Here is a 124,231-nt window from a genome sequence, read left to right as displayed (position 1 = left end):
ACCTTGGTTTCCTTGATTACTCTTTAATACCCTTATGGAAATTGAAAGGGCTCACACTCATTCATTTTGCAATGATATGTCAATTTTAGCTGATCTGATATGAAAGAAAGAATATCGTTTAGCTAGATTCTTTAATCTCAGTTTCCGCTACAGAGATGACGTATTGTCATTCAACAACCTAGTTTCGGGGATTTAATACATCGCCGAGGGGAACTTGAGATAAAGGATACTACAGACAGTGTGAAGTCAGCCTCATGTCTTGACCTACACTTAGAAATCGATGGTAGGGAAAACTAGTGACCAAACATTACGACAAACGTAATGACTTTTCATTCAAAATTGTCAACTTTCCTTTCACTTTCCTTTCATCTGTGGCAACATCCCTTCAGCAACTGCATATCACAACTCATACATTATGCCAGAGCTTGCCGAAACTGCGCAGAGTTTTTGTATCGCGCTAGACTTCAAACAGGGTTATGTTGCTACAAGATTGAAGTCAATACTACAGTAGTTTTATTGTCGTCATCATGAACTCATGGATCGTTACGGTGTTTCCATCTTTGTCATGAAAACTGATTTGTTCAACGTGTCATAGTTTTCCTTCCTCTTCCGATTACCTCAGACTTGACCTTTTTATGAGAAACTCGGCGGGTGTTTCTAGAAAAGCAGAGGACGTTTACCATACTTTACACCTGGTCCATGCTCCCAGTTTTAGTGGAGTCCGAGTTCCTCATTTGTTTTGTTACTTTTATGTATTATATTATTTTCTTTATGTTCTTTGTGTATGTCTGATTTCCATGTCTGGTCTTTGTCCCTGGATTATATTCGTCTGATTACCGCAAGTTCCCTTGATTACTCTCAGTCAATAATTTTAGACCTTTATGGAAATTAAAAGTTCTCGCGCTCATACATTTTTTTTTCAAAAATATGTCAATTTTTAGAATTTTGACTGAAATAGAAGTGTCACGGTCATTAAAATGAACATGATAATTCTAATATTTACATCGATTTAAGACCATCGGGTTAAATGGAAGCGCTCACAATCATATTTCTGCATTGGCATTTTAAAGAGTTTTGACCGAAATATATAGGTAGTAGTCACCTATTTAATGCAAAAATATCTAATTTGACATTTTGTCAAATGATTTGAGACCCAGAAAGCACCTTTTACCTACTATTGAATGACTGTTAGATGGGATTTACTAAGCTATAAAGGTGTATGTTCCTATTCAAAACTTAATAATTGATACTCTATCCAAATTTCTAAAATATGATATAAACCGATATAAAGTGATTTTTGAAAACAGTTTTTAAAGTATAAGAAAGACAATGAACGTGAACATGAGTTTGTTATAGACAAACAGTCAGCACATTTGCATTGCACTCCAAGAAATATCTAGTACACATGCAGAATCAAAAGCAAAGATAAAATATGTCGATACTTTTTCGATATCAATTTTGTCTTAAATATATATTTATTTATTTTTGTAAAAATCGTTCCAATCACATACTGTCACGTAAATCCTCATGAAAAAGTAATAGAAAAGAATGTAATACAAAAATAGATTGTAAATTATACAAAAGTACACAGACACAACCAGTACAAATCCATTCCCTCAACACCTGAGGAACAGTATGAAGGCAGGTGCTCCATTGGTAGTGTAATCATTTTGTTTTGGATAGGCACCCACTTAGCTGCCTGTTAAAATCATTGTCCAGCATCTATGACTTGTGATCCTTTGTACTTTATAAGGATCGAATGGCGGTAATTAACCAACAACGTAACGTTTCAAGGCTGTCCTTTTCAATATTCCAACTAAATATTGGCTAAGTATAATTAACCATAATTAAAGAAACGATATAGAGATTGAATGGAAAACATTTGTATTTTTCCGCAGGTTTTCAGTATATAAGGGTTAAAAAATTTCTTGCTGATTTTTAAATAAAGCTGATTTTTGTTTTTTGTTTATTTTGCTACGATAAAAAATCGTCAAAATCACACCACCTTCCCCAAATGTTTTTTTTTATGTCCAGCTGACTTTTAGTTACACTCATTGTAGTAATATATAGTTCACATATCGTTAAAGACATTGCACAATGTGTTCATATCGTGAAGTGTAACATGAAAATGACACATTTATTTATGGTGTGACATTTGTTCTAAACAAGATTGTGTTTGTTTTTGCATTGACATTAGAATCACGCTGAATTGAGCATAGTTGAAAATGTATTTGAATATAAAGAATCGAAATTTTCTGCATAAGTTAGTTTGTCATATAAATTTAAAACTTATGAACAAAATACCATCAGAAAGTCACTTAAAAATCCATCCATGCTATTCCATAATATTTACTGTCATGCGTTACCTGTTATGAACGACATTCCTCTTCTCAACAGACCGGATCAGAGTTTGGTATAGATTGTCATCAAGTTCCTTTTATTTCATTATCCCATATATTACCTTTATAATATACGTGAACCAGAGAAAAGTGTCTTTTAATGACAATAAATTTAAACAGATATGTATGTTTTATCTTGTTCAAAATAGGTTTTTTTACAACATGTGAAAACAAAATTTAGAATCAGTAACCATGATCTTGAATTAGAAAAGGGGCGTGATATAGGTCCTCAGGCCAACCAAATAATTTGTACAGTATGTTCTTCAAAAACTGAAGATGAATTGCACTTTTTGCCTAAATGTAATACACTTAATCATATTAGAAAACAAATTTTAAACATGATAAAATTTTAATATAAATATTTCAAGCTTTAAATATTAAAGAGTAATTTATATGGGTACCATCTTCAGAGAACCACTTTTATTTTAGATCAGTTATATTCACTACTAACAAAATTAAATGAAGAGAAAAATAACTTATTAGAAGTTTCAACAAATTAAACTATTGATTATTTTAGTTCACATGCTATGGCATATCTTTTTTTTAATATTGTATCCTGGTATTTTGACCATTTTATTTTGATATGAAAGTCTAACCTCGAAGTGGGCTTCTTTAACACGCTGACTGAAGTACGATCCCTTTTGTACATCAATCTTTTGCATTCATATAGCAAGTATACGGAAACCGAGAAGGACCATTCTAAATTAAGAATTTCAGAATTCAAAATTCAGAACTTAAAGAAATCAATGATTGGTAACTTTCCCATGCTCTCTTTATACAAAATACAGAATTCAAAACTCGGAACTTAAAACAAAACTGGTACATTTCAAGCCCTACAATTGAATCCATCACAAATTGTCAAAGTGTATGATTTTCGAGTCCTCCCAGATAAAAAAATCTTGCTCAAAACACCTTGCTTTACTCTATGAGGACGCGAGTTTCAAACAAAGTTATAAATAACTCATTTATTTGAGAAATCATGGATTTTGAAGGGTTTGGCAGCGAGACATGGTACAATACAAGTGTTTTTACTACAGTTATTCTTCCAACTACAGTAAGATTTCTTCTATACCATTCTTTTATTTAACTGATTTATTCAACGGGTCATAGTTCACCTTTCCTCGTTTGTCTACCCCGGACTTGACATTTTATGAGAAACTCGGCGGGTGTTTCTAGAAAAGCAGAGGACGCTTACCCTACCGGTGCACCTGGTCCATGCTCTCAGTTTTGAGTGGAGTCCGAGTTGCTCATTTACTTTTGTTACTTTGTATGTATGTTTGTCCCTGGATTACATTCTTTTGATTACCGCTATAACCTTGGTTCCCTTGATTACTCTTTCATAATATTTTTAACCTGAATAAGTTAATCATCGTAATTAACTTTAATTATTCTTTCAAGGTCTACAAAAAGGTTAAAACGTGTCAATCCCAAGGAAAAATCTCTGCTAGAACATTGTAACATAACATATCATTAATATATTTCGTGCTACTTATCCACATTAACTGTACTTTAGAATAGTTAATATTCAGCCATGATACACTATCAAACCAATCCAAAACTAAATGTGATTCTTGCAATGACTTTTCATTGCCATCTAAAACGAACAGGTGTCATCTGCAAACTGTGATAGAATAATCAAGGGAACCAAAGTTATAGCGGTAATCAAAAGAATGTAATCCAGGGACAAAGACCAACATGGAAAACAGACATATACAACATAGAACATACAGTAACTAAAATCATACATACAAAGTAACAAAAAAAATGAGCAACTCGGACTCCACTAAAACATGGGAGAATGGACCAGGTGAACCGATAGGGTAAGCGTCCTCCTGCTTTTCTAGAAACCACTGCCGAGTTGCTCATAAAAGGTCAAGTCTGGGGTAGACGGAAGAAGAAAGGAAAACTATGACACGTTGAACAAATCAGTTTTTATGGCGTAGTTGGATACACTGTGACTATCCACGAGTTCATGATGACAACCATAAGACTTCTGTAGTGATGACTTCTATCTTGTAGCAACATAACCATGTTCCGCAAGCCTACTTGTTAAAAGTCTAGGGCGATAGAAAAAGTATTCGTAGTTTCGGCAAGCTCTGGTATAACGTATGTGTTGTGATATGAACACTCCATACGCAGGTGCTGAAGGGATGTTGCCACAGATGAAAGGAAAGTTGACAATTCTGAATGAAAAGTCATCACTTTTGTCGTAAAGTTTGGTCAATAGTTTTCCGTTACCATCGATTTCTAAGTGTAGGTGAAGATATGAGGCTGACTTCACAGTGTAGTATCTTTTATCTCAAGTTCTTTGGACTAGATGCGATGTATCAAATCCCCAAAATTAGGATTGTTTAAAGATAATACGTCATATATAGCGGAAACTGTGATTAAAGTATCTAGCTAAACGATATTCTTTCTCCCGGATCAGATCAGCTATAAAGTCAGCCTCATCAGAATGAAGGAATAGGTCAGCAAGGATAGTAGCACAATTTGTTCCTATTGGATTGCCGACTATTTGTTGAAAAAACGCATCCACCATACTGGACAAATATGTTGTCGACTAAAAATTCCCGCATTTTGTAAACATCTACATCTTTATATTTGGAAGATGATTTGGAATTATTTTTTTACAAAGTATGAGGAATCTCTACCAAGAACTATATATTTGTATCCGAGTGTACCATCTTTTTTGGAAAGACAACGATGTATAATGTTTTGTGTCGAGATTTTAACTGAGTGTGGGGAATAAAAGTATATAGTGTTGAAAAATCATAGGTTTTAATGCTATTATATTCTGATAATAGTCTTGAACTGATTATCTGATTCGAATTGTTCAGCTTATACTCTTCACTAGTAATGTTAATACCATGAATGCTATCATTTTCCTGAATCTTTAGGGCAGGTATCTTTACACAAATAATAAAAAAATATGGTGATAAAGCATCCCCTAGTTGACAACCATGGCTAATACTAAAGAAATCTGACAAATTACAATCCTGAATAACAGCACTACTTTTGTGATAAAAACTTTTACCCAGTTTATGATGAATTCCCCAAAATTCATAATATTAAGATATACAATCAAATGCTTTTTAAAATCGATAAAATTAATAAGCCAGGTATATCATGTTTATCATTGTATTGCATAATATCATAAATGAGCCTAACATTTTCGCAAATATTTTTCCAACAAATTAAACCAGCGTGATCTGAATCAATTGTATCATCGATCACCATTTTAAATCCATTATCACTTGCAGCTGACCCAGTTTTATACACTGTATTTGATAATTTGATATTGGGCGCCAGTTAATTGAAAATGACGTGACTTTTTTCTTTTGGTAAACGTCTAATACTACCCTTTTTGGGGTTAACTGATAATGCACTCATCTGATAACCATAATTCAACGAGTTAACAACAAAAATTAAGTCCTTCCTAAAATACTAACACAGAACCCGGACTTTTCTTATTTGTCATATTTTGTAAACCTTCATCAGCCTTTTTTTCTTATTTGTCATATTTTGTAAACCTTCACCAGCCTTTTGTACTGATAATAATTCTTCTTATCTATATTTTTGTTCATTTGATAAAATGGGAACTTGAGCTTTTTTAAAGACATCCTTATATTTTGTAATGGAAGGAGTAATCTCTCTTAGTGTATGAAGTCTTGTAAAATTCCTTCAATTCATGAAGAAAATCATGCTGGTTCGTTATTGCATCATTGTCCTTTTAAACCTTAGGGTTAATTTGCTTATACAATTTCTGGATTTAAGACCACAAAAAAAGCGAATAGGTTTTTCACCCTCCGTAATCTATTAAATGTATTGTCGCATTTATTTACCTTTACCTTGTTACTTCTCAGTTGTCCAAGTTCTTGTTTTATCATATCTAATTCATTAAAACTATTAAAACTATCTTCTAAGTACATTATTACATTTTTTTAAAATCAATTTCCCTTTCTTATGTTCCTTCTTCTTAATATTCAGAATGTTTTCTGTAATAATAAGAAAAAAACTAACCCTGTCACTTGATTGGATTTTTTCCCATCTAAGTGACAAGGTTTGTATATTTTAGGACATTGAGATAAAGTTCTCTGACAGAATCGACTAGACCTCTTTCATTCATAATCTCAATATTATTATCCCTTGCTTTTGGGTTATTTACTATCTTATAGTTGTACAAGTATACAGTAGAATTATTCACTAAGTTAAAATCACCAAATATGACAAAAGTTTAATTTCCAAAATCATCTTTCATGGCAAACACCGTTTCAAAACAAATATTGCATATCTGTATTTGGACTATATAAGCGAACTAAAGTTTTTTTTTTTTAATTTTCAATAAAGAGCTATAAAATTAAGAAAAAATCAATTTGTGTCCTTCCTTTCTTTTAAGGACTTTTAACTCAAATTTATCATTCAATAATATAGCCATTCTTCTTGAGTTAGAACTTAAAGATGAAAAATGGCATTCATATCTCCACATTGATTTAACAGTGGATTCTGTATTTTCTGTTAAATGTGTATCTTCTATACTCGACGTCACATAACGCACATTTTCGATTTGAAGCTCTATTTTTTAAACTGTCGGGACTTACCGCTAGAGTTGTCTCTCTTTTATTTAATCTGAAGATAGTTCGCATATATGCATGACGTGATAGTTCCAACGAGTCGTTTATTGGCTGAAATCGTGCGTAACAAATCCTTACGGGAAAATACTATACTAATATCCGCCATGTTGGTTTCTACGGGACGATTTGTTTACAAACGAAGTTCGTAAGTTCGAACTCCGGTGACAATCGTCTGCTTGATCAACTTCTCGGTGTTGTACGATGTTCGCGTAGAATAAATCCGAGATATCCGAATTAGCGCCGAAATGCATTCTGGGTTCTTTGGTTTTTTGACAAACCATTTAAACGTAAACAACATCTCCTAGCAACCCGATCACTGTAAACATGGCCGACTTTTGAAAATGTAAATATTGGGACCGAGAATTAAACTCTCACCGGAATGTAACGATTGAATGTTTAGGGAGAAGCCGTTTGGCTAAACGAATGAGCAAGTCATTTAAGACAATTTAAACGACGGTAGATGTCAATAAAGTCGTAGAAAATATTTTTATTCAAATTTTTACAGTATCTTATTTATGTGACGCCGAGTATAGACAATAAATATTACATTTTTAAAATTTTAATCATATTAAAGGCATCTTTTCTCTTCAAAGGGTCTATCAAACTTTGACAATTAATAGATATAATATTCAAATCACACATCGTTCTTTAGTATGTAACAATATAAAACACAACATTGAAGTACAAATAACAGAACAAATTATAAATATACTACATGTATAATGTGTCAATAATCATAGTTAATAACTGGAATTGTAACATGATACAAATATGAAAAGTATGAAAGCAAGAAGAAATAGGTATAAGAATGATAAAAAAAAACATATTTTAAGGGCAAAAATGGCAAGCAAAACAGCTGTAGCATAATTTAAACTGTAAGGCAACTGTACTCTCAGTTATGCAGTCTTCATTAAACTATTAAAATACATGTAATAAAGCAAAATATGTATAAATATTTAATGGTAAATCTAAATGCATATAATACTTAGTAATTTAACTTTTGTGCTAACCAAATTGAAATATTATTATTCTGTACATACCTGTAAGTGTACTTAACTACTTTTCAAATCCATCTTCTCTGTTGAAGCTTTGTTTGTACATCCATTCAAATATAGTCCTGCAAGACACGTTGTGGTTAAAATACAATCGACAAAAACAATCTCTTGAATATCCAAAATATAAACAAAGTCGAGGTCAGTTGATTGAAATTTTAATTTAGAATTCTTATGGGTCCTGTTGATCATATCATCAGAGGAAGTTAGCAGCCTTTTTAAGTAAGTAAAATCTTGCATGTATCAATATTTTGTTTTAGGAAAAGTTAAGGCATATTTTGTAATAAGTTAATCAAAATAAAGAAAAAAAATAAATCGATGACGGAATTTTCTTTGCATTTAATTTGTGATAGACAACATACTTATTCAGTTTTGACTATTAGTTTCTTTGGAAAGACAAAAACATTGGTTCTTACTGTGACTGATATGTTTCTACATTCCTAACAATTTCATTCAAAGTTTACGGAAACTTTAACAGCGCAATATAGCCCTATCTTTTTATTCCAGACTTCGCTACACGATAATGCTCTTTCAATGATCAATTTATCATTTTCAATTCATTTATACCAAAGAGCTTGAAATACAATAAAAAGAAAAACACACTTTGGTATGCCTAATGTCTTGACCTAAAAGTCGGAATACTTAACACAGGTAAGTTAACACTAAAACTCACTTTAATTTTCCATTAGCTAGTTAGATATGGAGTTCTCATTTTACAGCTCAAACATTAGGCAATAAACTGTTGTCACTTTACAGATTACATAGTATAGCTAAGTGGCTTGCCTCGAGACATGAAATGAAATTCATATCTGTTATTCTAGTTATTTAATCATTCTTATACATTCATCTTGTTAAATTTACCTTTATAGATGTTTTACATATGATAGACTTTTTGTAGCATATATATGATGCTAAAAACGTGGACCTGTTTGAATAAAGTGTCTAAAGAGAAAGATATGTATTATGATGGTCTAAGCATATATCATAGTCATAAGTCTGTTTATCGAAGATGTCGTAAATTAATACATCTCTTTTTTTGGTCTAAAATTTAGGACACCTTATTAGTAGTCTTATGATCATCTCAAGATAAGACGTGGTGTTTGGGTGTCCTAAATTAAAAACAAAAATATAAATTTTAATACCTTTCATCTGTGGCAACATCACTTCAGCACCTCCGCATGGAGTGTTCATATCACAACTCATACGTCATGCCAGAGCTTGCCGAGACTACGCAGACTTTATATCGCACTAGAATTCTAACAAATAGGCTTCTGGAGCAGGGTTATTTTGCTACAAGATTGAAGTCATCACTACACAAGTTTTATGGCCGTCATCATGAATCTGTGGATTGTTAAAGTGTATCCATCTGCGCCATGAAAACTGATTTATTCAACGTGTCATAGTTTTCCTTTTCTCTTTCGTCTACCCCGGACTTGACATTTTATGAGAAACTCGGTGGGTGTTTCTAGAAAAGCAGAGGACGCCTACCCTACCGGTGCACCTGGTCCAGGCTCTCAGTTTTTAGTGGAGTCCGAGTTGCTCATTTACTTTTGTTACTTTGTATGTATGATTTTAATTACTCTATATTCTTTGTTGTGTATGTCTGTTTTCCATGTCTGGTCTTTGTCCCTGGATTACATTCTTTTGATTACCGCTATAACCTTGTTTACTTTGATTGCTCTTTTACAAAAAAAAAAAAAACATCTTCTGTATTCAAGTCAGTTACGTAAACATCTCCATACAGAGTAGTGTTCATGCCTTGTGACATTGGTCACATCTTGTAAAGAAGATCATATTAGTGATAAGAGTGATACGAATAAATCATGAATTATTAATAAGTCTGTGGATAAGATCGGTACAAATACGAATGTCAAATTATGATACAACATGGCATAGGTCGTTCCATATTTACCTTAACCTAGGCTGACAACCAATATAATATATGTAATACATATATCAATAACGGCTGTGTAGGCTACAAAGGCCATATATGTACTTAATATTTCACGGCAAAATTTGTATCACCCGCTGTATCAACTGAGTCAGCCGAGTGATATATGCCGAGGGTTAAGTACCACATGTGATACAGATTTTTGCATGTTATGTGTTCACTTAATCATATATTTTAACTATACTTTAAGTGTGTTTTAAGGAGGGTGTGATATAGGTCTTGGGGTGTGATATAGGGTATGGAATATATGACAAACGATACAGGGCTTAAACAATCAAGTTTAATGCATAGAAAAAAGAAACGTGTATTTTAATTTAAATATATGATATAAATAACTCAAAAATCCGGCGTTTTTAATAAACTGCTATAATATAAACCACAGTCGTTTTTGTTTTACAAATAAATTGCAGATATCATCTTAATTAAAACACATGAATTAGCCAGATCGATTGGAAACATATTCTGCCTACTTTTATCATTATTTCACATCCCCTCTACATTGATGAACCTCTTTCTGAAATGAAAACGATAATATAGTTATACCACAACTTATTTCTTGAGAAACAAAAAACTTTTTCGGAATTTCAAAGAAGTTGATGTTTATATATATATGCGTAATGTCAGCATTAAATTTTGCCGTTAAGTTTGGTAACCAAAAAGGTGAGCGTTTTTGAATTTTTCTAAAGAAAATCCACCGATTCTATAATAATAAGCAGAATACAAGCATCCTAATGGTAGAGATTAGCACACAATATACGATACGAATTTCACTGAGGTATTTCAGATTTCCTCCAAGTAGCAGTTCGATTTTTTAAATAAAATTAGTGCTACTTCTGGAATGACTGAAATTTGTTTTAATAGCAATATGTGTTGTCGGCATACATGTTGAAAGCGTTGAATGAAAAATTCGGCAGATCGTTTGTTTATAAGTGTCAAGAACGTCGCGGGAAATGCTTTATAGTGTTTGAATTGTCGACGTCGACGTTGATAATGATCGACGATACATATTTGTTTTTAAATGACTGAATATTAGGTCATATTCTGTTGTCTTTAACGTACGAAAAAACATTTGGCGACAGTGACCACAGGAAGTAATCGAAATCGAAAACATAACGTGCAATACGTAAAAGATTTGTTATGAGAATTCCTACAAATACACCGAGTTGAGAATGGACAGCGATGTTCCAATTTTTGAAATCAGAGATCATAAGATGCAATCACCAGAAAACAAGAACTGTTGATATAGCTGACTAACCAATTATTAGAGTTAAAATAGACAAAGAAATAGAATCAGTAATCTACAGGGACTCAGACGAGTATATTTCACCCCAGTAGAATATACATCCAAGGTGACCCAAATGAATCGTATTCTAAAAGGTGTATTTGGATTTCTTTTTCTTTAAAAAGATATAATGGTATGAAATCTGTAACAGTTTTTATATACCATTTAGGCGACCAGGTAACCTAAGAGAGGTTCTCCGTAGATTGACTCATCTAAATAGTTTATGCGGTTATTTTTTGTGGAGAAAGAAAGACGACCTAAGTGCTTTTCATTAACAAACAATGCATGTTTATATGGATACATAAATATTGTATGATATATAGTTTATGTCAACAAAAAGCAATTCAATAACGAGACACACAAGTTCACATACCTTCTCCTTGTGCAGGCGTAATGGCTGGAATAATTAAATATTTATGCTAAAACTATTCTTATAGTAAATTATTGTATCTGTAAAAAAAATTCATGAAATAAACCGAGGCCTAAATATTTTTAAAAGTTTGCTTGAATTGTTAAAGACAAAAAAATATTAGAGATGAGTGTAAATGCTAACTTTTTTCCTTAGATAAACATTTATAATTACGAAAGGAATATGATATATGTGCATTGAGTGACAATGCTGTATTTTATGGTCTTTAGAAAACAATAAACACTATCTCAGGTTCTAATAGGTTCTTTATTCATTCAAAGAAGGTATGGTTATAAAATCCTGAAATAACAATAAAGATATTCTAACTATCTATTCAACAATTACTATAAAATACCTTATAAATCTAGTAATGATATATGATACAGGAAAAGTACAATATTCCCATAATTACCAAATATGAATATATTAAAAATGTATACGGTAATATCGGATCTGTTCAAAATGAATATGATGCATTCTGATTGTAATCTATACTTGTTTTACATAGTTAAATGCACATCTTAAAGAATGCATCTGCACATCACAATAAATAATATATTTGCTGTATTCGATCTTGTTTTAAATGTTGTGTAGTAAAAATATAAAATAACATATTAGTTAAGCAAAAGCAAATGTTAAAGCAACATTACACTATGTTAATAAACAATACATAAGCAAAGCAAAAACACACATAAGTACAACAAAACATACCTTGCAGGTTTTGCAAAGGTTAGGTTTACAACCCAAGATAATCTGCTACATAGTACACAGTAATAATAACGTACACTGTATCCACCTGATGATATAAATATTAAGCTACTAAAAATCTAATCAAAAATGGACAAAAATATTATCTCCCTTGTCTATTTATCCAGTTATTTACATATTGAGTTTATATGCTTATTTAAGTATTAAAATCATAATCAAACACTCATTAAATATGATAACATCCTAGTTAATGGTTTTTATGTCAAAATTATCATTTTAACCATTATTTATAAATTATTTACAACAATCAAATAATTTATATACCAGATTTAATTGATTTATCTGTATTAGTTACTTTATGCAGTTTAATATATAAGATTAAAAGTTTATATCAAGTCACACACACTTACGCACACTTTTCATACAATCAATCAGCCATTCACACTATGTCATTCATAACTCTCAATCTCACAACTCAAACCAGTTAAAATAAGGTTTCATAGATATGTTAATAAAGGATTGAAGTAATAAGACTAACCTTTAAAAGAATAGGAAACTATCCATAATAAGAAGTCCAAAATATGAGTTCAAGTTAGACAAACAAAATAATGGCTTCCATCAGTCAAAACATATAAAGTCAAGTGACCAAAACAAAGACAAAGGATTCCCGCCTAAAATATGACACATGACTGTCCCACAATTCCTATCACCAAAACTGACCAATAGAAATAAATAACCAAAAGTACTGTTATAAATTACTACTCTGAAAATAATTATTACAAGATTAGAATTACTAAATTAAGACTAACTGCTATCAGGAGAATACTATCAGCTGAAAACATGAATACTATAAATTAACTGTTATCAGGTAGATTCAATCAGCTGAAAACATAATTTCATAAATTTAATTAAGAATAAAATTAATGAAATACTAAACTATAATTAACATGACAATTAATAAAAATATGTACAAAACTTGACTCTGCCACAATTGTATCGATTTAAACGGATGGATATAATTTGTTCTAGCCATTGTTTGTATTATGACTAGTCATATTTTTACTGAAAAAAATCTTAACAAAAAATATGCGTCATGCTTTTACTGTGCGTTTAATTTGTATTCAGCATCATACATCAATCTTGTATAAACATAAAGTAATTTGGATTGATTTCATTCTCTTTCAAATGAAAGCTTGAAAGGTTTTGGTGAAATTGAACATGATATAAACATATCACCGATTTCAAGAGTAATGTCCTTTACTCTAAGTCTACCTCCTTGAAATAAAAACAGAAAGTTCGAGTTTAAATTTGAATATCACCTACCTCTATCATCAACAAGAAGTAGGTATAACGCTACTCCACAAATGACCCAGAGTAGCCCACACAGCAAAATAAAACCTGCAAAATAAACGAGGGATGTTTAATTTCTAATTTAGCTCAATAGCAAGACTTTTTGCTTTTAAGCAACACGGTTCAATTGCATTGTCAGACAACATAAGCCATATATGAATTTGAATATCTTTTTTCTGAAGGTTTTCCTATTATCAATTCACTTAATGGGCTTGCTTTTATGAAATGAATATTGTTTATTTTTAATGAGAGTATCAATCATGTCAATTCATACAAATTACCTGCTTGGCATGGTTGTTGTGTTGATGCTTTTAAAAGCGAAATAAAAAAAAGCATAAAAATCACCACAGTGCCTCCAAATACTTTCCTTTAGGCTGAAATATTCAATTACAGTTGTAAGTGTGGATATCCGATACATCAGATACAAAAACATTTTGAGAGCAAAAAAGTACAATTTGAATGTCTCTCTTTGGCTTGTAATTATGTATGTAGAAATTACGTAAAAATATATAATATTTCTGTTTGAGCATTTATATCATTTTCTATAACCAAGACTGCAATACTTCTAAATTACGAAACTAAACTGAGTAATTAAAAAGATCAACCTTGTAAACTTTACCAATACGATATTCATCTGTTTTGTTGCTACAATTAATGAAATACGACTTACACATATCAAACAATATGATAATGCACAAGGGTGTCACTCTTATGTCGTAACAGAGGGTATTTACAACGCAGAGGGGATAAAAGAACAACAGTGAATAAGTTGTCAATTGTATCATAATATTTTTTAATCATCTTTGTGTTCAAGTGGGTAACATTGTCGGGAAACATTAAATTAGAGAAGGAAAACGTTGAAATTTGTTTCCTTATTCTGTTGTTTTTAGGATTAAAATGTTTTGCTCTAAACGTCCCATGTTTTTCTGTTTGACAATTGGTCTTTCATTTTTGCTTTGGAAACATCGTAACTTTCAGCATTTACCAACAAAACAATTGCAGCGAGTTACCAACACTGTGTAAATTCTAGTCTTATTATTTGCTCACTTCACTTTTTGATGCGCATGCTCTTTATATTACTTGAAGGAGATTTAAGATAAAAATAAGTACGTATTTAACAAAGTAGAGTTATTAAAATCATACGTGTTGATACTTTGCCAAATAAACAATGATAACACCGATTTTGGAATCGGCGGATAACAGTGACAATAATCAATCCAAGAAATAGACCGATTAAGGCTGAGTCTGAGTATTCAACAAAACATGTCTTTTCTGGAATAGAAAAAACGTAATTGCTTTATGTTTAAAATATCAAAGATGAAACAGGTTATATGCATTACATGCTGGAGTATGAAACTAAATGACCAGGACAGTGAATTTTATTACTTGTCCGGTCTTACCTGAGTGTTACTATATCTCCTAAACCGTTAGGTTTAGCTGAATTCTGACAAAGGGGTGAAAGTGTTCAGCATGACGAGCTCTATCTCTGAACAAATTTTGGTTTTTATCCGTTCAGCCATGTTAGAGTTGTTGCCCTTTTTCAACAATTTTTGCTATTTTTAATGTTATTTCTTTCAAAACTCTTCTCCTCTGACACTACTTGACCAATTGAAACCAAACTTAGTATGAATGTTCCTTGGGGTATCCTGCATAGAACTGATGTGGGGATTTCTGATTTGAAAAAAAGATGGCCGCCGTTACTAAAAATAGAACATAAGGGTCAGACAGTAGTTTTTCACATATATCTCCTAAACCGTTAGGTTTATCCAAATTCTTTCAATAGCTGAATTGATCCATATTATTAGGACTACAAAAGTCCTCAGACTCCTTGTGAAAGTTAATGACCTTGAAAGGGGGAAAATAATTCTTTTTTAATAGTTTTCAGTCAATATCCTGAAAACTATGATAGATTAAAAGAAACATTCAATTGCTGAAAATATCTTGTGATAGTCCTACTGAAGACTTCTTGAGTCAAAATTGTTGGACAACTTCTTGTTCAATTTATTGCCTTTGAAAGGCAAAATTCAACAAGGTGAGCGATTCCGGCTCCTGGGAGCCTCTTGTTTTATTAATAGGTTGCGATTATCTATTTGGGTGTTATAGTTGACCAATTAATTCATTCTTTTTTAATATTATGTTGAATTTTGTGAATGCTTTTCATATTTGAAATTTGTTTGTCGATCTGATCAGTTGACCTCTGATAAAACACATCTACCCTCTCATGATCGGCTTCAAAAGCAAGTTTGAAAGGTTCAAATAATCATTAATGAGCAAGCTGTGGACTGCTAAAAATGATTTACTTTTTAGGTTCACCTGGCGAAGGCCAAGTGAGCAATTTCCATCACTTTGCGTCCGTTGTCGTCGTTGTCCTTCGTCATCAACAATATTAAAATAAAACTTCTCTTCTGGAACTACTTAACCAATAAGAACCAAACTTGGTATGTATTTTCCTGTCGAAAATAAAAACATATAACTAAAATAGTACATAGGGTCAGCCAGAAGTTTTTTTTCTCATCTGAAACTACTTGATCATTTAAAAAAACAACTTTATATTAATGTTTCTTATGGTTATCTGCAAAGAAACAGTGCAAGGATTTTTTATCTGTCGTAAAGCATGTCCGCTGCTGCTAAAAATAGAATATGGGAGTCAGACTCAAGTTTTCCATATATCTCCAAACCGATTGGTTATGATGTCGGGTAAAAGTATTCAGCGTGATGAGATCTCTAGCATATTTTGGTCAACTTGTTATGTAAATCTATAAATTAATTTTTCTTTTCGACGTTTTTGTTTTTGTTTTGTTTTGTTTTTGTTTTTGTTTTATATTGTTTTCCTTTTTTAATGTCTCACCACGGTTAACTGACAAATTTGGTATTCCTGACTCTATCAATGTAATCAGTTATTCTAGGAAAGAGATAGGAGTCAGATTGTGGAACAGAATCGTCCTTTCGGAAATTCATTACAAAACGAATGGTTTTACCAGATTTGCAAAACTATAGACAAGGACCTCTTCCTTGATATCTTTCAACTTTTAAAGATTCAGGCAATGCTTTATGTGAGTAGCACCAGTAACATCAAAATCATGACAAGCTCAGTTTTGTATGAATATCTGTATAAATAATTTGTTGTACAAACGCTTTAATTTCTTCTCGTTGATCAAAGTTCAGATGTACTGAATTATTTGGAATCATATTTATCGAAATTGTTCAGCCTGACATTTGAAAAACTCTTTAACTCGATTACCTCTGTAAATAAATGTCTTTGACAGTTTTGTCTAATGCTACTGCGACTAAAGAAAGTTGAAATGGTTTGATGTTTACTACAGTACCACATCGTGCAACAAAAATGAACTACTGACGGAATTATTTTAGATCGACAGCAAAACATTACAACCACAAGGACAATGAAGCACCAGTGTACCGTACAATATAAATGAGGTTAGGAACAGGTTATCATTTAAAGACATAATTCTCTCTGACAAAAAAAGGCTTATAGTCCTTCACAAATACTGGACATTCTTCAGAATCGATGGCAACAGTAAAAACACTTATATTGATCGTTTCCATTGGTTCTCGCCGCCCAGCATTCAGAACCGTGGCTTCTGTAAGTAGCCAAATGCTATAAACAAGAATTCTCCTTCAGATAAGGCCTTAACTTGACTTGAGAGAACTTTATCTTGGAGAGTAATTGTATTGAATGTGCTTTAAGATCTTTGCTTTTTGCAAACCACCATCAAATTTTTATCTACTATCATTTTGACCCTTGACATGTATGTTTAAAATTCCTCTCTTGAAATTATCAATATTAGAACTTTTTCAGATAAACGGTTATAACAAATTGATTGAACAGATAGAAATGTTGAATAAACTTCATTGGTTCTGTCAGTAACAATGACCGGAAACACTTGTTTTTCCCGTAGTGGTATTAATTCAATGTGAATCCTGAAAAATTCGAAAGATCTTTTGGAGACCCTCAATTCAAGATTATTATTAGAATATAATAGCATTAAAAACCTTTTTTTCAACACTGTATACTTCTATTCCTGGGACTCAGTTAAAATGCCGACTCAAAAACATTATATCTCGTAGTTTCTCCAAAAAAGACGGTACACCTAGATATAACGATATAGTACAGATTCCTTATACTTTGTAAGAAATAATCCCAAATCATCTTCCAAATATACCGGAAAAGATGTTTTCAAAATGCTGGAATTTTTTATCGACAACATATTTTTCCAGTGTGGTAGACGCGTTTTTTTTAACAAACGGTCGGCATTCCAATGGGTACAAATTGTTCTCCTCTACTTGCTGACATATTCCTTCACTCCTATGAGTTTGACTGTATAGCTGATCTGATCTGAAAGAAAGAACATCGTTCTGCTAGATCCTTTAATCTCAGTTTCCGCTATTTAGATGACATATTATCATTAAACAATCCTAGTTTTGGAGACTTGATACATGGCATCTATCCCAAAGAACTTAAGTTTAAAGATACTACAGACACTGTGAGGTCAGCCTAATATCTGGAACTACACATAAAAATTGATGGTAAAGGAAAACAAACTATGGACCAAACTTTTAGACAAACGTGATGACTTTTCATTCAGAATTGTCCACTTTCCTTTCATCTGTGGCAACATCTCTTCACCACCTGCGTATGGAGTTTTCGTATCCCAACTCATATCTTATGCCAGAGCTTGCTGTAAGTACGAATACTTTTTGTATCGCCCTAGACTTTTAACAAGTAGGCTTCTGGAGTTATGTTGCTGGAAGATTGACTTCATCACTACAGAAGATTTATGGTCGCGATCTTGACTTTTTATTAGCAACTCAACGGATATTTCTAGAAAAGCAGAGGAAGCGTTCCCTACCGGTGTACCTTGTCCATGTTTCCAGTCTTTAGTTGAGTCTGAAAGTTGACAACAATTTCAGTGCTAAATGTGACATTATGTAATCCTTCTTTAAGAGATGCTATCCTAGCAAATAATTATAAGTTGCAATGTGTTTTTATTTTATAAATGAAAATAAATGTGTGAAGAAATTCTGTGAAAAGTTACTTGATGCAAGCTTTCAAAATCTAATTATTGCTACTTAACTTTGTTCTTATAAGGTTATAATGTACATGAAGATAATGCTGGTTTTTCCGACCGTGCCGGGCTATCTGGAGATAATTCATATAATGAGGAAGCAAAGAAAACGCAACTAACAACAGCACCGAAGTTTGACTGTTTATGAGCAACTCGGTGGGTGTTTCTCGGGAAGCAAAGGACGCTTACCCTACCGCTGCACCTGGTCCATTCTCCCAGTTTTAGAGTCCGAGTTGCTCATTTGATATATACTTAGTTCCATTTGAACTTTTCAATATAACAATGGTGAACCTTTATATTACTCTGAAACAATAAAACACCTGTATCCTATACTGATTAGCATCGTAAAAAAAACCTATTTTGGTTAACTAACTTTCGTTACATAGTTAGGTATGTATGAAAACAACAGAATTTGCATTATCTGACTTTCTTTCAAGTAGGTGTGGTTTTATTTTCTAATGAACTAATGCGTAAATTTCAATATTTGTTTATCTTATAAAATAACTGAAATGTGTAGATACTTTCTGTGAAAAAATACTTGATGCGAGCTTTCAAAATCTTTAAATTGTTACTTAACTTCCATTAACTGGACTTATAAGGTGATAATGAACAAGAACATAATGATGACGCGATGAAAACGCAACTAATAGTACCGAAAAGTAAGTTTGATTATTTAAAAGATAATTTCTATATGATACACTACTTTAGACGTTAAAGTTTCCCGCACGCACACCAAAAGCTCACCAAACGCACAATAACGAACGCTTCTATCGTGCGTTTAAACGAATGCTCCTATCGTGTGATTTAGCGCACGATAAACGAACGCTCCCAGTCTGCGTTTAAACTGACGATAAACGAACGCTCTTAGCGTGCGTTTAAACGCACGATAGACAACCGCTCATATCGTGCGTTTAAACGTACGATAGACGAACGACGAAAAATAATAACATTGAAATATAATGAAGACAGAAAATATAGAAAATAAAATTGATGAAATTATATCAATTAATGATAGCAAACAATATAGAAATAACAGTTGAATCAAGGAAATAATCAAAATACAAATATAAACGAACGCGTCTATCGTGCGTTTAAACAAACGCTCGTATCGTCCGTTTAAACGAAATGAAATGAAAGCGGGAATGTGCTGTTAGTTTATGCCAACATGCTGTCGTTAACAAACAAAGTAACTATCAGATGATCCGCATCCGCTAGCAGTTTATCAATACACCCATTCTTATGCGACCTTTTGGATGATTTCCGATTCTATCCTAAATGATTCCATATTTTATTTCCCATGAACCACACCCATATAACTATACTCTATTTTGCTGTATATTTTCACAGATCCTGCGTGTAATAATGATTAATTTAGATTTCAACTTACCAGTAAGTTGTTCTCTACCACTCAAGCTAATGAAAAGAAGACAAGTCTGGTAACAGTACCTGAACCGATCCGTTCAACAAAAATTGCGATCGGTCATCAATCACTGATCAGTTTCTGGTCAGTCATCGATCCGTCAAACCGATCCATTTAATTTGTGATCGCATCACGTGACCACAAAGCGGTCAATTTATTTGACGGTTTTTGTTGGTTTTTTTTGTAAATTTTACACATATTTACATAATGTAATAGATTGAAACATCAATTAACACTTTTGGTTTACATTTCTTTTATTTAAAACAGATCTTACGCCATTTAACATAACGAAACTGAGGTCAGATCGGTCAGTGGTCCTCGATCCGTGAGCGGTCAATCAGTCAACAGTCATCGATCCGTCAAATCGTTGCGAGGATCGGTTCAAGGACTGTACATGCGTCAACCATTCCAGCCTATGCACATGCCATTTATCATTTAACCTCTGCCTGAACGCTCCGGTATTCAAATATCGAAGGTCAAATTTATCTTGATGGTAACTTCTTCGTTAAGTAAGTTTTATTTTCAAAGAAGACTTTTTTTCAAGAATAACAAGATAGTTATAAAATGTGAAATAGGCAGGCCTAGGGTATTACCTGGAAGCCAGGGTAGGGTAATATTTTCGTTTCACAAGTTTCTCTCAAATATAACCCCGGGTCACCTGTGACGACTTCTGTATTTTCATTGGCTGAGCGAATATGACGTTATTTTATTTACTTTTACACATTCGAATATTCCAATTCAAGGAAGAAGTCGTTGAAATATATTTTTTAAAAATTACTTATATTATCTTTCGACATAAATGTACCATTATAAAGTTAATTAAAATAATCTAATCTTTGTTTTTATTTATTTCATAAGCGGCAATTTACTCATCTATTTTGCATTTCCGTCGCTGGTGACATGAGTCTATATTTCAAGCGATCCTAGGGTCGCTAATGATATTGACCAGGCAACTAGATTTACCTAGGGTAGTGGACATAACTCATGAAATCAATAATATGTTTGTATTATATTCAATTTCACCAAAGCCTTTATTTGAAATAGAATTAAATCAATCCTAGTTACTTTGATGCTTATATGCGATTGATGTCAAGTACTGAATACAAACGTTCCAATGATTTGTTAAGAGTTGTTTCCCTTACCATATGTTTAACTCCTTTAGTAGGTTTATTAAAAAAAACTTTTGTACCTTTTCAAATGTTAGCAAATGTGGAAAAATGTACTTAGTATCCATGTCATGTGATTTACTCGATCGATTGCAATTAAGTATAAAATGTTTCATGCGTAATACATTTCGATAATGAACACGCGGAATTTATTATACAATTTTATTCCAGAATTCTCTCCGACAACAAGTGACACTACTTTTCTCTTATGATATAAACCTCATTCGACTTCACTGATGATTTTGATTATCAATCTGCCGATCCCAAATTTGGAATGTATTTGGTGATAGCAAAACAAAAATAGAGTCATTTATATCATATGAGATAATCAATGTATCATATCCAAACATATAATTACTCTTTCTGAGAACGCTTTGAGATTAAACTTGTGTACTCAACCAGTCCCATGAATTTGTCAAATCTTGGCAATCTCCGACACTCATAATTATATGTTACAGTAATATTTTGTTATCTTTGTTTAAAAATGTGTATTTAATCTATAGACCTTTGTTTTAGTTCTTTATTGTTAGAAATACATTGGAAACAATTGCTGGTTGTTCCCCACTATCAAGAGACAAAGCAGTTAAAAGAAATATACAACGCTTTCAAAGAGACAAGTAGGAAACTACTTTAAGGAGGTAGACCTTGGGCAAGGGACAGAACTCTTGAAATCAGTGATATTCTGGTTTCATATTAAATTTCACCAATGCCCATCAGTCTTGCATTTAAAACGGAATGAAATCAATCCAAGTTACTTTGATGATTAAATGAGATTGATGTAAAATGATGAATACAAACATTCCAATAATATATAAGAGTTGTGTCCCTTACCGTAGGTCTACCTCATTAAATGTAGATACATGTAATTGTTTTACACTACAACAAAATTCGCCTCACGTTATAGTTCCTTTAATATCAACGATTGCATGTAAAAACTACAGCGCCCGTCATCGTCTGCGAGTATTGTATGTAATTGATCTTTCTAACCAAGACGATTAGTTTATATATCCTGTGAAATCTTTTCATGTATAACTTGTTTGAGAGTTTTTTGCCAAATATTGTATATCTACCCCAAAGGAGTACATGCATATGGTCAAATTTACTTCTTTGTTGACATGATTACTTTTATATGTATGTCCCATCTATTTCGGTTTCTGTGTGTGTGCATGTGTGTTTTTTTAATTTCAAAGCGGTCTAAATCACAACCATGGCAGTAACCTTAGGCCCGTATGTTTAGAAAATGAACGTCGTTTACATTTTAGATATTGTTTTCCTTTTATACTTTTACCTTTTACTGAATTTTTTATTGAAATTGGAAATGTTAAATGAACGAATGCTCCTATTCGAGACGTTTTCTATACCCTATTATAATATTTTAATTCATTAATTTGACTTTATGTTTACAGTTGTCTAGCCGTAGTCTAGAAGATTAAAATTTCTTTCAACTTCATTTGACTTAAGTCTCAAGATTGGAAACTGTTAAATTTTGAAGTTTCTTTTTTCGAATTGAGTCGTCATTTCCATAATTACATGCATCATAAAAAAGTGTTTTTGCACTAAAATTTGCTTGTGCACGCCTCTTGACCGATCAACTGTGCGCTTTGTAGTATTTGGTAACTATTGCTTGAAATTTTAAACACAAAATTCAGGAAATCATTTAATTCAAAGTGGAATTTCTTATTAGAGTTTCATATCTGGTTCATCATTGATCTGATTAATAGAATAATAAAGCCAAACTAGGCAGTTGAAGGCGCATTATACATATATGCGCATGCAATTCTCAATTTCACGGAAAAGTATATGATATAGTTATAAAATGTAATGTTCAATATACAGTGGCCCCTTTTTCATGTTTCATCTCTCTTTTCATATATAACACACAACTAATTATAAATTATTTTTAACAATCTCAAAACTTCTCCTTTGGAACTACAAAACTATAATTAACCTATTTCAAATATACATCATATCAGGTCAGATAATAAATTGTACTTAACTCATTTGATATAAATTTTCAATGACAATAATTGAAATCCAGAATTCTGAAGTACCAAGTTAACAAATTGTTTGGAACTACCACACAACAGATATCCAAAATTTATAACTTATATGGAACTAATGTTAACCCTAATAATCTTAGTAATAAGCCATATTCAAGCCATACTATTAAAATATAACTCTTATAAAACTAATTAACTAGAACATAGGGCCCCGTGCAGGTCCGGGTGTTAAAAGAATAGACCTGCAGCAGCGATCAGCTTGTCGTAAAAGGCGACTAAATAGTGCTCAGAACCCTAGCCGGGGACTAAGGTGCTCTGCCCACAGAGCAACTGGGATGTGTGACCCAGGTGGTGGAATGGGGTACCCCTGGCGTGTTACATGCTGGGGTTGTCAAGCTATAATACGGAAAACCTGACCGCAAACCATAGTGGTGCACCGTGTTGGGAAAGATGCCACGTTCCTCGCACGTTAAAGAACCCTACTGTGGTATTCTCCCGGAGTAGGAACCATAGGGCTCCGCCACAGGAGACTAAATTGCCCAACCCTACCTACCTCTCCCTATTTCCAGTGGTAATCAAAATTTGTCGACCCTATTGTCCTTGTGTCCCATCCCTTTTTCATTTCATCATCATTTCATGTTCATTTTATCATCAATTTCATGTTCATCGTCTGAATATAGCTGAAATATTGCTGCTCGGACGTTAAACCCCAACAAACAAACAAACAAACAAACAAACTAGAACATAGTCTAGTAATAAATCTAATGAGCTTGGTATGGTATAAGCCATTTAATAAATTACAATAAACTGTACAGTTCGCTCCTTTCGTATGTCTGTATTTTTTGTATGGTTTACCAGTAGTATAATTTATTTTAGTTTGAGAAGTTTTTCAGTCTTCAGAGTTAAAAATACATGTGCATATAGCAAAACGTTTTGTCATAGGGACGTTTTACTAAACCCATATGTCGTTAGCCAATTAATCTTTACAAACCAATTTCGGATTTATCTGTTGTACAATATATAAGTATGTTGTTACAGGGTAAATCGATGGTATTTTATATGGTCAGTTTGAAACTGTTCCAGGCTTATAATACTATGAATCAGTGAACATTTGAATTCACTTCAGTTTGTGCATTTAGCCTTATAAGCCTGAGTTTATTAAAATTGGTTCAGGCTAATAGATGTTAACTCATAATTAAAAAGACAAAGTATAAATTCTGGCTACTACGCGCAGAACGTTTTTGGCTCAGACTGAAACGGCCAGAAATATTCTAAGTACTTTGATTTTTTTGTTTTCTTGGTTTATTTAGATTATTTTTTATATGCATTAGTCTAATTTTCCATGCTTATATTTAAACAAAAATGGTTATTTTTGTCCATTACCATAAATACCAAGAATTCTTATTGTCAGTATACAAGTTGAAATGAGAATCAGTTCATGCATGCTATTCTGTAGGAGTATTTTTATTAATAAGAGTTGGATGATTCTATATATCACATTTTTATTAATAATTCACGGACTTGTGAATATGTTTTTAAAGATCTCACTTGGTTGAGTGTTTTTTTTTAAATTCTAGTAATCTCAAATGTGATTGCTTAAATAAGTTAATTTCTTACATATGGACATCTTGTTAAAAGTTTAAACCTCATTGATGAGACTGTCTGTCGAAGGAAAAGACTGTCTAGGTGACATGGTTGGCAAAGAGTTGATATAAAATCTTTCTATTTTCTTACTTTGCATTGAATAATTCATAGTTTTCGAGTCTGCTTGATAAACAATTGCAGTCTGTCTACAGTGATTTCTATTAGTATGTTTTTTTTTAAATTTGTGTTTTAGGCTTAATACCACCGTAATACAAGCAGGTTAATGAATTTGCTCCTATTTCTTCAAATGATCTTATTGTACTGCTTACTAGTACATCATTATATAGATTTCAGTTGTTTATAGACCCATATTTTGATTATTGGTAGTATTGTCTCATACATAATTGCAACTAGTTATACCTAAGTTTTTTTTCGGACATTTATTGGTACTTTTGACTCAGCATTTATTAAAAAAAACTCATATGCATGGCATTTTGGGGTGTTAACTGTATACTATATTGGTTTAATTTTATTTTCGCGATGTCTAATATTCTTTTTGTTAATATAAGGTATTTTTAGATTCAATCTTTTCTGTATAGTATATTAGCTTATTTTTTTTCATGATGTCTAATATTCTTTTTGTGAATATAAGGTAATTTTAGATTCAATCTTTTCTGTATAGTATATTCGCTTATTTTTTTTCATGATGTCTAATCTTCTTTTGTGAATATAAAGTAATTTTAGATTCAATCTGTTCTATCCTCCTTGCTTCTTTTTCAGCGGCATAACTTTTGCTAGACTCTACTTTGTAGATATTTATAACTTTACTTTGATTATGATATATCAAATAAACTATGGTTTTATTTCTAGCCGTCAGTTAACAAAGTGGTACATTTTGTTGTATTCCTATTCCTGCAAAGATAAATACAAATTTGATTGCAAGGAAAATGAAATATGACTTTGGTTCAACTGTATCTACATGAATAATTGCATTTCGGTTTAACGCAGTTACATTCACATTATATATGTATGTTGTATTTATCATGTTCCTTATTGTGACTGTCTGGCGTTTTGCTATGCATATGCTTCTAATAATAGTACGCTGTACATTTCTATGTCATTTAAATTATTTCTTCTTGACACATTATATCCCATCATGTCTTTGCATTGTTAGAACAAAAGATCTTTAAAAGTGAAGATGTGACTTGAAGCAGTCCTTATTTACAGATCTACGGTCTCTGTTATGAGACTGGCATGATTTGTTGTCTTCCGACACTGTTCAATTAATATGCTAAATTATACCCTTCTTGAGGCTCAGGCTCATTATGATAATGCTCCTCATCCTTCACACACACACACACACACACACATATATATATATATATCTCGAAAGGTCTGAAAAATTGCCAATAATGTTAGAACTGTCAAATTTGTGATGCAAATTTTTGGTCGTTCCCTCCCCGGGACTCGAACTCGTACCGCTATGACATCTATGGCAACACCGTCCAGCGCCCTAGACCACTCGGCCAGCTCGGCCATATAAAAATATAGTTTTCGCTGGCCGGGTCATTCCTCCTCGTAGGATTAATCTAGGGTTGTAACTGAGTACACGATGTATAGAAGTACGGGACAGTTCATCTAGGTGTTATGTAGGACAGAGGATAAAATTAATGATGCATGTCACAACAAATCAATATTATAAAACGTCCCAGAATGTGACGACTCTATTCGCTACATTGCTCCATCGGATCAAATTGATACAGGGAAGATAATGTAAACGTATAGAAGGGTCTGAAAAATTTCCAATAATGTTAGAACTGAACTTTTAAATTTGAGATGATTAAACAACAGTAACCGTCATGATTTGAGATGGAAAATCATAGTCTTCTTAAAATTTTTGCTCAAGATGTTGCATTTTGTAGTAATGGTGATTTTCATCTTAGTTCGTATATTTCTGGTATCTGTCACCATTTTCTTGTTGTTTGCTCATTTAACATCATGTCACTTTGGAATTAAATGATATTACTCAAGTGAGAAACTGCAGTATTGTAGCTATACTCTTGCGGGAATATATTCGGTTTGAACGTGACGATTGGCACTAGGGACATGCTTACACTTCCTGAGTACATGGTGTCACTTCCGGTTTTTATGGGAGTTCATATTGTTAGCGCTTAAACTTTTTATGTAACGTCTAGTTTTTTTGTCTCCAGTTTTATATGCTATTCTGTTCGCTACAATGAGTGTGAAGAACATCTTTATTTCCTGTTTTGCCTGCAATGAACTTGGATTTTGATGTATCTGAATAGTCTATTATTCACGCTTTGTTATTTTCATGTACTTTTTCCTGTATTCTTAGCAATGAAAGATTTCTTTGTTTTTTCTTCAAACCAGTGCATTATAACGGGACGAAAGTCGATTATTGATGTGCTTTTTAAAAGCGTTTATATGTAACACGGCAATAGAGTGATTTTATAAATTTGGACATTACACCCACCTGGTGTTACTTTTCTATTGTTACATCTGTGGTTTTAGTTCATTCATTTTCAAACTTTTAGACATATCTTGGTAGAGGCTTAAGATATCTTCTACGTTCAAAAATTGAGTTTTTTTATTCCGTTCTCAAATTCATATATTCTTCTATAAAAGTATGTTCAATATGAAACTCCATTCTGTTCAACAAAGCTTTTGGCTCTACAATACTAATTTACCTTTGATTACGAACAAAACTACTTTTTATTTATCAATTTCAACTCGATTAGCGTAACTTTAAAATACACATCAACATTAAAAACACTTTTCCGTCTTGAAGTTGTACGGAACTCTATGCTCATACATGTTTATTAGATGTCTGGTGTTTTCAAGTCTTACTTTGTAGCCATGAATGTTAATTTTACCTGCTTGTAATGAAAAACTGTCCTAATGTATTGTTGAACTGGGTCAAATTTCTTAATACTCTACATCTTCTTAATATTTTTAAATGCTTGATTTTCATCGTTTCTTTGTCATTCGCCTCAGCATCTCTGTAAGTTTGTCTGCTGAAAGGTTACGAGTCATTGTGTCGCCATTTTGTTTTGAGTACAAAACTATCAACTAAGTGTGTACGCTAAATCAGTACTCAGAGTCAGACACTACGAAGATTACGTAATATTTATTGATGTCTGCGATTAATTGATTTATTCAGGGGCTAGTAATGTGGAATTCAAGGGATTTTGCCGGCGACATAAAAAAAACAACAATGTATAACGCTGTTGGAGAGATAATCATTTATGTTTACATATCAATTATATTCAAACAATTAACACAAGCGTTTTTCTCATATCGTTTGTACTGATATAAAGTACTTTGTCCCAAAAAACCCTTAATCACCTTTTGTAATTTCTAACGACCATTATTGTATGGTCAAAGAACGTACACTGTAGGTAATATAATAACATGAATGTAGTAATGCTTCTTGATTTTCTAGGAATGCATGGAACAGGGAAAACGCATGCAGCCTTCAAATACTGTCAGTCTGTAAAGAAAAAATACTCTATAGTAGACACTATATCATTCAAAATAGCTGAACCATTTAAAGATGTAGCAATAAATTTTCTCATCAAAATTTTGACTACACAATCCGAGATGAAAATAAGGTAACTACTGAAAGCGTTGTTGAAATAATAGCGGAATGATAGAAATGGGTTCCGGTATCTACTTTTCATAGACAATGTTGACATAGATTCAGAGGCATATCATAAGGATATTATCTTATTGGTTGGTTTAAAAGACGATGTTTTTAATCTGGATATCATAATTGCAACTACAGATGGGATATTTCTTACTACTGCTAATATTCAAAAAGAAGATTTTTCTTTGGTTGTTTTCAGTGGAATGGAAGAAAACGAATACATGGGATTTTTTGAGGGCATCGAAACATCAAAAGACACAATTTCTAAACTTGTTAAAGAAGTAGGTGATTTTCCGTTAGTTTTAGCAACAGTTACACATTTCATAAAAAACTATCAAGAAAGATGTGGAAACATATTTAGCTGTTCAGAAGATTCACATAAAGTGATAATGGAAGTCATTGACAAACATTCAAAACAAAAAGGCAAAACAATAAATGCAAATGCGTATGATAAAAGCGTATTAGAGTCACAAATGGCACCGCTTAAGTATATAAAAGACACTCTTAAAGAGGATACTTGGATGGTTATGAAATGTCTTTCTTTCCTTCAATTTGACGTGATATCTTCAATATTTCTTGAAGCAATATATCATTATTGAACGACCTGTCCATGGCAGACCAAGAAGAATGACATGGATCGGTTAGTTCTAGCTCTCTCTGAAGTTTCCCTTTACATACCTATACAAACATGCTATGCTACGGATTTTAAGTACCAAATAAGGAAAACTGCTTTGCATGTGAATTAAAAGACAGAACGTTGTCTTTTCATAGGGTAACAATGAATGCCCACGAATTCACGGAAATTGATGAAACTGAACGATGTAATATCTTAATGTTTCTTTTGAAGTTGTTCTGCTATGAAAATGATATAGAAGCACACACAGAAATGGTATTCAGAAGAAACATGTTGTTTGAAAGTCATGCTAAGAATTTTTACATTTGATAAAAATTGGAGACTTGAAAGATGTATATGAAAACAACCCAGAAGGGCATTGTGGAATAGGACCAACCCTTCTTCGTGAAGAAAGCAATAAGTTTGCCGTTGCTTGTCATCATCTATCAGAAGCAAAGAAAATAGGTCTTCGTATTGCAAATGTAGTCTGATTTCACTGATAAAATCGAACGCGCTTTCAACGAAATGTTAAAGCAAGAAGTTTACTCCGAACGTTTCGTTCTAGACTTTTGCTGCGGCAAAAGAAGAAATTTTAATGAAGTTGATGTCATACGCAGAAAGGTCGATGATTTTAACCTGAACGTTTTCAAAGAGCATTACCTGTCCAGTGAAGACTTATTTAAGCTTACTCAGAAAGAACATGTGTTACCTCTAGAAAGTATAAAACAATATCTACTCGTTGAATTAATTATCCAAATATTGTATTATAATGGATCAGCCCTTAATCAACAAAAGTTTAACATATCACGCAAAGAAAGCGGTGGTTTAGATGATCGACAATTTGCTTCTAAAGTTGAATTTGAGACCGCATTTAAATTATGCCGTCTTTTGGAAATACGTTTAAGCAAACACAAATTATTAGGAGTTTTAGATTGTGATATCTTCGGACGAATTCTTCTACAAAAGAATCAAGATGAAGTTAAAAGCATTAATAAATATATTAAACATTTCGAAAGAGTAATCAAGGGAACCAAGGTTATAGCGGTAATCAAAGAGTAATCAAGGGAACCAAGGTTATAGCGGTAATCAAAGAGTAATCAAGGGAACCAAGGTTATGGCGGTAATCAAAGAGTAATCAAGGGAACCAAGGTTATAGCGGTAATCAAAGAGTAATCAAGGGATCCAAGGTTATGGCGGTAATCAAAGAGTAATCAAGGGAACCAAGGTTATAGCTGTAATCAAAGTTTAATCAAGGGAACCAAGGTTATAGCGGTAATCAACGAGTAATCAACGGATCCAAGATTATAGCGGTAATCAAAAGAAAGTAATCCAGGGACAAAGACTCGCCATGGAAAACAGACATACACAACAAAGAACATATAGTAACTAAAATCATACATACAAAGTAACAAAAGCAAATGAGCAACTCGGACTCCACTAAAAACTGGGAGCATGGACCAGGTGCACCGGTAGGGTAACCGTCTGAATCTATGTTATCAATTGGAAATGTGTATAACTTCGGCATTGTTCACATCACCGATGAATCAAGTTTTCGACATACCACTTTGTATCGAGATATTTTACTGTGGTATTTGCTGAGAAAATATAAAGAAAACAACGAAAATAAAAGTCTGTATAATAGATGTAACGAAGAGGTGTCTTCTTTACTTAAGCAACTCAATGAAATAAATGAAATTGATGAAACATACACGTGGCTTATATTGCCCAACGTATATATTCAGTGTGGAAAGTGCCTGGTATTAGGTACAGGATCTGATGAAGCATTTAACTACTTTGAATATGCATTAAGGTTTGAAACAAGTCGGCTAAAAACGTCAACTGTGCCAGTTAAGCATCTCAACTCGGATGAAATAAAATCGCCTTTGACAAAATGTTGAAGCATTCTTCCAGACCATTTTGTTTCAGACTTATGTTCTAGGAAAAAATGGAATCATTATGATGTTGACATAATCTTACGTAAGAAGGTCGATGATGTGCCATTTGAGGTGTGCAACGATCATTACCTCTCAAAGAAAGTCTTGAATATCCTTATTCAGAAATCACTCGCAATAACTGTAAGCTACTCGTAAAAAAGTATCTACTCCTTGAGCTGATGTTCAGAATATTGAATAACACTGGAATGACACTGAATGAGTTTAACATTTAACGCAAGGAAAGTTGTGACTGTTAATTTCGTCATTTTTCTTGTCAGGTTGAATTTGATTCTACGATTGAATTATGCCGCCTTCCGGAGGAAACAATTAACAAATATACATTATTATGGCGTTCTTGTGTGACAGACTTGGACGATTTTTTTTTACGAATGAATCAAGTTATACTGTAAGTTGAAACCATTGATGTAGATTATTAACATTTCGAATCTAATGTATCTGGGTCAATTTATAATGTTTAGAACTTCGGCATTGTACATGTCTCCGATTTATCAAGTTTTCGACATACCGTTTTGCATTCAGGAATTCTACTGTGGTATTTGTTGCGAACATATAAAGATGAAAAGGGAGAAAATGAAAATGTTTTCAAGAAATGCTAACATGTGATGTCTCTTCTTCTTAATAAACTCAGACTGGTCGAAGAAATTAATGAAATGTACACTTGGCTTACGTTGCCAAACTTATATATACAATGTAGTTAGTGCCTGGTGATTGGTACGGAAAGCGTATCAAAGAAAAACTCAAGTGCTTTGAGGACGCGTTAAAGTTTGAAACAAATCAGGGACAGTTTTGGCCGCGTTTTAAATAGCAGGCATATAAAAACAAATGTTTGCATAAACACATGAACCTTAAAGCTGCAATGGATGTTACCGAAGAGGTTTTGCATCTGCTATCTTTAAATAATCTCGATAAAGTCGAGAAAATATTTCAGAAAATCAAAATAAAGCTTATAAATCATAACCAAGCTCCAATATAAAAGCAAAAGTTCAAAAGATTCCAGTCTTAAATGTAACGTCTTATCTTGCACATTTACATTTGAAACTATATTGACAGTTTACCATTCATGATCATTATTGTTATCATTAGTTTTATTTGACTGTTGTGTTATTACTTTTTATTATAGTATTATTTAGACAAGAATATGATAATATGTTTAAAATATAGTATTTATGTATTTTTTGAAAACTTTCGTCGATTCTCCATTGTTGGAAGCACAAATGTCAGACCCCCGATATTGAGATAAAACAATTTATAAAAAAAAACATACTGATCAAATTCAAGGCCAATAATAAAAGCGGTCCTTTTGATAAAGAAAAGGTAAACAGATAAGTAGGTCCTTTGTTTTTTTGTTTTTTTGTTTTTGTTTTTTTGTTTTTTTTTGTTGTTCTATGGAAATCGCAACTGGTCATCAAGAGGACTTTAAAAATACTCACCAATCTTAACAATAAAGTTGAACTTCACTCGCTGGAACTCGGATGGCTTAAACAGTAAACGAAGCATTTTTAATATCCGCAAATCAACATAAAGTCTCGAAAGCGAATGAAAAATATCCAAAAACTAACAAAACTTCGTAGGAAGTAAGCAATTTCTAACGGTAAAGTGGAACTCGGACGCCAACGAGAAAAATCCGGATATCTTCCAACTTCATTTTTCCGATCTTCCGATAACTCGAACTCATTTCAATGATCCCTTCGAATTTGGGCTTCCGAGGTTTGACTGTTATGTACATAAAATAACAAACATGCTACTTTTTGACAAAACCAATTCTTTTTTTGGTATTCAAAATATGTCAATTTGTTTTTGTTTTTGTTTTTGTTTTTTTTTTGTAGTGTATGGGTACATTTTTTTAATTTCTTCATACATTGAGGCAGAGACAAAACACAAACGTGTCAGATAATACGTCATACCACCACAAATAGAAACGTAGACTTCATTGTCGTGATAAATAACAGTCAGATTTTCAGACAGCCAGACGACGGAGTATAGTTTAGTGGTTTGAAAAATTCCGTCAGTGTTATTAGCTTCTTGGATGTAGGGTTATCTCCAATGATTGATTGACTGATTGTTGGGGTTTAACGCCCGAGCAGCAGTTTTTTCAGCTATATTCAGGCGAGTGGGTTATCTCCAAAGACGTCATTACGGTTTATCAGTTATTTCTGTATTATGCTAGTAACTAGTCCTAGGATGCATTCTACGTGAACCAACTAACAAATAAACGAACAAACATTCAAGGACTCAATTTGTAATACAAACCATGTAGTGTACTGGTCGCACACTGTCAAGGAAATATTGCCTCTTTAATCTTTTGCTATGGAAACGCATATGGTACACCCCTTGTAAGGATACTTTGTGGCAAATAAGTCAGAATAATAAGTTCCGTTGTGCGTTATAAGTTGGAATCAAGTTATCATGTTGACGATAGCATGTCGGAATGATGTAGAAAAAAAATGAATTACAATATCGACTTGCTAATAATAATGTAATGACATGTTAGTAAGATGTCGACATGTTGAATTCAACTTGTTTATTGATGATGTCAACATATAACGTCAAATTGTTCATATTGTGATATATCGTCATGTTGAAATCAACCTGTCGGAATAATAAAGCAAAAATAGAATTTACAATGTCTACTTGCTCATATAAATGTAATGACATAAAAACAAGATGTCGACATGTTGATTTCAACATGACAATTTATCATCATATATATACAAGTTGACATAATAAATAACAAGTTGAATTCAACATGTCGACATCTTACTAAAATGTCATTACATTAATATTAGCAAGTCGACATTGTAATTCATTTTTTCTACATCATTCCGACATGTTATCTTTTACATAGTGATTCGATTCCAGCTTATAACACACAATATAACTAATCATTCTGACTTATTTGCCACAAAGTATCCTTACAAGGGGTGTACCATATGCGTTTCCATATTTTGCACTTTCCCACACAATTGGGGTCATAGTACGATCGCACCTGCTTGGGAAATCGGACACCTTTGTGGAACCAGACATGTATCTGAGTTTTACATATATATCACATTTTTGTTCATTTATACTGTCCAGGAAGATTAATTAAAACCTAAACGAAACCGAAATTTTTCACTCATTGTGATACAAAAGACAATTATGTGGTAAACAGGTACAAAAAAAATCATCATTGACTTTATATCTTGCGGTGAACGAAAAGACCCTTTGCAAACCAGTAGCTATATTTTCTGTAATGATCGCATTTTTTTTTCGCAGTAAAGTTTTTTGCACAATTAATCGATATATCCGTATTTAATCTTTTTTTTAACAATCTTGTGTTCTGCAAAGTTCACTTTTTTCAGGGAATGAAATTCGATGTTGACATTTTGTACCTAATTCGTCTTTCTCAGGAAAGCATTTTATGTGCATAGGATGCATCAAATAATATTATTTAAGGACGTGCATATTTAGAACGAATATGCATTAAACTTAACCTACTAAATTAAGAAACCGGCCATACTTAGAATATTTGTACATGTAAACAAATTTTCAAACACTTTGACTGGAAGGGCTCTACCGCTGCTTTTCCTTTTATGGAGTAAGTGTTCTATCAGCTATGCCTTTTATTGGCGTTTTTAAAATGCAAAAGATCTTTGCACGTGATAGAAGAGATACTGGTATGACACAATGATTGCTTAACTCAAACTTTATCAATCTTCAAAAAGATTTCATCCCGTCACTCTTATAATTCTGAAATCAGTGGATATGAGGCTTAGCTAAAAGTCATTTAAAAGTACGAATCGTAATCCTGAAACTCCATTCATCATAAGTGGTATCATTTTTTTTCTGCTAAAAATGATCCGACTTGTGTGCAGTAAAAGCAAAAACAACACATGCTTTACTTGCATTGTTTATTCAATTTATTGCACATGCACAATTAATTGTTTTGTGCATCTGTTGTCATGTAGAACAACAATAAAAATATAAAGACATTAAAAACCGTGACACGGTCACATGACATTACTGCTACATGTCACATTTTTATAATGTGACATTCAAATTATATCAGACAAACACAAGTGTTCTCCGCACTTCTATACTGAACATTGAAGTTTTACTGAATTCTACTTAATCTTCAGAACCACATGTACCATTGCTTACTAGTTCTGACATTGGGACTAAATACATTTTTTAGAAATCATTTAAAAATGTCATTTTAGAAGCTCTAGATAGTTTGGCCATTTTCAGTCTTCATGACAGAATTTGAATTTAACAGCTAAGGTTTTGTCAAATGAATTTAACATTATCAGTTACAGTGAAATTTGTCTAAATTTAACCCTCAACAAAACAAAAACCTGTCTTAACAAACCCTCAATAAACCAAAAAATATGCCTAATCCGAACACCTGTATAAACCAAACAATGTTTAAATCCCTTTTTGTCAGATTACATTGTATATGTATTTTGAAACTGAGTTAACTGAATGCATGTTTTAACCAAACAAAGTCTACAGTCCAAAAATGTTTGGTTTAGACAGGTTTACTAAGTTGGAAATTTATCATCATTGAAAACCTGAGATTTCTGGCAGATTTGATCCATTAGCAGCAGATGGTTCAAATGAAAAAGAAAACAAAAATGAATAAATACATTGAAATCTTTGACCCTATTATCCTAGAAATTAAATGTTAGCTCCCTTAGAGTAGATTGTGACCATAGTGGTAAAGTTCATTTTAGAAATAGGGAAAACTGGAAGGAATGTGTAAATGTACAACACTGACATTCATTACTATTACAAGTACACAATTAAAATCACCTCTAACACAATTCTTTTCTAACAGTATTCCATTACTCAAAATAAATTTTAGGGTCTGTAAGTCTGTTCTCACTGTTTTCATCAAGAATTTTCTATTACTTTACTTTGTTCCCACTACCTAAAATTTCCATCTTTCATAATACAAAAATTTATCACCCATAGCAAATAACATCTGTAATTCATACTGATTCTAAAAATTGATTAAGAGTTATGACAGTATTGACATAAAATTTCACCATTATGACATCTTCTCTTTAGGCTTGCTAAATTTTGTCAAAACCCTTCAAGTCTGAAATCAATTTGGAATAAAGAAGTAACACACCAATACAATAATTGTGTACTTTCTTTTAAGAATTGAGACTTCACACTCAAAATAATCTGACTTAATGAACTCTAGGTTATCACATGACTCTTGGTTGCCATAGGAAATGACTTACAGACCCATATCGATCATGGACTACACTTAACCATTTCATATATAAAACACATACATACATTATTCAACAACAACAAAATCTTAACAAAAATAAAAAACAAAAACCAAATATGACATTAAGGTTAAAACTACAGATCTAGAATGTTCCAGAGATGTAAAGGAATTGTAATAGGACTTTTTTCAACTATTTTATATTTTGATATATATTTGTAATATTCAATTTTAGACAACTGATGATCTTTTAAGGTGATAAAAAGGCAAATGAAATTAAGGACAAACAAGGAAGTTAGTTGAAGCGTTACTGCCACGTATAGAATAGTTTTCGTATTGTAATATATTAAGTTTAAAGCATTTTTTCAGAGAAATAAGTGAGAATTTCTTTTTATTTCAAGACTTTTTAAAAATACTTCACTCCAGTTTAGTTCTTTGGAATATTGATATTTATCAATGCTCAAAAGATTTTTGTCTTTTCTACATTAAATAAGCAAACCTTTGTAAGAAAAAAATACATTTCCATACACAACTTCTTAATTTCACTTTAAGAATCATAAACAGGGAAAAAAAAACAACAAAAATTCATATTCAAACTTAAGAGACATTTACTTTGTTTTGGTACAAAATTTACCAAACCTAAATTAATATTTTCAGTTATCCTTAAATCTTGCAGCTTAAACAATGTCACTAAATTAGGTGTAATCTACTGAAAGCATTATTGAAAGACATACTGACAGACATATATATCAACACCCTTAAAATATCAATGAAAGGAAACATACGTTCTTTAAATAAATAAATATCAAAGGTGAAAAGCATGCCACATTATGTAGTAATAATTTGTCCAGCAAATTATTGCAAATGATATGGATTTCTAACAATCGAATATTAGGAATAAATTATGAATAATGAAATCAGTAAAAAATACACAAAAAAAAAACACTTTGATGGAAATGTTTGGTCACAGTTGAAATAAATCTCCCACAACATAAATATAAGCAAAGCAGATATAGAAAGAATTGTTAAGCAGTTTGGTATGAACGAGCTTTTTTTTCTCTTTTGATGTCAACATTAAAATCAATCATAGCAAATGCAAAATGTACAAAGCCACCAAACAAAGACACAATTAATGGCTGACAGAAAGAGTGCTGCAAAAATCTATAAAAAAAAACCCATTTTTGATATTTATCAATGAGACACTCTCCCTAGAGACATCTAGCAAAGGAAAACTAAATCAAGATCTCTATTCACCAGACTGGAGATATATGCAGTTCTTTATAGGGAAAACTGTGCATTTTACACGACTTTCAACTCACAATTAATTAAGATATTGTGACATTTCTATTGCTGTTTAAGAGCTTACAATTTCAATTATTTGAAGAAAAAAATCCCTCAATATCACAGTGTAAAAATGAGATTACTTTACATTTATTTTTGTTTGGTTGTATAGGTTATCTTCCTATGACATATATTTCACACATTTTATTTACTCAGAGAAACATTTCAATAAACAGTAAAACTTGTCTACACAAAACCTTAAGTAGTAGTCCTTGTAAGAATCACGCAAATTCTGTAAAATGTGTTACACTTAAAAAAGGCTACACATTTTTATTTTTGTTATTAAGTTGCTTTATAGGTCTATATTATGAAATGAATAATTATTCATTCCAATGTTTGCTCTTAGTAAATATTCCACATTGAAAATGCAACAGTTTCTATTGTATTTTAGGGTCACTTACAGAGTTCTCTCCCTTAGTTTTGAATTCTACAGTACATTCTATGTAATATTCATCTGCTATGAACAAGGGTTATATGGAAAGCAACATGTTAATTTCTGTTTATTTATTTTAAACAAAATATCAAAAAGAAATATATGTAGTCTTTTCAATTTTAAGTACCAGTTAACATATAACTCAGACACTACCATTGGTAAAGTGATTCATGGTGTAGAAAAACCCACCGACCAAATGATGTTTTTTTTCAGTCTACATTAAGCTATATTTTCACAACAATAATTTTTAGGTATTCAGATCTGCACTTTTGAGAAAATCATACATCAACCTTCTACTAAAACCAATCAAATCAAATCAAACAAAATCAAGGACCATAACTCTTGCAAAGTGCTAATTTCATGCACATAATATATAAATTTTATCTTAAAAGAACAACAACCAAATAACAAACTGAGACTATACTCGGCGTCACATAAATAACATACTGTTAAAATTTGAATAAAAATATTTTCTACGACTTTATTGAGACCTACCGTCGTTTAAATTGTCTTAAATGACTTGCTCATTCGTTTAGCCAAACGGCTTCTCCCTGAACAAGTCGCTTTTAGCTTAAATCATGCGTAACAAATCCTTACGGGAAAATCCCATACTAATATCCGCCATGTCGGTTTCTACCGGACGATTTGTTTACAAACGAAGTTCGTAAGTTCCCGTCGAACTCCGGTGACAATCGTCTGCTTGATTAACTTCTCGGTATTGTACGTTGTTCGCGTAAAATAAATCCGAGATATCCGAAATAACGCCGAAATGCATTCTGGGTTCTTCGGATTTTGGACAAACCATTTAAACATAAACAACATCTCCTAGCAACCCGATCACTGTAAACATGGCCGACTTTTTACAATGTAAATATTGGCACCTAGAATTAAAATCTGACCGGAATTTAACGATTCAATGTTTAGGGAGAAGCCGTTTGGCTAAACGAATGAGCAAGTCATTTAAGACAATTTAAACGACGGTAGGTCTCAATAAAGTCGTAGAAAATATTTTTATTCAAATTTTAACAGTATGTTATTTATGTGACGCTGAGTATAGTTATGTGATCAGTTTCTGTTTCTGAACCAGGAATAAAATTGAACTTAGTGGGTTTTTGACATGCATGAATCACCTCCTGTCTGATTTTTATGAAGACTTATACTTACAAAAAATATGTTTGAGAAAATGCACAAGGAGTTACACAGGATCTATCACTTGTCATCACAACATACCACTAGTACAATAAATATGAGAAAGACTATGATTTTGACACCATCATTTTTGGCATTAAAAGTTACTGTCACTTCCATTAATAAAAAAATGTCCAGTCACACTTTACGTAACATTGATGATCTTATCATCTATTTGAACATACAAGCATATTGCATTGGAAAAAAATAATGGCAAATTAAAAAAGCGTCAAAAAATAATGCACATTCTTACTTCCCAACAAAAAATGTCACATGACACATAAAATATGCCTTCTGAGGTCAAGAGCACTTTGAATCCACACTGACATGTGTCAGTTCTGTGACTGACATTGTCAGTTAACCAATACTTTGATTGACAGTATCAAGCACCACAATAAGTCTAATCACAGATTTAAGTCCTGACCAACCAATCATATTGAAGTATTGGAATTAATCTACCAAGAAAATTCTTGGATTCAAATCAAATTGCATTGCACCAAAAAAAAATCACATTCAGATCTTTACAAGTCTTGGTCACATGATGTGTCTAACCACATGATAAAACCTTGATCACATGATGAAATGTCCAACCACATGACAAAGTATCTTGATCACATGACATATGGTCAACATCACATGACATCAATTGCTGAAAATTTGATACTATCAGCAAAAGCAAACTTGAAGTCTCTTTTGGTGAGAGAACTTAAAATAAACCGATGTTAGTATAAACAGCAGCTATTTATAGCATTCATCATCTGTTTGGCAGTAAGTTACTGACAAAGCTAAATATAGAACTGATGATATTCAGTAAACTTTCCCAGTTTCTGCACATCATAACTATACTGATGATTAACACTGTGGTACTCAATACTCTTGCCCTGGAAAATAAAAATTAAATCAGAATTTAATAAAAATCTAAGTGCATAGGAAGATACATTTCTGATGGTTCATGGAAATTGGTGGAAGAATTTTTGATTTATTTTGTGAAGTGTGAATGATGGTCATATGAATAGACAAACAAAATGACAATTAAATGTAAGGTTTTTCAGAGGAAACAGCTACTAATACTCATTTCTTTTGAAACCATTTCCTGCAAAGAGAAATGTATTGTCTTTCCACTTTTTCAGCTATGCCACCCTTGTGCAAAAGTCAAATTTTTCAACACCCACATCCACACCCCTAGTATACATACCTATTACAGTCCTTGTACCGATCCGCACAACAATTTGACAGATCAATGACCCTTGACTGATTGATCGCTGATGGATCGATGACCGATGACCAGTGGCCAATCTGATCGTAGATTTGTTATGTAAAATGATGTTTTAAATAAAAGAAATATAAAATTAAAAGTATAAATGTATTGCGTTATGTAAATGTGTGCAAAATTGACAAAGAAAAGAACAAAAACTGTAAAATACATTGACCACTCTGTGGTCACGTGATGCGATCACCAGTTTAATGGATCAGTTTGACGGATCAATGACTGACCTGACAACTGATCGGTGATGGATGACTCATCGCAATTTTTGTTGCACGGATCGGTTCAGGTACTGTAGCTAAAAATAAAGCAAAGCAGTTGAAAACCACTCCCCTCAGGCCACACCTTCATACCCACTTCTATTATACACACATGTGAGAGTGGCAAATTAAAGCCCCTCACCTCAAACCACACCCACATCAACAGACCACACCCCTTTTATACATACCTGTTAGCAATAAATGGAGCAAGACAGTTGGCAAGTGTGGAAACAAAAACAAGTACAACGGCCAGTATAGCCAGGACAACATTCAGTAACTTGGTCAACAAAGTTCGAAAGGTCACATTCTCCACCATCTCCATAGAGATAATCTGCTGCTGTTGTTGTTGTAACTCCATCTTGGTAATCTGCAAGAAAAAGTAGGGGTTTACCCAACTGAACATAATTCATTGCCTTAATGCCTGTTACAGATTTATTTGTAATATGAAAGAAGCAGTACTTGTTTGGTACCAATTTTTACAAGTTTCATAGATTGGGAAAGCAAAGAATTTAAATTAACCGACAAATTTTACTGAAAACTTTGACACTGTAATACTATCTACAGTCCTTGAACTGATCTGCACAACGATTTGATGGATCGATAACCGTTGACTGATCTATGACTGACGGACATATGATGGCAGTTTTGTTATGTTAAATGACATAAGATCTGTTTTAAATAAAACAAATGTAAAATAAAAGTATAAATTGATGTTTTAATCTATTACATTACGTAAAATTTACAAAGAAAACAATAAATACCGTAAAATACATTGAGTGCTCTGTAGTCACGTGATGCCATCACAAGTTAAATGGATCGGTTTGACGGATCAGTGACTGACCGGAAACAGATCGGAAATGGATCGTTGATCGATGACCTATCACAATTTTGTTGCATGGATCATTTCAGGTACTGTACCTTTTTTTTTTTAAATCAACAAACCATGATGATGGATAACAAAGAATAAGTATCTTTGCCTTTTGTTATTGCATTCAACAAATAAAATCTTAATTATTCTTGATTTTTTTAACAACCCTTTTTAAAAAAAAAAACGATTTCATTAAATTTGTCTTGCAACAAATGCTACTTTCTTGTCCATGGTGTTCATTCATCCTGTGTAAATGTAACATAAAGTCTTTGACATGGTATACACTGATGTAACTAAGTGATAAAGACTAGTACTTTTGTAGCTTATAATGATTCAGAAACTTACCCTAGTGGTAAAATGTCCCTACATGTCATGTATTTAACTAGTGATTAAGAAATCTACTTCTGTGGTACAATTTTTCCAGCAAATTATGAATGTCACTAAAGAATTAGAAACTTGCCTGGGTGGTACAATTCTCCAGCATGACTTGGGTATCACTAGTGGTTTAGAAACTTACCCTAGGGGTACAACTCAAAATATCATGTTTTTCACTAGTGGTTTAGAAACTTACCCTAAGTGTACAAATTAAAATATGGATTTCACTAATGGTTTAGAAACTTATCCTAAGGGTACAACTCAAAATATCATGTATTTCACTAGTGGTTTAGAAACTTACCCTAGTGGTACAATTCTCCAGCATGTCATGAATGTCACTAGTTCTCTCATCCAGTCTGTATTCTGTCTTCTCCTCCATACTTGTTATATCCTGTACATTATATTAAAACTTTTATAAAATACTGTTCATTCAAAATTTACAACATTTGTATTAGCAATGTTATCATTAATACCCAAAATATGGCTGGCTGTAAAATATGTAAAAAATATTAAAAAAAATCTTACATTGATAATTTCCTCAAATCCTTCCTCAATTCAAATTTTGACCAATCAAATCACTTGGAACTGAATATTTGAGGAAAATCTCAATTTGAGATTTTTTATGAAACCAGACCCAGACCTGCTTATGATACTTCATGACAATCCTTATTCTTTAATTATTTCATTAAAAAGGTCTGAAAATCCTGGATTTTTTGTGATTTTTGACACAAGAACTATGGAGATATTCATAATCTATGAAGTGTAATTTGCAGCAGAACACATAAAAACTATAAAGAATCTATAAAGTTAAAAACTTTTGACTAATCCCTTTTTTTAAGAGGTATATAAACCAGATGGACAACCAAGAAGACAGACCAAAAATGTAAATGCTGCAAGTCAGGCTTGAAGAAGCACTTCCAGACAATCTGTATATACCTGTCTAAGATTCATCATCTCGTGCTGTTGTAGTTCAGTCATATCATTGATCTGGACTTCCAATCTCTCCACACGATATCTCTCTTCCTCTAACATAGTCTTCAACATACTGATGTCATTCTGGGCTGACAACTACAAGAAAAATGTATAGTATTAAAACGTCATGTTAAGAGTAAGAAAAAGCCATTTTAAAAATGTTGAAAAGCAAAACATTTAAACAAAGCTTCACTTTAGCAGAATAGGGTTGTAAGTCTCGTTCTGATTTCAGTTTCTCTTCCGGAGTTTCCGATGTAGAATGTATTGAAATCCGGAGACCGATCTGCATTTTACTGTTTACTTCCGGGAAATCGTAATGCTGCATCACAATGCAACATCTTCTATTTTATGCTTTTCTTAACATTTTTATCAGTAGAATCAGATATTTATAATTTTTATCAGTATTTTTACACACAAAAAACAAAAAAATTTTTGCTTTTAATATTGAACCCATTGATGTGTTAATGACGAATCTCCGTGCATTTGAATGGTAGACAACCCATTCTCATGGAATCATGGAGTCACGTGACGAGACTTACATGCTCTATATGGTTGTCTTCTACAACCCTAAAAAAAGCAATGTAAAACAAAATAATAATGATCTTCTACCTATTTAAGACATACTGAATGTTTCAAACAGAGAGGAACCCTGAAGATAGGGGTGGGAAGTGGGAGTGGGTGTGTCTGGAAGTTATAATCAAGGAGATGAGAACAAGAAGTAAAATGAGTGGACTACAGGGTAAGAAAAGGGGAGTGAAAATGGGGGAGTGGGAACTGGTACCCCTAACTTATTTGGGTAAATACAACTTTGTTATTTTTTTACAGTTGCTAGTAAAAGTTTTCCACTTAGTACAAATTGTACTACATCATACAACTATTTGGAAGGCTCTCATGGACATTTCCCCCACATCTCTAGTATACTCCAGGACCTGATTTTACGAGGTCAAATTGGCAAAAAATCATCAGAAGTAAATTAATATAAGACAGATACAAAATTATTAAGGTAAAATCCAAACTTGAAAAACAAGTATGCAAAATACCTTATAACTATCGAAATCATCAGATAGTTGCTGAATAGATTCCTGCAGGGTTCTGTTTGCCTCATGTGACTTCTGAAGCTCCTGAAGAACGGGTTCTAGGTTAACAGTCTGTATAACAGGAAGTTGTTGTGATGCATTGTGGGAAGCTGACTGGGGACTGCTGTGGTACATACCAACAGACCCTGATGTCACACTGGAGTTGTCATCATCCGAAAATTTGAAACTGAAAAACAGGAAAATTTTCACTTAATTCATAAGTGAAATTCACTTATATTCTACTTATTATCTATAGTGATTCCAGGTTGAGAATATCACTGCAAAACAATGCAGATATCAATAATCAATAAAGTATAACTAATTGAAAACCCCATGAGTAAATTATAATCTGAAGTGTTGAAAACTCACAAATTCTATGAATGAACCTAACTCTTTCCACACACCTCTTTAAATATTCTTGTCATCTCAGCATGAAATATCACATTCTGTTTTCATATTTACTAATTATCTCTTTCATCTTATATCTTATTTATCAGTGTTTTTAATTTTTTTTTTTTGAAACAATTACCTGATTTAGAACCTATATTTTCTTAACCCCCAGAGATATCATATAATATGATTGTCACATTAATAAGTATTTTGACATTTGGTGCAACGAAAATTTTAGAGCAAAAGCAACAACATCATTTTTCATGTGAAACATCAAATATAATTATATAGATAGCAGTGATTTATGAAATGTTCCCTGTGTAATAAATTTTGATAATTCACATTGTGAAATGAATTTGGGGATTTTACTCTAGGACTTTCTATTGGCAAAGTATATCAACATCAGTATCAATCCACTGATTACGAAATTTTGTTGGAAGAGTAATCAAGGGAACCAAGGTTCTAGCGGTAATCAAAAGAATGTAATCCTGGGACAAAGACCAGACAAGGAAAACAGACATACACAACAAAGAATATAAAGTAACTAAAATCATATATACAAAGTAACATAAGTAAATGAGCAACTCGGACTCCACTAAAAACTGGGAGTATGGACCAGGTGCACCGGTAGGGTAAGCGTCCTCTGCTTTTCTAGAAACACCCACCGAGTGAAAATAGCAATAAATTATAGAGAAAATCTTTATATAGGATAATCAATTTGTAATCCTGAATAAGAAAAATACAAAACTTGTGCCAAATACACTTAATGACGTACCATTCATTAAATCTGTGCATTCTTTGGTACTTGAGACCATATTTTAGTTATTCACTCTTTCCCATTAATTATCTTATTACTATCTCACTCAGAAACATTAAGAAATCAATGCTATTAAAATATATAATTCAGTGTTTCGTTATAAATCAGCACTTATTTATTCCATTATTCAGTACTTTCTCCTGGACTTGTTGTTCCAATGGGAAATTTTAAAATGTATATCAGGGACAAAACATTTCAGAGGGTGTGTTGTATATATTTTAGGGTAGGTAGCTCTAGAATAAACACTGAATACAAACTATTAGCAGCAGCATATGAAGCACTTTTAAACATACAGTTATGATTTCATGATAAGTGCATTTTTAGTGGAGTCTCAGTTGCTTATTTACTTTTGTTACTTTGTAAGTATTTTTTGGTTGTTTTATGTTCTTCGTTGAGTGTCTCTGTTTTCCATGTCTGGTCTTTGTCCCTAGATTACATTCTTTTGATTTCTGCTAGAATCTTGGTTCCCTTGATTACATTTTTATCAACAGTAAAGGTAATTCAACAGAAATCCAGTGCTAAGTACAACCAATAAAATATAATGGTATTATTTCATAACATGTACAAATAAGAAAAAGATTTAAACATGTAAGGGGCAGTGTTAAGGCATTATAAGCCTTCTCTGCAGTCCCCATTAATTTTTTGTACTCACTTGACTTCAAACTGATCAGCGGAGATCTGTATTGATGCTATAACTTTAATGAGCACAGAGACTGATCATTTTGTATGGTTTAGATATAAAGATTAGAAATGCATAGGATCTGATATGACCCTAGAACAGAACAAGTGAGCAGTGTGGCCATATTCCAGAATGGAGATTGATAGCATGCAAGGGGAACCCTCCTTAAATAAAAAGTCAATCCCCCTTAAATATACAGTCAAACCTGTCTGTAGGAAACCCCTTTTGGACTTCAGACATGTATTATGTTTACAAAGGTTAAAAATACATTGAAACTGATGTAAATAAAGGAACTTCAAATTGTTTGGTTTTGACAGATTTTCAGATTACTCAGTGTTTCGTTTGAACAAGTTGAATTTAAACTGGACAAAACCTGAGACTTACAATTAATTCCTCTCACAGTAAAAGTTATTCAGTTATTCACAAAAAGAGATCAAGATGTTATCCATGCATACATATTGAATTTTAAATTTAAACAGTAAAGAAGTCAAAGTCCCTCCCCTGTCTAACCCATCCCGCCCAGAGATAATATATCACTCTTTTCGACCATATAATTTCCAGTCCTCAGCACATAGCTCAACTCATACACAATCAATATGGACACTAAGCAGACAACCTCTTGAATCTATACCAAGCCATTTAAGTCTTAGTTACTCTCCACTGCAAAACCATCCACCCAAAACTCAATAGATATTGACACTTAGCATGCAAGCACACACTTTCCTGAAATTGTACCTAGCTGTTTAAGTATAATTTACAGTCCCCAGCCCATTGTCCATCTCAATCTTATGAAATACAGACATTAACTACTGGAGAAATTGTACCTAGCCAATAAACCATCAGTTTCAGTCCCCTGTCCTAACACATCTCAGTACTCAATCCACAGACACAGACACTAAATTCGCATGCATGAAGACATCTTTTTGAATTCCTACCTTGCCAATGGAGTATTATTTACATTCCCCAGCACAACCAATTCTCAACTTAAGAGACAAAGACATTCAGCAATTAAGCAGACACCTTTTTGAATTGTACCTAGCTGACAAAGTTTCAATTGCAATTCTCAGCCTACAGTCTAGCCCACTATTAATAAACAAAAGACATTAACCATGCGAGAAATCATACCTAGCCAATAAATCATCAGTTTCATTCACCTGTCCTAAGACCTCTCTACTCCACATACATGGACACTTAATTTGCATGCAAGAAGACACCTTTTTGAATTCCTACCTGGCCAGTGAAGTTTTAGTCACAGTACCCAGCCCGAAACCCAACCGTTACATAAGAGACGAAGACATTAAGCATGCGAGCGGACACGTACTTGAATTCATACCTAGCCGGTAAAGTAGAAGTTTGGTTCTTGACCTCAGCCTCTGGTGTACTTCTTCCCTCCTCAATGGAAGTTTCTATAAAAATAAAAACCAATGCACACTATAACCTTGCTTATTCAGCAATAATTTCACTTAGTCTTACTACTAAAGTATGGATTAGTACATGACTTATAAACAGATTACAAGTATTTATCCTTTTTACAGATCCTTATATCATATTGTATACATGTGTTCAAATGTGTTCAATGGAGAATATTTCTCTCAAGACATTCATTCTATGGTTGTGTAATATTTATATTTTCAGTGCACATCATTTAAATATGCCAATTTCATTGGATAATTGGCTTTGCTGATGATGTTTCAAGGGGTCTATGAAACATATTTTTAAGCTATTTATGTAGGCCATGTAAACAATGGACTACTTTTACTGATCATATTGTATTGCCTTTTTTCTATGTATACCAAAACTATAATAGAAAAAAATAAGAATAACATATGAAATGTTTTTATCAGAACTGAATGTTTCAGTTTTACTGTTTCATGAGCCTGTAAAAGCGTTGACTGGTCACACATTTTGAACATAAGTGCTAGCATGCTTCATTGAAAATGTGCTACAGTCAAAACTTTTACCATCAATAAAACATAAAAAATGAAACATTCAATTCTTGTACAAAATGTAATACGTACTTAATTGATTAATATTATCAGCACTACCAAACTTATTCTTTATCAGGTGAGCTAGCTGGACTGGTTTGGCTTTTATTGTACTGTAAAGATAAAAGAATCTACCATATACATGCCAGTTAATATAAATGTCAAGCATGCTCTGTATTTCACATACCAGTCAGTCTGAATGTTGTCCAGATTCACAGTATGCTGATAAGTTACTAACCTACATACAGGTATGCAAAGTGAACTTTTTTTTGTAGTTGAGTTTTTGAGTTATCTTTCTTTGCACCTGACATAAACTTAGCAGAATTCTGTTACTACAGAGAAATCTGTCATAACCAAACAACTTCTGAAGTCATTTTAATAACTTTCAACATACCTGTTTACCTTTAGAACAATCTCCCCCTCCCCAATTGACACTGTCTCATGATACAGATTTTTATGTACATATATAAGCAAATGCTTTCATCTAAAATTCAATGATTTAGTAGGCTTCAAAGAAAATTTAGTAATTTTAACAAAAACCTCCAGCAAATCTTATATTTTTATGTTGGAGATTCTAATTTTTTCATTGATTTTGTGGGAGTTTGCCCCTAATGTGGGGGGGTCAACTGAGGTTATGCTTTCAAAGCATCTAGAATCTGCGATAATCAAAACCCTGCCAATACTGGTTGGTTTAGACCAGTTCCACTGTAAATTGAAACCAATTACCTCTTATTTTCTTAAACTAGTCACTACCTGATATTCGTAAGGACTAGTCCATTTATGAAATATCTGACTTTCTACAAACAATCACACATGATGTCATGTTCAAAGGAAACAGTTTTATAGAGCAAATTGTAAGCCAAAGATAACCATATATATTCTATTGAGGAAGAATTACAAGGTTTCTAAAGATAACCATATATATATTCTATTGAGGAAGAATTACAAGGTTTCTATGTAATGATAAAATTATATAACCAGTATTTATTTGGGGAGATTCCCATAATCAGTTACAGTAAATATTGGGTCTACTAAATCACTATCATTACTGGTATATAGCTAAGAGTTTAAGGTAATTGAATAAGGGGATATATCTAATGTTATGTGGGATTTGGAAGAACGGTCTGTACATACTCTCATCAAATAAGATGAGAAGAAGTCTCGTACTTTCATCAAACATGATGAGAAAAAGTCTCGTACTTTCATCAAACATGATGAGAAAAAGTCTCGTACTTTCATGAAACAAGATGAGAAAAAGTTAATGTTAACTTGATCTATAACTCTTCATGATACAGTCACATAAAAAAACTTCTCAATTTCTGGAAGATCAAAATTATAAAGAATACAGATTTCTTAGGAATAATGGAAAAAACAGACAAAGGTAAAGCTTTGTAGTAGGCAACTTAGTGCAGAGAGCCAAAAAGATAAAACTAGTTGTATTTTTTATTTTGAGAGTTCTGAATTTGAATAACATTTCACTTATAGCATAGTATCAGTCTATGCCTTTAGTCAGTAGCCGAAGCTTGAGATTAACAAATCGATTTGGGTTGGTGAAAAATCTGAGAATTTCAGTTGCTTTCTTAAGAAAAATTACTGAAATTGACTGTTTGAGATATTTCCCGAAAAAGTTGATGGCATAGACTGTAGTATAACAAAACTGAACCTAATTTGATAAAAACGATCTGCCCATAATCATATTGTTTTTCATCTTGCCTACAATTTGTAAAATCATTCCATATATTTCCGACAGGAGAAAAAAATAAAAACAACACCCACCAAAATGCAATTCAATGATTTTATCAATCGTTAAACTATACAAAAGCAGTAAACTATACCTCGCCAAAAATAATACATTTTAACGACCCTATCAGAGCTGTTGCAAATCTAGATATTTCATTCAATGCTGTAATTCCCACATTGAGTAACGTAACATAAAGAGTATTCAGCCACCTACTTAGTAAACAAACCAAGATTTTTTTATATTGAATAAACAAGAATTATCCATTATTTCTAAACAGATAATCGGTAATAATGGACAAGATTTTGTTTAATAAGTTTTTTTACTCTACATGATCTATTTGCTTAGATGGGACTAATGTATAAATTGCACTTGATCAATATAAACTGAATGGAAAGAGATTTGTATAAGAAATGTTGAAATGAAGCACATGAAAACATATTATTCATTTTTAGCAAGTGTTTTTATTTCTATACAGTAAAATCTGTCTTAACTGAACTCTGATTAATCCAAAAACCAGACACTGTTTAGTCCATGAATATTTAGTATTATGAACCTTGGTTCACTGAAAACCTGTTTAAACCCAACCAATTTTAAATATAATGAGAATACGCATGATGAATATGTCAAAGAGACAACAAGACCACCCACTGGTTTTCAATGAATAATAAGGAAACCACTGATCAGGCTGCAGGTTGCCCCAAAACAATATTATAAACAGGCACAGCGAAATTTTAGTTGCCTTTATATACTCAAGCAACATAAAGTAAACTGAAAGTGTAAATGAAACAAGACATACAGTGAGACCAAAAATTCCTGACTTGGAACTGGCACAAAAAATGTGGCTGGGTTAAAGTACTTTGGCTTGATCACAACCCTTTCTTAACCAAACTGACTGTTTAGTCCCAATATATAAATTCAAATGTATTTGAACCTTTGTACATCAAACACCTGTCTAAACCAAACACCTGTCTAAACCATACCATCTGTTTAAACCAAACCACCTGTTTAAACCAAACACCCATCTAAACCAAACACCTATCTGGACTGAACAACTGTCTAAACCAAACCAATTTTAAAGTCCAAAAGTGGTTCAGTTTAGATGAGTTTCACTGTATTAGGTTATTATATTGTTTTGTATCATCTGAACCAGCACAGTTGAAAGCAGCACAGACAATTCTGAGTGAAAATGATCAATGATGATCTATTTATTGCTTGTGACATTGATGCTTTTAAAATTGTGCCATGACAATGGCATTTGCATCAATAAGATTCTAGCCATAATTTCCATTCCTACTCTTCTGTGCTAAGAAACAAAAGTAATCACTTGATTGTTCGTGGAGTACCAATTTTCATGGTTTTTGTAGATTTGATAACCCACAAAAATTGGTTTCCAACAAGAAAGAAAATTCCCATGCATTTGTATGATGGAGTTTTCAATCCACGAATTTATGAATCTGTGTGAACTGATATTTTTCCCTAAACATAGAAAATTTGTATGCACGAATAAGAGTACTTCCACAGTATCTTAATTCTGATGATACAAATATTAAAATCACAATAGCAAATGTTCATCCACTGCCTGATTCACATGGAGACTAATACTTGTGTGCAAAATTTTGTAAGAATCTGGCAAAATTGGAAAAAATCAGAAACACATATGTCAAAACCCCACCAATTTGACAATACAATTTCACTCAAGCATGCTTTCTCTATTTGAAACGACCATTATTTGATACCTGCATCATTTGATTTGCTCAGAAATTTTTCCTGAGAATGTTATGAAAATTAGGATTTTAATCTGCCTTTGAAATGTTTATTTTTAGTACATTTCAACAAAATCATAACTCAAATTACCAAAATGATATGGAAAATCTTGTCTTTTTCCCCATGATTCTGATGATGTAAATAGTCAATTAAACTTTCAAAATGGTGTTTTTTTTTCATACCATGTTTCACCCACTGCCTAATTCTTACAGAGACTGACACTTAACTATTTGAGTGCGAAACTGGTAAAATAAAGAAGATATACTTACTCCTTAGCACCTTTTATATTGCCTACAACACCCCTGCAATATATAAATAATAACATCATACATCTGTCACATGTATTTACATATGTATCTGCTAAAGTTACATTTAATATCATACTGATCGATAAAGCAACATCTTTCATTATGTACAATTTTTATGACAATATATGAATTGGGGAGAGTGGGTGGAGTTTATCTTTCACTGTTTATGTCAAATGAACATTAATTTCATGGAAAATTTTTTTGCTGTTTTTAATAGAGAGATGCATCATATACAAAAATGATTTTCTTGAGCAATAATTCTTTGCATTTATTTTTCTACTGTAAAAAATAAAGCGAAATTTTATACGTTCTAAATAGGAAATGACCAGAAATATTCTGACTCAGAAACAACCAATCATCACTCTTTGATATTGAAGACATAATCCCATGTAAGACTTGGCCGGAGTTTTAAACTACAGGAACATCCCTCCCATACTCTGATTGCAGGGCCTTCACAAGATTACGAAGGTGGTGTATGCAGGATATATTATTGAATAAAGTGCAGCAAAAGGTTAATGGAAATTAAACATACATTGTACAAATAGAATTACAGCTTCATCATGCCTTAATTATCTCCCTTATCTACATAAATCTGTATACTTTAAATAATTATGTTCATGTTTTATGCAAACCTGTAAGGCCAATAAAAAATTTATAATATCCCACATAAAAATGTAAGACTTGTGGGCGGTTTTTGATTATAATTAATATGTTTACTGTAAACATACTGTAATAATTGAAATTTCACATAAAAAATTTGCTTTAACATAAAAAAAAACTCCCACACGAATAATTCAAAAGGATAACAGGTACGAATTTGCTGGTAAAAACTCTTAATTTTTCTTCAAGTTTCAGGTATTCAAAGTAAGGCCTTTACCAAAAAATGTTTGTTTCCCTCATGCCAACTTGAGCCCCAACACCCTGACAATGAAACAGATATCTTATAAAAAAATAAAATGTGAGCACTATTAACCCCATCTTCTTAAAAATAATATCAAGTGACTTGAGTAAGAAACAAACATTATTTTATTTTGGCCTACACTAAGAACTTACCCAGAAAACCCTGCAATACCATCAACTATATTTGCACCAACATCCCTAGTTGGAAAGGAAAAGGAAATGGAGACGAAATTAAATGTTGAAATATTACTTCAAATATAAAAGGTTGCAAATCTGGTAAGGGAAGCAGTCGAAATTAAATGTTCAGAAAAAAAGCAGATATAACTTAAAAAGTGTATGTGTGTAAGAGCTATTCCAATTAACTTGACATCTATCAAATTCAGTTATTTAGTTTTGTGTTGGGAATATATAGAGCCAATAGCAGGCTAATATCAAGTGTATCCAGGCGGTTTGGGGTTGCAATGAATTACCTAGCTGAAAACAAGATTGTTTGAACAGCTGTAAAATTGGAGCTTTAAACCTGGTTTAACACCACTGAAGTCAAGAAAATATTGTCCAAATAACCCCCCCTCTAGACCCCCTTAAACATTTCAGGCTATGGACTTGAACACGAGTATGTTTGCACACTGTTGAATGCTTTTTAAGATTTAAGATCATTTTTATCCTCAGGTATGTCAAGCTGTATCATGGAATAGCCCTCAGACTTGAAAGTGTAATGCATGCATAACTGTAATATTCTTAGAAATGAAAGGTTTCTCAGTGAATGTACATGAACATGCAAACAAGATAACAATTTCGTTTATGCTAGCCCCACTTTTTATTGATGTTTAAAGTCCAATAACTATGAAGTGAAAAAACTAAAGGGAGCTAATCCTTTTGTGAAGATTGACAATTTTCTATAAAATGATTAGAATCTATCAAAGTGTTTTTGAGAAAGTAATCAAGGGAACCAAGGTTCTAGCGGTAATCAAAAGAATGTAATCCAGGGACGAAGACCAGACATGGAAAACAGACATACGTACACAACAAAGAACATAAAGTAACTAAAATCATACATACAAAGTAACAAAAGCAAATAAGCAACTCAGACTCCACTAAAAACTGGGAGAATGGACAAGGTGCACTGGTAGGGTAAGCGTCCTCTGCTTTTCTAGAAAAACCTGCCATGTTGCTCATAAAAAGTCAAGTCTGGGGTAGACGAAAGAAGAAAGGAAAACTATGACACGTTGAACAAATCAATTTCTATGGCGAAGATGGATACACCGTAACGATCCATGAGTTCATGATGACGACCATAAAACTTCTGTAGTGTAGAAATAATGCATAACATATTGTGGTTTACCATGAAACTTCGAATATGGGCATATAAAATGTGTTATTTCAAAGAAGATTCTATATGATGTTTTATTCTGGCTCAATTGCATTCATTTGTTAAAATTCAGAGAAAATAAAGTAACATATAACCTTTCATACATGTGTATGCAATATTCATCAGGTTCTCGATAAATGCCCATAAAAAATAGTCTTATCTGATAAGAAAATTTTTATTCTTCAATCTTGCAATTAATTATTTAAGATACATTTACTGTTTTTTTTTATGCTTTCATAAACACTTCAATTCAGTGCAATCATGCATAGAGGAAACAGTTGTAAAGGAAAAGGAAACAAATTTATAATATATATATAGTAAACAAGGAGTCTTTTTCCTGTCACCTGAGGCAAGTCAAATTTAAAAGAATGAAGGAAAGTAATTAAATATGTTTTGTATTCCCCTTTTGTAAGTGGAAAATAGAATTTCAAAAGAATTCGTAATTTTGAGAAATATAACATAGATCATGGGAAAGTGAACTTTCATTTGGAGCTTTTCAATGAAAACCTTAAATTTTCAAATGCCATAGGAAACAGCATATTATACAGTACATACTTCTAACAACATATATCAACTCAAGTATGTATATACCTCCTGTATTTACATGTCAAAGGTCAAAGGTACAAAAGGTTGTTTTTGCTTAATCTCTTCCCTGTCACACAGTTTTTTTTTTTTTTTTGTTGTTTTTTTTTGTTGTTTTTTTTTTCATTTTATTGGGGAAACAACTGGATGTGAAGTAGATTTATCTACAAAAAAAATCAAACCAAAAAACAAAAAAAAGATAAAGAAAAAAAAAACCAAAACTTCAAAACATCCCGAATAAACCTATATCATATCTTACTTAAGTCCTTGTCCCATATCTCGTAGCACTTCTCTCGCTTGTTTATGTCCTGTAACTCCATACGTATCCAAATCAGTCATACGTTTTTGGTAATTTTCTAACTTCCTTTGTAAAGTTTGAATAGTCTGAGTCAATTTTTGGTTTTTCTTTTCGAACACAGCCTTGATTCTTTGAAGTTGTTGTTTGTCGGCATTGGCAGCCAGTCGAAGATATTCGTTGACATTTTCTAAAATGGAGATTGAGAAATTGTTCGTAAAATAACCAACATCTTAACATTATGAATTCTTATCACTAATGTTAAAATGAACTCCATGCACATCTGAACATATCTACTGTTAGTATTCATAAAAGTGACAAGTAAATGTTAATTCACTAAAATTCTACATAAATTTAACTGAGCAGTACTGAGGTTTTATGAGCACTTTTAACTATCATTTACTCTTGAGTAATGCATTGTATATATCCTGTATTTGTATATCTGTAAGATATAATTCAGAAGTAACATGCTTTCTGATTTGATAAAACATTTTGTCCATCATCTCAAAGACCAAATTTTGTATATGACTGTGACGTCATCAACCTTTTTCAATGGTTTACTTGTTCCATTTTGATACTTAGACCAAACATGATTGAGGTTATATCTTCACAGACAGAAAAAATATAACAGTCATTCCTTATATAGATTGATTGATTGATTGAATTTTTAATCCTATGGCAGAAATTTCATGTATTTCAGGACAAGTTCCGATGATCAAATGAACAGAACCTGCTTTATACAAGTCCAACACACTGAACCATATTTCACAGAGCTAGCCAGCTCATAGAAGCAACAACCTGCAGGAAGGCTTGCCACCGCACCACCATTAACTTCAATGGTCTGCACACTACTGTTAAGGAAACTGATGAATTAATCAGTTAAAATGTCAGTGAGGAGCCTGTGTCAAAACATGAATGGCCCAAAATCTTTCTGTTTGAAGTGATGTATGTAATTAGGATGTGAATGTTTGACCTTTCAATGTAGACACATGCCAGTGTTATAGGAAGCCCTGCATACAGCAATTGGTCGAGACATCAGCCATATAACAGTGCATTATTAATCAAGTTAAATGTAATTGGAGAACAAATAGTACTATGCCTCAAAGGCAGAGCCTAAAACCATGTTTAACCCAATACCTTCTTTAACTGCTTGTTCAGACTTGATATTTTCCATAGTTTTATTAATTTTGGCCTGCAAAACTTCTTTGGCCTGTTTTGTACGTTCCTCATCCGCAACGCTACATTCTGCCTGTCCGTCAACATCATCCAGGGCACCTTCCCCACTACTCCCATTATCTCGGCTACTAACCTCCTCCTGATAAAATTAAAATAAAATTAATACACTAATTTATTATTGAGCAGCAAAATGAATGGGAACCCTATCTTTATTACCAGAACCCCTATCAACCCCTTAAATTCTCATAAAAGTAGATGAGATAAATATTTGTGGTAACTCAGAGGAAACATTCTTCTCAAACAAGGGTAACAAAAAGCCTGAAATTGAGATCTTGACCTTTGACCTATTAATCAGCAGGGTATGAGTCAAATTTAAAATTATCACAATTTGAAGTAGATATACAGTTACTAAAAAACTAGGACCTAACAAAACAACAACTAAAAATCAGGTTTGCATTAAATTAGTTTTTCCAACCTTACAACACTTACACTTTCTAAATCTTCGGTACTACGATGGACCATCTCGTCAGAGGGAGCAGTCACAGACAGCGTTGTTAAACTTGGTTTCGTTGTTGAGGAAGCAACATTATCTGGTGACGTTTGCCTTTTTTTGGCAAGATTTGGACTCTTTGTGACATTTTTCTTCGTTAAAGCTTTCAGTGCAGGAATCTTGCTGGCGTCTGACTTTTTCCTGAAAGTAAAAAATATACTGGTTGCAATAATTTCAAATAAAACAACTGACAACAACAGACACCAGAAAAAACATGTAGGCATCAACTAATAGAAAATATGAAAAGAACCATACATCAGCCAAAATTAATGCTTTGTTAGTTAAAACTCAACTGAAATATACCATACAATACTTAGTAGATATGTAATAAGCATGTGGATACACTTCAATCACAAGTAATTGTGTCAATTTGCAAACTTAAATGAGGTCACATGATAATCATATGACTTGATGAATTTAACCATGTGTCAAAAAAAACTATGAAGTCCCACTTGACATAACTCAAGTACATGTATCTTGTTTTATGTTTATAAGTATTCCTTTTTTATCAACCTTCAAAAATATCTGCATTTTACACAGATTTACTTCCCTAGAAATGGATCCTAAAATCACTTAAACATTTTAAATCAAAATTATACGTGCAACTAGAACTTCAAACTTTGTATTTCCTCTATATCTGCAAAATAATTACAGCGCTTACAATGGTGATAGTCAGGAGATAGAGTTGGTCTATTACCTAACAACCATCCAATTAACCTCATTAGGTAGTTAACTGGACAATTGACAAGGCGATATAAATTTTTTTGTCAATGAATCAGCATTCAAATCTTTGTCTGATACAAAGTTAAAATGCCCATTTACCTACCTAAGGAAGTTCACCAGGTAATGTTCATTCAACCAAGGGAAGATCAACTCGATTTCCTGAAGTTATCTATTTTAATCGTTGTAAAGCACCACACAAGACTCTATTGGAAACTAGCAATGAATTATAAGCTTGGCCAAAAGCAAAATACTAAGGCATGATATGGATATACTAGACCAAAGTCATTCAATTATGATTAATTTGCATCTAAAGCTACATTAATATGCAGCAGAATATTCAGTCAATTGACAAATAGATAAAAAAAAACAATGACGTAAGCATTAACCAATTTAATAAATAATTACTCTTGGGAACAGTGGCGATAATAGTTTAACAACATGGACTAGTTTACTGAGGAATAAAATATCACATTTTTGTCTGATTCCGGTATTATAAATGGAACAGGATATCAGTTCTTTGTCTGATATGATTCCGACATGACTATTTCTTTCGTTAACAAAGATCAGTAAGTAAATAGCACATTAAAGTAGTTAAAGTAATTTCTATTACAGAATATTTTATAGCTTCTCTGAATATAAAAAAAAAATGATTTAAATTGATTGCATATAGCAATTTCTAGGCAAAAAAATTGCTAAAATTTAACACTCCCCTTTATCAAACAAAATTAAAAAAAAAACACTTTTTAATTAATATTCTTTACACATGGGTATATATCCAAGCCTTGTTTTCATAAAATTTCAAACAATTTACAACTATAGCATTAAATGTTAATACATTCTTACACTACAGCACTAATGTAATATCATTTGCCATTTTCATTTGGAACAATGAAAGTGAACTGCAGTAATAACCCATTTCATCAACTCAAACTGACCCATGAAGTTACAGGAAAGCCAATGTTAGCCTCTAAGCACAGAAATGGATATCCCATGTCATAGAAATCACATGTAGGTTCATGTTTTTCTTTTCAGTCACAGTTTGTTATAAAAATGTGATAGCTTACTTTGTAAGTGAAATCTCATCACAATAGTCTTTTTCTGTCTGCCAAAGAATAGAAATGAGAGAGACCAGGGAACCCAGTGTTCATCATTATCTGAAGCTCCTTATCTGAAGCTTCTATCTAAAGCTTCTAAGCCTTTAGTGTTTATAAGCCATACTGTTCATTCTATCAATCAAAAGGAGGGCCATTGGCTTTGAATAACGTCTTCTCTTTTTCAGTACAAATAGGCAATAATGGAATAATCCATGAAATAATGGTAAAAAAAATGGGATGGCAAAATGTCCAAATGACTTAAATTGAAAACTACATTTGGGATTTGCTGAAAATTTAACTTAATCTGTAACCTTATGATACTTAACAACTGAGCAAAGTTTTAAAAAATTAATTGATCCGTACTTTAGTTATCATCTGGAAACCGTCAGTTGGGGGGAGGGGAAGGGAATGGAAGGACACATGACTTTTAGGCGGGTATAACATAACACAACACCTCTCCACTTTATGTGGCAGGGTATAAAATTATATTAACAATATAAGGAAGCCAGATGCCCATCTTTTTTTTAAAGATATTCTCTCTGTCCCTGCATAAAACATGTCTATCTCCAACTTGAAAAGTTACTAGCTCAATAATATAGCAACTTACCAAAAAGAACTTCAGGATACAAATCCTCAAAACCAACAAGTTCAATAACACAAACCCTTAGTTCCCTGGTATGCAGTTACAGTATTATATACAGAAGAAGTTACTATATAAATCTCCACTAGAAAAAACAATTTGTTCTAAGGAATGAGCGATGAAAGACAGCTTCAGGTCACACTATCTCATATGATAGAAACCACAAAATACAAATACAACACCATAAAAATGCAACTTTATACAAAAGAACCTACAAAAAAAAACAAGTCCCACACAGAGAAATCATGATATCTCATATGATAGAAATCACAAAATGCATATCCTACGCCATGTAATCACGATTTTATACAAAGAGGAGCTACGATAAAAAAAGTCAATCGTAACAAAATCATGATATTTCATAATCTTCCCATCCTGGGATAGGTTTTACCTAGGTGTTTACCCTCTTCGTAAACAAAAGATCTGATTAAAGCTGACACTATTGGGATGAGGGTCAACAAATATTGATAGCAATGTAATTACACTCTTTGTTAATTAATTCACTAAATACTCGTCATATTCTGTGCCAAGCCCTTTTATCTTTAATTATAAAAGTACAAATAAAACAATGTAATTTTTAATGTAATTAATGAACTTGTATTAATACTTTTTCATCCCCTGTTAGAAATACTACTAGTATTAATCTGTTTAAAAGAAAGAAGAGAAAACTAGGTCAGTATTTTTGCCCTCAAACAATAACAAATTGAACAATTGGAAAGGTCAAGGCCAACTCACACAAACTTACTTGTATTTGACCTTCAATATCCTGTTTTGTGATATATCCTATGGCATACAAATGTTATCTTGTAAAAGTGCAGGTAACCTAAGGTATTGTTTGGCAAAAAAAAATCAAGTTCAAGTTCAAGGTAAACATAATTAACTAACAGTATGAACTTTGACCTTTATCATATATATAACTTCTAGAGACAATTATGATTCTAAACCATATTTAACCTCCAATTGAAGACAAACTAAATGATAGAAATCAACAACACAAAAAAAAATACCATTTGCATATTTCACAAGTACAAACACTTATTTATGAAACAGGCAACAATTTGTCATCTATTGCATCTATTTAGCATTATATTACTCTTCTTGTCTTAGTTTTTGTGACTCAAATGATAATTAGCTTGACAGGATTTGACCTCCATCGTACATGGACAATACACCATTCAAGATTGACCTTGATGAAGAAAAACATCAAGTTCACAACTATTTCATTCTTCCAAAGATGCCAGAGACAAATAAAGCATTGATGTTGACCTTGAGTCCTCTGCTTGACTGATGTGATCCATACTTATTTAATCAAAGTTCAGTTCTGTTATACTGCCAAAGGATCAAATTTAACAAAGATCCTGAAATGTGGCAAAGAACTAACAACCATCAACTTGTATTGATATTAATTTAAACTCAGACATTGCGAGCAATAACCCCTGTTAATGTGAACGGTAACTTCATGATCTGACAATCAATAAGTCAATTGATATGAGAGTGATGGAAAAACTAAACAGCTGATCACGGACTGATCTCATAATTAAGGACATAAATGGTAAAGCTCTAACATTTAGCTGAGGTCATAGGTCATAGGTTAACCTTTGAAAACTCTGAAGGGGAGATTTTTGGCAAGTTTTTGCTTTTTGTGACATGTTTTGACAGGAAGTGAAGTAATTTATTATGATTTTAAGCTGAAAATTGAAATAAGACCAGAGAAATTTCTGCTAAATCTCCTGCCTTGACACAGACGTGTAAAAGGGAGAATGTTGAAATTTTCATGAAGCCGTAATATTCAGAATTGGGATTTCATTAGCAGAATTTCATATATGAAGATGACTAAATATAATCATACAGATTGATAAAAAATTAGAAGGAAACTGTGTCTATGTGTATTTCTGTATTACGAACATCAAAAGACAACAAAAAATTGCTTAGACTGTTTTAATGGTCAACTGCCTTAGTTATGACTGGAATTCAAATTCTAATTAATCATGTGATTAACTAGCACTGAAGAGAGAATTGGGTTAAAAACCAAAGTGAAACTATTTACAGCGAGTTACATAATTAACTTCATGGAGAAGAGTTGGTCTTCCCTGGATTTAATGACCATGACATGATCCCAACTTCCTTAGGTAGTTAAACCTTCCTGATGTAAATTTAAATCTCCTTGTAAATTGTTTAGATAACTACTTAATACATTTCATCCTTCACAACCAACTTTATTACGTGAAGTTAACTATACTACTCACTGTAAACTGTAAACATCAAAACATTATATCCAAATATGGCTTTGACTTAATCAATACAGGGCAACAACTTTGCGATCAAGACATTATTCCATCATGGTTAATTAATAAAGAGATGGCAGTTCATTATATAAAGAAGCCCATTCAGCAAGATTTCAATCAATACAAAACATCACTATCAATTTCATCATAACTCTCTTATAATTGAAGTAAATGACCTCATGCATTGCTAATAAGTTATTCCATCAATGTCTCCAAACTCAGAATTGTCACAATGCTTCCGAAAAGGAAATGATGGTACATAAACAACGCAATCCACAAATTGCAAATAGAGGGCTGCCAACTGGCCTAAGGATGGTTTCCCCACTAATGCCCAGTTTTTTTTTCTATATTATCAACCTGTGTTTGAACAGAATGAGGGGTTCAGTTCTCCCCTCCTTGGATTTGTGTAAGCAAACTTCTGATCTAGGTGTTATAGGATTTCCATTTCTCATCATGTTGTGTGATTAATTTTTGGTTGAGGAAAGTTATTCAAGATGTATTACTTCCCTTTTAGAAAGAAGAAAACTTGAATTTCCAAACAAATTGTGATAGCTAGCATGGATTATGCAATTATTAATTTTCATTAATTTCATTAATTTAAGAAGCATTACTGACAAGATCTAAAATTTTCCTAAATTCTGTAAAACAGGTATCAAATTTTGCAAAATAAAACAAGAGGCTCCCAGGAGCCTGAATTGCTCACCTTCTTTAATTTTGCCTTTCAAAGGCAACAAATTAAACAAAAAGTTGTCCAACAATTTTGACTAAAGAAGTTTTTGGTAGGACTATCACAAGATCTTTTCAACAATTGAAAGTTCCTTTTAATTTATCATAGTTTTCAAGATATTGACTGAAAACAATTACAAAAAAAGTCATTTTTCCCCTTTCAAGGGCAATAACTCTTACAAGGAGTCTGAAGACTTTTGTAGTCCTAATAATATGGATCATTTCAGCTATTGAAAGAATTTGGATAAACCTAATGGTTTAGGAGATATACGTGAAAAACTACTGTTTGACCCTTATGTTCTATTTTTAGTAATGGGGGCCATGTTTTTTGACAAATCAAAGATCCCCACAAAAATTCTATGCAGAATACACCAAGGAACATTCATACCAAGTTTGGTTTTAATTGGTCAAGTAGTGTCAGAGGAGAAGATTTTGCAAAGAAATAACATTAAAAATAGCAAAAATCATTGAAAAAGGGGAATAACTCCAACATGGCTTTATGGGTTAAAACCAAAATTTGACCAGAGATAAATCTCATCATGCTGAACACTTTTACCCACGTCAGAATTCAGCTAAACATAGTTTAGGAGATATATGCGAAAAACTACAGTCTGACCCTTATGTTCTATTTTTAGTAACAGCAGCAATGTTTTTTGACGAATCAAAAATCGCCACAGTCAGTTCTATGCACGATACCCCAAAGAAACATTTATACCAAGTTTGGGTCTAATTAGTCCATTAGTTTCAGAGGAGAAGAGTTTTGTATAACTGTTAACGACGACGACGACGACGACGACGACGGACGCCAAATGATGGCAATAGCTTGCATGGCCTTTGGCCAGATAAGCTAAAAAGTGGCAGTTTTTTCCACCATAATTATGGAAGATGATATAATAGAAAATAACCAAAAATTTACTAATGTAAGTGATATTTCTGGGGTTAATTTTCACTTGCCACAATAGTGGCAAATAGGAACTTTAGAGTCCTGGTGGGGATAGATGTATCATTTTCAATTCATTACACCCACTTCCTGTATATCTAACTTCACCATTACTATAGACATATCAAATGCTTACCAGAACAACAAACTGACAAATCACACTAATAGTTTATCATGCACCAACAGCTATAAATGGAGACTTGGCAGTATCAACCTTTAATGGTAATGGTAAGTAGAAATTGAAATGAAAGCTCGTAAACAAAACACTCATCAGCTGATCATTCAACTCACAGACCAAGAATCAATAGAAAAGGCTGGAATATTGCAGTTCATAAATCAACACATGGCTTTAGATGATTGGGTGTGTTAAGTTCAAGTAAATCAAAAGTGCAACTCATTTGATTCATAAGAATTTAAAAAATTACAGTAAACTAAGCTGATCCATGGATGTAGAAATGAGGGTGTGTTGTGACTTAAAACTGAATTAAGAGAAAACTTTCTTTTCTTTTTTCCAAAAGTAATTCTGAATAGCTGTTTTTCATATTTACGGAATGCAAGTCATTTTAGAATGGTTTTTCAAAAAGAGGTAACCAACTAATACCAACAATCAGGTTGGCAGTCACATTAAGGAAAGGAAGAACAGTTAACATTTTTCTTAAACATTTAAACTATTTACATTTCAGTAAAAAGAAAACTGTTTTGAAATTAGTTATTCAAAAGTAATGAAGAAATCATGGTGCAAATAGAAACCTATAACCAAACCTTAAATAAACTATAAATACATCTGAACAAAATATAATAACTCAATGGATACACAAAGAAACCTGTCAAACCAAAACTGAAAGGAGAAACCTGTCTAAACCAGACATTTCAATTAAATCAGTTTCGAATTCAGTACTTTAGAACCAGCATAAACTAAACGGGACTGAACAAAACATATAATCAACAATCTGTATAGCTAAAACATGGTTTCCACGCATTCTATTAAGGAGGTAGACCTAGGGTAAGGGACATAACTCTTGAAATCAGAGATATGTTTGTATCATATTCAATTTCACCAAAGCCTATCGAGCATTTATTTGAAACAGAGTGAAATCGGTCCAAGTTACTTTGATGCTTACATAAGATTGATGAAAAATGCTGAATACAAACATTCCAATGATTTGTAAGAGTCTATCTCCTTAAATTTACTGACCATTATATGGGCACAAATCCCTGGAGAAAGAAATTATAGCCTTAAAAAGACTCTCCCCCCACAATATCAATGGAATGTAATATCTTAAATACAATCTCTCATCTACCTATATTCCATAAAAATAAAAACTTACTTCATTTATGGCATTAGATCCAATGAAACAATAGGAAGCTTTCATTATGAAGCAAACAATCGAAGCCAACCATTGCCTATCATGAACATGGAATCAGTATCTAATGAGTTTACCATGTATATGCTGAGCAACAGGTGCAGAGCTCACTTGGCAATCAATACACCATTACAACCATTTATACTGTATAGATTTTTAATTTCCTGTAATTACTTCATTTAATACAATAAGCATCTTTTATTCCCACACACTGTTGTCATCTATATAAGGTTGTCAACTGACACCAAATAATATTTACTTATAGACATTATAAATACAAGTTTTCGAAAGAATCAGGCAAAAATGAAAAAAAAAAAAATACAAACCATGCCAGTCAAAACCCACTGATCTGAACAGAATTTTTTTCCTTAAAAAGTCTTCTTTATTTGAAATACACCCATCTAATCTTGGCATCACCAGATATATTGGGAAAAGTGTCATTTGAATGTTTGAAAATTGAGGTTGGACAAAGTTATCAGCCCCTAAAAAGTTAAATTGCATTGCATTTCAATGAAATTTAATGTATAATTCAATTTCAAAAGGAAAATCTTGTCTTTATCATGTCTTGATCCTGGTGGTACAAATAGTCAAAACAAATGTCAAAAGTAATGAGTAATTTCATTCCAAGTTTCTCATCCACTGCCTGATTCTCCTCAAGACTGACACTTAAATAAAATGCTGATGACTCCCAGGCGTATGGAAGGTAAATGACATGCCATTGTCCTATGAAGAAAATCATGAAACTGTAAACAAGTTTTGTGATAAGCTTTTATGAATAATGTCTTAAAAAGCAAAGACAACTGATGACACACTGTCCGACCTACATATCAGCTTTACAATATTGTAAACTTTTGTTTTGTTGTTTGCTTTCAGGTCCTTGTCACTTGGTGGGTTTCGTTTAGTGTTGTCAGTAAAAAATATACTGTTGTACTAGTGTTGTGAATGGGCCTATTAACAGTTAGTCAACAGTAATGTCAAAAGGGGCAATACCGTGAGGAACAATGTCAGAAAGGTTAAATTGCATGTCTATTGGTAAATGTAATGTTCTATTGAGTAAAATCAAAAGGGAGATTGTTTTAAACAGCACAGATACATGGACCCTGCAGGAATTTTTTAAGAGGGAAAGGCAGAGGCTCCAATTCATTATATGCTCAATGTGCCCAATTTTTGCACATAATCAACAAAATTTTCCAACAAGGGTGGGGGGTCCAACTCCTGGAAACTCTACCCCCATTTCCAATATATTCCCTCCTAGCCATACATTTAACAATTGTGTCAGAAACTCTGTTCTCAACTTCTCACCGGATCTTGCATGTGCAAACAAATTCCCCCTTTTCCCATTCTACTGTATATCACTGGTATATATTACTAATGCATGTGTTCCTCTACCAACATAAATGTTTGAATCAGATTATAAATCAAACAAAAGAATATGAATAGTTTGAAAAGAAAAACATCATTAATATGAAAAAAGATATTGTTTGTATTTTATGATTTTTAGTTTGCATTAGAATAAACTATAGTAAATTGATATATGAACATTTCAGTAGTAACTCGATATAGTAACACAACTAGAACACTGACCAAAGAAATAATTATTATTATTAGAGTTATCTCTCCCTTGGGATAGAAAAATACACAGTAGTGCAATCAACTAAAAAATATTTTTAATTGGTTTTTCCCTAAGATAAAAATAGTAAATGTGTTTGCACAGTGATAACTGACACAGAAGGATTCATTCATTGTGAGGAACACAACATCTAATTACATTGTCAAGTATTGCAAGCAAATGTTACCATAAACATGTAGCAATTTTCATACACAATCAAATTGCACTAAGTTTTGGGAAAGGAATTATGTCTAAATGTATTATGAATATGAATATATATATATATATAAAAGGTTCCTATAGGTCTGGGAATCTCACCTAAGACCCAAAATAACCTCTGTATCAAAGTTAAGTTGATCATAATTATTTACCCAAATCTTTAATTTCAAAGTCAATTTATAGTGCATTCAATGATGATGTTCAATGGATACAGTTGGTCTCCTCTAATGAAATTCCTTGAGTATTTAACTATACAATGGAGGAGAGAATTCAGATTTTATTTCACACATATATTTAAACACCTATGGAATATAAAAGAAAGTCGCCTTTCTATTTGTACAGTTAACTTCACCTAAGGAAATCAGATAATCAGGCAGCAGTCAGCCTATCAAGGGAAAATCAACACTATCCAGTGAACATTGTTATTGTATGGGCTGTAAAGAATAAGAAGGAATATAAGTCGTTATTCTATTTTTTTAAAATCCTTGCCCATAACAAACAACTGAATTAGACAAAATTTTCAGAAGTTGACTGATCTGCAAGTAAATTTTGCACAATATTAGGAAAAGATGACAGACACCCGGTGAAGGCTATATGCCGCTGACTTTAATGCCCAGGTAAGCTGATTAAAGGGAAATAACTGTAACAAAAAGATGTGCATAATGAAAGCTGAGCTGAAAAAGAAAGAAATGGTGCCGTTTTGTTTTACCTGAACGCAGGAAGACTACCACGTCGTTTTATTGAAAGGTTATCCACATTCATTGAGCTTGAAAAGAAACCCATGATATCAACTTAAAAAATCTTTACATGCATAAACTTGTACATGACTATTGCACTGACAACTGTATAAAATTATTTATGTTACACAGCACAAAAGAATTCTTGACTGGGTGTTGCTTTTTAGCAATGAATCAGCCATCTTCAAGAGCCATAATGTTTTATAGAAAGCACAAAATGATTCTGGACTGGATGCTTTTTTTTTTTTTTACAATGATTCAAACATCTTCAAGAGCCATAATTTTTTAAAGAAAGAATTTATAGCACATTCAATAATGTTGTTCAGGGTATAGAATGATTAAATGACAATCACCTGAATAATTGCCTTTGGTAGCAAACTGTACAATTGACAAATAGATTAAAACTTAATAAAAGGATAGAAAGTTTAAAATCCATGTCAATTATCCAGATAAATATCTAAAGCAATTCATCAAGTGATAGTTATTTAAACTCTATCCACTGAACATAATCATTGTATGTGCTGTACAACTTCTGGTATTAATTACCTTAACTTCTTTAAAAAAAAAAACAAAACAGAAAATCAATGTCAACTTACTGTGAACTAATAAAATATTTTATTTTGCCTTGAAAATACTCCTTACAGCTTAAACATTTTAAGTTGGAACTTACTAGCATTTGTTACATAATCCAGAATCCTATAAATTTACATCATTAGTATAAAAATGATCTAATCAAGTAATTTCACAAGAACACACATTTGTACCTCATCATTACATAAAGTTTAGAGCATTGCAGGCACAAATAGCATTGCACTAATCACCTAATTGGTTTCAAAGAGAACACACCCCAGTCAAGAACTTCTCTCTATCAACATAATTATTGTTGAAATGATCTAAACTGAAAAAAAATCTCCTCAAAGACGCTGAAAATAAGATCACAAATAACTACATACCATTAACTTAACCTTGCAAGAAAACAGAAAACAAGAATTGAAGATTGAAGCCAGCGAAATCAAGGTTTTATAGCAAAACTTTGGGGCCCACTTATGGTGAAGCAGTAGACCCTACCAGATGTGAAATTTACCTGAATCTATTCCTGAAAAACAATTTAATATTTCAAAGCAATGATTTGATGAGTGATAAGGTGTTTTTTTTCTTATGAGGTAAGTTATAAACTGGCTTTTAAATATAGATTCTCTTTCAGGTATGAGTGAGATAAAGTGTTCATGCACTCAAGATTCCAACATGTAAGCCAAAATGTAATGTAAATTTCACTTCCAAGAATAGATAAACAGTTTTATCCAAGATATTGCTGAAAGAGAACCATTATAACTGAAAATTATAGAAAACTTAGTATATGAAATGGCTGGATATCAAATATAGAAATTTAATAAGCTCTTCTTGACAAATAAATTCATTCTATATTGGAGTAATCACTCAACCTAGGTGAAAACTTTCATAGAAAAGTCAACATATGGAGAACACTCTGCCAACAGTGAAAATTTGATAAACACAGTTATCACATACACATACCCGACATCTTCAATAGATTGTGCACTTTCAGAAAATGTTCCAGTGCCTCCAACCACCCCCACCCCTAATCACCAAGCCAATATAGCCCAGTCAACTTCACATATCTTTATATTTTTTCACAAAGCTACGTGCATCTGAAATCAACAGTGTAAATATGGAAATGCAGAATCTATCTTCAATGAAGAGTATTCAGTCTAACATAAATTGTAAACTAATTTCCTAAATACATAAATGTAACTTTATAACATGATATCTAGAACATCTATCAGTGAAATCTTACATATTATTCTGTGGCCGATTTCCGTGAAACAACTGGCCAACAAACCGTCGAGGCGATGCCTGTTTGGAGAAGACATTTGGGCTTGTCAATGTCGACACATTATTGTTCTTTACATCTACATGGTGTGGTATTTCTATAGTTAAACCTGAAAATACAGAAATTTCATATACCACTGAAATATTCACACTTTCAATCATAGGAAAACTATGTCTCCTGTACCCAGCTGTTTGAAAGATTTAATTGCTAGACAAAAGTTAGCCACTGGATAAGTGTAATACAATCTATACAAGTTATCCACTGGATAAGTCTAATACAAGCTATACAAGTTATCCACTGGATAAGTCTAGTACAAACTACACAAGTTATCCACTGGATAAGTCGAGGACAATCTATACAAGTTATCCACTTGATAAGTCTAATACAATCTATACAAGTTATCCAGTGGATAAGTCTAGTGCAATCTATATAACTTATCCAGTGGATAACTAATTATCCAATGGAAGAAGTTTTGAACAACTGGGCTTTGTAGTTCAAACACTTCTGAGGCTACAAGATGTTGTTTTACATCCTCTTGTTCAATTACAGGCTTCAGTTCACAGGTCCATGTATAGACTAAGTTAATGGCTTCGAATGGGAAAAAAGAGATCTAAACTTTTAAGAAACCAAAACAAAAATAATAAACAAAGTGCAATATCAGACAGATGAGCACCAAGCAGTGAATGAAAAGTGCCGTTATGCATACGTGATTATATACACTGTGACAAACTAGAACAGAAGTAGAATTTGAAGATGCAAATTAACAACTGTTAACCATTATAAACTCCATGATATCAAAAACGTTCAATTACACTATTGGCAATTTTTTTATAATATCTTAAAACTGCTTAACTAAAAAAACATGTCTGAATGATATAATAAATGGCTTTCCCTGTCTTCCTGTATCACAACAGGTGCAGCTATCTATCACCAATGCAAGTTGAATGGAATCAGCTGAGTAATTTGTCTCAGCTGATACTGTTCTTTGATTCTAATCTTTTTTAATCTTTGGTACAGGTCCATGTAAGAATTAAGACTGCTGGAGAAACACCACACACTTTCTCACAAAAATTTTATTGCTGGAAAAACTTGAACACAATTTTAATGATTTGACAAGGGGCATAACTCAGAAACCAGGTTTGCTTTAAAAGCAATGGAATTATTCATTCCAATGGATATAGTTAATGCATTTTAAAAAAAATCAGCAAATATCTTGAGAGTATTTAAGTTTGTACCTGACTATTAAAAGGACACATACTCAAATCATTCACAAATTATGTAATGGGGTGTGTCAAGGATTAAAAATCTATTCTGAATAAAAGATTAACCTTCAAAATACATGTCAAGAATTTCTTTTTATGAGGTTACATGTAAGCATACCATCATGACATGATAATATATATCATATATATATATATAGGGACATGTAACACAAAACACAAGAAAAGGTGGGATGTGGATGAGTGGAAGTATTGAATATTTCCTAAACTCATATTTGGTCAATGAATTAGATCACATTAAAGCAAAGTTTCAAGGGATTTGTAATTAATTGAGTTTTTTTTTTTTTTTTTTTTTGTGAAACAAGACCCTGCAGTTTAAATCACAAGGTCTGATGCATGTATGTGGGTTCATGAAAAGTACATGTAAGAGCCAATATCACTATGGGTCTACTGTCTGTAACTTGTCACTTAGAAATTACACAGTTTTCCCGATTTGAACTTCAGACTTTCCTTCTCCACAAAGCTAGCTAGCAAAGCACCTGCACATGTACATGGAAACAAGGTAAAGCATACGCTATCCCCTCTTTAAGTCTAATTCAAGTTTTCTCCTGATATATATTTATAGCTAGGTTTCTGGACCATGTGATCTTGTCTTCAAAGACTTTTAAGTTTAAACAATAAAAAATCCAGCCAAAAATTACAATATAAGGGTCACACTGTCCAGCCTTCATCCTTGAAAAGAGTCTTACACTTAACTCCATCATCCAATTGGTCTAAATTGTATATATGTTATATTTTGTTTGCTTCGAAAAACACTCTAATTGTTCCCATTGTAAATATTATGTTTGCTTTGAAGCAACAAACTCCACGAATAACAATCTCTAATGCATTTTATTCATTCTTTCAACCATTATTTTTGTCCATTACATAATAAAGTATAATGCATTTTTCTTTTCATCAATACAGCTTCAAACACAATCATTACACAGAAAATTACCTATGATGTAATCTACTGCTGTACCACAAGTCAACAATAAAAGCAATTTTCTCCATAGATACCACAAGTCAATGATAAATGCAATTTTCTCCCTAGACAAAGAAAGCTGCTTTAATAAGATTCTTAAGACAACTAAATTGCCGCTGCGCTATGCTGAGTGAAATTATAAAAATTTATAATAACTTCAACCCAAGGAAGTATTAAAAACCAATCATTCTGCATAAAATATTGAAATATGATTTTTAATTTTAATGAAGGAAGATTTTGCTCAGAAATCTATCAGATTTCAAAAACATTAAACTTTCGTCATTATTATAACAAACTGAAATAAACTTTAAGGAAGCAATCATTCCATTTATATTAGACATAAAGATCTAATTTTCTATCTCAGATTTTTCCTTTTAACATCTGTTGTGTCTTTTTTGTTATCGTTTTACATATATTGTTTTTTAATTTATACCTTATTGCTTACATGTATATTGTAGTCTTATCCACAATAAATTCTGGCCTAGTCATTGTATCACAAATTGATCATTAACCCCCACTCTCGCACAAATGAAAAAAAAAAAAAACACAACAAATATTTGATATTCACATGTGACTCAATTATGTCTGATAATTTACATGTAACCTGGTGAAGACATATCCAGGAAATCATGCAATACACCATATCCATTTTATAATATCAAATACTGAGAACCACCCAAAGCCTAGTGATACATACTGGTTCAATCAAATAGCAATAAATTTTCGTTCTTTCCTGTGACTCAGGTCTTAGCTCAGACATGTCAAATGACTCATCCGGCTGATCAACTACTGACTAATCATTAACATTGCACCTTTTATCATCAAATTATCGATAAAAAACAATAACTTCCAGATACAAGTGACAAATGAGAAGAAGTAGTGTAGCCTTAATCCATCCATTGCAACATGTTGTTAAAAAAAAACATTGTTCAGAGTACAGCATTACATAACAGTTAAACATATTCATTAATTGGTAGATTTGATTTTAACTTGCAAAATGAAATCTATATGAGAAATATTAACATTTGCGCAAAATACAAAAAGTACCAATTTGAATAATCAAGGAAACCAAGGCTATAGCGGTAATCAAAAGAATCTAATCCAGGAACAAAGACCAGACACACACAACATAGAACATAAAGTATCTAAAATCATACATACAAAGTAACAAAAGCAAATAAGGAACTTGGACTCCACTAAAAACTGAGAGCATGGACCAGGTGCACCGGTAAGGAAAGCGTCCTCTGCTTTTCTAGAAACACCTGCCGAGTCGCTAATAAAAAGTTGTCCAGGATAGAAGAAAAAGGAATGTATTGGTAATTTCAATATGCTGTATCGTTAATGTATCGTTAATTTCAGTATGCTGTACAAATGGTTCTAGGGGTCTCTCTTCAGCAGCATTAGATACAAATACACAGGAAGAACCAGATCTATATAAATAGCCAATAAGAAGTACTCATAATCTAAATAGCAAGTTAAAGTCAGCGGCAAGATCAGTTCTACATTTTACAAAATATGTATAAAATAAATCTTTAGTGTTTTAGGCACATCAAGCGGCAACAGCATATTGCAATTACTATGTAGAAATGATTATGAGATTAAATTCCATAAAAAAATATATCTGTCTAGAAAAAAACTGTAAGACGCCAGTGGAGTTGTAATTCAGCCTGTTGAACTTGTGTAAAATAACTCAGATATGCCTTTTTTTCAAGGGCTATAACTAATGGCCAAAGGGAAACTGCTTGTATGGTAAGCAAGCAAATGACAACAAAGTTAACCAAAGAATGACGCATACACGTATGTGGTCTGTTTAATCTCTAACATAGCTACAATATATATAAAAAAATTCTACTACAAAAAACCACTATCCAAAGTACATGTATCAGTTCAGATATTCAATATTATAAAAAAAATCTATCATCAAAACAGAATCAATGGATGCTTTTCATTCATCTTTCCATTCTAATTTAAAATCAATTTCAGGGGTATAATGGCCTAGAAACTTATCAATGAAACTATATGCCCCATTACTGCTGCTGACGTCATTGAAAAAAAGCCCTTTATCAACTTGTCTATAATGGACAATAATGCTTGACACTAAAACAACAGAAACTAAATAGAAAGTAGATACTTTGATAAATATTTATAGGAAAACTAACTTGAAATAGAACTATGGGATTACTTGTTTATATTGTCCTGGCTCAATTGATTTTTCCCAGTAGAAGGGCCAGATCAATGTAACCAGTACGTGTCTGAGGAAGCTGAAAGAAAATGAACGATATACCAAGAATATACCCTAAATTAGGCCAAGATTGATGAAACCGTTGAATGCTTAAAGATGTTGGAAGAAATAAAACAGTTAAGTATTTTATATAAAAGTTTCCCAGCACAATGTAAACATTTTTCAAAATCAATCTAAAATAGAACCAAAGGCTGAAATGCTTATACTATCCTAATTATTCTGATTTCTCTCAGTAGTAGGGCTAGATCAATGTAATCAGTCATTGTCTAAGAATGCTGAAAGGAAATGCACAATGATGGACAAAATACCACAAACAAAGCTAAGATCAATAAAACCATTCAGTGTTGAAAGATGTTAAAAGCAGTAGAACATTGAAAGATTTAATATAAAAGTCCTGGCACAATGTATACATTTGTCAAAATCAATCAAATATAGAACTGAATGGTTTATTTTGCTCTGATAATTCTGATCTCTCTCGGTAAAAGGACCAAGTCAATGTAACCTGTCAGAACCAGAAATTGAACAATGTAAGGAGAATAAAATTTGAAACAACTTAATCACAAAAGTAGGGCAACGTTAATGTTAACCAATCAGTGTCTAAAATGAGGATGAAAATTTTTCTTAAGTTTCGATGCAGTGAAGCAAGGAATACATAAGAGATAGGAATCCTAAATACAGAAAAGGCTAAGTCAATGTTTTGCTATGACCCCTTTACATGTATATAAAGAAATAAACAACATCCGGATCAAAATCTGATTTGAAAGGTGCAGAAATGGACATATAATACAGATTCTGTGATTAAGATCAAATCAGTTCATGATTGACTATCAAGTGTCAGCCCCTGTAAGAATCAGGCAGTAAGTGACACATAGTATAAAAAAAACCATCATTTTGACTATTTGCACCATCAGAATCAAGGAAAATACACAAGATTTTTCATATCATGCTTGACCATTGGGTTACAATTTCATTGAATTGCACTGAAAATTAACATTTCAAGGGCAGATAACTCTGTCAAAAACATATTTTTTTTAACAATCTATTGAAAAATTTTGGAACAAAGCCAGTGAAGCAGAGATCAAATAAAGATCTTATAAAAAAAACAAAAGCATCTTTGATTTAAATTATATTGTCAGATTAGTGGGGTTGTGATATGTTTTTTTCTGATTTTTTTTTTTTTTTTTTTTTGCACTTTGCCTGATTCTTACAAACACTTACACATAATTACTTATAACAAAGACAAGATGATGAGTAAACAGTCTCTTACAGGAAGACCAACTGTATCTGTGGTCAAACCATAAACCATGTTAGGTCACGACCCATGTATCAACTTTCTTGAACATGTTTGTGTTGGTAACTATGAGTGACAGCTTCCTAATGATAATTGATTAGGACCCACAAAAAAGGTTTTTTTCTGTACATATTCACCACGGGCTTGCACCTCAATTAGTATGCATATATATCTATATACAACCTATCATTATCAGAATTTTTTTCCTATATGGATTTAGATCAACTAACATTCAACAAAGTTTCATGAAAATTGGATGCAGCCTTTTACAGCTATCATGAGAATGGTGAATAATAGTAGAAGGGAGAGATGGACAAGGATATACCAAAACTGTAGGTGAATCCAAAAGGCTCCCCCTTCCTTAACGCTTGGTTGATTAAAGAGGTAATACTGGAAATCACTGGAGCCTCCCCCTCTTCTGATGTTCTGATTTTGCCACTGAAAATATATCCCATTTCAAAAGACAGGTGTATAAAACAGCCTAATACTTCATTTTAAAAAGAATTTCAAGGCCTCTTTACAGCATTGCTTATGATTTATAAAAATATCTTAGATATGTTTTTTACCTTAAGGCAAAACATGATAACAAAAATCTTACCAATTTTTTCCAGTTTCAAAGGTCATACTAAACCCATTTTACACTCACCATACAAAAACAAAGCCAAAACAACCTGAGAAAATACCTATGAAACCTACCTTTAACGAGACCCAATACCTACATATGCCCTACTTCCCACAGATTTATGTGTTATGTACCCTATAAAATCATGATGTCACACAAGGCTCATAAAGTTTAAATTCCCATCTTAATGTAAAATGCGAGTGAGCTGAATTATCAATAAAGGATTTTGCAAGATATTTTTTCAGGTGATGCAAGAAAAAACCACCTGTCACATATATCTAAATAAGTAGTATGACATTTATGACTATTGACGGATAGAACATTGGAAATCATTACACTAAGATTTTTCTTTCCCAGAGATAAAGCATACACTATACGTACCAAAATCAAAATTGATAGTCCTTTGTTTCTGATTAAATCACTAGATGAGATATTACCCTTTTTTCCACAAATATTTTTCCCTTTCACAAAAGTAACTGGTTCACCTTTGATAAGTACAATCTATGAATTATCCAAAATGCACTATTTATATGGACAACGCAATATTTCCGAACGATGATAATAATAATCCCCATTGGAAGTACATGTATGAAATCAATAGACCATTAACCTTGATGGACTCATTTTCACATTGACTTCCCAGTTACTTCTGAGAAGTGTTAGATTAAAGTGTCACCATCAGAGGTATAAAATGTCACAGAATCTACGTCACAAAAGCCCCACAGAGAGGCAACATATCAAAGACTCTAAGATGTAGTAACTTTAGAACTTTGATTTTCTCCAAGAAACTCCACATAGACAAAGAGTTAAAAGGATTTACATCTAAGAAGATAAAGACTCCATAACACAAGATCTATCCCAATTCTATATGTATTTTCATTGTCTTCTCTCAGAGTTAGAAATTGTAGCCTGCCCGCCAGCCTTAGACTGGCTTTTTTTTGGCAGGGCTGGCTAATTGTAGCAAACATTTATATAGCCATATAGTAGATATATTGAAAAATTGTATTCAGGACTGGCTAGAATTTGAGTGAGTTTCCTACCTTGCTTCTCTCTAGAAAATCCTCAAAACAACATGATCATAAATCCTCTCAAGCTACAAAAGCTAGAATACATCTTATGAGATATTTAAGGAGGCAGACCTAGGATAAGGGACATAACTCATGAATTTAGTGACATGTTTGTATCATATTCAATTTCACCAAAGGCTATCAAGCTTTCATTTGACACTGAATGAAATTAATTTAAGTTACTTTGATGCTTACATGATATTGATGTAAAATGCTGAATACAAACGTTCCGATGATTTGTAAGGGTTGTGTCCTTTACCCTAGGTCTACCTCCTTAAGAAAAAAAACCACATGCTTCCCCAAGATGCTCTTCACTTACAACCATCTTCAAAAATCCACACTTCAACATATATAAGACTGTAAAGATGTCCTCAAAGAACTCTCATGAACACAAGAAATATCACATAGGAGACTAATGTTTCAGTCATGTCAATCTATACCTACTACACAACAGGAAAAAGATCATAGAATGCACATCTATCACCATTCAATCACTTCAGCAATTGGAAATCAATGTCTCCATTACAGTTGCTGGTATAAAAAGTTAAAGCCTTAAGAATTACACCCCATTAGTGGTTTTCAACTTAATGGAGAGAATACAATTCTGTTGATTGTGTACTGTGAGCAATTAACTGTAAAATGGTTTGTATTACAATGCACTGAAATGACCTTGAGTTAGTGAAGCACATGGAATTGACTGTCACACATCACTAAGTTATCATTACACTGAAGATCTAATCATAATCTATATTTTGCCCTTTAAACATCTTTACCTAATGCATAACACATTAATTTTACTACATAAATATGTAAGAGGACTTCAGAAATATGAATGAGGATGTAATTCATGTTGACATTCTTTGTTGCTGGTTTGAGGAATTCATTTTCATCCCCCATTCTGCTAGAATCCTTTGATTATTCTTCCATACCAGGGTTACAATGACATTAAGGGCTGTCCTGCCTGGGACAACTAAAATTAGTATAAGACTAGAAAAAGTTCAATGATACCTGTCGGAAAGACCACTAAATTATTTTTGTATATTCATAGTAATTAGTAAAACAAAAATAACTTAACTTTTACTTGAACTTTTCTTCAAACTGCCCAATATGACAAAGCTCTAAAAAATAGTTAACATTATTCCCTGCACACCATCCCCTAAAATCATCAAAAGTTTCCTGTACTAGCCTTTTAACTAGTGGCTTCTCCTGAGGTAAAAAGTGGTATAAAATCTCAAGACAATAAACATCTTTTTAGATACACTATCTAGTAGAAAAAAAAAACATATTTCAAGAAAACATACAGACAATACGAATCTCCATAATCAAAAATCTTGTGATGGAGAAATAAAAAGTGATAAACTGAAAAAAACTTAGAAGTCACAGGAATGTGCCCTATGTGGCTCCCTGCCATCTTTTTCAATCACCTGACCAGAAAAATGAGCTTTCCTTTTGTCCAAGCATCAAAACTTCTGAGGTAGCTTCTTACATTATATAACCTATTAACCTATTAATTAGGGTGTCCCAATAACACCCCCCCACTCCTCCTCAATCCATCCTATTTCTTCTGAACTTAACAGAGTAATAAATTTAGAGTATTGTAAACATATTTAAATTTTGGCAGTTGCTAATTTTCATGAATTTGGTCATTTGAACATATTCACATTTCCAAAAAATGATTAGCGTTAAATAGAGCTCAAATTAATTTCACAGGTATTATTTTTTGTGTTTTTCTGTCAACCAAGGAAAATAGCAAAAATCACTACGTTTACAGTACAAACACACACACAAACATTCAAATTAGGAGGGACTTACCATCAAGTCTCATAACATCCATGCAAACTTCCGAAATTACCATCCAACTAACATTAAAAAAAAAACAACACTTTCTACATGTACGTACAGTGCAGATTTCTCTACTAAATGCCTCACAATATCATTAAATGTGATGCTGATTGTTTCAATCAAAACAATAAACCATGTTCGTCAACTAAAAATAAGCATCTTTAATCATACTAATGCTAATTCCGGAAAGTATCTCCTTTTTGACGACTAATGTGTAGGAAGTGACTAGTTTATAAATATATCTTCAGCCCTCAAGTTACAATTACTATACATCTATATGCAATCATGCATAAACAAAATATGTCAACAAATGTTTACGACCCAAGAAATTTTTGTTTTGCCAGTGACGGTATTATATAAAAAAAGCACTTTTTACATAAATTTTTGCCTTAGGTGTGTTGTTGTATTTTGTTTACACATGCACTCTAAAGGATCTACACAGTATCTGCTTGGATCTATGATAAATTGTATGATTGTCAGCCGCCTCCAGGTCACAACTTACATGAACATTAGCAAATAACTGTCAAAATTTGAAATAATTAAGAGCAAAAATTTTAATTGCCAAATTATGACATATCTACTTCAAATACATGATCTAGAAAATTAAATTATATAGATGTTTATGTTATTTGCCATCAGTAATAAAATTAATAGGCTCTCTCAGAAAAAAATGGTAGCTCACAAATTAAAATACAGCCCTTCTTAAGAGTATTTCACAGTGCAAAAGCAACCAAATGTATTTATCTATTTACAAAAACAAGTAACAGGCCACAATTATATCTAATGTAATAGGTGTTAGGTCAGAAAAAGATGCTTTTAGTCAAGTTAAAGCAAGTATGTATCAAACTTGCAATGTGGTCTTGGTGTCTTAACCTTTGATCTTAACTGACCATACAATGAAAAGGTTTTTCCTTATTAAGCTTTCATTGAAACTATTTATATATTTACAAAGAATGACCTAACAGATGAAATGTCAAATACTACGCATAACAAGTTTTCCGTGAGTTTTGAGGGAATATTTTGTGTCATATACTAGTGATTATCTGCATCAAGCTCTGAACAGCGTCGGACGTTCAAAGATCACTCTAGACGCTGCAGCCAACCCTCTCAGAAAATGCAAGAATCTTGCAAAAACGGGAAAAAAGTGACTGATTATATGGGAGTCATCCGATTGTCAAATGACATATGATTTGAACAACACACGAGAATTTTCTGCACAATCTAGAAACCAATACATAAAGACAACCTCAATTGCTATGCATATAAAAACAAACATTTCATAAGACAACAGCAAGGAACATATCTTACAACTGTGAAGACAATTTATTATCTACTTTTTCAAACATCCTGTCTGCATTTCTAGTTAACTGGTGATCAATCATGGATTAATCACAGCTAATAAATACCTAATCAATGATTAATCAGATAACAGATCATAAACAAATCAATCAGTAGCATTATTTGACTCTTTATTGCTGCATTGATATCTCAGCTGTAGGTGTGTAGGATTATTAGATTTCTGAAATGATTCATTATAGAACTAACTCCCACAAGTATTCTAAACAACAGGTCAAGGGTAAGACTAGTCCATATTAAATTACTTCATGGGCATGATCGAGGGTCCCTCACCAATTTCTGGTTCCTTCATGATTAGTATGTTTAATTGATTGATTGATTGATTGATTGATTGATTATTGTTTAACATCCTTGGCAGATATTTCATACAGGAGGAGAACAATTTACCAATCAAGCATACCCTGCTTTGTACTAGTCCTACGTGCTGAGTCAGATTTATATTGTGGTAGCTCACAGAAGCAACAATCTGCAGGCAGACATGTCACCCTACTCAGACACATTATTTTGACTCTGACCTTATGATAGCTCACAGAAGCAACATTCTGCAGGCAGACATGTCACCCTACTCAGAGACATTATTTTGACCTTGTGCAAACCAGATGTTATTCTATCCAATTAAACACTGCACACTTGGCAGAGCAGCCAGTGACTACCAATTTTAAAGTCTTTGGTGTGACTCAGCCTTGGATCAAACCCACAACCTCCAGCACTCAAGGCATGCACCCTACACTGACTGCATAGAGGTAGTCTATGTTTGATAGGTTCTTACAGAAGTATCTACTGAAGATCTGAGAATTCATACATGAGTGTTGAGTAATTCTGTCTTGTGAATGAGAGAAGCCCTGCAGTCATGAATTTATCCCTTAAGAAAAGAAATCTATGAGTTTCACTAAGTAACTATTTTTTTCTCTAAAACACTGCATTCTATAGGCAATCTACCTTTAGTCAGAAAGAATACCTCCAACATTTCCCACAACCTGTCATTGTGATGTTACATCCGAAAGTCACAAAATCCATGTAACCATGGCAATACCTTTGTTTTGATTGAATAGTACAATGAATAAGATGAGAGCATGTGACCATGTCGTATATAGGCCATCTTAACATAGAAATGTCCATTAACAAATAAAAAGAATTCCAGAAAATGGCAGGAATGATGGAAATTTTTGGGCAGGAGCACTTCAGACATAAAGCCACAGAATCACTGGTTCAAAAAATAGACAAAGACTCTATAATTCATTTACTCCTGAAAACACAAATCAATACACAGTTCAACTGACCACAGAGATTTCTGTCTAAGGGCTTTAATAATGGAGTAATTAGTGGCTGGATTACATACCGAAAGGAATAACTTCAAGGTCGCGACTAAAGAATTACTTCAAGGTTATCTATGAAAACAGGGATATTGATTGGTTTGCAAAGAGCATATATAGCTCTACCATGGACCTGGGTACAGCAGGTTTGATTTGCTTATCCCCAGTAGACCCAGTCCCCCAAAATTTACTATTGATCCAAATTTCTACCATTAAAAGCATTCAAAATAAAAGACTAAATTTGTATTCAGTTAACTACTTCTCAGGATATATCATTGTGATGTACAGTAATCAGAATTTTCTATTTAGTATTATTATCAAACTTAATATAGTGTTGACATTGTTAAGCAATATATTTTTATCATCATAAGTGTATGCATATCAAAGAATTTTACAAAGTTTTCTTTGATAAGCTCTATAGACAACCACACCTTATGCTTGTGGACTCCCAGGGTCATGTGACCTGACATGCAAGACCTATTGAATGACTTATAAAAAGAAATGCAAAAAACACAAAATCAACATAAAACTGCATACTAAGGCCAAAAAAAAAAATATGTCTGTTTCAGGTTTCCCGACCGACCCTAATACATTTTTTCTCCAAAATTGACAAAATCGTTAATTTCCGCCAATTTCCCGTATAATACGGATCATTTCGGGTAAACTTAAATATGATGCTATTTTACAAATATAGGCTCAACTTTAGTCGAGAAAAAATAAAATAAAAAAAAAATGAAAATGCCGACCGACCTACCCTATGTTTGGGAGGAATGTAACCCTAAACAGACATTTTTTTTTTTTGGCCTAATAAAGACCTTACTGTACTAAGAAGTATGAAAATCGTGATAACTAAATCAACAAGTAGTTATGCCAATAATTCAGATACAATTTTCTATTCTGATGCCAAGAAGTATAGTAAAAGATGAATGGATTACCTCATAGCCAGCTGCAATAATTGCATTTTCATTCATACACTGAATAAAACATATTACACAACATTTAAAGTACGCATTCTTGACATTGTACCAATGCTGCATTTTTGAAACATTTTCAAAAAGGGTTAGTAAGTCAAATGTTTTGTTGTAGAAGTCAATAGAGATAACAGTGTCGGTCAACCAGGGGTCCAGATTTACTTTAAAGAACTGTTTCAAGTTTCAAATCAAAGGTCCACTTGAGTAAAATCTAAAATCTTCAATACCTATAGCAGGAGATTCAAAACTTTACTCAAAATTCCGAGCTTTAAATTTGGAAATCTATACTTAATTTCGGAAATAGTTTGGTAAGTGAGGACTCAGGAATTTTTTTGTTCTTAAAAAGTTCTGAAAGTATGGACTTAGAAATTTTTTTCATGATTTATTGACTCACACAAAACACTGACCATGGGGTTAAAATATCATTTTTGATATCTCAACAAAAAAACTGTATGATAAATAGCCTCAGACCACTGTGAATTTGAACTCCTGTAAGTTAAAAAAAAAAAAGCAGTATCCTTTGCTTAAGTACACTTAAATCTTGTAAAACCCGTAAGTTTTATTGTCTCCCTTTAATAATCTTCAGAGTTTGACACAAACAGTGGTCCAGTAGTCCTATGTTACCTAATTTGAGAAAAGACTACCTTGGAATTTTCATTTGTAGTCCTTTGGGCCTTCTAAATCAATTCTTAAAATTGTGTTAGTCCTATTAAAGGACAGGACCACAAAAACAGTTCTGAGGAATACCTAATTTATCTATCAAAAAGTCCTGAGGGCTACCAAGGGAGAAAGTTGGTGTCAAACCATGATCTTCTGTCACTTATATCTACACATGATGCCTAACCTTCCTATAAAATTTCATTAAAATCCATTGAGCAGTTTAGGAGCAGTTGCACAAGTTTAACAGATTAATCATAATTTCATAAAAAAAAAATTTTAAAAAAATGAAAGTACATAAGAACTTGTAAACCCAAAATGTGCTCTAGTGCCATTTTTCTATCATTCCCCTCCTCCTTTAATTTCCTAGGTTGTCAGTGACTGAATATCAAGTGTTAAAATGAGATATATACCCTAAAATGAACTTTATCTATTAGGCTAATTTACATCAACTTGAAAGCTAGCTATAGAGACACACTACCCCATTTAGATTATTATCACTTCTCAGTGTATGATCCTTAACACATTTTTAACACAATATTGTATATAGGCCATCTTAACATGGAAATGTCCATTAACAAATAAAAAGAATTCCAAAAAATGGCAGGAATGATGGAAATTTTTGGGCAGGAGCACTTCAGACATAAAGCCACAGAATCACTGGTTCAAAAAATTGACAAAGACTCTATAATTCATTTACTCCTGAAAACACAAATCAATACACAGTTCAACTGACCACAGAGATTTCTGTCTAAGGGCTTTAATAATGGAGTAATTAATTTTTAACACAATGTTGTGTTTCATACTTGCTGTAAGTGAACCAGATTATTTCTTAAGTATAATGGGGTACTTGACATATACAAGTAGAAGGAGTTGTAGTGTGTGATACTAGCTATAGCAAACTAGCTAAAGGCAAGTAAAAACTGCATTTTGCTAACTAGTGCTAATCATTGAGCACTTTCCAAGAGGGCAAGTGATAGTGTCTATACTATTAAGAACAGAGCATCAGCAATGTCCTTTGTATATAGATGCTCTTACACATGAATGGCTCAAAATAGTTCAGTGGGAAGTGACGTATTCTGGAAATGATACGTGCAGTTAGGAAGTGATTGTTTGAACTTTTAACGCAATTTAGAGCAAGTGTTCTAGGAAGTCTCTCATATTCTCATTAGTCAAGACATTTGCGAAATAATATCATAGAAGAGCAAAGTGAAATGTTACATGTACCGGTATTTGAGTACAAAAAGCTCTGTCCCTCATAGGCAAAGATTTTTTTTTTAAATGGACCTGGATAAATCATTATGTTTTATCTTAAATATCCTGAAACATTTTAGTCAATTTATACTGCATAAGTATTAATTTTCATGAATTCTGTTAAGTGAACATGTTTTCTTTTTCGCAAATATAAATTTTTGCAGTTTAAAAACATGATTAGTGTTACAAAGTGTTCAAAATCAATTTCAAGTGTACTATTTTTCACAATTTTCTAGCCTCCCGCAAAAAAAGCAAAAATTAATACAACGCAAAAATTAGTATGTTTACACTATTTTCTGCTCTAGACTGGCTAATGAAATTCTAGTATGACGAGTTGCAAAGAAAAGTTGCTCACTATTCATTGAAGGGTAAAACACTTAAGAATTATGCTTGTACATATCTTCAGCTAAAACAATTAATTGGAAACTAGGGCCTTCAACAGGGCTTATAAAAATGAAGTTTTCAAGTATTAAAAATACCAGTAAAACAGCTGAAGAGGTTACTGTATCTAGTGGTAAGAAATTACAGCCTTGTTAATGATTTCTGATTAAGACCAATCGGGAAGTACTTATACTATAATAAATTCAGGCTCAGATCTCTTAATTTGTCTACACCACAAAAACTACTGAGAATTAATCCGCTGACCTCCTCGCATTTCAAATATTCGTAGTTAGAACAGTTACAACTCAGGAACAGTAAATACAGACATAAATGAACACTGAAATTTAACTTGACCACCATTTCGTGATTACATTACATGTATATATCATTATGTAAAATTCATTGGGAAATCCATTGTATGTGGGCAGGGTTGGGTGGTTGGGGGCTCTTCCTTTTTGTTTGAAGATTTTATTTATTTCTTTATTTCTGGTAAATTTTGACCAGTGAGAGAATAATTTGGCCTTGAACTGGATCTATTTCTTAGAATCCACCTTCTGAAACATACATGTACTACTACATGTATTTAGCCCTGTGTACTTTGACCTCAGAAGCATAAATAGGAATTTGACAAATCCAACATATAATCTCATTGTATAGGAGTGATAATTCTATTAATCTGATATCAGCTTTGGGAATTGCCAATTGACGTGATTATGTCAGACTATCTGAGATATTAGTATTGAATGATCGGCACATTGTGCTTTTTTTTTGCAGTAGAAATCTATTTTTGCTTTGGTGGCAAATTGTGTCCATCTGACAGAAGATGATTCTGTCCCAGCTGAATCCAGCCAAAATAAATGCAGATACCTTATTGCAATATACTCCTGTACTTGATATGAAATAGCATGAACAATTTCATTTTCTGGTAAAAATCTATTTTTGTTCCAGTGGCAAATTATGTCCATTTGACAGTATATTATTCAGTCCCAGTTAATCCAAATTGAAATGAATGCAGTTACCTTATTAAAATATTCTCCCTTATTATGAAAAAAACAGAAAAGTCTTCATTTTCCCATTAAAAAAAAAAACTATTTCAGCTCTGCTGGCAAATTCTGTCCAAAAAAAAATTCTTACTCACAAGTAATGAAGACCAACCTAAATTAACAAAATTACAATAAATCCAAGTGTTTTACTCACAAATCAAAAAGTGGTAAAATTGATAGTATATTTTTTTCACTTCTTAGACTAATTTTTACAAGTAGTTTAATTTCATAAGAAATAGTCTTAAGCTAAAAATTCACATACAAATGTATCTTTAAGGTTTATTTTGGCCTCCGGATGCAAAAAGGAGGATTATGAGTCAGAAAGAGGGTGCCAATTACTATTCAAATGAGTAAACATATTCCCCTAAGTGAAATTTCCAATGCCCTGGGTCACATTGGAATTGGCATTTGATAATGATTTTCTATGATAATATTATAAGGATACCCGACCACATTTAACAGTAAGCCAAATCCTGTTTAACCAACAACACACACCATGCCAAGATCAACTAAGGTCAGATGGAATAGATGCATACACAATGCCATGCCAAGACCACAATCAATAATCAACAACAGTTTGTCCCAATCAACGAAATAGCAATCATACTGATGGTCAAAATCTATTTTTGATAAGAAGAAATGTAGACAATAACATGTACAGCAATTAGCAGAGATTTTTTTCATGGGATAATTAAGCAGACAACAACAAGAGCATAGCATAGCACTGTGAATTTTTTTACATATTGGTATGATATTTAAGGTTAATATCCCATTTAAAACTGACTGCAAGACCAGCAGCTTTTAACATCTCTGGTTGAACTTGATGGAATAAGGGCCAAGAATATGCAACTAGCCTTATTAAAACCGAAACAGATAAAGAAAAGCATTCCACTATGCCATTCCAAGACACCATACCACAATTCACAATTTACAACAGTGTCTACTGACCACCACATGTACAGCTTCAAAGTCAAACAAGCACAGCATGAACAGAAAAACAGTCAATATATACAGCTGATATTCCATTCAGGAAGTGGTAGAACAGAATTCAATAACTGTCAATTGAAGTTCCCTATTGCAATTGATCGGTGAAGAATAGACTCTTGGGATGAGAAAATAAGTCACTACCAACAAACAATAATTGAATAATTTAATATGACAAAGCATAACTTGAAAAATTACATGAATGTTTAACAAGACTTGACTGTAAAAATAATAAATAAGACATTCAACTTCTGTCACTAGACCAAATGCATGCCTTTAAACAAGAACTTTTATAAGTTTCAAATAAGCTCTTAGCAATAATAAGAAAATAAAATATTCCCTAAGTTTCAACTACAATACCCTTTTAAGAATCATGAATAACTGAACATGAAACTGAGTTGCTTAACACTTTATCATAGTATAAATTGATAAACAATACATGTGTAGTTAAACAATTTCTTAACTTGTTACTGGCTTTATCCCTTTTTTGGGGCCTTACTTTCAACATGCCAACTCTAACCGTCTACATGCTACGGGAATCACTTCTATCAAAATAATATTGCACCTACCTCCATGTGATTACAATCCTGATGTACAGTTTAAGAATCACTCTGATTATTGAAACATCAAAAAATTCTACTAAAACTTCTTAAAACTTACATTTAGTCCAAGGACAAATTTGAATTTAGAATCCTCTTAAATTCTATATTGACATATAAAATACCTTATTAAACTAGGTCACAAATTAGAAACATAACAACTATGAATTAGCACAACAAATGCTCCTATTAGTTCCAAATGTTAATATTGATTCAAGACGCAGGATTAAACTTTTCTTTCATTAAATTTCAAAATGAACACAGGAAAATGCACCCAACATTACGAGTGGTTTAAAAATTCACAACAAAACATAAAACCTATTTTTGAAAGGATAAGTAACACTTCATTGCCTCTAGTTCTTGGCAGATGTATTTGCACTTGAAACACAGGTCTCTTGCTACATGTATATTGTTGTGTTATAATAGGCAGAATACATACTTGCAGTAAAACCTGTCTCAGCAACCATTTGTATTAAGCAAATAACATAACAAGAATGCATATAGTGAATGTCCAAGAGACAACAACCCAACTGGGATGAAAAATGTCAGCTCAAGGCCACCCATGAGTCTTCATAACCTGTATGAAAAGACTAATTACAGTATTTCTATGCTGTGCATTCTATTTAAAGTCGACCTGTATAAAGGGACCACAGTCCTATGAGACTATAATTCTACTCTCATTTGAAAGGTCAATTCATGTTTGACTGTATTTGCACTTGAAATCCCGCTATCTATCCTCATAGTCTTGCTGCATTACCTTACGATAGACAGAATAGCGCGATATGTAAAATGTTCCTATAAACAAATTGAACCAAACCCATTCTGAAGCACTTAAAGCTGTCATTAAGCTGTAACAAAAAGTAAACAGTAAGTGTTAGAAACTCCTTTAAATCTATATTTAAGGAAATGTGAGCTTAATCTATGCAAAAAGTACAGCATAAGGTTGCTCAATTCATTTGAAATTACATATGCGTATCATACATGTACATGTATGTATGTTAACATGTGAAAATTGTATGTAGCATATCATATAATATGATTTCATCTATGGCACTTTTAGCTGTGCACATGCACCCAAAACACAATTTGCAAAAATAATAATATCATAACATTTTCCATCTTTATAGTTTTTAAGTCAGTTTTAAAAAAAGCAAAATGTCCCGAAATTGTTGAAATCCATAATAAAATAATACATTGATAGATACATGTACAAGTTTTTAATATTAAAGTTTCAAACCCACATGAGATTCCAGCTGTATTTATCTACACAACAGTGTCTATGTATAAACTCATGGTCAATTCAGGTTTTTTCTAATCATTTTTTCTAAAAAAAAAAATAATAATTTGAATATGATGTATTTAAAAAGACTTAACAGAATATGAATTAGTCAGCACTTTTACTGAATTTGATTGGTCAAAGGTCATCTTTTAAGTATGGGGTCTCATTATAGAAAAAGGTTGTACAATGAGATTAAGGTATGTAATTTTTAATCCTTATCCAATTTAATCCTTCCGCTATGGTTAGTGGTCAGCTGGGTAAGTACACCCATTAAAGCGGGAAAGATTCAGATATAATGTTAATCTCCCTTTAATCTCCATTAAAATAAAAACATAGATTTCAGTTAAACATTTGTGGAAGTATTAGTTTATATACCCCCACTCATATAGGAAGTTGACATTAGACACGCATACCAATTTTGAAATCAATCAGTCTAGTTGGATCTGAGATTTTTGTAAAAAAAACTTTCTCTATCATTCTATGTAGTGAAAAATGATTAAGTGCCAGAAAACTGGAAGTTTGCATAAAACAGCAATCAAAACTGCTTAAAACAAAAGCCACATACAAAATTTCAAATGAATCTGTTCATTTGCAGCTAGTATTTTTGTGACCAGACAGACAAATAGGTAGAAGGATGGACCAAGTGATTCCAATATACTACCCACTAGTTGAGTGAGGAGTATAATACATATCTATGTCACATTTACAGCATAAATGTATTTTAATTGATCATAATGTACTGAAATGTTGTTATCAAATATAAATTAATAAACAATTTTTCAAAATTTTGTACTTAGAACTTAAACAAGGAAGAAAATTTTCTCTCACAAATTACCTATTAATAACAACATGACAATGTACAACTGCACAACTTTTCAGAATTACATGTAAATCTTTATTCCATAAAGGCTATGAATTTCAGAAGTACATAGAAACTAAAACAACTTTTTCTCACCCCCCTTTTTTTCCCTTCACATGCTTATCTCCACTAAAACATCAAATGCCCCTCATATCAATAAAAAACAACATTTAATTTCTCACGACTTTTAACATGTTGTTCATAAGCAGTACATAACAATCATGGAATGGTGAAGTATAAATAGTGCTAAAAATATTGCATTGCCATTGCATAGCTTAGCACACCAGTAGCCATTTGGATATCAAAAGTGAAGTGATGGTATCTAAGTATTCATGGAATTGACAATTGCTATTATCTAAATTCCACCTGTGTTATCTGATTAAAAAATTATATTTCATATTTTCAATTTATCATCAAAAGTGAAGTGATGGTATCTAAGTATTCATGGAATTGACAAATTGCTATTATCTAAATTCCACCTGTGTTAGCTGATTAAAAAATTATATTTCATATTTTCAATTTATCGGAAGCGTCTCTCTATATCAATGGAGTCTAGTAAGTACAGTGGAACCTGTATAAACCAAACCTCCTTTTGAACTGAAGAGTTCGTTAAAAAACAAAAAAAAAACAGATATTGACCTTACCAAGGTTCAAACTACATTTTAACTGTTATGATGGGACTTCAATAGTATATACTTATTGACTGGGTATGATGGAAATAGCAAGTTTATTGTTCCCCAAGACTGTGACTATTGCCAGAGGCGAAAAAGTAACAATCTCAAAAATATGATTTTGAAATAAAAAAACTCCAGCACAAAAGAAAATTATTTTAAACAAAATAAACATCAATCAAAAAAAAAAGTTGTGAAACTGCTTCACTTTGAAATGTTAGTTTTGTAGTGGCACGTGTCAACAGTCACATGTTCCGAAACTGGCCTACATTCTATTTACCCTATAGATGTATTAATTATGGAGTGTTAATCAATAAAAATAAATTGGATTCTCCAAAGTAATTCAATAAGAAAGTTTGCTCTGGTACCCTGTCAGTGATAATCAATTGGTGGAGTCAAAATACTTCCTAACAACCTGTTAAAAGAACATTACAGTAGTAATATGTATTGATAGTTACAGTTTGTATAGTGGCACTTTCAGTTTGAAATATGCAGATTTATAGCCTTCGAAAAAAAAACAAAAAACATCCAATTCCATCCAGAGACTTTATTTTCCATAAACAACTACTGTTTTCCTATTAAAAGCACAGTATATATATTTTTTGAGATGAAAGAAAGTTATTTTCTAGGTGTAAAATCTGGTGGCAATTCTTTTTTGAAATGTGGTTTTGAGTCACACATGATGGGTCATTCATTTCATTTCACTAACTCAATAAGATATGTACTTCCACAAATTATTCAATTAAAAACCTTTACAGTGTATGCAAAAATAAATGGAAAAGACGACCTAACAAGCATACCTCCCATGTTAAGAGAAAACTGCTAATATTTTGAACCAATTGGATATAGGAGAAAACTCCCTTATTCAAGGACTAATATCATGTACATTAAAACTGAACCACTCTTTCACTGTAAAATGTTTTTGGTTTAGACAATTTACTCAGGTTCAAAATTCATTTAAACTGACACATGAAAATAAAAATATCTGGTTTTGACAGATTTTTGCTGTCTTTTTAGGTTGGTTTAGACAAGTTTAACTTTATTTCTAATAAATCCTTCACTTCATCCCTGCACCTTAATTGGTATAATTAAGATTCACATATTTTTACCACATGAACTGTGGTTGACCCCAGAAACCTCAAAATCATTGTTAATAAATAATTAATATTTCCCACCTTAAACTAGTCCTTTAATGTTACATGAAAGGCTTGTGACATGTGTTACTTTGCCTATCCTAAGAATACAAAATATAATCTACATTATCTTGCATAAATTTTTCACTTCAAAAATAATATATCATGATGGTACATTTTGTAGTAGGTAGTTAAATTAGAGAACGGATAAACTCTAGGCAATAGTCAAAAGGAATACTGAGAAGGAAAGTTTGTGTAACAAATAGCAATATCAAGGGAAAAACTGGAAAGTTGGACACCACCAGATCATGGTCCTGACTTGATTCATGTATTTCTGATCCACCATACATATTGTTATACATACAAGAATAAGCACAAAGGTTCAAATTTACTTTCATGAGTAAAAGGTCCTGAAGGTATCCCAATTTCAAATTAATAGTCTTAAGGAATTTTAAAAGTTCTCAATAAAGTTCTCAATAAAAGTGTCAGGTAAAAGGGTTGAAGGTCCGGAACCCAGGTAAATGATATTTCAAAGTCCTAATCAGATATTGAGGTTCTCAGACCTCAGACAACCTCTAATTTAAGCCCTAGAAGCAGAGACAGATATTTAGGGTGGTCAAAATATTAAAAACATTTATTAGATAAGTTCTCAATGGCCCTGACAACAAAAGTAATAATATCCATGGTAACGAAACAATGACAATTCTTCACACAATAACATCTCCTGACTATGGACAGGCACTGGACTTCTAGTTTTCTTCAAGTTGATTTAAAACTTGGAAAAGTACTCATTAAAAAAAACATGAACTCTGCAAGGTTCAAAATGAACATGATTTTGTTGTTACTGTCTTAATAATGTTACAATCATTTGACACATGTAGATTCTCCTTCAGTAATGAGTACTATAAAATATTTCTCCAGTCGAGATGGTCAAATCTTAATTCTATTATAGAGGGTGGAAAAATAATTTAAATCAAGAATAGGATGAAGGAGAATCAGTTTCTACCATAAAATCTGTAGAAAACATACAAAATGTCGTATGGCTGGACAACTCTCACAGAAACTTAATCATTGCCCAGTGGCTAAAAAGTCCAGTGCATTTTAATCTGTGGTGGCTTAGAATTAGAAAAATAGACATGTTCACTTATGTTTTCTAAAAGTGGTTCAACCTAGTCATTAGACCTCAAACCAGGTCAGAATGTGTTGGCTATAACCCAACTATAACATCTATTCATTTTCATTTCATTCAATCATATGACAAAAGATTAAGAAAGAGAACATGACAAAAATCTGTCATCCATGTTGTTTACAAAATAAACCTCATTGTCAATTACAAGGTCTGTGTACTCATGTCTATTATGAAAGAAGAGTTTTGTAATGGACAAAAAGTGTATGAAGTAACAATAAGATTGTGGTAAACCCCCTTTCTCCTTTTCTTAAATATGAGTATGTTAAAATCATTTAGAATCAGATTTTCATTCTCAACATTATACCCTGTATATCAATGCATATGCCACAAATCTCAAATTATATTTACAGTAATTAAACTTGGACTTCATGTTTTTTCTCTTCTCATTTTTCACAGGACTAGCGGACTTCAGTATGCATACATGTACATCACCATATGAATAACTGAATACCCGTAGTTGTACTTTAAAAATTCCTCAAATTCAAAGGCCAAATCAGAACCTTAGAGTCCCATCTCCTTTACACAATATATAAAGTATAGCCTTGAGTGTATTGCCATTTGAACCCAATAAAACATCATTAAAACAGCATTCCTTTAATGGTCATAAATTTCAGGTATATCATTACATATCAAAGTTTAAATGGAATTTAGAGTTTACACCAAATTAACTATCATGACTGACATTGAATAGGTGTTGTGAATAGAAAATAACACTATGAGATTCCCAACAGGATTTGATTTCACTAACAATTTCTTGAATGGTGATGGTGTTAGTGCAAGATGTTGGAACAAGCAGCTTCAGGACACCAAATAACACCTACCAAAACATACATGTAAATGTACATGTATGTACTGCATAGGTAAACACGAATTTGCACACTTTGTCAAGCTAGGCATACAGGTCTCCACAAGACAGCAACAGAAATTGCTTACAACATAACAAGATTAGGTATGTTAAATACATGTATGTCAAAGCGACAACAACCTGACCTGGATGAAAATGTCAGCCCAAGGCAACCTTTCAGTCTTAAATTGTCTAATTAAAAATCTATAATTTATATATGCTGCATCAACCTATAAAGCTGCATACCAAATTTTGAAATTAATCCATACAATGGGAGTCAAGATAACCAAGAGGAAATTCAGACAGGCCAAATATCAAGATCGAGCACAAAAAAAGTCTGAGAATATTCTTTAACTTCCATGGTAACTCCAAACAAAGTCTTTGAAATTGATGATGTCACAAATAGTTAAAAATTTTCTCAGACTTAAGTTTTCCAGCACTGGGGCCATTTAAATACATGTTGTGAGAGAAAAAAAACTCGTAAAAAACTCCTAAAAAAACAAGTAAAAAACTTGTATCCAATTTTTGAACAGAGTATCATGCAAGTACATGTACATGTACATGCAACTTCTCATAAAAAGAAAAAGGTACATTATACCATTAAATACAGACCTCTTGTAAGTGAATGACAAACGATTTTGATGCAACATCATAATTGATTTACATCTCTAAAGATCGACAGACAACCAATGGAGGACACCATAGTAAAACTGACCTCGGAAAATGTTGATATCACCACCATAGAAAGTATCATATTTGTTTTGACAATACCAGAGGAATGCAGTTATCAGATTCAAACAATGTATGTAATCTGAACAATATACCAATTTAAATTTGATCTTGCTGAGGGTATATCTTCTCATTACACAATATATAAATACAAACATACTACTTTCACCAATTTGTAAGAATTCAATATGGTGGCCATGGTGGTCTGCCATATACATGTATTACCAGCATGGCTAGTAAAACTAAACAGGACTGCCTGCAGGTATTTCTGAATTTGAACAGGCTTGTAAAATTCTTTTTTAGTAATACATGTATAAACGATGTAAAGGAAAAATATTTTTACAAATGATACTAAAACTAAAAGAACTGTTTAGATATCTACATATTCAAATACATATTAAAACTTGATTTAAAAAAAAAAAATTTCAATCTTTCGAATTTTTTTTTTGTGAAAATCCATTACAAGTTTTTGTACATGGACAGAAATTCACAATTTAAGAAACCATCACAGTTTCAATCTATTATTCTTTGGTATAGACTTCATACAGACCAAATGTTAGCTCTCAAGTGTGAGACATCCTAGACTTTTCAAAGTCTTAAACCCAATGTTCCACTTCAGGAAAATCAAAAGTTTGCAATAAAGTTTCAACTAACAGGCTTGAAGGTGTCTAGAACCAAGGAAATTTAAAATGTCCTATGGCAATCCACAAATTATTGTCAAATACTTCATTGTACAAGCTACAAATGTACATGATACTCACCAAGTTTGTTGTGATGAGGACTGGTTCTATGTCTATGTTTCTCACTTTCTGTTTTATGGAAATTTTGGTTCAGATCTGAAAAAAAAACAAAGCATCATTTTATGGTATAAAAAATAATACTTGGAAGACCTGTAAAGTGCATCACCCCTTTAAATTGACCTGTCACCAAAATAAAAAAAAAACTGTACCTTTCTCTTTAAAGCAACATTTCAAATACTCACTTTTCAGACAGGTACAAAATGAAACTTTTTAAAAAAATATTTGTCTGATTGATTTATTTTCTAAACAATGGAAGAATAAGAAAATGTACTTGAAGTAAACTTCCTCAGAAAAACTTTATGGCCTGCTCAAATTTCCTCAGCTATAGAAGCCTTACAGTACAGACAAGTAAAGTATTTTAATTCAATAAAAGACTTCATGATCTTATCATAGATTGAGACACAATGTCACATTCATTTCTACAACATGTAACAGAAAATGCTTGATATAGCAATTTTCAGAAGGATAATGAGATGAAAGTTTAAAAATTAGGTTTTAGTCCTGTTCATCGAAATATTTCCGCTTTTTAAATATATTTTAAAAATCCTTTTTTCCCAAAATCATCTATAGATGATTTTCTGGGTAAAATATTTCAAAGCAAGTTATATTCATGCCCCTGTATTCAGGTATTTTGAAAGTGGGGTTTACAGCCTGTAATTTGCATGAAATTAACTAAATTTTCCAACAAAACAAGGGAAGAGGGAGGGTTCGTAATAGACTTATAAAGTAAGAAACTGATTTGATACCATTTCCCTTTAATCTATTGCTTTTTGCCTTTGACCTTTCAACCTTTCATGAAATATCACAAGAAACCCTCCCCCCAGCTTTGATTGTATTTAATGAAAATGATTTGTAAAACCTTAGTGTAATTTTAACATGAGTATTTTAAAGAGATTCACAAATTAAATATCCTACAAACTATGGCGAAACTGTAATGGTAGACATCTCTGTTAAATGGCAACCTTCTAACACTTCTAACTGATTCTATTCGCAAATAAAAATCTTTTTTTTTTCAAATTTCCTAAAGGAATTAGACTCAGAAAATTAATACATTTTGAACCTGACCGAGATTTGCATGACCTCCGAATCATAAGCATAAAAGTTGACAAAAGATCAAAGTCAATAAAATTACAAAACCACCTAATTAACCTAGGTAAGCCAATACACAAGGGGATTAGATCCAATACACAATAAACCTATTGTTTGTTAAATACCCCTTACTCACTAAACCTGCAATATGCTGACAGGGCAATTATGCAGTTTAGTAGAAGTATTTCCACATTATTCAAGGTTCTTTGGTCTTTACCAAAATATAGGAAGTATCCATATATTAATAGTGGTTAAAAATATTTTTTCACCATAAGTCAGTATTGAGTTCACTTTGACATCACATGACACACATATGACGCTTTACTATGGCAACATACAATCTTGCATTTCAATGGATAAAAGTGATGACAACAATGAAATTCAAAGATCCAGTTGGGGCAATGGTGTCCAGAATAAAGTTATTGATTTTCATTATCATTTATTAGTTACATGTAACTTGTTGAATCAATTAAATAATTAATTGAAATAGGAAACATTGCACAGTGATCACACAGTTCATCAAATAAAATCTTTATCTGAAGTTTTAAAAATAAACTGAAAAAGCATGAAGATGTGTAGGCTACTTTTTTCAAGATAGTACTTGTTTGATCCTTCCTTTTTATGTTATTGTATTTCCCCAATAGGTCATTGAATGGGTAGTACATGTATCTGCAGGCATTAGAAATTAGCAATGGCAATATTTACAGTGTAACTTTATACCCTTTCTTCTGTCCGTGCAAGACCCAACTGAGTAGTCAGTCAGTCAAGTACCCATTTCTGTTTTTTTTCTTGAAATATGCTTTTTATCTCCTTAATAGTTGTTTAACATATTTACAGAAAGGAAGTCATTTTAGAAAGGGAGGTAACCCACCAACACCCAACAACCTGGTTGGCAGTCTCATTGGGAAACGAAAACAGTAAACACTTTCCTTTGAAACTAAACAACATTGCAATTACACTTCAGTAAGAAGCTAAATGGTTTGAAATTAATTATTTCCAACTGGACAGTAAATCAGTCTGTTGGTTGGAAGATTACTTCCCTTTGCTCAAAATTTTAATAAATGAAGTCAAAGTATGGAATATGAAAAAGGTCTATTATTCTTTTCAAAGTACGTTCTTATGGGGGCAAGTGGCATGCCATAGAAAAACTATGAGGAAATCTCACTTGGTGATGCCCCCTCCCCAGGAATCATATAAATGTAGGAAACCCCGCAAGTCTTCTGATAAAAAAATAAAATAGGTGTACAGTGGCATCATGTGACAAAGAATTTGTGACAGTTTCATCAAATTCCCTTCAGCAGATTAGAAATGGTCCCTTAATCCAACAACTTTTCATTCAAAGTTTGATCATGAAGTAGTTCTGCATGTGCCTAAATGTACATATATTTATATGTATAGTGATCTTAGTGACTTTCATCTTTTCCATACATGTACTGAATAGTCACGCAAGTATGTTTGTACAAAGGAGACATGATTCAGCTTAACTTTGTCAGAGTTAATAATGGCATTCCTCTCATACATGTCATTCACTTTAATTTATTGAAGGACAAGATACCCATCTGTTAAATCTTAAAAAGCAGAAATCAATTGGTACAAGTGTAACTCAATCAAACAAAAACAAAAAACAGGTCGCATTGTAAGAACCGATTTGTAAATTAATAAATTTCAAAATATTGCATAATTGTCAATAAAAGGATTTAAAACTCCTCCTTTGTTCAATAATTGGGCCACTACATTTTGATCCAAAGACCTGAGCTTTAAATTGGTATACCCATACTAGGCAGACCTAAGCAACAAGGAAAACACAGATAGAACTATAGGGAAAGTTCAGTGCTCAAGGATCAATTTTGAATTTCCTTCAGGGGATTCACAATATAAATGCGTCAATCATTAAACAAAGCAAACAAAAGGTCTTACGTAATTTGAAATTTGATTAAAATCTCAGTGATTGGATAATTGGAGCAATAGCTTCACCAAATCACAAAAGTACACACACTCTTCACTTGGGGTACTAGCATAGAAGGGAGAAAGCTCCAAAACCCACAATGGGTCTAGGAGTAGGCCAAAATGCCAAATCATCAGCCCAGCTATTCTTTTTGGTTCTTCAGTGTTTTATGTATTGTCTTTTCAGTACCTGAGAGTAATCAGGATTTTTATGGAAAATTTTTCAAAGCTGCATTTGAGTCAGTTTCCGTATATGATATTGTGTTGGTGGTTTCCAGAGTCAAAATCATGTTAAACATGATAAAATTGTGCCAGGTTCTGGGTATAAATACATGTACATGTTATTTTGTTGTTTTTAGAGTTGTTTTGTCAAAAAGGTTATAAGAAATTTGAAGCACAATACATATACATAAGAAAGATGCAAGTTTCATCATAATAGTATACATGTCTTACTTGTATAGTCTACTTGTACATGTGTACATGTATATTCTATATTCAAAAAAAAAAAATAGTAAAAACACAATTTTTTCTCAAAATGACTCCCTGCCATATTTGAGTTCAAGCTTGAGTTATTGGAGTAGTCTGAGTCCTTAATTTCATTTTAAATTTGTAAGAATTTTTCATGTGCTACATACATGTTTAATTAGACACAAAAAAAAAACATACATGTACATGTATACCGGTATATAATTTCATCATTTCTGTCACTGCTACTGCATAGAGGTACATGTACAACATACATGTATTTTGATGAAAACCTTTTGTAATACACAGTCAACAGACATGAATATACATGTACATGTATAAACATTGTTTTTTTTCAGTTGGTTCTTTTTTTTTTAGGGGAGGGGAGTTTTGCCAAAAATGTGCCTTATTTTATTAAATCATCACTATTTCTTTTGTACATGTATTCAGAAATAAAATCTGCTAATATTGAAACCAACTAAAATATTCACCATACCTTTTGTTCTAAAAACATTCAATATAGCTCACTCCAGACATTAGCAAGTTCCAAAATGAAAGACAGATATTTAAATCCCTTTTAAGTCAGTGGACACCCAATTCAGGAAGTAAGTGAAAAAGAAACACGTAAATACTAACACGTATCGATAAATACAATAACATAAATTTAAATGACCAGAATAATTATTGTGCCATAAACGATTATTTTTCAGACACTGCTGGACACATATTTAGTGTAATTATTTGTATCTACTAAAAACTAATGCAGTATTACTATGTTAAATACCTTTTAATGATACTGTTATAAAGTGTGGATATGAAAATAGGTCTACAATGTACATTGTGTGATAAAATAATGATTTCTATTCATCTTTTCCAACCTTGGAATGGTCACTGCGGATAAGTCAGTTTGAAAATATTTCTATTTAAAATTTTAAAATACCAGTTTGGATTTAATATGATCAATACTAGTATTCAATATTGATGTAATTTTTTTTTCAAATGTAGAAAAAAAGTTTCTGAAGATACAAATAAGATAAGAATATTTTTTTGGAGTAGGACTATTTCTGCTGGGTGCGAGGGGATAGGGCAAACAAAAATATAAAAGTAGTACTTATATTCAAATGCTCAGAGCAGTCAAAAGGCCCTTGACAGATTGACACATTTTGGTTTTCATTTCTGATAAGACAGTCTTAGTCTACATGTAAATGCACTTTACAATAAATTACAGGTACTATGGCTCAAGCCCAAAAAAAGTGTAAGAACATTCCATTGGGAACTAGAAGAATTCAGTGATAAATCTAGTAAACTAGGGTTGATTCAAGCAGACGCACAATACAAACACAAAACACTATTAGCACCATCTTCAGGGAGCTGAGTGAATGTGTTTTTGCTGTCACTGTGGAAGTCACAGCCAACTCAGCATCTGATTCGTTGGCTGAACAAAACATTCTTTGAACAAATTTTTGATGAAAGATTTAATTGATAAACGCAATTAAAGGATATTGCAGAGTTTCTAAATCAATATCCAGAAAAGAGAAATAGGAAATTCCTTGGAAACTCATTTTAAAATTATAAAATTACATCACTGAAAATGAATCATCCATTGACATAGAATCAAAAAAAAAATTCAATTTAAAACCCATTTCTTATTGTTATCATTATAGAAAACCTTTGAAAATTTACAATTATGATTCCAAGCTTTGGATGAACAATAAAACAATCATCCAGCCAAAATTCTGGAGTTTACAGTAAACCTTTCTCCCTTCAAAAAATGGAATTTTATTTTATTTCCTCCATTTCTAAAAGATGTACATGTACGTGTACCTGTATTAAATCTCATTAACTGATTCATTCTCTTACATGCAAGCTTTGATTGCAAGAGTAATCAATGGAATCAAGATTCTAGAGGAAATCAAAAGAATGCAATCAAGGAACAAATACCAGACATGGAAAACAAACATACACAACAAAGAACATTACATAACCAAATATGTACTAAATAACTAAAGCAACTGAGCAAAACTGGCTCCACTAAAAACTAGGAGCATGGACCAGGCGGTAAGCACGCCTTCTAAATTTTAACATTTATTGCAACATACGGTGCTTTTGTAGACATGTAATTTAAATATTTACCTTTATTTGAACATAAATCCTCATTTCTCGAGCAAGTTTCTCTTTCTATTCTCATAACAGTTCCGATCATCTTGTTGGATGCTGAGAACTGCATGTATTGATCAAAGGTATACTTCAGAGTCAACTGACGCAAGTCAAACTAAATATAGTCTAAACCATTCATAGACGAAAATCGTAAAATATACATTCACAGATATTTCCTCAATCTATTTTTAAGTTTTTTGACATATTTATTGCTCCTCCAGTAATAAATGTTTGATTTGTTTCCAAAAAAGGTTACAAAAGCTGCAAATGTATGAATTGGATGCCAATTATAAACTTTCGTTTTTACGTCTGTAGCATCTATGTTAAAATATTTATCATTTTAAGACACAGGTAAAGTGTAAAAGTTTAAACAAACATCCCACCATTAAACTTAAACAAATATCTTTAAGCGAAACAATTACCCAAGTACTGTATCTAAAGTAACAAAAAATCCATAAAAATGTTGGGTTAATTTGTACATATATAAGTCCTTTTCTTTTAAAAGCCTCATGATGGGTACCTAATGTATACAGGTTAAAAATTTAAAACTTTCAAAATCCAAAACAATGTACCCTAGCTATTACAATGAATGAACATGTAGAAAAATCCCTCCTTTGTCAATAATCCAGTTTGATTTATCCTGTTGTCAATTAAATGGTAATTAACAATTTTGTATACACGTATTACATGCACATGCAATGGACATTTCACTATACATGTATACATATACAATCTACACTTATGGATTTCCTTCTCACTTCAACAAAATTTTGCGCAAACCTCTCAGAAATCAAAATCTACTTCCAAACAAAATGCTGATAAATGTCTTAAGCTTCAATGGAACTGAAAAACAGCAATCAAATCTGAGAATTAAATGCCAACAGAAAACAAAACATCCTTCAGAGCTTAGCTCTTAGAATTGTTCTGTTGGAGTATCGTCCAACCAGGGAATTTAAAAGCAAACAGATCTGTAATCCCTCTTATGTCAGCAGACAAAGTCACAGACACATTTTTCTACCATGAGCTTTAGATAAGAACCCTGACCAGTGCATGTAATCACAGAACTTGTGACAAATCTTTTCAATAAACTGACGGTTAATTTCCGCTCAACTAAAGGAACAGTCTAAACTCAAGGGAAGCAATGACAATTATTGCAGATCACCCTGACTTTTGTCAACTTTAAAATCCAATACTGGTCTTATATATACAATGTTGTACGTCAATATTAGCTATAATTCTGAATTTGTCCAGCTTATTACGAAATGACTGTCAAATCTCACACTGCACAATCACAGCAATTTAATCCTTTCGAATAATACATTGTACATTTTGTACTTGAAAGTAAGTTTATTTGTACATTGTACAAACATGAAAATAAACTTTCTTTTAATACCTTATGTACATGTATAAAATAAAATTTAAGTACATGTAAGTCCCACTTCACTATATTCAAAAACCTTATTACTTCCAGGTATAGCTACAGCTATAAGTAATTCCTTCAATTCTTAACTCTATAATGTCTTTAGTGTTTATTTACAAATTGTATTTTCAGACAAAACATTTAAGTTCACTATTTTAAAATTTCTGAAGGTTTAATACAAATTTAACAATTGTGCAATGTTTGCTTTTTATGTACAAATATTAAACAGGTACTTCCCTTATTGACATGAAAATATGAAAAGGTATTTAAATACCAAAACTGACATCCGATTATTTAAAAATAGAAAAAAATCATACGATAACTTCTTAGTTCCTCATTCAATCAAGTCATCCTACTAAATTCCTGGGTATATATTTTATTAACCTAACACCCTAAGATCATTAAAAGCCTAATCTGATTTCAAATCATGTTAATAATTTAAAAGGACATGATGTTATGGCCTAATTACTGGTATAATGTACTCTAACATCAAAGCAGTTGGAATACATTTGTACAAAGTAAAATGCTGGTCGACTTGATACATTTGTAAATTGCTTTTATAGAAAAATATTGAAATTAGAGAAAAAAAAGTCTTTTGATAAAAAGCACAAACTTATACATCTAAGGCCATATATTCTACTAGCATGCAGTGTGCAAATAAATCACTCCAGATGTACCATGCCACCCAAAAAATACAAAATTTTGTATTGAAGGGAAATAAAAAACAAGTTGCATGTGCTGATATGCTAGGCACACCCCCCACTTGTACAGGAAGTAGACATTGAACAGCAACCAAAATCATTTACACCAAAGCCCCATATATATGAAGTCACACAACAAATTTGAAATCAATCCATCCATCGTGAGTCACAATTTTTGGGCCGAAAATTTCAGTACCAACTACAGTGGATAGTAGGAACTGGCTTTAGTTAGACTGGTATTGGACAGTTCCTAAAATCACTTAAAACATATGCCCCATTTATACAAAGCCACACACAAAGTTTAACCCCAACTACCCATTGGGAGCCAAGATAATTGTGACGAAACTTGGACAGACGGAGGAACAAAATGATGGATGGTCAAGGTGATTCCAAAATACTGTAATACATGTACATGTAATATTTTTTCCTATCACAACTTTGAAAAAAAGGTGGGTTTATGTACATGTATGTACAGATTTAGGTAAGAATTTTATTACACTATTTTTTACATTTATTCTAGAGGATTAACATATTGATTTAAACAGTGTTTGTTGAAAAATGACAAAAAACTTCAAGGTACAATGTTCTTAGCTGAATAAATAGGGTTGATTGAGAATAGAAAAAAATCTTTTTCATCATTTAAACTGACCATTACAAAAAATGGGACTAACATACACTTGTAAATATTAGAAGTACATGTAAGGGACCTTACTAGTTCTTTTAGTGACACTGCTAGCCAAACCCTCTAAATTTTTTGGTGGACTACAAATGTAGTTACTAAAACATGGAGAATTTTAATTACACACATACATGTAGATTGGCTCTAACCTTAGATTTCAAGAAGTCAACGGTCACTTTTGAAATGCACACTTGCAAAGGTATTGTAAAAGTGTTAACTCTGAACTTTTCACATCACAGTGTTCTGGAGGGGAGGGGGTCATGGGCCATTGGCCATAAATATGCAAAAATGACCTAAAAAGAAAGGGTGGCATGGGTCAATGGTCCATTTTTTTGGGTAAAATAATGCATTATTCATATTATTAGCCCATTGCATGAAAATTCCAAATCACCAATTTCATGTTACATTACACAAGAATGGATAATTAACCCAATATGAGAAATTTCAAGAATTATCTCTGCAGACACATTTTTCTAACCTTATATCATGTGAAATACATGGACTTGAAGAGGTAGTGAATACACAGTACCGGTACATGTACATGTACATGTATATGCTCATACACCTACAAAATTTTAAGTCTGGACTATACATGTACATGTATGTACAATAATGTACATGTACATGAACATACAAAATTTACATGCATGAGAATATATGACTTGGCTGGGGATCAAACTCTACCTTCCAACACATGGGGCAAATTTGATCATGGAGCACTGGGGTACACGTTGTAGTTCCACTTTCAGTCAGACTCAGACATTTGAAAGAGAAATCAAGGGAACCAAGGTTATAGCGGTAATCAAAAGAATGTAATCCAGGGACAAAGGCCAGACATGGAAAACAGACATACACAACAAAGAACATAAAGTAACTAAAATCATACATACAAAGTAACAAAAGTAAATGAGCAACTCGGACTCCACTAAAAACTGGGAGCATGGACCAGGTCCACCGGTAGGGTAAGCGTCCTCTGCTTTTCTAGAAACACAAAACTATGACCCGTTGAATAAATCAGTTTTCATGGTGCTGATGGATACACCATAACGATGCACGAGTTCATGATGACGACCATAAAATTTCTGTAGTGATGACTTTAATCTTGTAGCAACATAACCCTGTTCCAGAAGCCTATTTGTTAGAGTTCTAGCGCGATACAAACAGTCTGCATAGTTTCGGCAAGCTCTGGCATAAAGTATGAGTTGTGATATGAACACTCCATACGCAGGAGCCAAAGGGATGTTGCCACAGATGAAAGGAAAGTTGACAATTCTGAATGAAAAGTCATCACGTTTGTCGTAAAGTTTGGTCAATAGTTTTCCTTTACCATCGATTTCTAAGTGTAGGTCAAGATATGAGGCTGACTTCACAGTGTCTGTAGTATCTTTTATCTCAAGTTCTTTTGAGTAGATGCGATGTATCAAATCCCCGAAATTAGGATTGTTTAAAGATAACACGTCATCTATATAGGGGAAACTGAGATTGAAGGATCTAGCCAAACAATATTCTTTCTTTCTGATCAGATCAGCTATAAAGCCAGCCTCATAAAAGTGAAGGAATAGGTCAGCTAGTAAAGGAGCACAATTTGTTCCCATTGGAATGCCGACCATTTGTTGAAAAACACATCCACCACACTGGACAAATATGTTGTCGATTAAAAATTCCAGCATTTTTAAACATCTTCCTCTGTATATTTGGAAGATGATTTGGAATTATTTCTTACAAAGTATGAGAAATCTCTACCAAGAACTATATATTTGTATCTAGGTGTACCATCTTTTTTGGAAAAACAACGATGTTTTTAAGTCGGGATTTTAACTGAGTATGGGGAATAGAAGTATACAGTGTTGAAAAATCATAGGTTTTAATGCTATTATATTCAGATAATAGTCTTGAACTGATTGTCTCCAAAAGATCTTTTGAATTTTTCAGGAAATGATGGTAAATGATGGTCAGAATTATTTCTGAATATGAATTGTTCAAATCCAATGACATTTTACATTCAGATCACAATGTTTACATTGCCAAATCGGCCATTATCTTGTTATCAAGATGATTTTCAGTTGTTGGTTCATGCAGTTTTGACTAAACAAAGATTTATCGTCTTTTTTTGGTGTCAAAAATTCTTCTAAAGGTTATCATTCCTACTTAATAATTGTTGTTTTTTTTTAAATCGTGAGAAATTTCATATATACACTGTACATTTTTGCCCAGATAGAAATTTAAAAAATACAATTATCAGTATTTTGTCAACAATCGGCACTTAGCGATAAAAAAGGCGGAATCACATGGAATTTCACATAGGGAATTATAAAATTCTTTTTGAATGTCCGCATCGTATTGTAAGTACCGATGTTCGTTTTTTATAAACTGAAAAATGCATAACAAATAAAAAGAAAGACAATTCCGCCTCGATCAAAGAAAATATGAATAAATCAAAAATGGGCTTGAACTGACATGGAGTATACATGTAGGTACATTATACTTGAAAGACATACAAGTACATTTTGTGTGCAGTGATCTAAGCCATAGAACATTTCAGCCACAGTACTTTTCGCTTGAATCCATCTTGGCCATAGTTGTTTGGGTGAGGTTTCTAATATACAATAAATAAGTAATTTAATGTAATTTGTGAAAAAGTTACATTTTATCTATCATTTAATGATTCAAACATTTTTGTGGATAAATACATGAAGTTTTATGGAAGTAAAAAATGTTGTTTCACTAAAATATAGACGTCCAAAGCGAAGGTAATTACATATAACATAATCATAAAGATCCAATAATGTAAATGTACATGTACATTTGTACAATCTTTGCCTAAGAATGATTTGCATAAAAATAATAACAACAGAAAAATGTAGCAATAGTTTACCACAGTCATCCCTCTTTTTTACTTAAATATAAATTTGTGTAATATTTACAACCACATAAAATATTTAAAAATTGTATAAACAAAATATACTCTGACAGAGTTCAATATGGTCACTAGGACTGAGGTACTAGTGTGGCTGAAACCTAACGACTTGCATCGATTGAAACACAGTCACAGGCTGGGTTTGCACTTTGCAGTAGCCCAAGAAGTTATGTTACCTTAGGAAGCTATTTTTTTTACTTTTCTTGTACGCCTCCATAAATGTCAGATTAAAAAAATCCTCAGCGAACGTCATGATTATCTAGAATAAGTTTGCTGCAGATGACGTACAAACGTACATGTAACTCATCAATGGACGTAATGTCATTCTGTCGGCGATCTGTTGGAACAAAATCTATGCATTGGAGGGAGAATGTAGAAAAAGTATTTTGCTTACCATGTGATCACAGATTTGCACCTATGGTAAAGGATCAGCAAGAAAACTGTCAACGATAAATAAATTCAAAATTCTTCGACGGCCATGTCACTGAATAGGAAATCATTAATGGGAGATAACTCCGATTAATTTAATAATGACAGATTGCAAAACGTGGAGTGGACTATTGGAGTGGTCTCCCGAATTGGAGATTAATCCCCCGTTAAGATACATACGTGGAAGAGCATAATTCCCTACCAATAGGTAAAGGTAAAGGTAAACGTTATTTAACATCAGTGAATACACATGCCTACATTGTTCAAGTAATATAAGCTTGAACTTTTAAATACTCGACGGCGAGATTTGCGGTCGACCGATTGGTTTATGTGATCGCCAGGCTTATGGGGAAGGAAAGTCCGATATTCCAGGCTGTTCCCCAGGATATAAAATAGGGAAACTTTATATTACAACGAAGGACTTTGAAAAAGTTCCTGAAGATATTCACTCATTTGGACAGGGATAACATACAAATGAATAATGAGCTAAAGAGTCCCTGGGTAAATATAAGAGGTACAATGTACCTTAATCCCTATTGGGATTCGGCGCAGGAGATATTTTCTGTTTTGAACACCACCGATGGTGTTCAAAACAAAAAAAAGTATTCCCAGCGCTGAATCCCAAAAGGGATTACAATGTTTCAGTGCTAGGGACATGTTCATGTGATGTACTCGGCGTCAGAACGGCTCTGGACAGCAGCCCAGTCGCCAGTCAGAGAGAGTAAACTCTGACCAAATTCTTTGCTGTATCCGAAAGCGGCACATAGGTTCCGCCACTGATAATGGTTAGTTTAACCACCAAAACGACTTACAAAATCCGAGTTATCCAAAGTCGTTAAGTATGTAATGAGAGAGCCAATTTGTTTAGACGGGGTAAAATAGAGAAATATAGCAATAGATTTGAAAGCAACGGGAAAATGTCCATAATTGAAGACAAAAACCCGATCGCGAGGAACAAAAAGAAGTCTGTAAGTTTACATGCTAATCTGTTTCTATTCAATGCACAATAAAAAATATATGATAAGCACCACATGTATGGTCAAATGGCTTACAGTTGAAAAGTATCGCAGATACAATGACTATCAACTCATTGCATTGAAAGGCAAATGTGTTTGACTACATTGCATAGCACAAAAGATTCACCCCACACCCTTAAATGAAATTAGTTGATTTTTTGTGTGTAAATGCGTGCACTGAAATATGTTTATCAAGGATTTTTTTGCACCCCACTGAGCATGATGATGCAGCAACTAGTTAAAGAGAGATAACTTAAAATTTATTTTGTCCTATTGCGCCGTCCGACTAATCTGCTCAAGTTAGTTGATTTTGAGTTTGACTCCAATGTTTGGCTTTTTCTGAAAAGACTCGTAACTTTGGGTGGCATAATGCCTGAAAAAAAGATAAAGAATCGTGCAATCTACGAAGAAGAACCTGAATTTTGGCTGCTCAAAATGTTATTTTATATTGACAGCCTGTATTTTTTATACTATGCACTCATTTTTTACGTCTTTCAGTTGTACCTCCTGATTCAAGAAGTTTTCTTCCTTCCAGTGTTGCCATTCGTTTTGCAAACTATTGCACGGGCATAATAGCCAATAAAGCCTTCTGTTAAATATGTGGTATTTGTTGCATTCCTTCTGCTATTATTTAACATTAAGGATTACATGTTTGGCATATATGAATTCTTTCATTGTAGTTTTAACAAAAAATATAGGTACTCGTAACAGTTTCAATTGCCGAACATTGATTTTAGCTGTACATTGGACTGGTTTAGAACACAATGTAGTGTCAAAGGAATTAAAAAGGATTAAAATATGGTTTATCAATTTGAATGCATACGATAAAACATGAATTATATGTACCTTTGTCTGTGTTGCAGAACCTCCCTTTTGGACATTATACAGAATCGGAAAATAAAAGAAAGACTTACATTCTGTTCTGTCTGTGAAAAAAAATAACATCAATCAAGCTACATGTATACACACGTGACAATGTATTTTCGAGGGCATTGAAATAATTTCAAAGACACAGAAAAAAATTCTCCCATTCTAAGATGGTGATTGAGAATGCTCGTCTCTTTTTAACCACCGGGCGGTGCATGATAAAACTTGTGAAACTTTCCTATCGTTTTACATTTTCCGAGTTTTCTGTAAATTCCATGGAAGGAACCGATTCTCCTTTAGTCAATTCATGTTTTTTTTAAATTTGGTAAAATTAAGATTTTCATTTCTGACTTGGTTCAATAAACTTACACATGTAAGTATTTTGATTTAAAAAAAAAAAAAAACAGAAAAAAACAGAAAAAAGAAAAATATGTGAAAATTACGTTATGCTTATCTATATCTAGTTTCAGTTCAGATTTCATAACTTTCATTAAAGATGTCATAAAATTCGTGATAAATGGTCATGGGAACTTTGAGCTTTGAAAAAAAAATATATATATAGAAATAGAAAAAAAGATTGCTGACAATAAATTACACATGATATAACGACTGGTACATATGACACTTTAACAAAGTATATCGTCCTCTATCTATATGAAAACTAATTAAGTGAAAATAACAGATGATCATTTATATTGAGCTCAGGTGTCATATCAGGTTAACTTTGAAAAACGCTCGATATAATTGGCACTAAAAACTTGGAACTTTGAAAAAATCACTTACATTACACAACCAAATGTGCCACACATGATAGATTCACTTACATTACACAGCCAACTGTGCCACATATGATAGATTCACTTACATTACACAGCCAACTGTGCCACATATGATAGATTCACTTACATTACACAGCCAACTGTGCCACATGATAGATTCATGATAACAATATGATAGCCGTATGATTATTATATGATTCTCATATGTAAATCTTGAATTTGAAACAAATGTTAATCATACAATAGTCATATGTAAACTGAAACATATGATTATCATATCATGCTCATTTCATATGAATGTAATATGTTGCAGTCTTTATGATTCTCATGTGTGATACTTTCGGCTGTGTAGATTACACACGATAGCAAGAACTTATAACACTTCATTTGAAAAATAAAATTAAATAATTTTAAAAAATACTTAATACATTATCAGTTGTTTCAAAAATTTGGCCCACCTCTAAATAGAGTTAGTGGATTAACAATCTACCGTGTATCGACAAAATTTACCAAAATAAGTTTGCAACCTCGCCTTTTTTATTTTGCTATTGTTATGACAATATACTTTTATACAGGTACTAACTTTTTTCAGTTGGTTTAGGTGTAAATATCTTATTGTTGTTCTGATAATATAGTATTAGTAAAAGAGTAATCAAAGGAACCAAGATTCTATCGGAAATAAACAGAATGTAATCCAGGGACAAACAGCAGACATTGAAAACAGACACACACAACAAAGAACATAAAGTCCCCAAAATAATAAATACAAAGTAACAAAAAAAAATAAATGAACAAATGCATGGGACTACACTAAAAACTGGGAGAATGGACCAGGTGCACCGATAGGGTAATCGTCATTTGCTTTCCTAGAAACAGCCGCCGAGTTGCTCATAAAAAGTCAAGTCTAGGGTAGACAAAAGAGGAAAGGAAAACTATTACACGCTGAACAAATGTTTTCATGGTGCATGCAGATAGATATACCGTATCTATTCACGAATTCATATTGACGACCATAAAACGTCTAGCTAAACGATATTCCTTCTTTTGGATTAGATCAGCTATAAAGTCAGCCTCATAAGAGTGAAGGAATAGGTCAGAAAGTAGATGAGTACAATTTGTTCCCATTGGAATGCTGACCGTTTGTTGAAAAATGCGTCCATCACACTGGACAAATATGTAGTCGATAAAAAATTCCAGCATTTTGAAAACGTCTTCTTCGCTATATTTGGAAGATAATCTGGAATTCTTTTTTAAAAGTATGAGAAATCTCTACCAAGAATTACATATTTGTGTCTGGATGTACCGTCCATTTTTGGAATAACAACGATGTATAATGCTTTTGAGTCGGGATTATAACTGGGTATTTGGAATAGAAGAATGAAAAGTTGAAAGTCAAAGGTTTTAATGCTATTGTATTCTGATAATAATCTTGAATGGAAGGTTTCCAGAAGATCTTTCGAATTTTTCAGTATCCACATTGCATTAATACCACTAGCGGCCACTACAGTAGTAACAAGTGTCGTGGTAGGACTGAATACCCTTCCTCTTTGACAGCTGTGAGTATACGTCAAAAAATCCAAAAACAAATGACCGTTACGTTAACACATCAAACAAAGGCGATCTACACACATAATGTAGTGAACCGAAAAAAGATTACACGTAAAAACTGAAGATAAAGGAAACAAGACGTCACACAAAGAAAACTATGGCAAGACAAAGTGAACAAAAATCAATATTTGGTAACATTAGAAAATGAATTTGTAATATTACAAAATCATTTTTTTTAATATTAGAAAAGATTTTTTAGCATTCGAAATTCATTTTGTAATATCAAAAATTCATTTTCTATTATTACAAATTCCTGATTTAGTAATATTATAAAACATCAGACATTTTGTAATATTATAAATTGAATATGTAATATTAGAAAATGAATTTGAAATATTAGAAAATGAATTTGAAATATTAGAAAATTACTTTGCAATATTGCAAAATTAGTTACATTTTTTAATATTAAAAAATGATTTTCTAATATTAAAATATTAAAAAGTCGTAATTGAATACACAAATCCATTTTCTAATATAAGAAATAAATTACATAGCTATGATAGGTAACTAGTACTTGTTTTAAAAAAATATGGTCCCATCTCTGAATGAATATCGGCAAAATATACCGTAGCGTCAGCACTGAGATAATTCAAAATGAGTAGATTCGCAGTTAAAACAATCATTGTGTAAAGCCAAACTTTGCGAACTGAGTTTGTAACCAGGCGCGTAGCTGAGGCCAAATTGAAGTGTAGACAAAATTACGGCAGGGGGTCTGGGGGCCGCTTAAGGCCCCAGTAGTTCCAGGGGGCTAAGCCCCCCGAAGTTCCGCAGAGATAGCATTTCAGAGCATCATTTATGCCTCTCCAGGATGTATTTTATTTCAAAAAAAAAAAAAAAAAAAAATTGGCAAAATTAAGTGCAGGCAAAAGCTTTTTTGCCTAACGGCAGTTACGCGCCTGGTAACTTTGTTTTTTGTTGTTTTTTTTTTCAATTTTGCAATTTTTGTGATACATGTAACTATGAACTTTGTTTATAGAGGTGCGTACTTTTCTATAGCCAATTTAGTGCTTAATATCTTACGAACAACTTACTTATATCTTCAAGGAGTAACCATTCATCAGCATCATTAGAATCAAATATATAGGACAATCTTTACCCAAACTAAATTGTGTACAAGATCTACCTAAGTACCAGTCCCAAACTAAATTGTATACAAGATGTACCTAAGTACCAGTCCCAAACTAAATTGTATACAAGATGTACCTAAGTACCAGTCCCAAACTAAATTGTATACAAGATGTACCCAAGTACCAGTCCCGAACTAAATTGTATACAAGATGTACCTCAGTACCTGTCCCAAACTAAATTGTATACAAGATGTACCTCAGTACCTGTCCCAAACTAAATTGTATACAAGATGTACCTAAGTACCAGTCCATATAAATTTCCGATACTGTCCATATGATGTCGAAGTGATTCATGGTGAAGAAAGACTCACCAAACAAACAACCCTTTTCCGATCTATGTATGCTATAATTATACATAACAGTGTTGTCCTTTCCATATTCAGATCTGTACGTTTGAAAAAATCATACATTAATATCCCAGTAAAATCAACCAAATGGAACAAAATCAAGAACGGTAACTATTGCAAAGTGCTACTTTCATGTACAATTTCTATAAATTTTATCTCAAAAGCGCAATTAACCCCAAATGAAAAATTATGACTAGTTATGTGGTCTTTAACCGATTCTTTATAAACAAAAGAAAGTGAACTATCGAAATAGGAGTTCATCCATCACCGAGAAATTCTACCATGTGGAATACAAGGAATGAGATAAATGAGTCAACAATTTCAGAAACTAGATATATTGATGCTCTTTTGTTCGAATTCATTATTATTTATTATACAAAATTTTGATGTACACAAAATGTTTGAAGAGGATGTCCATATACAAATCAAGCAGATCCTATGATATTGGTTGCACATTGTAAGTTTTATCCCACTGATTTGTTTTTTTTTTTTTTTCAATGTGATGAATATATAACATGCATATATTTTGTTTTAAAGCGACCATGGCAGGCTCAGAAAAAATATCTAAAATTTACCTAACAAAGCAACCAAAGTTTGCTCAAAATTAACAAATTATAAAATTTGTCAAAATTCATAAGCATAACACAAAATGGATAAAACGAGAACAAGAAGACATTGATTCTCTGTCAGAGTGGTTAAAGGCCGTGAGGTCTTTAATTTTGAAACGAATGAAAGTTTTAAGTACGTAAATGAGTGCCAAGGCTACATCAGTTTTCAAAGACCCCGATGTAGCAAAAACATTGTCTACTATACATGACAAATATGTTGTCGTACCAACAGACAAAGCCCAAAACAACACTGTTTTTGTCTGCAAAACGTTTTATATCCAATGTTTATTATAAGAGGTAGACGTAGAAAATAATAGCAGTGATAAAACCTATACTGCTACCATTCTCTCCAAAAAAGAGATTGTGGAAAACCATAATTTTGTGCTATCTTCTTTTGGTCTCTCTACCAAGGACAATGATTGTGATTTACTGTCTATGTACTGGATTACTAAACTTCACAAGAATCCATTCAAACAACGTTTCATAGCTGGATCTGCAAAATGTACCACCAAACCTCTTTCAAAACTTTTAACTTCTATACTCACAACTGTCAAAGAGGGTCTGCAGTCCTACCACAACATTTGTTACTCCCGTAGTGGTATTAATTCAATGTGGATCCTGAAAAATTCGAAAGATCTTTTGGAGACAATCAGTTCAAGACTATTATCTGAATATAATAGCATTAAAACCTATGATTTTTCAACACTGTATACTTCTATTCCCCATACTCAGTTAAAATCCCGACTTAAAAACATTATACATCGTTGTTTTTCCAAAAAAGATGGTACACCTAGATTCAAATATATAGTTCTTGGTAGAGATTCCTCATACTTTGTAAGAAACAATTCCAAATCATCTTTCAAATATACAGAGGAAGATGTTTACAAAATGCTGGAATTTTTAATCGACAACATATTTGTTTAATCTGAACACCTTCTACTTGTATATTACAAAACTACGGATACATATCAACTATTTTACAATAACTCAAATAGATACAATGACTGTGTATATCTATATCAATTATTTGTTTTTTTTTTTTTTGTTTGTTTGTTGGGTTTTTTTTGTGTGTAAATAACAGCAATTATCATAACTGTTGCAGGACGTTATTATCGTTATTATTGGTCTTTTTTGTCTGTGTCTCGATTTTAATACGTCATTAAAATAGTTAAATGTAAACTGTGTTTTAACTTTACAGTATAATTTCAATCACGTATTTTACTTATTTTTAAAACTTTTAAAGATCAATAAGATCAAAGAACTACTGAAGGTATAAATGATGGACAGACAGAGTAACTAGCAAAACATAACTCAAAAAAAAGCCTACTGGTATAGTACGAACCCTACTGATTTCTGAGGAGAACTCAGATGCACCAGAAGGCAGAGCAGTCCACTTTCTTCAAGTTGCAAGATACTTGTCGTGTTGTTCTTTATATAATATAGAGTAAGTGAATACCAGGAGGGCTTGATATTTGGTTGTGAACTACATAATCTCTACACAAAATAGAAATATTGCGTTATAAAATCAGTTACAATTTCACATTTGAATATACCAAAACAAGTTTTTAGTTGACAGTTGTACATGTATTTGTCAAACTTGAAAACATGATATTCAATTCAGTTTAAGGGAGATCCATTTCTTTTCTTGCGTCTGTTGATTTACAAACATTGCAGTTCAAATAATACCGCTTCTGAATTGAATGTAGTATATCAACACTACATTATAGACTTCTAACCTTGTTTACAAATTCAAACGAATAACTATTCAGGAAAAAAAGAAAAGGGAAGAGAAATTGAATGTACAACACATCGGGCAAAATCTAATTTATTCTTCTCAAATGAACAAATTTCAAGTTATACTTAAGGAAAAATTGCTAGATACAAGCAAAAAATAAAACAAACTGGTAAACTTGAGGCGTTGCTAATTTGACAAAGACGAAATTCGCACGTCGTACAAGAAAATATGTTCAAGAGTTTTCAGATCATTCCCATGAAGGGCTCGTAAAGTTCAATTGGCAAAATTTATAAAACAAATACAAAGACATGTAAAATGTATGGTACAGACACACATGTTTCAAGGGTTGTCCATAACGTTTTCTTTATTCGCGACTTACGGACCAACATTTTGTCAACATTTATCTCCCTTTGGAGCAGGTGTCTATTCGAAAGACGTAAGGTTTTCCATCCGATATCGACGATACTTTAGAAAATCTCGAAAGTCAAAAGGGAATTTCTCGTTCTACCGACCCTGCCATAAATTTTCTTTACCCGGTAACTCTGAAAATAAAAATCATCCTTGTGTAACCTACCAACAAAATGAAACACCCTGTAAATTTTAGAAAAAACAGCCGTTGTTTGTCTGCTGGGAATTCCATTTTCATTCGAGTTACCTCTTTTTTCTGCACCAGAATCCGAACATCGATTAGAGAGACTTCGAAATTACACCTGCTTTTACGGGAGGTAACTCTGCAAAAACAGGATAAAATATGGCTGCATCCCGAGCTCCTCAAGTAGGGAATAGACTACGTATTGTGATGAACTGTTTCATTGTTCCTTTTAAATATAATAGTATCACACTACTTGATTGAGTCAGAATTGGGAACTTAGATAATTCAAAATGCATTCTAAACATGAACTTTTTCTGTTTATTAATTTTCTTCCACGTTATACCATTTTACTTTACAGATATCCTTAGAAACCAAAGAATCTGATCAATAAAGACCACTGCATTCTCTATGACTAATCCAGATGCAATATCAAATGAAATGTCAAAGCAATATATTGGAAGGAAGCCTACAACAGATCTATAGACAAAGGCTTACTATTGCATACTTTTAATTATAAACTCAAAAGACATAATACCACTAGAATACACTTTTCTTCACTGTGCTCAATCTATGAAACATTTGACTATACAATCAATCACAAGTACTGACACAGATACATTTTGCATACCATAGTTGATTGAAAATTAAAGAAAATGTATGTAGCGTTAATGTTAACTCTGTAAATGCTGACAAAATATAAAGTAAAACATCCATTTAGATTTAGCTGGAAAAATACCACATAAGGGCTACATTAATTGCACTTTATCGCAGGTTTAAATATTGATACGTATATTTAGTGCTCTGCCAGAATAGTAGAAAGTGTATTATCTATCAAACAGAGCTGTCCATATGTCCATATGTTCACGTATCACATAAAATCTCCACAAAGGGGGTATTGAATTGAAACGATGACTTAACTCAAAAAATAGATTGTCAGATGATCAATTTGATCCAATGGAGCAGTGTAGCGAATAGAGTCGTCACATTCTGAGACGTTGTATAATATTGATTTGTTGTGACATGCATCATTAATTTGATCCTCTATCCTACATAATGACACCTAGATGAATTGTCCCGTACTACCATACATTGTGTACTAAGTTACAGCCCTAGATTAATCCTACGAGGAGGAATGGCCCGGCCAGCGAAAGCTACATTTTAATATAGCCTAGCTGACCGAGTGGTCTAGGGCGCCGGACTTAGTGCAGGCGGTGTTGCCATAGATGTCACAGCGGTACGAGTTCGAGTCCCGCGGAGGGAACGACCAAAAATTTGCATCGCAAATTTGACAGTTCTAACATCGTTGGGAATTTTTCAGACCCTTCTATAAGTTTACGTTATCTTCCCTGTATCAATTTGATCCGATGGAGCAGTGTAGCGAATAGAGTCGTCACATTCTGAAACGTTGTATATATATATATATATATATATATATATATATATATATTTGTCAATAATAATCCAACATGATCAAATAATCACAATATTTTAGTCACTAGTACTTTCATGCCTTGTGGTAATCTTCAGGTGAACAATATGACTACGTTGTTAACAGTAACGTTTATGTGACGTTACAATAGTTATATAAAGGGGAATGAATTACTGTCCATTCAACGATGGTTTAAACTTTTCAATAAAACGTTTTTCTTTTAATTTTCGAAGATCCTCATCGGATTATTATTGACAAATATATACTTCTGTATACACACTTAATTCTTATCAGGATGGGTGCATCAGGGTCCGTACAGAAATTACCGAAAGTGAAAATAAAAGACAGTCAACAGATACAAATGTTAGTCTAGAGGTTGTAAATCCAACACCGAATAAAAAGATTCAGGAAACCTCTTTTAGTACAACTGATGCGTCTGATAAGGAAACTGTAACATCCAGAAGAGGACAGTGATTCTGAAGATGATAGTCCTATTCCAACCAAGACACCTCCATGTGACAAAACTTTCAGTAGAATAACTGATGATAGTACAAATCACGAAGATACTTCTATTAGGAAGGAACATAATTACACAATGCTACACTATCAAATGATGTTAATGGACCATTTCTTTGCGGCTTCTTATGCTGTTAGTGAAATACCTGAAACCTTTCTAAGTGTCGTTGCAGAACTAGGGACATCAGACGATATAGTTCAATTTCCTATGAAATGCAAAATGTGCCAAATCAGTACCGATACTAACTGGAGATGTTTTGACTGCGACAAGATGCTCTGTGACCACTGCAAAGGTAAAGAACATATAAAACTAAACAGGGCTTTAAAACATAAGATTCTATCCATAAAGTATCTTGATACAAAGGTGTCCATGAATATAATGAGCGAATATCAAATGGAAATTAATTCAAAATATATACATTCATGCACTGACGGCTCAGATAAAATCCAAAGAGTTAAACTAGATGGTAATAATATAAAAACACTATCTACAGCTCAAAGGAAATTTAATGATGTGGCAGTTGTGCCATCATCTAACGATCTTATAGTGATTTATTCAGATAAAATTGCCAAACTCCATGCAGATACTGGTGAAAAAATTGACTTTAACTATGACGATCCTATATTCTACCCAAGACACATCCATGTGACAAATGAAGAAGAAATGCTTTTAGCAGGAATGTTTGAATCAAGTAGTGCAATAATATTACTCGACAAGAACGGTAGATACCAAAAAAAGAATCAACATGGACTTCATAACTAATCTCTATTTTGTAGGTAAAATTACAAGTACAAAAAATGGCAACATACATGCATGTGTCGCTTCGCCTACAAAATATTTAGTAATATTTCTAAGCGATCAGGGATCGATGGTAAATACATATTCTGGCCACCTTGATTTCAATATAGAAGACCAATTTGTTACAAATGACATAGTGACATCTCCAAATGACAATGTCGTAGTACTGGATTCCTTTTTATAAAAATATCACCATGCACATTTACATATCCTTGACAATGCTGGCCATTTAATATCTGTGTACAGTTTGCAAAACATTGGAATTGAGCGCATAGTTTGACTTTTCTTGATGCATCAACCTTATTGTGTTTGTGCCGTGACAAGTTACACGTTACCAACTTTGCTATGGCATTCTAATTCGATGGCTTGTCATTTGCAATTTGCATCGGGTTAGTGGCGTCAATGTTATCAAGTTGATGCACAAACGAGGCGTCAGTGTTAACTTTTATCATGATACACACACGAAGCGGCAATGTTAACTTACACCATAATACGCAAGCGGGGGCGTTAATGGTAACTTACAACTTGATCACATATTGCTGCAGAGAGAGCAAACCGGGCGAAGAATGATGAGATTCAGGGAACATCTTTAACCAAAATTGACAGGTGTGATACGTAACCCCTGAAGAAGAGTTAAATATAACCAGGATTTGATTTTTCTATGGTATCAGTTTTATGTCTTGTTACATTGTCATCTAAATTACACAGATACCAATTATTATGTATGCCATTGTCGTAATGTACTGTCTTTATATCATTGTTGCCTTTTTCATGTTTTAGCTGAACAGAATAAAGCATATGTAGGTGACTCCTTCTTTGAAAATGATAATTCTGATATTGATTGTTTTGATAGTGAATGAAATTTTTGATAATGATGATTTTATACAATTATGGTAGCTCAGCGCATACGATATCATGTTTTTGGAACACTTAAAAGAGATATTGAACAAGGCCCATGGCTGATATATCATTTAAGTGTTTCATAAAACATGATATTGTATGCTTCAAGTTGTCATAATTGTTTAATTACATTTCACTGTAGAAATTTCAACGCCTGTGACAGTCATTCTGTTTAACAAATGAAACTAAAGTTTTATCACCTGTAAATGTCTGTTCTGTTTTTATGGTCACCATTGGCTCAATAAATTGGGTTTCCAATAGGGTTTTAATAGCAACTGAGGGGCTAAAATTTCATTGTAGCGGGTCAAAATGTCTCATACTACTGATTACAAAGAAGATTAAAATGCAATAACATGTTATTTCACGTCTGTATTTATATATAGACTAGACAAATTATGAGGAGTGAACACATGGTTGTACCTCTGTTCTCCTTACAAGAACCCAAAACGTCTTTCGATCGGAATAAAAACAAAATGAAAGGTTCAAAATGGTACCATGTGATAAAAGATTTGTGTAGGTTTCACCAAATTGCATTCAGCAGTTTGAGAGGAGTTGCATATTGAAAACTAGACATGGAAGAATGGCTAGACAGTATGATCTATACATCCTGCTTTTCAAGTGGGGTAAAAATTATATGACATCATGATGGACTTACATAATGTGTATACTAGCATTAAAAACTATCAATCATATAATGAAACAGATTTTTTTTTGGTCAAATTTGTGAAAATAAATGAAATATGAAAAACTTTCTTGTGTAGTTATTTTTGCTATTTCCAAGTTGGACAGAAAAGAACAAATAACAATAGATCCTACAAATTGATTTTTAACACTATCTATTGTTGTATAAATAATATTATTTTGAAACTGTAAAGATTGTCACAAATGAATACGTTACAGAACAGAATCCGGGAAAATAAACAACCCTGAAAATTAATATGGTTATAGTACTTTCATTCTGGGATATAAATATTTGTAGTTAGTCGAAATTTTGCTTTTTTAATATTATACATCATCCAAAAATCACATTTTACTTTGAAAGGTTAACATTTCGGTGGGAATTTTTGTTAATGATATTACCATGCCACAAAAACTACAAAAAATGGTACCCTATGAAAAAGTTCATTGACAGTTAGTAAAATAAGATGAGTTCATTAACTTTAACTAAATTTAGAAATAAAAGATTCAATAGAAATGTCAAAATATGTAGCAAATATAGACAGAAAATATTATAGTACTAGAGTGTCAGTCTCTAAAAATCAGGCAGTGAGTAAAGCATGGTACAAAAAAAAACATCATTTCGAAATGTAATTTGGCTATCTGCCCATTAGAATCAAGGAAAAAATATAATTTTGGTAAGTTATAATTTCATTGTTTTGTTCAACAGAAAATTTGTATCAGTATATTAATCAAAAATCATTTTTTTAGGCAAAAGTAAAGTTGATTGATGGAACATTTGGACTCATACTACAATTTTATCCCCAAAAATCATTAGAAGTTATGATTAAACACATTGTAACAACAACTTGCTCCAAAATATTTACAATAATGCATAGTGCAAGCCATGTTGACAATAAATCTAGTGTCTTTATAGCACAAATCTTCTTGTAACAGCCTGGGCTTAGAAACCATGAATATAAAGGGAGCAACTTCGTTTTATAGATTTCTATATGAGAGAATTACATCAGCAATGCCCAAGTCCATTTTAGTTTTATCAATGCACACATCCTTGTCAGATGATGTGTCAACCAGTCTGAGGGAGACAACTCCATTCTCTTCTACTCCACAGACAAGGCGAACTGAGTCTTTATCTTGGGTTAAAGTTCTCATTTTAAGTTTGGCTCCTTCTGACCAAAGCTGTGTGCCTTTTGATGGCATAATACCTGGAAAATAAATTATTGAAAGTTTGATGTAATAGAGCATCTATAGATGTAGCCTTTTTTCCTATTCATTCTAAGTCAAAGTCTATGATAAATATGTGTGAGGTAAAACAAAAATGTGAATGTTTAATACATGTATACTGCAAGTTAAAATAATATTTTCTAGCATTAAATCATTACATTGTGTGTACAAGTAACTATTATGTTTTGTCAACAAATAAGTGCTACGAAATCAGACTTCATATTTTTAGTTTTTTATATAGTAATGTTGTACCAGCACTTCAGAATCAAACTTCATTTCATGCCAAAATAGTGTCCCAGCACAAAAATAGTTCATTTTACTTTAGCTTCCTCCTCACTACATCTAGTGAAACTTTAAAAGGGATTACCACTGAAAAGAAATCAAGGAAAAGATGATAACAGTGCCTTTGATAATTGCAAAATGTTACAATATGTAAATGCATGAAAATATACATGTATTTTAGCCACATCATATGGAAGTACAGAAACCTCCTCTTGATGAGAAATATTCTTACATGTACATATAATTGTGTGCAAAATCAAGCAAAAATAGAGGTTGTGTGGTTATCATTGTCCCAATGTTTTTACTGGTTTTTAAGCCACCTAGTCAGTACTGGTTAATTGAAATTTTGCAAACAGTATTTCAGTAGCATTATAATTTCTGTCCTACATTATAAAAAAGTTAATACAATAAATATATACTATACTATGCTTCATGAGCACATCTTTGTTTCAATAACTGTTAATAACAGGTAACATAAATAAGAGTAGAATAGGTTACTTTTCACCTGACTGACAGGTGGTCATTGTTAAAACAACATCCCCTCATAACCAGGAAGATCATTAAAGTGGGTTGAAGTGGTGAGTTTAAATCAATAAATTAAAGTCATTTTATGTACTAGACAAAACTTCTAAATACAGAAACTGGAAAGTTTACTAATGATATTGTTTTAGGGCTTCTCCCATGTATGGGTTCTAGTTACCTGATGATTTATAATGTCTGGACCCCCCATTTCAAAATATCTGGATCCATCCCTGTAGGGTACGCCTAAACACCGCAAAGACTAGTCTTAGTGCAAAAAGATCACAAAAGTAGCCCCAGGACACAAAAGATGACATCTTTCCGAAGTAAAAGTACAACCATTGGAGAGGTCACTTAAAAATGCATCTATTGTACTGAATTTAATATAATAATAGTCATTGGATCATTCAGACGTAGGGTACGATGTTGGTGTCATTTTTGGTAACGTCGAAATCGGCAAAACTTGACGTCTTTTTTGTATTGCGACGTTCATTGTTCTATAATTGTTACATGTAAAAAGAAGTGTGCTTAATTATTTTTTTTACATGAAATAAAACACACGACATGTTTTATTATTTAATTATCCGATTCAATATTAATTTTTCGGCGGTTTTGGTCAATTGAAATGATCAGATTACATCCTGATATGGTAAATAGTTTGGCACCAACCATTTAAAAATGATTTGAAGGAAATTTTATCCTATGAGAAAAATGTTAGGAATTATGAAAACAAATTTCGTGATGCGAAAAAAAGTAAAACACCCTCACTAAAACAGAAAGCCAACAAACATACAAGCAAAAAGTCAGTAGCACCCCCCAACTCCGGAAATCATATTGTGAAAGCGTATAAAGTGCATCTTTCCTATTTGGTTTTATATCTCTAATGTAGATGTATATGTTGATGTTTCCGAATACATGTACTCGCTTCGGAATTTTAGGAAGCAAGGTTTGTTGCTAAACATCATTTCGAGAAAACAAAACTTTGGCAAATCTCCCTGTTTGAGAAAATTTGAGAGCGAAATCTCTCGTTTTCATTATACGACGAAAAAACTTGCGGTCATATAATGTTATATATATGGCACAGTCGTCGTCCGCGTCGTCGTCGTCGTCGTGGTCTGGGGACACTTCGTATCCGTGCGATAACTTTAGTTGTGTTTGACAAATTGTTCTGAAATGTTGATATGGTTTTACCAACAACTAAGAAGATTCCTATTTAATTTGGACTTTGTTGCCCCTGCCGCTTTAGAAAAAGGGGCCAAAAAGTGTAAAAATACGTATTATATTAAAACCCATGTAGTTTTTTTTTCATCATAAATACTATTATTTAAGTGTTCTTGATTCAATTCGGGTAAACAAATGTACAACAGATTTTGTGTGTTGTGAACCATTTTCAAGTTACAGGGGGTCAAAGTAAATCTTATAGCTAATATAATTGTCAAGAGGTAATTAGACGATCATGAAATACGTTGGTTTTACAATATTTCACTAGCGAATGTGCAAGCGCATGTCTACACATTTCAAAATACTTTGATGCAGGCACAAGGATATCATTGCATGTGAACAGACATGAGTGCGCAAAAAAGAAGGGGGGGGGTCTTTCTCTTTCCTGTTTTCTTTTCAACATTTCTTTCATTATTTTATCAGATTCGCTAAAATCATATTTTTTTTCATTCATTACGTCCACAGTCTAATAATTTAATCTAGTATCGTAACTTTTCAATACTTTTTATTGTTTTTAAAATTGACATTAAGAGAGTTTTTATGTCGCAAAGTAGAACATTACTTTGGAAAGTCAAAAATGCGCTTTGTGACATTTTTGTTAGATACGGTTTTACATACATATATATATATATATAATCCATTTGTTAAGCCAAAGAAAAAAATGAAATGATAAACCCATAGAGGAGGAAGAACATAATTTGTCTGGTATAGTACGAACCCTACTAATTTCTGAGGAGAACTCAGATTCACTAGAAGGCAGAGCAGTCCACTTTCTTCAAGTTGCAAGATACTTGTCGTATTGTTCTTTATAAAATATAGAGTAAGTGAATACCAGGAGGGCTTGATATTTGGTTGTGAACTATATAATCTCTACACAAAATAGAAATATCGCGTTATAAAATCAGTTACAATTTCACATTTGAATATACCAAAACAAGTTTTTAGTTGACAGTTGTACATGTATTTGTCAAACTTGAAAACATGATATTCAATTCAGTTTAAAAGAGATCCATTTCTTTTCTTGCGTCTGTTGATTTACAAACATTGCAGTTCAAATAATACCGCTTCTGAATTGAATGTAGTATATCAACACTACATTATAGACTTCTAACCCTGTTTACAAATTCAAACGAATAACTATTCAGGAAAAAAAGAAAAGGGAAGAGAAATTGAATGTACAACACATCGGGCAAAATCTAATTTATTCTTCTCAAATGAACATGTTTCAAGTTTTACTTAAGGAAAAATTGCTAGATACAAGCAAAAAATAAAACAAACTGGTAAACTTGAGGCGTTGCTAATTTGAAAAAGACGAACTTCGCACGTCGTGCATGAAAATATGTTCAAGAGATTTCAGATCATTCCCATGAAGGGCAGGTTCAACTGGCAAAATTTATAAGACAAATACAATGAAATAATTAGAATGTATAGTACAGAAACACATGTTTCACGGGTTGTCCATAATGTTTTCTTTATAGACTACGTATCTTGATGAAATGTTTCATTGTCCCTTTTAAATATGATAGTATCACACTACTTGATTGAGTCAGAATTGGGAACTTAGATAATTCAAAATGCATTCTAAACATGAAATTTTTCTGCTTATTAATTATTTTCCATATCATACTATTTTAATTTGCAGATATCCTTAGAAACCAAAGAATCTGATCAATAAAGACCATTGCATTCTCTATGACTAATCCTGATGCAATATCAAATGAAATGTCCAAACAATATTCTGGAAGGAAGCCTACTGCAGATCTATAGACAAAGCCTCACTTTAGCATACTTTCTCATACTTTCTA

The 124,231-nt window shown here is 32.5% G+C and overlaps 1 protein-coding gene and 1 long non-coding RNA gene across 19 annotated transcripts; both read right to left on the bottom strand.

The window, feature by feature from the left end:
• Positions 1-35,147: 35,147 nt before the first annotated feature.
• Positions 35,148-106,276, bottom strand: LOC148598305 (transmembrane and coiled-coil domains protein 1-like). Of its 17 annotated transcripts, none has more exons than XM_088562405.1 (16): positions 106,145-106,276; positions 94,340-94,414; positions 68,973-69,117; positions 67,132-67,188; positions 56,762-56,963; positions 56,234-56,411; positions 55,061-55,286; positions 53,004-53,048; positions 51,912-51,944; positions 48,171-48,250; positions 47,474-47,558; positions 44,231-44,453; positions 43,155-43,286; positions 42,520-42,609; positions 41,164-41,342; positions 35,148-40,332 (listed from the first exon to the last, which is right to left on the bottom strand). In XM_088562405.1, the coding sequence occupies exons 4-16, from the start codon at positions 67,182-67,184 to the stop codon at positions 40,206-40,208; spliced, it is 1,653 nt and encodes a 550-aa protein (XP_088418531.1). In that variant the 5' UTR covers positions 67,185-67,188; positions 68,973-69,117; positions 94,340-94,414; positions 106,145-106,276; the 3' UTR covers positions 35,148-40,205. The 17 variants fall into 17 exon arrangements, with proteins under 17 accessions (XP_088418531.1, XP_088418522.1, XP_088418523.1 ...); XM_088562396.1 differs by lacking the exon at positions 106,145-106,276 and adding an exon at positions 100,010-100,359; XM_088562397.1 differs by lacking the exon at positions 106,145-106,276 and adding an exon at positions 100,010-100,359 and having other exon boundaries at positions 47,486-47,558.
• A 12,619-nt stretch (positions 106,277-118,895) lies between these two features.
• LOC148598304 (uncharacterized) lies at positions 118,896-121,457 on the bottom strand. Of its 2 annotated transcripts, none has more exons than XR_015918716.1 (3): positions 121,387-121,457; positions 120,657-120,773; positions 118,896-120,385 (listed from the first exon to the last, which is right to left on the bottom strand). It is a non-coding gene; the product is annotated as an uncharacterized LOC148598304 (long non-coding RNA). The 2 variants fall into 2 exon arrangements; XR_015918717.1 differs by lacking the exon at positions 121,387-121,457 and adding an exon at positions 121,192-121,259.
• Between the last annotated feature and the right edge of the window lie 2,774 nt (positions 121,458-124,231).

This window comes from Perna viridis, chromosome 14 (assembly GCF_037379345.1).
Source record: "Perna viridis isolate PV_CMFRI_1.1 ecotype Kerala chromosome 14, ASM3737934v1, whole genome shotgun sequence".
NCBI lineage: Eukaryota > Metazoa > Mollusca > Bivalvia > Mytilida > Mytilidae > Perna > Perna viridis.
The sequence above is the reverse complement of the archived record's forward strand: the minus strand, read 5'-3'. Positions and strand labels throughout refer to the sequence as shown.

What these genes read in the sequence shown, in the direction of transcription:
- LOC148598305 (XM_088562396.1), bottom strand. Translation starts at nt 100,103, where the DNA reads ATGCAGTTCTCAGCATCCAACAAGATGATCGGAACTGTTATGAGAATA. An exon ending in TCCTCATCACAACAAACTTG is followed by an intron (nt 69,118 to 94,339) that starts GTGAGTATCATG and finishes CTGTATTTTCAG; the next exon opens with GTTTAACTATAGAAATACCA. An exon ending in AATCGGCCACAGAATAATAT is followed by an intron (nt 67,189 to 68,972) that starts GTAAGATTTCAC and finishes TTTCTTTTCAAG; the next exon opens with CTCAATGAATGTGGATAACC.